The sequence below is a fragment of the Echeneis naucrates genome, chromosome 11 (assembly GCF_900963305.1).
Source record: "Echeneis naucrates chromosome 11, fEcheNa1.1, whole genome shotgun sequence".
Classification (NCBI taxonomy): Eukaryota; Metazoa; Chordata; class Actinopteri; order Carangiformes; family Echeneidae; genus Echeneis; species Echeneis naucrates.
The window spans coordinates 1-120363 of NC_042521.1; the positions used below are offsets into that span (position 1 = coordinate 1).

General features: G+C 43.8%; 13 protein-coding genes and 1 long non-coding RNA gene across 33 annotated transcripts; 7 read left to right on the plus strand and 7 right to left on the minus strand.

Annotated features, from left to right (window-relative positions):
• Positions 1-12076: 12076 nt before the first annotated feature.
• Positions 12077-18571, minus strand: rnmt (RNA (guanine-7-) methyltransferase). 3 transcript variants are annotated; one of them, XM_029514923.1, is made up of 11 exons: positions 18527-18571; positions 16720-16870; positions 16500-16629; positions 16107-16232; positions 14459-14571; positions 13756-13937; positions 13402-13566; positions 13122-13239; positions 12632-12733; positions 12518-12551; positions 12077-12261 (listed from the first exon to the last, which is right to left on the minus strand). In XM_029514923.1, exons 2-11 carry the CDS (start codon positions 16864-16866, stop codon positions 12224-12226), a joined length of 1155 nt encoding a protein of 384 aa, XP_029370783.1. In that variant the 5' UTR covers positions 16867-16870; positions 18527-18571; the 3' UTR covers positions 12077-12223. The 3 variants fall into 3 exon arrangements, with proteins under 3 accessions (XP_029370783.1, XP_029370782.1, XP_029370780.1); XM_029514922.1 differs by having other exon boundaries at positions 16720-18040; positions 18527-18544; XM_029514920.1 differs by having other exon boundaries at positions 16720-18567.
• A 9468-nt stretch (positions 18572-28039) lies between these two features.
• Positions 28040-33070, plus strand: stm (starmaker). 5 transcript variants are annotated; one of them, XM_029514049.1, is made up of 11 exons: positions 28040-28131; positions 28848-28906; positions 29038-29055; positions 29219-29282; positions 29391-29485; positions 29685-29711; positions 29847-29903; positions 30608-31411; positions 32021-32077; positions 32230-32265; positions 32408-33070. In XM_029514049.1, the coding sequence occupies exons 1-10, from the start codon at positions 28121-28123 to the stop codon at positions 32238-32240; spliced, it is 1203 nt and encodes a 400-aa protein (XP_029369909.1). In that variant the 5' UTR covers positions 28040-28120; the 3' UTR covers positions 32241-32265; positions 32408-33070. The 5 variants fall into 5 exon arrangements, with proteins under 5 accessions (XP_029369909.1, XP_029369907.1, XP_029369911.1 ...); XM_029514047.1 differs by having other exon boundaries at positions 32541-33070; XM_029514051.1 differs by having other exon boundaries at positions 28042-28131; positions 29219-29251; positions 29450-29485; positions 32541-33070.
• Positions 33071-36610: 3540 nt separating this feature from the next.
• On the plus strand, positions 36611-43701 carry LOC115050685 (uncharacterized). 8 transcript variants are annotated; one of them, XM_029513649.1, is made up of 23 exons: positions 36611-36683; positions 37233-37294; positions 37409-37468; positions 38616-38651; positions 38815-38865; positions 39204-39269; positions 39647-39676; positions 39795-39851; positions 39953-40009; positions 40765-40809; positions 40995-41036; positions 41318-41389; positions 41486-41617; positions 41705-41740; positions 41806-41841; positions 41926-41976; positions 42078-42116; positions 42359-42415; positions 42506-42568; positions 42653-42676; positions 42761-42796; positions 42982-43026; positions 43372-43701. In XM_029513649.1, exons 1-23 carry the CDS (start codon positions 36673-36675, stop codon positions 43404-43406), a joined length of 1143 nt encoding a protein of 380 aa, XP_029369509.1. In that variant the 5' UTR covers positions 36611-36672; the 3' UTR covers positions 43407-43701. The 8 variants fall into 8 exon arrangements, with proteins under 8 accessions (XP_029369509.1, XP_029369512.1, XP_029369510.1 ...); XM_029513652.1 differs by having other exon boundaries at positions 42530-42568; XM_029513650.1 differs by having other exon boundaries at positions 41929-41976.
• Positions 42804-50354, minus strand: hsf1 (heat shock transcription factor 1). 2 transcript variants are annotated; one of them, XM_029513646.1, is made up of 15 exons: positions 49946-50354; positions 49317-49425; positions 48940-49076; positions 48689-48813; positions 48249-48324; positions 47656-47717; positions 47365-47443; positions 47117-47235; positions 46853-47037; positions 46612-46750; positions 46158-46229; positions 45429-45534; positions 45085-45138; positions 44911-44968; positions 44042-44828 (listed from the first exon to the last, which is right to left on the minus strand). In XM_029513646.1, exons 1-15 carry the CDS (start codon positions 50063-50065, stop codon positions 44641-44643), a joined length of 1629 nt encoding a protein of 542 aa, XP_029369506.1. In that variant the 5' UTR covers positions 50066-50354; the 3' UTR covers positions 44042-44640. The 2 variants fall into 2 exon arrangements, with proteins under 2 accessions (XP_029369508.1, XP_029369506.1); XM_029513648.1 differs by lacking the exons at positions 44042-44828; positions 44911-44968; positions 45085-45138; ... (3 more) ...; positions 46853-47037; positions 47117-47235 and adding an exon at positions 42804-42952 and having other exon boundaries at positions 47416-47443; positions 48949-49076.
• Positions 50355-50372: 18 nt separating this feature from the next.
• Positions 50373-55540, plus strand: bop1 (BOP1 ribosomal biogenesis factor). Its single transcript, XM_029513645.1, has 17 exons — positions 50373-50444; positions 50585-50778; positions 51076-51237; positions 51350-51424; positions 51594-51748; positions 51831-51948; positions 52150-52251; positions 52363-52575; positions 52669-52830; positions 52903-52983; positions 53157-53226; positions 53553-53685; positions 53773-53953; positions 54033-54324; positions 54883-54967; positions 55081-55188; positions 55268-55540. Exons 2-17 carry the CDS (start codon positions 50662-50664, stop codon positions 55419-55421), a joined length of 2208 nt encoding a protein of 735 aa, XP_029369505.1. The 5' UTR covers positions 50373-50444; positions 50585-50661; the 3' UTR covers positions 55422-55540.
• A 480-nt stretch (positions 55541-56020) lies between these two features.
• ntaq1 (N-terminal glutamine amidase 1) lies at positions 56021-58904 on the plus strand. 2 transcript variants are annotated; one of them, XM_029514481.1, is made up of 6 exons: positions 56021-56096; positions 56211-56310; positions 56391-56465; positions 56580-56728; positions 57107-57231; positions 57329-58904. In XM_029514481.1, the coding sequence occupies exons 1-6, from the start codon at positions 56038-56040 to the stop codon at positions 57466-57468; spliced, it is 648 nt and encodes a 215-aa protein (XP_029370341.1). In that variant the 5' UTR covers positions 56021-56037; the 3' UTR covers positions 57469-58904. The 2 variants fall into 2 exon arrangements, with proteins under 2 accessions (XP_029370341.1, XP_029370342.1); XM_029514482.1 differs by having other exon boundaries at positions 56415-56465.
• A 533-nt stretch (positions 58905-59437) lies between these two features.
• Positions 59438-66102, plus strand: lrp12 (low density lipoprotein receptor-related protein 12). The gene is made up of 11 exons (XM_029514129.1): positions 59438-60218; positions 60544-60600; positions 60675-60810; positions 60969-61171; positions 61397-61644; positions 62019-62168; positions 62249-62470; positions 62555-62821; positions 63058-63260; positions 63345-63477; positions 63576-66102. The coding sequence occupies exons 1-11, from the start codon at positions 60152-60154 to the stop codon at positions 64506-64508; spliced, it is 2619 nt and encodes an 872-aa protein (XP_029369989.1). The 5' UTR covers positions 59438-60151; the 3' UTR covers positions 64509-66102.
• rims2b (regulating synaptic membrane exocytosis 2b) lies at positions 65513-85531 on the minus strand. Of its 2 annotated transcripts, XM_029514127.1 has the most exons (37): positions 85391-85531; positions 85079-85195; positions 84417-84449; positions 84190-84291; positions 83618-83828; positions 83302-83420; positions 82716-82869; positions 82335-82569; positions 81993-82268; positions 79768-79832; positions 79470-79589; positions 79295-79394; positions 79084-79207; positions 78921-78967; positions 78726-78814; positions 78606-78641; positions 77560-77690; positions 77214-77385; positions 76966-77125; positions 76265-76333; positions 76050-76185; positions 74390-74440; positions 74230-74286; positions 74076-74135; positions 72714-72823; positions 70962-71393; positions 70768-70809; positions 70619-70657; positions 70136-70158; positions 69952-70049; positions 69179-69316; positions 68820-69004; positions 68560-68695; positions 68339-68451; positions 68092-68193; positions 67749-67888; positions 65513-67524 (listed from the first exon to the last, which is right to left on the minus strand). In XM_029514127.1, exons 2-37 carry the CDS (start codon positions 85192-85194, stop codon positions 67336-67338), a joined length of 4410 nt encoding a protein of 1469 aa, XP_029369987.1. In that variant the 5' UTR covers position 85195; positions 85391-85531; the 3' UTR covers positions 65513-67335. The 2 variants fall into 2 exon arrangements, with proteins under 2 accessions (XP_029369987.1, XP_029369988.1); XM_029514128.1 differs by lacking the exon at positions 78606-78641.
• Positions 85532-86583: 1052 nt separating this feature from the next.
• On the minus strand, positions 86584-89192 carry LOC115050565 (gastrula zinc finger protein XlCGF57.1-like). The gene is made up of 3 exons (XM_029513432.1): positions 88985-89192; positions 87882-88575; positions 86584-87827 (listed from the first exon to the last, which is right to left on the minus strand). The coding sequence occupies exons 1-3, from the start codon at positions 89046-89048 to the stop codon at positions 86780-86782; spliced, it is 1806 nt and encodes a 601-aa protein (XP_029369292.1). The 5' UTR covers positions 89049-89192; the 3' UTR covers positions 86584-86779.
• Positions 89193-95175: 5983 nt separating this feature from the next.
• jtb (jumping translocation breakpoint) lies at positions 95176-96971 on the plus strand. Its single transcript, XM_029513441.1, has 6 exons — positions 95176-95333; positions 95758-96011; positions 96085-96125; positions 96256-96341; positions 96426-96505; positions 96659-96971. The coding sequence occupies exons 2-6, from the start codon at positions 95923-95925 to the stop codon at positions 96813-96815; spliced, it is 453 nt and encodes a 150-aa protein (XP_029369301.1). The 5' UTR covers positions 95176-95333; positions 95758-95922; the 3' UTR covers positions 96816-96971.
• A 546-nt stretch (positions 96972-97517) lies between these two features.
• On the minus strand, positions 97518-100578 carry glmp (glycosylated lysosomal membrane protein). The gene is made up of 7 exons (XM_029513439.1): positions 100472-100578; positions 99879-100043; positions 99212-99310; positions 98867-99022; positions 98458-98676; positions 98097-98365; positions 97518-98018 (listed from the first exon to the last, which is right to left on the minus strand). The coding sequence occupies exons 1-7, from the start codon at positions 100565-100567 to the stop codon at positions 97847-97849; spliced, it is 1176 nt and encodes a 391-aa protein (XP_029369299.1). The 5' UTR covers positions 100568-100578; the 3' UTR covers positions 97518-97846.
• Positions 100579-100922: 344 nt separating this feature from the next.
• On the minus strand, positions 100923-104752 carry cct3 (chaperonin containing TCP1, subunit 3 (gamma)). 2 transcript variants are annotated; one of them, XM_029513433.1, is made up of 14 exons: positions 104655-104752; positions 103820-103881; positions 103659-103709; positions 103482-103544; positions 103308-103404; positions 102909-103026; positions 102632-102818; positions 102399-102548; positions 102198-102330; positions 102037-102118; positions 101768-101948; positions 101444-101689; positions 101181-101312; positions 100923-101102 (listed from the first exon to the last, which is right to left on the minus strand). In XM_029513433.1, the coding sequence occupies exons 1-14, from the start codon at positions 104680-104682 to the stop codon at positions 101010-101012; spliced, it is 1623 nt and encodes a 540-aa protein (XP_029369293.1). In that variant the 5' UTR covers positions 104683-104752; the 3' UTR covers positions 100923-101009. The 2 variants fall into 2 exon arrangements, with proteins under 2 accessions (XP_029369293.1, XP_029369294.1); XM_029513434.1 differs by lacking the exons at positions 103482-103544; positions 103659-103709 and having other exon boundaries at positions 104655-104697.
• Positions 104753-106075: 1323 nt separating this feature from the next.
• LOC115050568 (protein disulfide-isomerase A3-like) lies at positions 106076-110443 on the minus strand. Of its 3 annotated transcripts, none has more exons than XM_029513437.1 (13): positions 110005-110443; positions 109479-109557; positions 109289-109406; positions 109031-109138; positions 108830-108959; positions 108615-108728; positions 108312-108437; positions 108037-108219; positions 107853-107961; positions 107650-107778; positions 107040-107119; positions 106825-106882; positions 106076-106745 (listed from the first exon to the last, which is right to left on the minus strand). In XM_029513437.1, the coding sequence occupies exons 1-13, from the start codon at positions 110166-110168 to the stop codon at positions 106656-106658; spliced, it is 1488 nt and encodes a 495-aa protein (XP_029369297.1). In that variant the 5' UTR covers positions 110169-110443; the 3' UTR covers positions 106076-106655. The 3 variants fall into 3 exon arrangements, with proteins under 3 accessions (XP_029369297.1, XP_029369298.1, XP_029369296.1); XM_029513438.1 differs by having other exon boundaries at positions 107650-107685; positions 109268-109406; XM_029513436.1 differs by having other exon boundaries at positions 109268-109406.
• On the plus strand, positions 109891-119317 carry LOC115050571 (uncharacterized). The gene is made up of 5 exons (XR_003841213.1): positions 109891-112801; positions 112910-115811; positions 116152-116298; positions 116381-116442; positions 116615-119317. It is a non-coding gene; the product is annotated as an uncharacterized LOC115050571 (long non-coding RNA).
• The last annotated feature ends 1046 nt before the right edge of the window (positions 119318-120363 follow it).

Sequence of the window (120363 nt, forward strand, 5' to 3'; positions counted from 1 at the left end):
CCTAACCCTAACCCTAACCCTAACCCTAACCCTAACCCTAACCCTAACCCGACCCTAACCCTAACCCTAACCCTAACCCTAACCCTAACCCTAACCCTAACCCTAACCCTAACCCTAACCCTAACCCTAACCCTAACCCTAACCCTAACCCTAACCCCTAAACCCCTAACCCTAACCCTAACCCTAACCCTAACCCTAACCCTACCAACCCTAACCCTAACCCTAACCCTAACCCTAAACCCTAACCCTAACCATAACCCTACCCTAACCCTAACCCTAACCCCTAACCTAACCCTAACCCCTAACCCTAACCAACCCTAACCCTAACCCTAACCCTAACCCTCTGGTTCCCAAACCAAGCATCGTTCCCAACACCAATTGAATATTCTAAATTATCCCCAACTAAAAAATTGATAAACCAATTATGGACTAAGACTAAAACCCAATTTGGACCCTAACCTTAACCTAAGTAAAACCTAATCTGGACCCTAACCTTAACCTAATTGACCTAAGACTAAAATTAAAACCCAATTTGGACTTAAAAACTAAACTAATTAGACACAACCCTAACCCTAACCCTAACCCTAGTGACTTCTGGCACTTACCTGAAGCCTAACCCTAACCCTAACCCTAACCCTAACCCTAGAGTTTGCAACCCTAACCCTAACCCTAATTTGGAGACCCGCTAGTTAGGAAACTCAAAATGATAATTATGCTCCGGGAAGAGAAAATACCCCGTCGAAGCCAATAGAAGCCGAAATAAAGACAAAGACAAATAGAAAGAAGAACTAACTAGTGCCGAGGCTAAGAAGAAGGAAGGATAGGAGTTAAAAGCAAAAGGCAAGGAGGTTGGAGTAGGAAAAGGAAAAGGAGGATGGAAGTAGCCAAGAGGAATTGGAGGGAAGGAAGGATAGGAGAAGGACAAAAGGAGGTAACTTGGTGAACAGATACTCACCCGGGGACTTACCTAAAAAAAGTTAAGACAAACAAACAGAAAAACAAATACTTACCTGTGGATTAAAAATAAAATCATAAATACTTACCTGAAGAAACAGAAATACTTACCTGAAAAAGCAGAAATACTTACCTGAAAAAGCAGAAATACTTACCTGAAAAATTAAAAATAAATACCTGTGGAGATAAAAAAATACAAATACTTACCTTAAAATATAAATAAATACAAGAGACATGAAAAGGGTTTAAAAATAATTTAATAACAACAAATATACAATGGAAATACATTCAACTTAATTAAAAATACATGAAAACCAAAGACGGTAAAGAAAAAACAAAAAGAACTAACTAAAAACTAAAGAACAACATTGACGAAAACTAAAAACTTTCTCAGAAAAGCCAAGTAGGCGGTCCTAAAGAAAACTATAAATACCAGAGAGGAGCAGCTTCTCCCTCATTTTATTTTCGTTTTTTGGGGGGTACACATGCACCTTAGCCTGAAGAAGATCCAATCTGATCGAAACGTCGCGAGCAGGTGCATGATGAAAAGGCCTAATATATTTTTATGGGGAATAAGTTAATTTAATATAATTTCATTTAAGTTACTATTTTATTTAATTTAAAAACAAATAAAAAAATAGTAAAACTAAAATAATTACATGCTTGGTGAGGTGACCAGGGGGCCCCCCGGTAATGGCGAGTGCACCCTTGGCCGCCTCCTCACGGGGGCGACCGTTTCAAACCCAAAAACCTAACCCTAACCCTAACCCTAACCCTAACCCCTAACCCTAACCCTAACCCTAACCCTAACCCTAACCCCTAACCCTAACCCTAACCCTAACCCTTTTTTTTTTTTTTTTTTTTTTTTTTTTTTTTTTTTTTTTTTTTTCTCTCAACTATTGCAGATTATGAAAAATTCTTTTTGGTAGGCCCGTGCAACTTAAATCATACTATGATTTACAAACCCAAACCCTAACCCAACCCTAACCCTAACTCCTAACCCTAACCCTAACCCTAACCCCTAACCCTAACCCTAACCCTAACCCTAACCCTAACCCGAGATATGACCTTGTCGTAACGGGAAGTGACGTATATCCCGAACGGAAGCTCCTACGGACTCGGGGGTGGTACCGTTGGAAAGGGCGTACCCGAATTAGTGGGGATAGAGCTTGGTTTCGTGTCTCTATCACCTTCCTATCAAAAGTTATTCAAGAATGTCTAATCCTCAAATGTCTAATCGTGGTAATCGTCCCTATTCCTAACCCTAACCCTAACCCTAACCCTAACCCTAACCCTAACCCCAACCCTAACCCTAACCCTAACCCTAACCCTAACCCCTAACCCTAACCCTAACCCTAACCCTTTCCATTTCCCTTACCCTAACCTTAACCCCTTTATCCTTACCTAATCCTAACCCTAACCCCATTTCCTAACCCTAACCCCTCCCATCTCCCTTCCCTAAACCTAACCCTTACCCTTATCTTTTACCTAACCCTAATCACTCCCACCCCCTAACCCTAACCTTAACCCCCTATCCTTATCCCTATCTATCCTAACCTTAACCCTCCCTAATTTCCTTACCCTAACCCTAACCCCTTTCTCCTTTCCTAATCCTAACCAACCCCATTTCCTAACCCTAACCCCTCCTATTTCCCTTACCCTAAACCTAACCCTCCCTTTACCTAACCCTAACACTATAAATATTTAATTTAATAACTTATTTATATACAAAAAATTATTTTGAATAACTTAATGTAAAGATTATAATTTAAAATAAATATAATATAAATATTAAAAAAATATATTATTTATACACATTATTAAACATATAAAGGGTTTCTAAATAATTAAATTAATGAAAAATAACAGAGGGAGGAGTCAAAACTAAAAAATCTTAAGTGAAAACTAAAAATCTTTAAAAACAAACTTAACCGATTGGGAAGAAAGCATATAAATACAAGCGCACTTGGAATTCATTCACCTTCACTTAGGCGATCGCAGGAGGAACATCTCCATAGCCCAAGCCACAATTCTTTTTTCTTTTCTTTTTTTGTGTGCCACAGGCCTGAGGAAGACCCATAAAGGGTCGAAACGTTGCCGGAGGCACACACTCACATACATAAACACATTCATACAAATAAATACATTCATATATATATACATAAACACACACATTATTCATTAAAAAAAATTAAAAAATAATAAATAAATATTTTTTTTCATTTTTCATTTTTTATTTACATTTGATCATTTTTTTATACATTTTTTCCTTTCCTAAATTTTTGGAAAGAGTTTTTAGTTGTTTAAAAAGTTAAAAAATTACAAAATCTAAAAAGATATAAAAAAAACACAAAAAAAACATAAAAAACATTAAAAAAGATAAAAAAGACAAAAAATTACTTTAAAATGGGCGACGCCCAATTAAAATGGACGGAGGTCCGCTATGGGAGGCATAAGCCCCGCCCCCCTGGCGGTCCATCTCTTCTGGGGCAAGGGATACAGAGAATGTGGGGGATGGACCGAGCAATTCCGGTTCCTCCGAGGAGGATACCGGTTCCAAACCCCATACCTAACCCTAAACCCTAACCCTAAACCCTAACCCTAACCCTAACCCCTAACCCTAACCCTAACCCTAACCCTAACCCTAACCCTAACCCTAACCCCTAACCCTAACCCTAACCCTAACCCTAACCCTAACCATGAAGACCAAAAAAACCATAGAAACTGTAGCCCAGATTCACCACCCTACCACTCAGTCCCCCAACTCATGGACATTACAACCCATCAACCCCATCACCCACTCGAACGTTTCAGTACAACTATCTGACAATATCTCTCCCATTCCCACACAGGTTGATGTTGCTGGTGCCGAGGAGGACCAGGCAAGGCAGTGGACCCCCCACGATTCAATGGCACTCATGATGAAAGGGTCAAATAAAGTCAACCATGACATAACCCTAACCCAATCTGAGCCATCGCCACGACCAGCCAGTCGCCACCAGGGGGCCTCACTGCCAAGCCCAAGCCCCCAAAGCACCGGCACATCCTTAGCTATAACTCACCAACAACTTCTTGCACCCGTTTCTCCCTTCCCCATATTCTCTACATATCCCCAACGAGACATCCAGGACTCATCTCTCCACTTATACTCATCTGACCCTACGTGCTCCACTGAGGGACATCCTGCTGCAACCTTAACCCTGGACTCGGATCAACCTACCCAGCTAGACTCCTCCCCTCCCCAAGAAACCCACAATCAATCATCATTCACCACCACCAGTCCTTCAGCCTCAGCCCCCACTACTTATCCTCCCACCTACAAACCAGTACATCACATCGCCCGTCCCAGTAGAAAAATCCAAGACTGGCAATTCAGATGTAGAAAACCAATAGCCATCTTGGGAGACTCCAACATAAACCGCATCCCTGGACACAACAACCCCATGCTACAAATGGACAGCTACCCCGGAGCCAACGCCTATCATTTTTGGAAAATCTGTGAGAAGACCATCCCTCAACCTACGGTAAAAACTCTCATTTTTTCCATTGGCATTAACAATAGGGATCAGGACCCCAGACAGACCACCCTTAAGCAGTTGAAGGCCCTTTTCCGACAAGCTAAGTCGACCTTCCCCAACGCTGACATTTACTTTCCATTACTCAACTACTCATCCCATCTCACCCCGACTCAACAAAACAACCTCAAGTTAATTAACAACACCATGGCTACTTACTTTCCATTTCTCACAGAAATTCCCCACGACACTTTTAGGACTGAAAAGGACAACATACATTGGACAACAGACACTGCTAAGGCTATCTTTTCCAACTGGTGCCAGCTATTAAATTTACAATAAACAACACAAACAACCTGGACGACTTACTAGCACAACCAACCTGTACCTTCTATGGACTTCCTAACTCCTATCCCCCCCTTTTTTTTCAAAAAAACAAAAAAACCCCCTCCCCTTTCCTCACCTTAACCTCACCCCTTCCTTCCAATTCTAACCTTAACCCCCTCCCTTCTCCCAATCCTAACCCTAACCCCTCCCTTCTCCCTAATCCTAACCTTAACCCCCCTCCCTTCTCCCAATCCTAACCCTAACCTTCCCCTTTTCCCTAATCCTAACCTTAACCCCCCTCCCTTCTCCCAATTCTAACCCTAACCTTTCCCTTTTCCCTAATTCTAACCTTAACCCCCCTCCCCCTTTCTTTATTCTTTCCTCTTCTTTCTCCAAAAGCAAAACCCAAAACCCTCTTTTTCTCAGGACTTTGGAGCAGAGCAGGAGAGTGAAGACATTGATTCCACAGGCCTGGGCCCACCGTGCCGGGAGACCCTTTAAGATAACTCTATCCCCTCCTCCCTACACGGTCTTCTCAAGCTTGTGCCTGTACTTTTCCCATCGCACGGATCCCCCACAAAACCTCGGACCCACTAATAGCTCACCAGCTAAAACCCATGCTCTGCCCTTGGCAGACCAGGGTTCGATTCCTCATGAGGACAAATAAATTCTTATCAACTCACAGGAGACTCATTTCATTTTTTACTAATCTTTTGCATGTTCGTTATTTTCTTTATATTATAGCACTTATTTGCATGTTTTTTATATATTTTATATCCTTTTATATCTTTTATGATTGTTGGGAACTCCCTGTTTTATAGCACTTAATTTTATGGTTTGTTTGTTTGTATTTTTAAGCACTTATATTTTAGCACTTTACTAACAATTTTAGCACTTACACCCAATAGTTTATTTTACATCTCCTGTCTTAAGTTAAAATAGAATATTATTTAAATATAATCCTAATCTCCTCACTAGGATCCGTGCGATGAAGACTGGGATGTTATCCACCTACCTTAACTTCACTCAGGACCCATCCCAGTAAACTTGCTAAACTTCTCCCGACAGGTTCCTCTTCTTGCTCTGCTGACTTGCTCTGTCTGGGGTTCGAACCCGGGTCTCTCGAGTGGAGGTCAGCTCCCCTTCCCGCTCCACCACCTTTCCGCAGGTCAGTAGGCCAGTGCACCTTAGTTTAATCAAAACACTTAACCCTAACCCAACCCCAACCCTAACCCCTAACCCTAACCCTAACCCTAACCCTAACCCTTTTTTTTTTTTTTTTTTTTTTTTTTTTTTTTTTTTTTTTTTTTTTTTCTCTCAACTATTGCAGATTATGAAAAATTCTTTTTGGTAGGCCCGTGCAACTTAAATCATACTATGATTTACAAACCCAAACCCTAACCCAACCCTAACCCTAACTCCTAACCCTAACCCTAACCCTAACCCTAACCCCTAACCCTAACCCTAACCCTAACCCTAACCCTAACCCCCCCCTAACCCTAACCCTAACCCGAGATATGACCTTGTCGTAACGGGAAGTGACGTATATCCCGAACGGAAGCTCCTACGGACTCGGGGGTGGTACCGTTGGAAAGGGCGTACCCGAATTAGTGGGGATAGAGCTTGGTTTCGTGTCTCTATCACCTTCCTATCAAAAGTTATTCAAGAATGTCTAATCCTCAAATGTCTAATCGTGGTAATCGTCCCTATTCCTAACCCTAACCCTAACCCTAACCCTACCCTAACCCTAACCCTAACCCTAAACCCTAACCCTAACCCTAACCCTAACCCCTAACCCTAACCCTAACCCTAACCCGAGATATGACCTTGTCGTAACGGGAAGTGACGTATATCCCGAACGGAAGCTCCTACGGACTCGGGGGTGGTACCGTTGGAAAGGGCGTACCCGAATTAGTGGGGATAGAGCTTGGTTTCGTGTCTCTATCACCTTCCTATCAAAAGTTATTCAAGAATGTCTAATCCTCAAATGTCTAATCGTGGTAATCATCCCTATTCCTAACCCTAACCCTAACCCTAACCCCTAACCCCTAACCCTAACCCTAACCCTAACCCTTTTTTTTTTTTTTTTTTTTTTTTTTTTTTTTTTTTTTTTTTTTTTCTCTCAACTATTGCAGATTATGAAAAATTCTTTTTGGTAGGCCCGTGCAACTTAAATCATACTATGATTTACAAACCCAAACCCTAACCCAACCCTAACCCTAACTCCTAACCCTAACCCTAACCCTAACCCTAACCCCTAACCCTAACCCTAACCCTAACCCTAACCCTAACCCGAGATATGACCTTGTCGTAACGGGAAGTGACGTATATCCCGAACGGAAGCTCCTACGGACTCGGGGGTGGTACCGTTGGAAAGGGCGTACCCGAATTAGTGGGGATAGAGCTTGGTTTCGTGTCTCTATCACCTTCCTATCAAAAGTTATTCAAGAATGTCTAATCCTCAAATGTCTAATCGTGGTAATCGTCCCTATTCCTAACCCTAACCCTACCCTAACCCTAACCCTAACCCTAACCCTAAACCCTAACCCTAACCCTAACCCTAACCCCTAACCCTAACCCTAACCCTAACCCTAACCCGAGATATGACCTTGTCGTAACGGGAAGTGACGTATATCCCGAACGGAAGCTCCTACGGACTCGGGGGTGGTACCGTTGGAAAGGGCGTACCCGAATTAGTGGGGATAGAGCTTGGTTTCGTGTCTCTATCACCTTCCTATCAAAAGTTATTCAAGAATGTCTAATCCTCAAATGTCTAATCGTGGTAATCATCCCTATTCCTAACCCTAACCCCTAACCCTAACCCTAACCCTAACCCTAACCCCTGCTCCCCAACCTAACCCTAAACCCTAACCCTAACCCTAACCCCTAACCCTAATCCTAACCAACCCCATTTCCTAACCCTAACCCCTCCTATTTCCCTTACCCTAAACCTAACCCTCCCTCTACCTAACCCTAACACTATAAATATTTAATTTAATAACTTATTTATATACTAAAAATTATTTTGAATAACTTAATATAAAGATTATAATTTAAAATAAATATAATATAAATATTAAAAAAAATATATTATTTATACACATTATTAAACATATAAAGGGTTTCTAAATAATTAAATTAATGAAAAATAACAGAGGGAGGAGTCAAAACTAAAAAATCTTAAGTGAAAACTAAAAATCTTTAAAAACAAACTTAACCGATTGGGAAGAAAGCATATAAATACAAGCGCACTTGGAATTCATTCACCTTCACTTAGGCGATCACAGGAGGAACATCTCCATAGCCCAAGCCACAATACTTTTTTTGTGTGCCACAGGCCTGAGGAAGACCCATAAAGGGTCGAAACGTTGCCAAGGCACACACATACATTTATTTACACATACATACAAATAAATACATTCATATATACACGCACACACACACTTATTAAAAAATAAAAAAATATAATAAATAAATAAATTTTTTTTCATTTTTTTATTTACATTAGATCATTTTTTATATACTTTTTCCTTTCCTAAATTTTTGGAAAGTGTTTTTAGTTGTTTAAAAAGTTTAAAAAGATTAAAAAACATAAAAAAAACATTAAAAAAGATAAAAAACACAAACAATTACTTTAAAATGGGCGACGCCCAATTAAAATGGACAGAGGTCCGCTATGGGAGGCACAAGCCCCGCCCCCTTGGCGGTCCATCTTTTCTGGGGCAAGGGAGACAGGGAATGTGGGGGATGGACCGTGCGCTTCCGGTTCCTCCTAGGAGGATACCGGTTCCAAATCCCCTACCTACCCTAACCCTAACCCTAACCCTAAACAACAAGGGGAGGAGTTAAAATTAAAAAATCTTAAGTAAAAACTAAAAATCTTTAAAAATAAACTTAACCGATAAAGACGAAAACGCATAAATACAAGCAGAAAAGGTAATGTTGATGTAGAAAGCGACAGCCTTAGTTCTGGGTTTCTTTCCCTACTAGACTCAATTGGCTTTTCCCAGCATGTGAATGAACCCACTCACTGCTACAATCATATCCTTGATCTTGTTCTAACTTATGGCATTGAAATTGACAAGCTAACAATTCTTCCCCAAAATTATCTCCTGTCTGACCATTACCTTATTACATTTGAGTTTACTTTAATGGGCTCCACAGCATTGAAGAATAAATTCAGCTATAGAAGATGTTTATCTGAAGCTGCTGTGGCTAAATTTAAAGAGAACATTTGGCCATAATTCCCAACAATGCCATATCTAAATTTAAATGAGGATTTCTCCCATACGCAGGTTGATGACCTTGTGACTAGCACTATGGCCACACTGCGTTCGAATCTTGATGATGCCGCCCCTCTCAAAAAGAAAGTATTCAATCTGAGGAGGATGGCTCCCTGGTATTGTTACCAAATCCGTACCTTGAAGCAGACATCAAGGAAATTAGAAAGAAACTGGCGTTCCAGTAAGTCAGAAGAGTCTCACAGAGCCTGGAAAGACAGCCTAAAAACGTATAAAAAAGCTCTCCGCAGTACTAGAAGTTCATATTACTCAGCACTCATAGAAGAAAACAAGAACAACCCCAGGTTTCTCTTCAGCACTGTAGCCAGGCTGACAGAGAGCCATAGCTAAGTTGAACCAGTGATCCCCTTAGCTCTAAGCAGTAATGATTTTATTAGTTTTTTTTTTTTCAGACAAAATTCTCACGATCAGAGAAAGAATTTATCAGCTCTTGCCTACGTTAGATAAAAATCCCCTTCTGAAGACGGCAACTGCTGAATCAGCTGCGGCGCCTCTTTTACATCTGGAATCATTCTCACCTCTAAATCTCTCAGAGCTAGCTTCTATAGTTTCATCATCCAGACCGTCAACCTGTCTATTAGACCCAGTACCAACTAGCCTCTTTAAAGAGATCTTTTATGTAATTGAGCCGTTCATTCTAGATTTGGTTAATCTGACTTTATTTCTGGGTTATGTACCTCAGGCACTTAAGACTGCGTTCATCAAACCCCAGCTTAAAAAGCCTAATCTTGATCCAGATGTTTTGGCAAACTATAGACCCATATCGAATCTTCCATTTATTTCTTAAATCATTGAGAAAGCTGTAGCAAAACAACTACACGAGCATCTGGATGGGAACAGTTTGTTTGAAGAGTTTCAGTCAGGATTTAGAGCCCATCATAGCACAGAAACAGCGCTGGTTAAAGTCTCCAATGACATTCTAATGGCCTCAGACAATGGATCAGCCTCCATACTTCTCCTTCTAGATCTTAGTGCTGCATTCGACACCATAGATCATAATATTTTACTACAGAGACTGGAACATGAAATTGGAATTAAAGGAACTGCACTAAAGTGGTTCAAATCCTACTTATCAGATAGAAATCAGTTTGTTCATGTAAACAACAGCTCCTCCTCATGTACTGTAGTCAGTCATGGAGTCCCGCAGGGTTCGGTACTTGGACCAATCCTCTTTACGCTTTATCTGCTTCCTCTAGGCAACATTATCAGGAAGCACAGCATCAATTTCCACTGCTACGCAGACGATACTCAGCTGTACCTATCAATGAAGCCAAATGAAGTCAGTCAGATAGTCAGACTGCAGGCATGTCTTGAAGACATAAAAGTCTGGATGACTGGAAATTTTTTACTTCTCAACTCTGACAAAACACAAGTTATTGTACTCGGTCCTAAGCACCTCAGAAAAATACTATCTAATCATCTCATCAGTCTGGACGGCATCACTTTGGCTTCCAGCTCAACTGTAAGAAACCTTGGAGTAACCTTTGACCAGGACATGTCCTTTGTCCCTCACATAAAACAAGTTAGTCGGGCAGCTTTCTTCCACCTGAGAAACATTAGGAAAATCAGAAACATCCTTTCTCAGGATGATGCAGAAAAACTAGTCCATGCATTTGTAACTTCTAGGCTGGACTACTGTAACTCATTACTATCTGGATGTCCAAACAAATCTCTAAAAGGCCTTCAGTTGATTCAGAACGCTGCTGCACGAATATTAACAGGAACTAGGAAAAGAGATCACATCTCTCCCGTGTTAGCTGCTCTTCATTGGCTGCCAGTAAAATATAGAGTAGAATTCAAAATCCTTCTTTTAACGTATAAAGCTCTTAATGGCCAAGCTCCATCGTATCTCAGAGAGCTCATAGTTCCTTACTGTCCTAGCAGGCCACTCCGCTCTCTAGATGGAGGTTTACTTGTGGTTCCTAGAGTCTCCAAGAGTAAATCTGGAGGCAGATGGTTCAGTTATCAGGCTCCTCTTCTATGGAACCAACTCCCAGCATCGGTCCGGGGGGCGGACTCTTTAGTAACTTTCAAGACCAGGCTTAAAACTTTCCTGTATGACAGAGCGTACAGTTAAAAAGTCCTCTACTCTTTAGGTATGCTGCTATAGGCCTAGGCTGCTGGGGGAAGGACTGAGGTTCTCTCTCTCTCTCTCTCTGTCTCTCCCTGTCACCCTCTCTCCCTCTTTCTCCCTCCTTGCATGCGCTGATAAAAACCATCCTTCTTTAAAAAAAAAAAAATAAAATAAAAAAACAGTTTCACCCAGTTCTAAGCATTTATACTGCATTTAATAACCATGTTCTGCCAAAGTCTCTGTCTCTCCCAGTTCCTCTCCTCATCCTGCAGGTGGTGACTCATCTCCATCCCATGTTCCTGCAACACCTGCTGGTCCCATATAGCATGAATTCTGTATTACAGCTCAACTCCATGAACTTCATGCAACAACATGTTCCTGCCTACACCCCCCCCCTCCAATGCCTGCCTGCCTGTCTCTCTCTCTCTCTCTCTCTCTCTCTCTCTCTCTCTCTCTCTCTCAACCCAACCGGTCGAGGCAGATGGCCACCCCCCCTGAGCCTGGTTCTGCTCGAGGTTTCTGCCTCTTAAAGGAAGTTTTTCCTGCTCATCGGGGGATCTGTTGGGTCTCTTTAAATAAATTTATAAAGAGTTTGGTCTAGACCTGCTCTATATGTAAAGTGCCTTGATGTAACTTTGTTATGATTTGGCGCTATACAAATAAATCTGATTTGATTTGATTTGATTTAAATGGGATGGAAGGGAAGGAGTAGGAAAGAAAGAAGGAAGGAATAAGAAACAATTCATAAATTCATCCTAGGTTAAACATTCTAATTTGATTAAGAAATACTCAAATACTTACCTTTGGAAGTTAAAAAAAAAAAAAAGTACTTACATTTGGATTAAAAAGGGTAGCAGGGAGTTGGTTAACTGCACTTACGAGAACAAAGACACCAACAAGAGCCAACTCTTCAAATTTTGTTTAATTCATGTCAGCATACTCAAGCAGTATATTTAAAAAAATGGATCTAAAAGGAAAACATGTAAACACTGTACAAACACGAGACAGACAAAAGGTGAGCTGATGAGTAGCTTGATCAAGAGACTGTTGGATCAGGACATCTTCTGAAAGACAAACACCAGGTAGATACCTGGACAGAGCAAAGAAGACAAGACATTTTCAGTTAAGTTATTCAGTATTTTTAATATCACCTCCTCACTGATCTACCCTACTGTGATTAAAAGGATTCTGCTTTGAACCCCTAAATTTCTCTGTCAGTCTCAAAACAAATTTTCTCATAATTGCTCATCTTTATCACAGGAGAGTGAGTACGACCATGCTGACATCACGCTGGAACTTTAAAACATTAAGCAAGATGCGTGTTATGTGTTTGACGTTAAACTTACTGGCTGCTTCCCACTCAGATCTGCTCAGAGTGCCCTACGCAAACAAAAAACAAACACTGTTAGAACAAAATCTACATTAAACCAATTAAAACTAAGATGTGATATTCAGCTCACCAGCGGTAGTTTGATTCCAGCTCTGCTGCAGTGCTCTTTAGCATGGCAGTACTCCCCTCTGCTGTCTGAGGCCTGCCGACCTCCATCCTCACAGGGAAACGGCTAAAATGAACAATTCAACACAACTTTTACAGTCCATGTTGAGTTTCAAAACCTGAACTTCAAATCTAAAAATGGACATCAGTGATGAAGGGTTATGTATTATTATTATTATTATTATTATTATTATTATCATTGTTATTTTAGGTGTCAGCTTGGCTTGAACTTGGCTACCCACAACACAAAACAATACCAATGATTTGGAGTGTTTTTCATTGTGAGGTTACCATAGCAAGTAACCATGGTAACCTAAGAGTTGGGTTAGGGATTCCCCACACATCAGCTACAGTTAAACCCACTTTCTGCAGTAAAGAGCAAAACACTTACTGAGGGAAAGATAAATTTTTACTCCACCGCAGCCAATTATTTTTAACTGATTGTTGATTAATACCTCCAGAGCCATCATCTTCATCATGAGACTGCGATGATGCTCCTGCTTCATTTTTTCCTCAGAGAACTCACAGAATCTCTGCTTCAACACCAGACGCATGTTATAGCGCTTCGCCATGCTGCCACAAATACAAAGTTATTAAACAAGTCGTAGTGTAATGAATGTTAGTTTTACTGTACAGTCTACAAAATCGTTCAACAGTACACGGTCTTACATTTATCATCATTTCTTCTTTTTTATAACTAGTCAAACTTCTTCTGCACTGCAAATATAATCTTACTGTTCAAAAAGAGGAAAGTAGACAAGGAACTCTGGAACATTGACCACATCCTCCAGGCTGAAGTGATACTGACATCCAAACAGAGAATATGAACCTTTCGACTGAAAGGAAACTTTAAAAACCTCATTACCAAACGACAGGGAGTCTGACGCCTCCAGACGTTTACTGTAAAGAAAAAAGGAGGGGTGTTGACATTATTTAGTAGGCGAAAGTACTTACTGTATATAAAGACTGTAAGTAAAGTCAGCTCATTATTCCACATACTGTTGACAACACTCACGCAGTAACACTGTAAGTGTACAAGTATGTGTGTATCATTCCTTCTATACAAAAAGCATTAGAATTCTTTCTTACACAAGTTCAAAGGCATCTGGCGTCGTCCCAATAAAGTAACCTCCAGGTTTCAGTCGATCACAAGCATTTCTGAGCATCATATCCGCCTTCTGTTCACTCTCAAATGAATAATGATAAACAAACTGACAACTGCAGATGTCAAACATCAGATCAGGGCGATCCAGCTTCTCAGACAGAACCTCCTGTATGAAGGAATTGAGCACATTTACAGTGACAGAGTAGTCACACCCAGTCATCAATAAGAAATGTTCCTCATCTTTGTTCCAATAATGAACAAACAATTCCCTTGAGGTCATAACACATCATTTTGTTGTTTGTCATATTATTTCTGTGAGTGTGCAAGTTAAAGTGTGTTAATCTGGTCTAATGATTGGTCCAGAAACTGCATGGTTCAACCAGTTATTGAGATTTATGTTCACTGACTCCACCCACTCTGTGACTGAAGATTGTGATAAATTAGTATATAGAATTAACATTATTAGTATCTGCCAGATATTAGCTTTAGCAGATCGTGACTGAGATGAAGACCAGAGCAGATTCTGAGTAGTTCATGAAGAAAACGCGTCATTCAGAAAGTTGACATGATTTTTCTGACCACAGTATATTTCCACAACAAAGACAATACAAAGTGAAACATAATGATGGAGAGAGGGAGTGTGTGGAGGTTTGCCGAGATGAAGTGATCTATATATTGCAGTTCTACCTTGGAGCAGTCTGCAGTGATAAACTGAGCGCTGAACATTTTCTCATTAGCGTGGCCTCGTTTCATCTCTTCATAGCGACTCTGACACTGTTCCACCGAGACCGCTGCCATATCTGCAAACAAATGTGGATCACTAATAGTTATGTATACCCATCTGTCTTAGATGATGCACGGAGGGGGCTTAGGATTAGGGTTTAATCAATCAATCAAAACCAGATAAAAATCCATCATATAGAATTACATACAACACAAACACAAGTTTAGCACAAAGAGACAAATGTAACAATGTCTTCACTGACAGGATATATAATATGTACTACCAAAATCTTATGTTTGATAAACCAAAGATGATTCTATCTTCAGAGTTATAAGCCAGCACATAAATGTATATATGAGATTTGTTGGAAAGAGTTTTAGAAGTTTCTAAAGTATTGACTTTAGCAGCAAAAAACATTTCACTAACACTACACTATTCAAGTCTCTTCAGTAAAATTCTCACTGCATCACTGTAAGCTAGTTGAAAGATTTGTAAACTTGCTTTGTTAAATTTGACCACAAATGTGCATTATAAAGTGATGTGTATTCTCTGAACAGACATCCTCGGTCCATCTGTATACACAATAAACTTGCTGCTTCCTTGTGCATACATCACGCAGCATGGCCAAGAAATATCATCTATCATTTGTTTTCTAATAAAAACGTACAATATATTTTACCTTTTTACAGCCATTAAGATTATTATCAGGCAATTTAAAGTCAGGAAATTTTAGACATTTGTATTTGATATCATCTTCTACAACATATCAAATCAGATTTATTTGTATAGCGCCAAATCATAACAAAGTTACATCAAGGCACTTTACATATAGAGCAGGTCTAGACCAAACTCTTTAAGAAATTATTTAAAGAGATCCAACAGATCCCCCGATGAGCAAGCACTTGGCGACAGTGGCAAGGAAAAACTTCCTTTAAGAGGCAAAAACCCCGAGCAGAACCAGGCTGGCGGGGGGTGGGGGGGGGGGGGGGGGGGGGGGCATCTACCTCGACCGGTATATGAAAGCACATAATGTTGGACGAGGACCACAAGCTTATCTGCAAACATGATATGATTCACTAGAGTATTGCCACTCATGCACCCAGTATTACAGACTTAACTGCTTGGACAGATAATCAGTGGGGTCAGAGACAACTTGGACAGATCCAAGCCCTGTGAGAAAACATGGTAGACTTTGTGCACAAGATACAGGCACATCACACTTTGCACAAGGTCCAAATCTGGCGTCTAATTGCGGACGCTTTGGGGTTTTATTTAAATTTTTTATTTTTTTGGAGGGGGGCAGTATTGCACATGAAGAATCTCCAGCAGCTGCTGCTTGACACTGTAAACATTTCACACCCCATCACACAATAATGTCATGGTTACTAGCACTACTGTGATAATTTATTTATTAACTTAAAGAAGTACAAGCTCAGTGTGGAAACATGCAGATATGTAATGTCAATATGACATCAGGAAGATCTTAGAGTCCTGAAGCAGCAGAACAAGAACAAACACTTGTAAAAGCATCTGACAACATCTGATCAGGGGAATGGTCATATTAATGAATAATAATAATAATAATAATAATAATAATAATAATTTAATTACCTGCACAGACAAGGTAACTGATCCCACCCTTCCTCCACTTCAGGAGGTCTCCTCCTTTCCCACAGCCGAGGTCCAACACAGATATCTGCTGAGAACCTGCCTCTCGTACCTGCTCCAGGATCTCACCTGTCAGTCAAATAGCCGATTGATGGAAAGGAGTTTAAAGTACATCAGGTGTTTTTCTTCTGTATAAAACAATTTACTAAGAGCTACAGTCAACGACTTTCTCCTGGTTAAGAAAAAAAAAAAAAATAACTGTCTAAGCCACTGCAGTTTCCAGAAGGCAGTTCCAGCAAGGTGGGGGTGTACTGATCGGAAATATCTGGTCATCATAACTTCTGAACATTGAGGACTGAAAAAAAATATGTTTAGTACTGAAGACTAATCTGTTACCAATCAAAACACTCTTCAACCAGTTGTTAAAGTTCCGCATGAAGAAGATTCTGCTTCGACTTCGAGCAGCCAGACCGACTTCCTGCAAACTGTTGTAGTGACTGGCCACCTTCACACTGTGATCGATAACCTAACGGACAATTAAAAATCACCATTTACCATCATTTCCAAATTAAAACTTAACCAGAAACAATTTATTAGTTATTGTCAGTAAGTGTACCTGCTTCTTTTTTGGGGAGGTCTCCTCTTTATCCTCCTCTTCATGTCTCCTCTTCATTCCCATCTTCTTTCCTCCCCCCCCCCCCAGTCTGTCCGCATCCTCTCCTCCTTCCTCCACTGTTTCTGTCCTGAGAGACTGATACTCCATTTTTCTTTTTGAAAACATACAATCACAGAAAAACAAAAGTTTCACACAACAAAAATCCTAAACAGAGGGTATGAACAGCATCTGCTCATCTATTGACAGTGTATCCTCCACTATTACTGTGAGTTCTTCTAAAGCACATGCATTTAAACCACCTCTATCAACTAAAGCTGCCTTTGTCCAGGAAAACCCTGAAGAAACGGTAGACATTAGTACAAAACACCAGTTATTGTCACAAGTTTTAATTCATCCATTTTGGAAGCTATACCTTTATTCAAGCTTTCTTAAAAATGGACGGCGAAGGAGGTCAAGTGGTAATTGACCATGTAATTGCAGCATCGTGGGTTCGGACTTGTCCAAGCAAGCAATGCTGCAGGTCATTCCACTCTCTCTACCCCCATTTCCTGTCAGCCTTACAGCCAATTACTAACTGACATAGGAAGCCAAAGGAAATAAATTTAAAAAGGTTTCTTAACAATATTTACTGACCAACTATTCCTATAGTCTTCTGAAGATTCAGATCATATTGTTCATTTATACAATAATATAACTGCGGGAGCTCATACCATAGATTCCTATATTATTTACCTTGAACCAACATCTGTTCCCAAAGAAGATGCAGTAATTGCTCTTTTCTGAAGTGATGTTTAACAACATAAGACGCTGTGACACTGAGCAGACAATTCAGCATACCAAGTTAAACAATTTGTGACGCTGCTGTTAAAATAAAATTTGACTTCTACTGTAGCTTATCTCTAAAAAGAGAAAAGCAATATCAACTTAAATTTACACTTTTAATCCCAAACAAGAGTCAGGAGGACATTCCCATAACAAATACCAATCCGCACCCCCCTTCAGACTCGACCAGCCCTGTCTGTCTACTTTCGCCCATCTAACGACCACTGACACCTCAACATCCTGCAGGACTGTTGTCTTATTCTGCTTCAGGGGGAAAGGGATGGGGTTAGGGGGTAAAAATTTCAAGGTCTGAGTCATCATGGCTTCATTCGCTCCAACTTCTGCATGGAAGATGAAATTCAACAGTCTTTATCCCAGAAGGGTTTTCTGTTTTAAATCAAATCAAATTTCTTTATATGGCGTCCCAACCCCCCCAAAATAAGAGTCCAATCAAGGCTCTTCACACACAGAGCAGGTCCAGACTAAAGTCTTTATGCAGCTGTGAAAGACACACAAGAAGGCGGGAGATTTAACTTTATGGTCACACAAACTTTTTCGCTAAATTTGTAACGTCAAGGGTTTAACAGACGATTCTTTTTAATCACAGCTTGTAATGCGACAGGAAAACACATGTCTAAATGAGTAAGCTGGTGATGAGGATCCGTCAGATTCCTGTCTTCGACACAAATAAACAGGATGTGTATGGCCATGTGTAGCTGCCTGGGACGGACACCAGTTTGACTGGACTGGTGTTTGTGGGTTTCTGAGTTTATTAAAGAAACGTCACAGCTTCACTGGCTGATAGCAGCAGTTTAACTCGCGTTAGCGGTTAGCATGCTAACAATACGACGGTCAAAGGAAACTCCGGTTTTTGTCAATGAAAATAAAAACGGATCGGACGGAAACACGGAGCGGATTAAAGGCGACACACAAACGACCGATTAAAGTTCACAACATTTCATAAATAAAAAAGGAATGAACTCACTTGGTGTCCAGGAGGGACGCATACGCTCCGATAACTTCCGGTCGTAACACGTCACACTTCTGCGTCGCACTCGAGAAGCGGCGCTATAAATAGAAAAAATAAAATAAACGGCATCAAATCAAAATAAAGGCATTTTTAGTTTTCCACCAATGTAAAAAGAAACGCGTGAAAGATGTTTCATGACGACTCAGAGAAGGAAACCCTTTCTTTGCTTGATGAAACAGGAATGTTTCTAAAAACTTAATATTTCAATTGTGACAGAAATAAACGTCCAGATACCCATAACCATGAACTCACTCTACGTTCACACTGATAATCCACATTGATGGATTGGAGCTCACGTTGTCAAAATCAACTTACATCTAATCATATTTATTTAAGAATCGCCAAATCACAACAAATTTACATCAAGGCACTTTACACAAATAGCAGGTCTGGACCAAAGTCTTTATGAAACGACCCCAGATGAGCAGGGTTAGGGTGAACCCCCCCATCAGATGACGAGTTCCAGTTTTGCTCTGTTTATTGTTTGTACATTTATACGCGTTTCTGAAATCAGACACATCTCCTTCTTTACACAAACACCTTTAACTGATCTGACAATGATCCCTGTTGTGTTGTTGTACGTTATCACAGTATTGATGTCGTAGTTGTAATACATTGTAGTGACAGGAAACATTCAGCAGGTGGAGCTGCGACGATCAGTGACAAAATAGACGAGCATCATCATCCTCTCATGCTGAAAGGAACTACAGAACTCACGAATGGACTTTCTGGGTTTTAGTTTTAATTGTTCTCTCTTTGTTGTCACGCATTTGATCAAACTGTAATTCTAAATCTTTGTTTTTCTCTGTAGATCAATATTAAACTGAATTATTCAAATAATTGGAAAACTAAACAGCAAAAACAAAATACAGACAAACAGTTTGATCAAAACTGAGTTAAGAGAAATTACTGTATATACTTTATAGATAAAGTTATATACAGTGACAGAATCACACATAATCTCGGCTGTTCAATTAATTCAAACGTATTTATACTGAACTGAACTAATTCCTCACATGAATGATAGAGTGATGTATTAGATAGCTTTCATTCATCTGTTTCAACCCAGAAGTAGAATACAGACTCAGGTTTATAGTGAGTAAGTGGTTTCTTTATTAAAAAGAAGGGGACATGCCAACGAGGTGAAGAGAAGGGACCCTAAGACAGAGGGACAGGTCTGGACTGAAGCTGTGGGGGAAATAGGCAGAAATGAAGAAAACACAGAGACATAAAGCACAGCGGAAAAATCAACATACAAATTCCCAGACACAAAGAATCAAAAGTCAGCCATGAGAAAAGGCTAGAAGAGGAGAGAGGCAGAGACAGGACACATAAGGGAGGGAGAACAAAAGGAAAATACCCACAGCTGAGGCCAACACATCACCATTTTCTCAAGTTAGTTCAAATCTGCAGTCACAACTGGCAAATAAATCAGAAACATTGCTATGATACTTTTATAGGATGTTCAGAAAGCCTATAAGATGTTTTGAGTTCAGGGAGTTTGACAGAATCCTGTGAAATCGTTTCACCAAGTTTTAACTCAACAGAAAATAAAAGCTAAAATCAGCACCTATCAGACAATTGTTTATCTTACAGTAAAGTGAACGTTACCTCACTTTAAACTGAAGATACACCGGCACCCAGAGGGCCTAAATGTACCCGTGGCACCTTCAGACTGACTGTGTATGAACTCAGGCCAAGTGAGCATTTGGGTCAATGTTGGTGTTTTGGACTTGGCTGTATTCAGACTGGATGGATTGATGCAGAAAGACAAGCTCCAGTTACATATTAGCTGATCCTTTCATACAATGATCCTATCTGGTATGTCTGTAATTCCCCCTGCTAATGGGCATCTGAGAGATGAGCCTCATTACTCTGCTGGTAGACGCTTTGGCTCACCACCATCCAGCTGGACCTTCACAGGCAAAACTTAAAGATCACTTCACCTCAGAGAGATTGAGACAACTGATAACAGATGTTATCGACTGACAAGGAAACTTCTTGGAGGCTTTGACCTTGTGAGGTCATTTGTCTGTTCATATGACACATCCAGCACAACCTTAATACAGTTTGACCTTAAATTTTTTTTTTTTTAAAAAGGACACCTGATAGATATCAGAGAAAGTGTTTATGGCTCTTCAGGTCTACTGCTTCCTGTATCCACCTCTCAGTTCAACTTCTTTAATCTGTTGAACCTACTTTCTGTCTCTACTGCATCTATTTCCTGTGTGTCTTTTATACACCCTGACTGACAAACCATGTCACAGTGTTTTTTGTTTTATAAAGCTAATTTCAGAGATGTTTTCTGGAACAATGTGGTCCTCTGTTTGAGGTTTGTCCCCCCTCAGACAGACGATGGATGGACTGATTCATGGATGGAAGCTTTATAAACATGTAAATCTGACCTTACCGTGTTTCACAGTGGCAGCAACGGCTCAATGAAGTAGCGCTGTTTTAAAAGCTTCTTCAGCCGTTCAGTCCACTCTCCATTTACACAACGACGTTTTCAGACAGAAGACGCTTTGATACTGAAATACCACACAACCCCCCAAATGTCCCCCCTCTCCCCCAACTGTCCCCCTCACCACGCCATGAGCACAGTGGCTGAGTGGTTTTATGTGGGCGGAGAAGTGGAAGTTTCCTCTGAGGACAGATGCCATTCTACCTGCTCTCAATATAACAGTGTCTTAGACCCAGCTGTACACACCTGGTACCTTTCAGACACTGATGTAATGACAAGTCTCCACAAACCGAAGTGCCAGTGGATTAAAACACACACTTCGTCCAGATTCTGCCTCAGTAACTGAAGTGTTTGATGATCAGCTGTTTGTTTGCTGAACTTCATGCATTAGCAGAGTGATGGACATAACATGAGCTCTAGCTCAGCCCAGGGCTGGATCTGATATGTACAATGGAGAAGTTCAGGTCTTTGGTGGTTGGGGTCTGTCCCCTTTAGGCCTACGGTGAAGTTGGTTCCAGGAAAAGCACCACTGTTCCGCTCTGATTGCTCTACAAGTTCTATCATGTGGATCTGGGTCTGTAAAACCTGAGCTGCTGCTAATGTTCAGAGTATTTATTGGAGGGGGATTCCCTGAAGTGTGAGAACATCATAAAAACAACACAGTTTGTGTTTTTTATGAGTGATTCTCAAAACAACAAATATTCAACTCACAAAGTTTAACTCTGATGTATTTCTATAAATTGTGGCACCATTTAGTTCAAGACAAACATCATCCTTTAGCACAGGATCCTCATATGTTCATCTTATATTTAAAGGACAGAGACATGTCTGTAACTTAAGGGCGTTTCTATAATGTTGAGGCTTCTCTATACATGTAAAGGCAAATATAGGACAAAGGCATATCTAAATAATAAAATGTAGATGATGTAAAGAAATTTAGCAATGTGAAGATTTTGTTTTATAAATTAAATAGTAGCACATACACAAAGTAACACACACACATAGTAGCACACACTGTAATACACAGTAACCCCCCCCACACACACAAACTGCCGTCCTCTGGGCTTCAGGTCGATATATAAACGGCTGTCAGAAACTCAGAGCCAGAAGATCCAGCAGCAACAGTGAAGACCTGAGCGATCACCTGCCCTGTTCACCTGTTTTGATTACTGATCTGCTGATTTCTTTGGCAGTTGCCTGACGTCACAGCATCATGTTCACCAGGTACGTCTCTGCTAAATTCTTTCATTCAATGACCATTAACCACGGCAGTTATCCCACAATGCAATGCGCCACAGACAACAGTGAGAACAATGTTAATGTGTTATGTTACTGTGTTAATGTATGTTTCTGTGTGTTCACAAGTTAACATGTAAAACACAATTTGTGCTAATTGGCCCCACGGTGCCGCCTTCAGGAGAAATTTCAAACTGAACATTCCCTCTTCTTTTTCTCCCGAGGGGGGTAACTTTACTGTAAGGGTATGGTGGCTTTCCGGGGACAGTGAGTTTCTCAGACTGAACATTGTTTTTGTGTTGCAGGAATGTTGTCTTTGTGTTCTTTTTCTTCATCCTACTGGTGGAAGGAGACCTCGACCCAAATGGTTAGATTTGAAATTTTCTGATCAATATCTGTTGTGACTCTCAATCCAGTGCCTAAAAATCCCCCCCCGAATAACCTGACAGAGCTGGATCAGTTTAACAAAAAATGGAGTCAAAGAGTCAAAGATCTGCAGCCTGATTGAGATTGAGTACTGTGACTGTGACCAAATCTATATCTGCTAAATACTGACTTGAAGGGGGTGAATATTTATTAATCACATATTTTACATGATGTACTTATTGGGGTTACTTTATAGAAATATCTTTCCAGTTTAACATTGAAGAGTCATTTGTAAATTATTTTGAAAAAAAGCCAAATTATATTGGCCATGATTGAATGTATAAAAGCCACAAAAGGGGAAATATCAAAAGAGGTGAAAGCTTGTAATAGAAACTGTTTCTGATCTGGACTTGATTTGAATCCTCATCGTAGATCAAACTTTTTTAATTATAATTCTGTGTTTTCAGATGCTGGAATTCAAGTAATATCATCAGGTAAATGACTTGTCTCACTGATTTACTGGACCTGTCTGTCCACCCTCCTGTCTCTCTCTCATCTGTCTTTCTCTCTCTCCCGTCTCTGTCAGATAACGATATAACCACTGATGAAACTCTTACAGGTCAGTCACAAACCATCACACTGTGGATGATGATAATTTACTCATGAACCATTTTTGCTTCCTGTCTTTTCTCTAAAAGAACAATAGCTGAATTTAAATTTACTAAATATCTTTTAATATCTGATCATTTTCACTTTCTGAAGTAAAAATCTGCTGATCAGTTATTACTAATATCTTACATTAATGTTAGAGTTGTTGTTCTGAATGAACGATGTGTTGTTGTTTCAGAGACTATGATTGGTGTTTCTCCTGATCAGCCCAGTAAGAATTCAGCTCGTAAACATTTGTAATGAGTATAAAACTAAGTCATGTTAAACTGAAGAAAATAACTGAACCCACAAGGCAGAAACTGAGGCAGAAAGCAGTTTGAAGGTTTTAATAAATGGAGTTAAAATAACTGGTAGAATTTGGAGCTGAGTGCACTATGGAGGCTTCAACCGGCAGGACACGAGGCAGGGCTGGATGGACAGCGCAGGAAGAAAGGCTGGCTAGAACAGACAAGAACAGGTGTGAGGCAGGCGATCCAAAAAGTTCCAAAAAGTCCTCCAAGCAGAGTTTTTAGGAGCCTAAGAGTGTCCACTTGAGGGTCAACAACAAACTGGGAAGGTTGAATAAATGAACCAACCTTTGAAACTTTGCATGACGGAGGAGTGGATGGATTGAATTAGGTGGGTGAAGTTGTAAGAGGAGCCGAAAGTAGGTTGGCCCCGCCCACTCTGAGGCTAATGGTAGGAGGGGTATAGAGACATAGACAACAAGCAGCAACCATCAACTGACCCATTCACCTGTCTACTCACTAGTTACTTTATCAATCCAGTCATTCATATATTCCTTTTCATCCATTCATTCAGCAATCAGTCATTTGATTTTACCATTATTATTTGCAGCCACAGCAGCCAATCAGGAGAGAGCACTTGGTACGTCCTGAGTTCTTCCTTCTGTCCCTAAAAATCACTTTTTCTTGACTGATTGATTGATTGGTTGATTGATTGATTTCAGAACCTGCTGCAGCAGCTGTGAACAGTGTGGAGGAAGAAGATGGTGAGACAAAAGCTTAATTTAACTGGAAATTATAAAATCACAGCCTGTTAGTCACGCAGAAACTCCATCAGTCAGAAAAAGGCTGCACTGTCTCTTTAAATCTATGATCAAATAAAGGTTAATTAGATTAGATTGATTGATTTAATTTACTTCTTCTCTGGTTAAATAAAATCTTACCTTCAAGTTTGCAACTTATTCTTTTCACTGCTTCCATAGAAGAAATAAATATTATATTCAATAACATCTGAGTGTCAAGTCTAAAGTTAGGCTCATCTCTTTAAACACATGAGCGCAATGAATCCTGGTGTCGTCATCTTCCTCCTTCCTAGTCAAAGCCACAAGTTCTACAGTTGATTTTTTAGAATTTGACCACCAACAGGTATTAAAAATTCATTGGACAGTTTCAGCAGTTGAACCCAGTTTTTGCAGTTGTTGTTAGTTGTTGGTTTTTTGTTTATTATTTGTTGATACAGGCCAATAATTTTATCCCTTTGAAATGTAAATCACTTTCTATGTGGATGTTTAGAAACCAAGGTCAAGGTGAAGGTCAAGGTATACTTTATTTTATTATGCTCTTATTGCTCTTATTGTGGTCATTGCAAACTCCCTTTTAAAACAGTAAAAACATAATACAAAACATAAGAAGACAATGCTAAGACAGAGTAGACAAAAAACTATTAAAAAACATTCAAAAACAATTAAAAAACATTCCAGAAGCTGCTCACTGCATCAGGTTGGGTTCAATAACTTGTTAGCAGCTGGAACATATTAATCAGGGCAGTTATTATTCTATCTGTTCAGCAAAATCCAGACGGTGACTGTTTCAGCCCAGCAGGGTTCAGAACTGTAGTTGATGGTTAGGGTGTAGTTTTCCACTCAGCTGATCAGGCTTTAGGATGTTACAGTTTGGTTCCGTTCAAACCTCTTCTCGTCTCATGTGAGTTTATTTCAAACATTTTTTCCAGCAGAAGACAAGAGTTCTGACTCAAAGGAAGAAGGGAAGAAGAAGTTGAGCTCTCGCTCAGCCAAACCTCAGATCTTTGTCCAGTTGCAACAATTTCACCACATTCGGCAGCGTACCACCCCTCCTCCAATTAGCTCTGCCCATGTCATCCAACGCCCCACCCTCCAGCTTCAACCAATCGTCCCTCAGCCAAAAGCTCAGGTTAGGAGTCGACCATCCAAAAGAAGATCCAGGAACAACCGCCGCCAGATATGAGAACACTGACAAGTGTACTCTCACACAAAGTAAAACAAATGTATGTAGACCGTGTAGTCTAAGTGACTCATGTGAAGAAGCAAACCATTTGCCCGCACATGATTACAATGATTGGTTGATCTGTCCAGATGCTTGACGAGAACAGAGCAGAAGAAATCTGTTTGAGATCAACATTGTTTCCTTTGTATCTGAAACAATTTTTTGGCTGGACTTAAAACTAAAAAACTAAAATTCTGTGAAACCTTTGATTATTTCCAGTTTCTCCTTAGTTTGTGAGTCACAGGCTTTTCACAAGGTGGTCCCTGGACTGCTGAGGACCTCAGAGTATTAAAGATGCTTGTGTTGTTCTTTATTTCTGTCATGTGTTCAAATGTCCTTCTTTCTGAATATCTTAATATGTTACCTTTCTTGTATTTTAATAAAAATTAAACTCAATATAAAACCGCACTGGTCACAACTTGGTGATCAATGACCTGATAACAGTCAATGAAAGACAACTGGAATGTGATCATAACAGACAATAATAAGTTATTATAGGTCATTGCATGGAAGAGATAACAGGTCATCATAGGAGATTTACAGGTAACAGATCAAAGGACATATCAAGCTGTAAAAGGCCATAACAAATAAAAACCAAAACACAGAAATCATTTACATTTCATAGGAAACAGCTGGAAGAGCTACTTCAGAGGCATCATGGTGGTTGCTCTTCAGGTTGAGGCTCAGGAGGATTTTCCACGATGATACTGATGCTGCATGATCGATGAATTTTAAATTGTATTGCACAGTCAAATGTGTGATGGTTGCTCCCAGATGAATGGATTTCCTTTAAGACTCTTCCTGACTGGCTGGTAAATCTGACACAGTTAATAATGTGTTTATTATTAGTAGTAGTAGTATTAAATATATTATGAAAGCCATCAATAAGCTGCTTAAAGCATGTAGGGTTTCCCACTTAGGTCTGCAGGGACCCAGCAGGGGTCACTCAAGTTACATTCACCAAGCACACAAAGTGATGGGAAATAAATCCATCCATAGTTTGCTGGAGTGCCAGTCCTATTGCTCCTGACCTTTATTTTCTCCACTACAAATGTGGAAGTTCATGTGCTGTGACTTTAAGGTTAAATCTCCTAAACTTTTGATGACCTCATCGTCTTTTTCTTCATTCAACTTTCAGAACACAGCAGTCTTCAGATCCCAGACTGGAATTTATAGCTGCTGTCTTCTGGATGTCCTGGACTCCCTCTGTTGTTGTCTGGACGTTTGTCCTCACAATGTCCTTTCACTGGAATGAATGTCTGCAGTTCTTTGTGAACACACAACTCCGGAGACAAAACGTTTTCTTTATTAAATAAAACCAGGTGGTTGTTATTTTTACAGGATGTCATTGACCATCCTGTTAGTAAAGCTTATTTAAATTTTTCTTGAACAGGCAGAGACAGTTTAGCATTAAACTAAGAAGTTCTCTTGTTGTTGAACTGATTCATCACACTATGAATACACAACCCTCATTAAAGGCTGTTAGCATGCTAATGCACACAGACACACACAGCAACACTGACAGATTTATCCAGTGTCTTTGTTTCCTGTTTGTTCTGTCCTCAGGCAACCTCCAACTCAGATTGATCTGAACCAGACCACCGAGTCCTGAACCACCTGTAACGTCTGTCAAAGAAAGACTACAATCCGTTCATCTGCGTTTCAGTCATAACATATTCTGGCAGAGCTGAGGGATGAACATCTGTCCTGTTGAGAATAAAGATTCAGTCATTCAATTTTTAAAATATAAAATTAGCAGTCAGAATGAAATGAAGTGATGCTGCAGGACTTTCCTCATGATGTCACACACGTTCTGAGATCACATGTTCAGGTGTTCCGACTGAAGAGCCAGTAGTACGAACACTTCAGAGGCTTGAGCCATCAGACTGGATTCACAGCAGACTCTTTCCCATCAGCTGTGACACACGCACAGACACACTCACACTAGATCTATATGAGTCATAGTGATCTGGCTTACCGGACTATTATCAGATCTGGTCACTTTAGGATCACTTCTAGTCCTCAGCAGCAGGAAAAACACCTTTCACATTTCCTGAACATATGTTAATTTTAAATGAATTGATATTCTTCACCTGCTGTCCAAAATTTCACCTATAACAACATGCATTTATGTCTCTGTGGGATTGATAGAGTTCTTTCGCTGTAGGATGAATGCATGGACTTGTTTATTCACTTTGAATCTAATAGTTTTTTTCTGTTGACTTTACGCCAGTGATAATCCAGATTGGATTTGATTTAAATCTGGTTTTAATTTAGTTCTTGATCTGGATTCAGAGTAAATTTTGTCTGCATTCAGTTTAAATTCACTAAAAATTGATTGGATCAGTTAAACTGATCAAACAGTGTTTGTGATTGAGCTTGGACAGATGGGTGATTAGAGGGGGAGGAGGAAAGGGTGGAGGAGGAGGAGGAGGAGGAGGAGGAGGAGGAGGAGGAGGAGGAAGAGTATAAAAGCTGCTGCTCCCTTTGGTCGACATCAGAAACTCAACTAAGTGAAGTTTTATCACATCAGGTGTGTTTTCTGCTTCTTTCCTACTGAACATCAACATGCTCCAACGGTGAGTTCAGTTTCAATCTGTTAAGTTTGGGGTTTGGGGTCATATTGTCTTAACACTATGATGGAATCCAGTAAAAAGCGTTTTGGCTGAAGAAGAGATTAGAGATTCTCTAGTGTGGTGACTGGGTTAAAGCTGTTGTTGTGTTCTTCTCAGCGCCGGTTTCTGGGTCTGGTCTGGATAAACGTTGCAGGACTCCAATGTTTGAACAGAACCTGATAGTGGACTCTTTATGAACTATGAAGGTTTTTTGTGTCTGAGGACAGGAGCCTTCCCTCTTTCAGTTTCCTGCTATGTATATGTTGGAAAAGAAGAGACGCTTTGTTTGTTTTTTTGTTTTTTTCTGTGGCGGAAACAAAGAGCCATTTAACCCTTCAGAGTGATACCTGGTTAAACACAGCTGACTGATTTTAATCTTTTCTTAATCTTTATGAATCATATCATTATATTATATTCTTTACATCACATTGTTTAAGTAATTTCCTTGATGTTGTATTTTTCAGATTAGCAGATTTTGTTTACATAATTCCTTGCATAATCGTTTGCATAACTCCAAAATTGTTTACATAATATATGGAATAGAATATATTGTATTAGCTCTTTGCTTCTGATGATCTATTTACATTTTAAGGTTGAGAAGTTCTGTCCTTGGTCGTAGCCATCCAGCAAACAAATTGCAGTCAAATAAATCCATTCACTTTGAATTTTGTGTGTTACAGGAGTGCTGTGCTGCTGCTTTTTGCTCTTGTTGCTGTTTCTCTGGCAGCTCCTGTTCCAGGTGAGCAGCATCACACATCAATAATGTGACTAATAATAATTAATAGAGCAGCATGTGAAGGTGAACACAGTTCATGTTTTTCTGTCTCCATCTACCTGTCTGTCTGTCTGATATGTTTTCTTGTGTTACAGCAGGACCAACAAATGAAGGTAAATATAAATGTTTACATTTCATCAATGATTGTTGGATGAGTGTTAGCCAATGAAAGACCAGCAGAGTAATGATGTCAGAGCGTCCTCTACAGACTGCAGTGTCATTACAGTTGATGTACAGAAATAATGTGACACTGATTTGTTTCCTGTTGTGATTCAGACAGAAGTGCACCATTGCTGGCTCACCTTAACGGTAACACACACTTGAATCAACATTACACAAAGTAAACAAACACGCACGTGCATGATAGTAACAGATCAGGGAACACAACCAGTCCCCCAGATGGTGGCACTGTAATTGTGATACTACATCCATCGTCATGGTGATACAGGTGTGTGGAAGCGGAGATGCCTAACCAAGACCCGATATTTGTTTTTGCTGTTGTTGTAGGAGGAGCTACAGGTCAACCTGTGACAGCTCAGCCAGGTAAGAAGACCACACACTGTACACAAACTGTACGCATGTTATACACACAACACAACATGTTCGTGTGTGTACATATATTCTGCTGACAGTCTCAGATTGAAGATAAACATTTGTCTGGTAATTTTTCTGTCTTTGTGCTTCCCCGTCTGTCTGTTACCTGTCTGCTGACCAACCTGTCTCTGTACTCCGGGTCCTTCAGACTCAAGTGAGACCACTGAATCACCAGGTCAGTGTCTGATCTGGTTTACATGTGAATGATAAAGGAATACACCATAAAATGGACAAATCCAGATTCTTGCTTCTGTCTCTCAGCTTAATATTTTTACACAATTGTTAATGCATTTGTGTGTTTTTGTGTCAGGCTCAGATGATAGTGATGGAGAAGATGCCACAATTGAGGAGGCACACAAGAGTGATGGTGAGAGTCACATGTCAATCTCTGGAGTCGAGTCCAGACCCAGACCAGGGCCCGACAAGTCCAAGAGACAGAAATACCTCCACAGAGAGATCACTGCTCTTATTTATATCAGCGTGTATACAGGACGAGGAAACTGGTTCCTGATCCTGCTGGATTGATGTGGACTTAAACAAAGGGAACAGAGTGAGGTCCTGATTCATTCAGGTCTCACTTACCGTGGGTCCCTTTCTGTAAAAAAACTGCAGTAAAACTCTGGTACAGTCTTAACACAGTAATAATACAATACTAATATTACACAGTGACAATATAAAAATGTAATAATATAATACAGTGATAATATTAAGACGCATAATAAGATAATAACACATTATAGTAATGATGCAATAAGACTGAGACAAACTGGAACAGAGAAATAACTCATGGAAAAAAGGTTTCGGCTTCTGTTTTAGTTCCTCTAAATTCAGCTGAACCAACCGACAGTGTGTGTCTGCCCTTTTAAAGTTGACACCAACCTCCTGAACTGAGCTCCAGATAAATAACGTCCCTCTCAATCTGAACCGCATTCAATTCAGTCTTTTTTTTTTTTTCATATTACTTCTTCATATAAAGTCAAATCAGTCTTTGTTCTCAAGAGATTCAACTGACGGTTTTCAGGTCTGAAATAGTTGAGGGTAAACTAACATACTAATATATCTAACACACAGATACTGAGGCCACTGCAGCTGAAGAAGAGGCTGATAACAGCACCGGAGACAACAATGACGTCTCCACTGAAAACCCTGACACTGATACTGAGGAGATCAAAGCTGATGATCACGACAGCCAGAGCACTGATGAAATCACAACTAAGGAGGAAGAGGAGGATGAGGAGGGGGATGAAACAGGAAACTCTGATGTCTCTGAGGAAGAAGAAGCAGTAGAGAGAGAACTGGCAGGAGATGACAACAAAGTGGTTGATGAGGGCAAGAGTGATGAGAACACTGATACTGTGAGCAAAGCTGAAGGTGATGATGGAAACAGCAATGAGAGCAGTGAGGTAGACAACACTGACACTGAGAGAACTGATGGAGACAGTGACACCCAGAGTGACGCTGACACTGATGACAACAGTGACAACAGCGACAATAATGACAGCAGTGATGTAGACAACAGTGACAATAGTGAAGACAGCGACAACAGTGACAATAGTGACAATAGTGACGACAGCGACAACAGTGACAATAGTGATGTAGACCACAGTGACAATAGTGACAGTAGTGATGTAGACAACAGTGACAATAGTGACGACAGCGACAACAGTGACAATAGTGACAGTAGTGATGTAGACAACAGTGACAGTAAAGATGAGTCCGACAGTCAGAGTAATGATGACATGTTGGACTCTGAAGTGACCGAGGAGGAAGAGGCGGAGGATGAGATGGAGGGAGAGGAGATTCAAGACAGTTCTGCAAAGTCAGATGCTGAAGACCTTGAAGAGCAGAGTCTAGAAACTGGGGACTCCACTGAAGGTAAAGTATGACTGAGGGACAGTTTTTATGAAGAATGTATTTATACTCCTAACTTCAATTTTGAGATTAATATATTAAGGACTTTTAGGTAAAGAATAACAGAATAAATATGTAGACAGCCAAGAGGTTTATAAACGTATGAAAATTTATATTATATAATTGTGGAATGCCAAGGTCCAGGTTTAAGAAATCAGTAGTCCAGATGAAGAACACCAGTGAGAAGGACAAAACTATGAACTGAGGTATCATGAGTACCATGACTAAAGAAAAAGAAGTCATGAACTAAAAAAATTAAAGGAAACAATTTGGTGGTCAAGAATAAAAATCAGAGGTCAAGATGAAGAAGTTAAAACAGAGATGCTCCGGTACCTCCCCTGGTCAGATGTTTAACATATAAGGCTTCTGTCTGTTTGTCCCTCATGTTCCTGTCCCGTTAAAGACAAAATAGGTCTTAAAATGTGAAACAGAAGTTGAAACATTCGAACGAGAGAGAATTCTAAAGGTGAAGAAAAATAAAAGTCAAAATGAAGGAAAGTTTATCTAAACCCATCAGGTCACAGACAGCAGCTTCTGTCTTTATGTTGATGGTGTTCCTGTTTCTTGTTGCAGCTACTCCTGCTGACCAAGTGGACCAGGCTGAGGACTCTAGCCCTGCCACCACAGAGGGTAAAGGTCGCAGCCGACCATGATGTCAGAAGACTTGACTTTAGTTCTTTGTCAGTAGGGAGTGCTGGTCAATGAGCTGGACCGGATTCAGTATTCCATCTGAATGTGTCCTCTTTCATGGACCTCAATAACAGTCTGTTTCCTCCTTTCAGCTTCAGGTTAGACGCTCCACGTCAGTACAACTCCAGGTATCATCACACGCTGTCACTGCTGACGGAAACACACCTTTTAATTTCAATATTCATTTCTATGTAGATGATACAATTTTGTACGCACTGGTACACACTCAAAGTCATCTTTACTTTTCCAACCATCCCCTCTTCATTTTAGACGGAACACACACCTCTGTCTATCTGATGAAACATTTTACTGGGATCCAGATCAGCCTTTTGCATTTGTCAAGTTTACAGCTTCAGCTCATCACAGATACTGAGCTCAGTCTTTCTGCCTTTTCTCTAACCAGAGCAAGCCCACTGTGCTGTCATCGCCATGACGACAACAACAACAATAACAACAAGCTAAACTGCAACTAAACTGCAGCCATTAAACTCCTTTTATCTTTTTCCTTAGCTCATTCCTGATTGGTTGTTTTTGTTTTCAGATTCTGGTCTTCTTAGTGATCAATGAATAGGAAATGGGGGTGTGCTATCCTTTAAACTGTCTCATTCTCTCCCTGTTTGTCTTCAGTCTATTGCATAAACATTAAAAAGGTGCTGATCTCAGCTGAGTGTGAACCGACAGTCACAAACATGAATTACTGTTTCAAAACAAAGATGATAATCTGTACGCTGAGGAACTGTTAATAAAGTTTGAACTTTCAGAAACTCAATCTTTATCATAAAGTTGAACATGCTACATGATACATGATACAGCAACGTGATATTGATATGTAATTATGAACCAGCTGTAAAATATATTGAATTCTTCAGAGAAGTTGCTGAAGCTGAACTAAGGTGGATGATAATAAACTGGTGTTTGTGGTTAAACTCTGTAGAGAGGGAAGATGTCTGGTTCTTCTGCAGAATACTGGAGAACATTTAGCTCAATAATCAGGACTCTGTCAATCACTGCCAGTATGTATACACTTACATATACACACAGTATGGGTTAGAGTGTACTACATCAACTGAATAGCACAAACAAACAGGAAACAATGCCACGCACCCAGCATGTGACATAAATGTGTTTATGTTATGTTATTCTGTGATGTTGGGATAAGTTTTGATATGGACGAGAGCAGCAAGAGACGAGATGGAAACAGGAACAGTCTTCTGGTATTTAATAGTCAATCAGTTCACAATAACAAAAACACCAGCCACTCAAGGATAAGAAAAACAAAAACCAGAGGGCAACAGTAGAAGGCAGGCTGGCCACAGGAACGTCGAGGAACGAAAAAAAATTCAGGCACGAGGCACACCACACTACATAAAAAAAACAAAATTAAAATTTCCAAAAAGGAACAAAAATCATGCAGGCACTGACTAAGTTCATTAGTGCAAGAGCTGAAAGTGCATGCAGCCACTATACGAACAAGCTGAACTCTCTGGCAGCACAGTGGGAGTTGAACCAGTCTTTTATGGAGCGCTTAATGAATGTGAAATGGGGAACAGGTGTGCCTCGTGGAAGCCCGGGAAGGTGGAAATTGGTCAGCCATGCCTCTGGCTACACGCCCTGCAAAACTAACACAAAGGGAGGGGGAGAACAGAGCACAGGAAAAAACAATACAAATACAAAAAAAACAGACCATGACATAGATACTCTTATTAAATTTTGTTAATGTTGTCAGCAGATATCAGTAGGTTGGGTTTGCTCACAAGAGGAAGCATCATAAAGGGTTAGGGTTAGGACGAACATAAGTCCAGTTACCCATAAGTATGTTGCTATGTAAAGGCATCAGGAAACACCACAGATTAATTTTAATTGTTATATCCATGAAAGCACCCATGAGCATTCAGGCACAGTGGGGTTCGGGGCTGCAGAGTGCAACTGTACCTGGAAGTTAGAGTTTTAATGGAGCCACTTCCTTTTACTGGAAACCACAGAGGACTGGTCAGACCAGATTCCGCAAAGTTCAGGCGTTCCAGCCAATCCACATTCCCCTGCTCCGACAAGTCACATTATGCTCACAACTGCTGTTTGTTCAAGGTTTTAGAATATGATTTACAAGAATGTTTACCACAATGTCTGTATCCTGGTTTGAAACTGTGTTTTTACCACATTCTTCATGATTTAGTCTAAATACTGTTTAGAAGAATGTTCACCCCAAAAGTTAACTACACAGTTTACCACAGTGTTCATATTGATAGTCACCACAATGTTAACAAACGCTCTGAAAAATGCTCTGCTCTTTTGGGTCTCTTCTTTATGGGCCATGTCTTTACCTGTTGGTAAAGGTCTGGTAGTTTATCCATCTGATGGACTGTCAGGCCTGTGGATCAGGACTCTCATGGTTTTGGGGCTCGCTCGCAGCTGATGACAGGTGAGCTGTTGGGAGGAGTCAAGTTACCTGCTGTTGCAGGTTGCTGGTGTGGAAGACTGAGTCCAAAGATGGGCCCAATGAAGTTTCTATGACATGATGAATGAAAACTGACCTGTAGGTCCTCAGAGGTTAACTGACTCACACTCACACACATACACCAACACAGAAGAAACAGATACAGGGGGAGGGGGGGGGTTTCTTCCTGACAGATAAAAAGTCTTTGTTTCAGAAAGACTCCTTATTGGTTAACAGGGTCTTGACTGGGGCCAATGGAGGGGGATCACTTGAGCCTGAGACACAACGGTGAGTGTGTGTGATGAAAACGAAAACTCCCCTCAGGTAAGTTTCTCATGGAGGCTACTATTAGGGCAATATCTGTGAGAAAAGGTTTCATTTTTCCTGAGACACACACCTTGACACGGTTCAGAGGCAGCAGGTGAAATAAATTTATCCTTAAAGGATATGGGCTCAATCGCGTCAACTCTTTCCTCTTGTTTTGTTTTGCCCTGACAGAAATCAGATTACTCTGAACTGAGTCCAACAAGTTAATACAGACATAAAACTGGTTCATGAATCTGTTGCATAGAAAGATATATAGAAAGAAAAATACAGCAAAAAATACAATCAACAAATCTGCAGTTAATAAAACTGCAATCAGAAAAATGTCTGTCCGTGGCCTTCAGTCCTGTTGGTGGCCCTCCGCTGTCTCTGACTCGGTTCACTTGTCCTGGACGTCCCACAGCTCTCAGTTACAGTCCACATCAGGATCAAAAGGTCTAGGTCGGCTCCACTCATTCAAAACCTGGTTGGACCAGACTAAATCTTTAAGTGCCCTTAATTCTTCTTCTGGACCTGATCCCAGAGACCAGTTTTGCTCCAGCTGGGTTCTGGTTTCAGGAAGTCCGGCTTCAGATGGATTCAACCTCATGTTCTGCCCTGGTTCCCACAGGAAGCAGGAACTAAGGCGAAGCCAAGACATGCAGTACTTGTACCGACCACTAGAGTCCAGCAGTCAGTCAATCCCACAGATTCTCATCTTCAGACTGCAGCTGGGCGTTTTGGAGAATCTTGAAAATTTAATTAAATATCATTTAACTGTGATTTGAATGTGAAGTTAAATCTGCAGCTCCTCTGTTCTTTGTCCACCAGGAGCAGAAGTTCACACTATTTATTCAGAAACAGATTTTCATCAGATACAGATTAAATTATTAATGAGGTCAAATATCAACATCCTGGAAGTACAGGAGGAGGAAGAGGAGGTCATGGATGTAGTTCAGAGGAATGTCAGCAGCTTTCTCCCTCTCTTCCTTGTCTCTGTCTTTCTGGATTAAATCTCTCTGACTCCATGGTCAAACAGTGAAACTGAAGAAACAAACTTTTCTTTGTCTTCATGAAACTAAATCAACTTGGTTTCAGGAGGGGGAGGAGACAGTTATTATCCATCCATCTATCCATTATCTATTTCACTTATCTATTGGGTTCCCGGGGGTGGAGCCAACTTCATCTGACATTGGGTGAGGGTAGAGGTCCCTTCCCTGGACAGGTCATCATACCTTCACAGGGAGAAAAACAACCTGTAGAACTCTCAGATCTTCAGGAGATCCAGTCAGCTCCTACTGATGATGTCAGCAGGTCAAGCATGGATTTAACATGTGATTTCTATGAGTAAGAAAAGATAAAAGTCTATTAATCCCAAAGTATACATGGTCTCCACATGTGGTTTTTCTATGCGCTATTTAAATGTTTAAATATTTGATGGTTCCATGTGTTGTTTATGTCTACATGCGCTGTCACAGCTCACCTGCCCAGGTAGTCACTACCTTTCCCCCAGTGACTGCTGGGTGCTCAGGATGAGTCCTGCAGAGCGATGGGTGGAAGTTACAATTACACAAACAAAGTCGTAGTTTCTTTGGCGTTGGATGTAGAAGCAGATAAGATGCTGTAATATGATAAATATTTGCAGTAATATGTGCAGTAATATTTGCAGTATGTTGAACAGTAGTATGAGCAGCCCCTCCCCCTCCTACTGTGTATAACTATGAGTGTTTGAAGGAGGAGCGGCCGTTTTTCACTGTTTCTCTTGAGTTCAACAGGAGGACTGAGACCCTAACCCACCATGATGCTGCGGTGAGTACTGCTACTACACTACTGCAACATTAGCAGTATAGCACTAGTCCTTAAAAATTAATATAGTAGTTCTGTAGTAATAAATTAGATAGTAGTAATATAGAAGTACTGTAGTAGTCCTGTGGTAATACCTTTTGTATTGAAGTAGTCGTGTAATAGTATTGTTTTAGTACTATAGTTGTTCTTTAGTAGTCCTGTCCTGATCCTGGTCCTGTCCTGGCTCTGTAAGGGTCCTGTCCTGGTCCTGTAGAGACACTGTTTCTCCTCTTGTGTCCCTCTTCTCAGTCTGACTGTAGATTCTCTCTTCAATTTGCTGATCGGAACTTTATGTTGATCATACTGATTGATTGGTACATTGATCTTTATTGATTGATCAGTACTGTGCACTGCTGACTATGGTATCAAAGTGTTCTCGTTATTATTGACAGATATTTGGTGGGAGTTGTTGTTATTGGGTTGAGTGGAAGGCCATTAATATTGACTGGTATAAATTATTGAGGATTATTGATGGATATTGATCAACAGCAGTGATCTGCTCTGTCAAAACAGAAACCTGTTGATTGTGTCGATGGTGGTTTTTCTGACAACTGTAACTACAGCTCCTGTGGAAGGTAAAAAATAGTTACATTATTTTATCTACCAGGCAATCACACATACACACACACACACACACACACATTGAGCAGGAAAGTGTTGATTTAGTGTGTTTCATTTTGTGTTTCCAGAGAAGGAGGAGGTGGAGCCTACCGAGGAGGGAGAGGGGGAGTTGTCAGAGGAGGAGGAGGGTAAGTATACATGTGGGTAAAAAAGTGGCCTTTTTTGAAAAGGCACAGTGAGATTCTCTCTTTATTCATAACAAGAAAACTGATTTTATGAAAAATGGTTTTGACATAAATTCTTCTGTCCAGGAAAAAGTGGTACCTTTGTCCTTTTGTCTTCCTGTCAAAGATGGACAAGGAAGCATCACAACGTTAAATGCTCCTTTAAAACTCCCTCAGTACTGTTTGACTCTTTGGGCTTACCATAGCTGAAGGTGCTTCCAGCTGAGGACTTAGGAATCATCTCAACTTTATGAGACACTCTTTACAGGACTGGACCAAACCTCACAGGACTTAAATGGGCTTACATCACCAATCAGCCAACTGTATTTAGGTTGCAGATTGTGTGTTTGTGATGATGTCGTTGATCTGGTCATGTGATGAAGGATTGTTGTTGTGAGTCATTTGACTCTGAAACTAAGTTTCTTAAGAAGAGCTGACCATGAATGAATGTCTGTGGTCTAAGTTGTTGAAACGTCATGTCAGTTCTGGTCTTTCAGATTAAGTGTGTTTGTTGGTCCAGCTTTAGTTTTTGCAAAAATGACTTTGACTGAATAATCTGACTGAGACGGACTCATCAGGAGCAACTTTAAACCTTTGAGGACTCTCGTGGACTTCAGTGGACTCCAGTGGACCTATTAGCACTACTCCTGATGTCTTGAAACTCATCCTGGTTCACGTGGGGTGGGATTCAAAAACTACTGAGTCCAGAGAAGAATCTGGTTCTCTTTTATTTTATTTTATTTTTTATGTGATTCAAAATTTGGATCCAGTTGAATTTTTAGTTGAGTGAACGCAGCCATTTTACATTAAATTATTTCCCTCATTAACTCAAAAATCAGACATTATAATGGTCGTTTATACTTCTAGAGGAAAGATTTTGGTGCAATGAGATGAAACATCAGTAGCCTAATGGAAAAAAGAGAACAGACAAGGTTTTGTCTTCATGTTCTTCCATAATGACTTTGACAACTGCTCAACTAAAAAGAATAAAAAGAATAAAAACAAAGATGATGAGAGAAGAAGGACAGAAATGAGGAAGAGAAGAAATTTAAATTGTTATTAAAAACATCTTAATTAGAAAAAATAAATGCTGGATGTTTTTTCTTTCCAGATGATGATGACTCCAAGAGTCAAGATAAGATTGAGGGTGAGAGGCTGAAACACACTGTGACCTTTAACCTTCCAACATAAACCTACATAAATACAGAGAGACTAACTGAGGGCTGATCAGAGTCAGATGTACTTCTGTTTCCAGCAACTGATGATGAAAACAAGAGTTTTATTCATTTACCCCCCCCCCCTCCACACAGGCATTCCTGGGGTGCAGCAGACCACCACAGTGGCAGCAGCCGGAGGTTCAGGTGAGCTGATCCTGATCAGGATTCTCTTTGGTCTCAGGTTTAATCCTGATTAACTGTGTGGTATCCGGACCTGGATTAACCTGATCTAGTCTGACCCACATGATGCTGCAAATCAAAGGTTACATCGCCACCTGCTGAGGCTGAACACTTTAAGTAGATCAAAAAAATCAATTTGAATCATTAGAAGTTATTAATATTTTTTTCCAGGAGGGGGGAGGGTTGATGGAAAGGCAAGAGGCTCTGCATTTAAAAAGAAGCTGATAAACATTCATGGTTATGTCTGTGCCAAGTGTCTGTTTATTAACTGATCACTGAATATTTTATCATATATTTTGAAGGTTCTAGAGTTTCTGAACCAGCAGTTCAATCCTCCAGCATCTCTACCAGTCCAACTCATGCTGCAGGTAAAAAGCTACTTTGATACAAGCCATAATGATGAAACATGGCGTGACTTGACTGGGGTCAGATGAAGGGATGTGATGTGACATGGCCTGATATTAGCATGGTATGAGATGGCATGACGTGTAATATATCGCATATATGGTGTGATGTCATGTAGTGCATTGTGTCCCCAGTGTGTTGTGATATGTAACTTCATGTCATGTGGTGTAACAGCATTTAACGTAACTTGCATTGAGACTGAATGTAGTGTGGCGTGGTGCAGGTAACAAACAGCGATGTGCTGATCAGGTGGAAATGAATGAATAATGATAGTTTGTCTTTATGTTTAAACTATCAATCGTCAAAAACATTCTTCAGATATGAGATGTTTTTGTTGCAGGTGCCAGCAGAACTGACACAGAGTATAACGGTAAATATCTGTCAATGACTGTCAATATCTGATGATAAATAATTGTCACTGTCACTGTCACACTGTCACTTACAGAACACACTACACAATGATCGATTATTGTGATGGTTGTGTTCAGGACAGAAGCTGCTGAATGGAGGAAGAGGAGGAGGGGGAGGAATGGACAGTCAGACAGGTGAGCTGTAGGGGGAGGAGCTACATGAAGACTGACAGGTGAGACAGGCTGTAAACTGTAAAGACAAATTCCGTCTGTTTACATGTCTCTCTGTCTCTCAGGTCTGTTGGGTTCACCTGAGGGGGCGTCTCACCTGGATCATACAGGTGAGTGTCAAGGTGAGGTCTAATTATTAAATGTTGTACATTGATTAAACAGACCCAGAATATGAGATCTGGATCCGAGATCTACTGGTGAATTCCCAAACTGACTCTACGGCAGTCCACCTGTTGACCTCACTGTAATTTGACCTTCACAGGGTTAGGGTCAGGCACTCCCTCCTAACCTGAGACCAACTGAGACTGACAGATGACTGAAACTGACTGGGTCCACCTGGGACAGACTAAATACTAAATGGGACTGACTACAATTAGCTGAAACAAACTGAGAAGGACCAGGACAACTGGGACCTCCAGGGAGTGCTTCAGTCTCTCTTGAGGTTTCAATCTGATGAGGTGAACAGAACAAAGCCACTATGGTTGTAACCTTAAACCTCACTGAGACCTTGACTGTACCTCAGGCTTTAGATGAAACCAGAAACATAATCTGTGACAAAAACAGTAACAGCTTCAGTCCTTGTACACTCCAACTCCTGCTGAAGTCAAAGACTCAGTTCCCACTCTGATGAAGGACTCATGGTAATGGTCCTGGTTGCCCAGACTCTCATTGCACGGCCTTCAGGATACCTCACGGACAAGTCTATAAAATACAAGTTGACTGGATCCCTTCAGGACGCCTGAAAGCAGCAACAGCTAGCTCATTGATCCAGGACAGAACCTACCATTCCCTAATCTGTGTCTGAAGAAAGCAGAATGTTGAAACTGGAATCAAGAAGAATCAGGATATTTTTTTAATCTGTTTACACCTTCTGCAGGAATTGTCCACCCGTCAGCTCACGATTTCCTGCTTGGCCTGATGGGTAAGTTCATCTCAGAACAGACAGACTGAAAATGGGTTAGGGTTAGGGAAATATTTCATTCACAAACAAGTTTCAATAAAAAACATTTATCCTTTATTAAAACCAACTTGAATCACAGCGATCTGTTACACCAGTGACATCATCAGTGACATAATCAATGACTTCAATGTTTGATGTGTTTGCAGGTGCAGGTCCATTCATTTCAGATGTTCACGTGACTGTCCCAGGTCATACAGCTGTTTTTACCGCTCTCTTTCAGTAATAATGCAGTTAAATGTTTTCATATTAGAAAGACACAGGATGAGGATTTAAAAATGATTTGGCAGCTCTGTTCTCCAATCAGACTATATCTCTTTTGTCAGGATTTAAAAAAGATCACCATGTGAAATGATTACAATACACAACAAAAGCTTTCATGTGTCATCAGTTCAGGTGTAGTTAATATAGATCTTCTTCCTCTTCACCAGTTGTATTACTAATAAATTGATGGTTTGTGTTTGTGTGTCAGTGATCAATTCAGATGTGACAGCACCTCCGCCTGTAGATCAGAAAGGCAGCTCCAGTCTGGACTCACCTGCAGGTATTGACCACACCCCCAAAGGTGGGAGGGATCAGGGTTATCTTTGTTTCTGTCTCTCTCAGTAAAGCTTCCTGTTCTGATGTCATCCTGATGAAGATAGTGTTCATCAGTCTGACATCAGCATTGACCAATCAGGACAAAGCCACATATCTTTGACCTCAGGCCCTGACCAATCACTGTCCAGCTCGCTCTCTGGCTCCTCCGACTCTCATTCTGCAGCTCAAGAAGGTTGGTTGACAACACTTTACACAAAACCACAAAGGCCTTCAACTCTGACTGCTGATGTTTATTCTATTTCTTCATCATCTCCATCAGCTTCATCACACAGTGAAGATCAGAGAGAACAGACAGGTAAACACATGCAGACGCACACAGACACACACACAGATGCGTCTCTGATGGACTGTGTTTTTCAGGGAATGGTCGTCAGAATCTTTTGATCAACAATGGAGGTACATTTTTTTCTCTGATGCTTCATGTGGATCAGATGTGCATCAGATCTCAATTCAAATGCGTAGCTTCTTCTCTTGTCTCAGCAGTAACCAATCAACAGCTTCCCCTTAGTGAGCGATGGACTGATGTCACAGGTACAGTTTGATTATTGATCGTTTCACAAAGAAATGTTGATTGATTAGACAAACTGTTGTGATGAAACAATCAGTGATCTGATAAGTAACGATGTCATCAGATGGAGCAGAGGCAGTGACCAATTACAACCGCCTGACAGGTGAGTGGAAGTCAGCACGTCAAATCAATACTCCAATCAACAGTATTGATTACCGACTCTTTATTCTGATTGCTCCCCATTTCTATTTTACTATTGCAACCAAAATGAATGTTATTACTTTACTGATAAAAGCTACATTCAGTCCAGTACTGAGTCCGATCCAGTCCAGACCACTGAGCCGGTTTAGTCTCCCCCAGATTAGTTTTTTGTTAGTCAGGCTTTCATCTAACTCTCTGTTACAGAGACCCCTCCCCTCGTTTTCCATACTGACTCTGTGGACACACCCACAATGACCTCAGGTACACCTGTCTTTCTGACACACTAAAAAAACACCTGTCTGTCTGTTTGCCTGTCAATCATGTTGTTCTGTCTCTGGTGCTTCTCTCTAGCACCAGATGTTTCCTCCCACACAGACCTAGTAGCCATGACAACTGGCTTCCCGGGTGAGACAGGTGAGCCCCCCCTCACACACAGAGTCATACTGAAGAAAGGTTAAAGGTCACACCTGTTCACCATACTGTGTGTTGCACTTTCAGTGACAGGAACTCCCCCTGACTCCAGTGAGTGCCTTTTATTAACATGTACAAAGTAGTCAGGTTAAGTGCATGTCTGTGTTTGTGTGATTACACTGTGTGTTATTTTAGGTCATCTGACTGCAATGGATCACACACAGACGGCTGGTAAGTTTCACAGACATTTAGCGTTCACCACACAGGCTAACAGACCAGGTTTGACGGTCCAGTCCAAATTGTTGGTGTTGAGAGTTCTAGCACTGTGAACCAGTCTTGAGGCTCAGACTAAGTGGTCTTGTCCAGGTGCTGAACATTCTTCTTTCTCTTTTTTTGGTTCTGCTTGTTCTCTGCAGGTCCAGTCACTGAACAGTACAACCCATCTGGTCAGGGTCCTGAAGGTTCGTTCTAATACCCACTGACCTCCACAAACCTGATTCTTGTTCACCCAGGGTAGTTCCGGGTCAAAGATGGTCCAGGTTCTAGACTCAGCAGTCCACCACGCAGACTGTGATGAGTGTTCTCTGGAGAACTTTCATGAAGGCTGAGCAGGTTGTCAGGCCTGAGCTCTGCCCTTTACATCATTTGACCAATGGAGAAGAGATTATTTATTGAGAACAGCAGAATTATCTCCTGTTGGGGTGTAAAACAGCAAATATGATAGACGAATACTTCACATATCAATACTATTGATGGTTTGTCCAGCTGTCAGTACCAGACTCAACTGTTCTATTTTTCTGTCTAAGGTGCAGAAAATGTGGAACTGGAGGATACCTGCTGACTTCCACATCAAACCACAAGTTCGATTCCTGCGCTACAGATTCCAATGTACTGACCAATCAGAGTGGCCCACTAAATATGACCCCTCCTACTAGCTGTAGGCTCAACCCACAAACAGGGCTCATTGGTGTTTTTGAAATATTTAAAATATACTGTTTATAGACATTTATTTTGTGTTAGAGTCAAAATAAATAAAGTTTCAGACAAATCTTGCCTGCTTGATGATTCTGGTTGACATCGTACAGGATGTGAAATTATCTTACTGGAAAGACTGCAAAGATACAATAAATGTTATTGTCTATGTTGAACATTAAACTGAGTCCCTTATCAGTTCTTTACGAATATTAATCTCAGGACATCATCAACATCAGCCACGTCATTTTGAGCATCTTTCACATTAAAGGGCTTTTTCAAGCATTTTGCAGTGAAGATGTCAAGGTGTTGCATCTGTTGTTCACACTATATGTGACCTTTGACTGTATGTACGACTGAACAGAAGTAGGGGTGCTCTGGTGGGGTTGTTTCCTTGGTCCTGAGGAATCAGACCACTGATTCCAGCTGCCTTAGACTTGAGTACATTGACCAAACTAGACCTGACGTTCACAAACTGAAGATCAGGATCCTCAGACGAACAGATAGACAAACTGTGTTTAATGTAGATCAATAACATCATTGGCTGATACTTGAATGATCACAGCCCAAACTGATCCTACACATCAGAGCAATGTATCTCCTTCTGGTCATTATCTCTATGGCAGCAGAGGTCACATGGGGGCATTTTTCATTCTTAATAAACTTTTCCAAAAATATTTCTTTTCATTTACACATGAAAACAAAGACACGCATCAGTTTGATGTTGTCGTGAGGAACAACTAACCTGCCCATACCCTCACACCTACACGCTGACATCATCTCACTAATCTCAGAGCTGGCTCTCATTGGACCAGCATGAAAAGGTGATTTTTTTTTTTCCCTCTCTTTTTTCCTTCCCCAGAAAGTGTCAAACATTTAAATGAAAGCAGCAACAACCAAAGCTAAAATAAAAGAGTAGAAGAAGAGGACAAAGGTATAGAAAGGTTAATATCATCAACAACATCTGCAGTCTAAAAACATGACCTACTGATTGATCTACTGCTGATCAATTGATTTCATCATTGTGTATTGCTGCCAATGAGTGAGCACTCAGACTGTCCTGCTGCTATGGTTGCTAACAAGTCAACACATTTCTAATGAGGTCAGAGGTCAGAGTCTAGCTGTGCCTGGCTCAGCAGGGCAGTGGCCGAGTCATCAGCAGATGGGTCTGGCGTGAAGTAAGGCTCCGTCTCCAGCTCCAACAGGGACGGCAAATCTGAACCCCCCTCCCCAAGACTGACTGGTTCAGGTAGCAGAGCAGGCGTGGTTGAGTACTGGACCAGCTGCTTCCCTGAACCAATAAGAGATCAGCAGAGAGTCACCATGACAATGGTTAACATCAAGTGAGTGTGAGTGTGCGCGCACATTGTTACCTGTGTTCCTAGTGTTGCTGCTTTCATCACTACCTTTAAGAGCTCCTTCAGACAGCAGCTAAAAGCAATCAGTCAGACAGCTGTGTCATTAACAACAAAGCAACACAAACCCACACAACTCAAACCTGAACACAATGGTATTTTTACAAACAGGAAGTATAGAAAAGAACTCACAGTGTCCAAACTGTCGAGGTCAAAGTCTCCAGAGGAACAAGGAGAACTGAAAAACTGAGACAGAAATGTTCAGTTCAAACATTTGCAGTAACACATTCATAGAGTTTGCATTTTGTTTGTCTGCTGCCGCAATAGTTATTAGTTATTTCTATAGTTATTTTTACTGTTGTTACTAATCACCACTAGTACCACTTCCTGTTATTTTGACAGGCTACTGATTTTCACTGATCCCCTTTCAGTAGCAGTCATTAATCCTCCATACTTGAACAGTTTGCTCATAAATATTTGTGTTCCTTTTCCTCCTGCTCTTGTTTCTCACATTAAATTTGTTCACACAGATTTACCTCAATGAGGGGGGATGTGTCAAAGGCAAAGGTTTGTGTGTTCAGGATGTTCTGCAGGTTTTCTAAACTGTTGTCCATACTGTCAACATGATCAGAGAGCTCAGACCTGAAAGAGAGAGACAGACAGGTAGGAGAGAGAGACATACATGTTGTGTTATTTCTGCATTTTCCTTCTTGTCATTAAACTATTAAATTGCTTCAGTTTTAACAAGGACAAAAGGTAAGGGAATGGGGTCAAAGGTCAGGGATTAGAGTATTCATGTTATCATTGCTGTGTGGCTGCGAAACAATCTGACAAATTGAATACTGTACATGACTGACAGGAAACAGCAGGACTCTAAACAGTTGACTTCCTGTTTATGGCTCTTAGCACATTAACCCTTCCAAACACCTGACATCTTCTTTTGGACAGGTGCACAGCCGCACTAACCCCAATCTGAGCCAATCAGGACTCTCATTATGGTTATTATGGACCATTCTGAATACAATCAGGTTGACCCTAATATTCTGAAAAAGGCTCTGTAATTTACCACCTGGCTGGACTGGGTTCTATTTTCAGCAGTGGATTAATCCACTCTTATTCCACAATCCACAACTCCACAGTCAGGCTCAGGAAACACACACAACTTTGGATTCACTCAGTGTTGGAGAGACAAGAAGGAAAATACAGAATATCAGCAGGTTTCATTTAAATGACTAATAGTTCAAATGTTGATAGAAATCAGTCACTTGTCAGCTGGTGTTGATACGAAGCGCCAAACATCAGGTGATGGTTCATGTTCACAGACAGATGGGGGGAGTCTGAGAGAAACATGGGGATTTGAATGACATGTGACCTTCAACACTAAACACCTACAATATAGGTACAATTACACTGTGCACAACAACGACCACAACACCCAAAACAACAGCCCCTATAACCACAACACACAACCCGCCTCAACACAAAAACAGCTACGCCCACAACAACACCCAGGAGAGATCGGTGGTAGACAAGGAGGGCTAGCTTGAGGACAAAGTCATTGCATATATTGGGCAAGTTCTTGGGGCAAAAAGGGGTACATTTGTTGGTGCAGATAGTGACACAGTTGTGAAGGCAGGTGTTGGGGCAGTTGTTGAGGGTGGGTAGTTGACAACAAGAAACCTGAAGGCCTGGACTGATGTGAAGGTGTGACAGACTTACCTGTCAATACAGGCAATGGTCTGACATTTCTGTGGAGATATGGTAGGGCTGGAAATTGTGGTGGCATTGGAGCCATGTGATTGGCTGCTTGGGCCGAGTGGAAGAGGCCCAGTAGAGGCAGGGCTCATCACAACAATTGCTATAATAGAGACAGAGACAGGGGAGCTGTTATCAGCACTGACTGGCAATCAAACACCAAACCTCCATATGATCCTACAACCATAGCTCTGTCCAGTGGTACCTGGTGCAGGACTGGCAGTGGAACTGTTGGGACCTGCCTGAGTCTCATTGTCCTGTAGGATGGAATTGATGAAGGTTGTGGGAGAGAGGGGCGTGTCTACATGTGTGGCCCCACCCTCCAGAACAGGGCACACCTCAACATCCGGACTGGACGGCTCCTCTTTGACGTTTACTGATTGGCTCTCTCTTGTTGTCAACACAGGAAATAGTCAAGTAAGGCAAATTGACCACACAAATAATGACTACCCTTGTAATTGGTCCTCACCCTGTATCGATCCAATCGCCGACTTCAACCCCTGTAGTGGGTGTGTTCACCTCTGTTATGTCAGATATGATTGGTCCAGAAGTTACTGAAGAGTCAGCTTGGAACAAATTGGCTGCAGCCTGAAGATGAACCATACAAGATCCTTTATGAGAACCAGTCATTAACCGGAACTCGACTGGATCCTTGCTCTGTGAGGATGAATTGGCTGAAACATGTGACCTGAGAGGGGTAAGTCAGTACCACTGTACCTGCATATGTTCCAGTGAGAACTGCCGGCTGTATTTAGGCATGGAGTGGGCAGAGCTGGAGTCATTCAGCATCAGAGGGCTGCAGAGACATTCAGATAAGATTACAACTTAAAAACCAAGCCAATCATTCTGTTGATCACAGTTCATTATTATTCCACTGACTCAGAATAAAATGGCCTGTTTCAAGTGAATTCAGCCCTTTTCACCATACATAATGATTGAATCAGTGGAACAACACTGCAGAAATCACAGTATTGTGTATTTGTTTTTGTAGCGGTGTAGTAAACTTGCATTTTCCTCTTGACACCCAAGATCCTGTTGGTTTGGACGAGAGACACCAGAAACTGAATCAACTGCAGAGAGAGACAGACTGCTTGTTAGCTCGGGTGGAAACTAAACTAACACGGCTTTGTTAAGATTAAGCAGACGGTGCACTGATGAGCCCTCTGCTGACATCACGACCCGGATGTCAGCACATCCTGCTTCCTGTCCTGTCTTTCTTAGTTTCAAGATGTTATTCAACAATCATTCAACAACTAGAACAAGAGTTCTAGTTCTAGTCTTGGACTCATACTGTTCACCTGGATCTGCTACTCTGAGTAAACATTTTCAGGAAGCAGTGGAGTAAGTCTGTGTGGGTTCATTTTGCCACCAAAATAGTCCTGACTTTTGAGTCCTCTGAAGTTGAGCTATGGGATCAGGACCAAGATGTTAGCAGCAGATCCTTCAAGCCCTGGGTTAGAGTTAGGGAGACCTGTTGCTTCAGCTCACCCCAATGCTGAAACTCTAACTCTCAAGAGAATGTACATTTACATCATTCTGCTTCCTGTCCTGGCCTCTCTCCTGTGTTGAGGATCCTCTAAAGACTGAATATGGCTTTGTACCTTGTTGACGACTTTCTGTTGTTGAGCATGTTTCTGTCTCAGACTGGCCACCTCCCTCCAGAGAGCCTCATTCTCACTGGAACACAGATGCACACAGATATGTAGTGTAAGCACACACACCCACTGGTGATTTTATTGGGAACATGAGGAATTTCCTAATAAAGTTTATCACAGTGTCTAGCCTCCCTTCAGCCTGAGACCATTGGGCTCCATCACATGGAGCATGATTCACAGGAGGCAGTTTTAGAAACACTCCAGACCAGAATCCATTAGAGACTCAGAGTCCCAGTTTGACTCAATGACTGAAGGTGAACCTAGATCTACTACTGGTATATGATTGGCTGGCTGGATCCCACCTGTGAGGAGTTGTACAGTTTTTCTGAGTAAAGTAGTGTAATCAATAATTTCTGGGCCTGGTCCGGACCTGGTTGTGGTCTTACTGTTTCATGGCAATGATCCTGGAGTCGATAGTTTCCTGTTTTCCCTTCATCAATTGGACGTCATTCAGGATTTTGTTCACTTCATCTGCAGAGAGCTTCACTTCTTCCTGACGGACAGCAGAAACCTGAACCAATCACATACAAGTCACCATGGTAACCAGGAAAGAATGGCCTAAGCTATTTATGTGTGTACAGGAGTATATACAGGAGTGTAGGTGGGCATGTGTGTGTGAGTGTATCCAGGTGCGTACGTTGGTAACTTTGCGCTTGATGTTCTCCAGCAGGTATTCTTGTCCTTTGATGAAGAACGGATGTTGAAACTCTGTGTCGTCTCTCTCTGGTTTCAACAGACCACCCTGTTCAATGTGCACCACCTTACGGAAGCCATCTGTACAGAATTGCAGTCACAAAACAACAAATTTACTTAGCCCATACAAACAGACAGCTAATGCTGTGTGGGCCTTGTGTGTTTAAGATTGTTTTGGATAATTACTCAGTCTCTGAATCATTTAAAATACATTAATGTATTTGTCTTAATTAAAAGTGTGGCTGAAACATCCTAAAATGATATAATATGAAAAGATTATACATGCGGTCTGATCAGATCTGCTTTCTAAGTTTTACTCACACATGTTGAGTTGTCTGATGAAGCTGGCCATGTTGTTGTGCTTGAAGAACTTTGGTAGAACTTCTTTAGAGAACCGGCCTTGATCAAACACATGGAAGCTGGTTCCACTCTGAAACAACAACATCCAACAAAAACATTTGTACTCTGGTCTGCCTGGAAAAGTTCCTGAGGCGAATACGCTCAATGCAAGTCAGGCATTAAGAATTAAGTGCTTAACAATGATGCATTTTTGCCATTTACAGCTTGAACCGGATCTATAAAGTTTGTCATCCCGCTAACAGGTCCAGTAACCAGAGACGGGGAAGTTGTTAGAACTCAGAGGTGAAGGGTAGGAAAGAAAGACATGTCAATTATAGGATCGAAATAACAGAGATCACGGAGATCATGGTGTGAAATAATCAGCTCCCGTTTGGTTGGAAAACTATCGCGTAACTTTATTACACAGGTTTTGACTAGCTATGGCAACGATCTAATTATCTCTGATCTGCTGTTAGCTCGGCTGATGGATGTCCCCTCAAAAGCTAACAGCTGTTAGCCTTAGCTGTCCCACTGCGGCCCCGAAGCTAACGGTGCTCCGAGCCCTCTGACCGCTAACGTTAGCCGTTAACTGCACTGAGATATGCCAGTACCGGACTCCAGCAGATGAGCGTATCGGTATCCGGATCCTCCACCAGAGTCCACAGTTTGGTGAGAAAAGCCGGGACGTTCCCGCCGCCGAGCCCCGCCCCTCCTCCACCGGGATGCTCCATCAGTGAAACTAAATCAACCGACAGCGGATTATTAAATTAAACACTGTAGCTAATCTGGGCTAACGATGCTAAGCATTAGCATGTTGTTAGCACCCCCACCGATCCAACCAATTCATAAACCACGACAGTGATCCGGATTGATCCGCCTCGACCCCGGGGCTGGACTCTGTCGGTCTGTGTCGGTTTACGCGCAGTTTATTCGCGCTTATCTGCACGAGAACTCCGCGCTGTTGAATTTTTCCAAACACCGTCAAACTAATAAGTGCGTAGCGAACATCTTGGCGCCGCTTGATGACGCAATAACGTAACGTAGACGTTTGGTTCGATTGTGACGTAATATTCAAGAAGGAAGACCCGGACGGCAGACTTGATCTTTCAGGTAAGATAGATAGATAGATAGATACTTTATTTATCCCAGACTGGGAAATTGCAGGTGAGAGCGGATTGGAAGACTCAACAAGCAACTATTGAAACAGTAAGACGAATAAATATAATAATAATGAGCAAGTCAACTTGCAGGAATGACCGAAGGGTGGCGCCAACAACACCCTTCCATGACGTGTCACCTTTGACCTTTCAAGCTCCCACGTGGTCGGATGGACGATCGCAGAGGAAACGTGCAGAGCAGCGAGCAAAAAGAAGAGATGAAGAAAGTTCAAGAGAAAACGACAAAAAGGCGAAATAAAGAGAAGGAGGAATTGGGTGACGAGCAGGTGAGATACAAACAGAGGCGGAGGGGTAAAAGTGTGAAGAAGCGGGCGGACGGGGGATAGCAGCTAGCATGCTAACGAGAAAGCTAACCAAAACATGACGCTGTTTAGAGACAAACCCGAATCAAGAGTCAAAGAGACGGAGTCAGTCTAGAACCCAATCAGACCGAGTTGTTCTGATACAGGCTTATTGTTGACCTGAACGTCTCTTGGTGTTCGGTGCTGATTGGCAACAGGTTTTGTGATTTTGAATTTGATCAGAATTTGCAGTGGCTGTTTGAATCCGACTTTGTTCTTCAGATTTTAAACTTAAACAACGAACCTCCTGAGGAAGATGAAGATCTGTCTGACAGTGAGGACAGTGTCTATTCAGGACTGGAGGATTCTGGGAGTGATAGTGAAGAAGATGAGGAGGATGGGTCAGATGGTGATGTGACGGTGGATTCAGAGCAAACTCATCAGGTAGAGTTGAACGTGTAAGGCTGACTGCTGATTGGATAGTTGTACCCCAACTGGGGGGGAAGCTGTCATCAGAGTTCATCTGTATAACGCCTGTGTTCTGTTGTACCTGCAGGCAGAGGAGAAGAAGAACATGACAGAAGTAAAAAGGAAAGATGATGAGTATGAACATGACTCTTCGGATGAGGAGGTGAGAATCTCTGTGTGGTTCAGTTTCCTCCAGCTTCTTCAATGTTCCAGGGGATGTTTTTCATGCTGTCTTGAATCATTATTCAGGGTTCTGTTGGGTTTTCCTCCCAACCAGGTTACCCAGGTTCTTTTCTAAAGACATGCTGATGTGTCCTTTTCTGGTGCTGCAGGACATCAGGAACACTGTGGGAAACATTCCCATGGAGTGGTACAGAGACTTTCCTCACATTGGCTACGACCTGGATGGGAAAAAGATCTACAAACCAATCAGGAACAAGGATGAACTTGACGACTTCCTGGACAAAATGGAGAACCCAGACTACTGGTGAGCTTGTTAGCATGGTGCTTGCCCCCTTATTGTTTTACAGTGGTAATTCTAACCATGGTGAATGACGGTCTGTCTGCAGGAGGACAGTGCATGACAATCAGACAGGAAGTGTTATCGTCCTCTCAGATGAGCAGGTAGAGCTGGTGAACCGTCTGCAGAGAGGACAATTTGGAGACATCAACTTCAACGAGTACCAGGTGTGTTGACCTTCCTCTGGGGAGGCTCCACTTCTGTCTCTCTTGCCCTGTACACACCTTTTTGTGTGTTCTTTTGTCACCTGGACAGGTGTCTGTTGACAAACCTGTGACATCATCAAAGTTAGATATGAGGGTTAAGTATTCAACCCAGAATGGGTGACAATGACGTCTGACTTTTGGCCTTTGACCTCCCACCTCCAGCCCTCAGTTGAGTACTTCAGTTCAGACGTGATGATTCATCCGGTTACAAACAGACCAGAAGACAAACGGAGCTTCATCCCGTCTTTGGTGGAGAAGGAGAAGGTACGCACACACAGAGAAACACACACACGCACATCAACACAAACAAACACACTCTATCGCTCACCTGCCTCTCACCCTCTCTCTCTCACACTAACCCTTCACCTGTTTCAGGTGTCAAAGTTGGTCCATGCCATAAAAATGGGCTGGATCAAGCCCCGGCGTGTGGAAGACAACTCCAGGGGGACCTTCTATGACCTGTGGGCAAGCGAGGACTCGTCAATTCTGTCCAAACACAGGATGCACCTGCCCGCCCCAAAAATCCCTCTACCTGGACACAACGAGTCCTACAATCCCCCCCCAGAGTACCTGTTCACAGATGAGGAGGTATCCTTCCTGCCCACCCCGTCCTCCTCTGTATTCACCTGTCCCCTCATGTTCAAGTTACCTGTTTCACCTGTCATGTTCTTCCACCCACAGCGAGCTCTGTGGGAGCAGCAGGATCCATCAGATAGGAAGTTGCCATACGTTCCCATGAAGTTTTCAAGCCTCCGTCAGGTTCCTGCGTTTCCTCGTTTCATCCATGAGAGGTTTGAGCGCTGCCTAGACCTTTACCTGTGTCCCCGTCAGAGGAAGATGAGGGTAAATACCATCGGTTAGTTCTGTGAACAGCAAGAGGCGCCACAACCTGAACACATGTCTGTTTGTTCGCAGGTGAATGTTAATCCAGAGGACTTGATCCCTAAACTCCCAAAACCCAAAGACCTGCAGCCGTTTCCCACAGTACAGTCTCTGGTATGTCTTCGCTCTGACCAATCTGTGAGGGTGTTGCTGAGATGTCACAATGTTTGAGGAAGTTAGAGTTGTATCCCAAATTTGACATCACAAAGTTGTCAGACATAGGTTAGATTTACCCTCCAAACAGGAATGGACCTCCAAAAAGTCATACTGTATTTACCTGTGTCCAGGTGTACCGGGGTCACAGTAGTCTCATTCGGTCCATCAGTGTGTCTCCATCAGGACAATGGCTCGCTTCAGGTAACTTGCCATATGAAAGCATGCTCTTGGGTCCAAAAACCTTTTTTCTGTCAGCGCCTCGTTGTCTGGGAGTCATCTAGTTGGTCGCAGACATCTTGGATACACTTCATCTGTCACAGTGATGACGAGTCTGAGCTCAACAGAGACCAGCAGTAAGAACTGGTTCCCCCCTAGACTCTGCTTGGGCTTGGTCTCAGAACCACCTCTATGTCACAGCTTCAGAATACTGTTTCTATTATATTAGTCACATGAGTGGACCCCTCAATATGAGGTCCAAGACCACAACCTGGATCACAGTATCTGAGCTGCGTGCTTTGTGTCCACAGGAAGTGATGATGGCACTGTGAGGATCTGGGAGGTGTGTTCATCTCGCTGTATGAAGACAATCCAGGTGGGTGGAGCTGTGAAAACAGTCACCTGGAATCCCAACCCAGCTGTGTGTCTACTGGCTGTCGCCCTGTAAGGTCCCAACTCCCCTGTCTGCCATCAACTGTCTCTTTGTTTCACAACTTGGTGGTGCTGATCCCATCTCTCTCTCTTTTGCAGGAACTCTGTGGTCCTGATCCTGTCTCCTGCTCTGGCAGACAGACAGGTTGTCTCGTCATCAGAGCGACTCCTTTTGGGTGATCAAGAGGCAGAGGCAGCAGAAGACACAGGTGCTGTCTGGAGTGAGGCTGAGGGGGAGGAGCTAAACCAGGGAATCCGCCTCAAAGTACACCACCCCAAAGTGAGAACACTGGTTGATTGACCGATTGATTATAGTTTTTTTTTTATTGAGGGTGTCACTGATCATTATTGATCCCCAGGCAGTTCATCAGGTGGTGTGGCATGCCAAAGGAGACTACCTGGCGTCAGTGATGCCAGATAACTCAAGCCACCTGCAGGTTCTTATCCATCAGCTGAGCCGCCGGCGGAGCCAGAACCCCTTCAGGAGAAACAAGGGTCTGGTCCAGTGTGTATCCTTCCATCCTGTCCGGCCCTATTTCTTTGTGGCCACACAGCGCTCAGTGCGGATCTACAACCTGGTCAAACAGGAAATGACCAAAAAACTGCAGGCCAACTCCAAGTGGATCTCCAGCATGGCTGTCCATCCTGGAGGTAATCCAGATCCTCCAGATAAACCAGATCCTTTAACCAGACATTTTTAACTGCTGAATGGTAAATGAGTATTGCTGCTTTCCAACTGCAAGAAGTTTCCCCAGGAACCAGGAAGCTTTCAAGGAATCATGTGTGTTCTGATGAGCGTAACCATGGTTTAAAAAAAAAAAACCAAAAAGTGTCTGGGCCATTGGTTTACCCCCCCCAAACAGACCCTCCTCAGGATGTGCTACTTTCCAATGGCCCAGGAATTTTGTGGGCGCAGTGATGAGTATTTCTGATTGGTTGAGTAACTACAGTGTTTTATTTCACTTGCTGTGTTTAGTCTGTATGAGTGTTAGGGCCATTCATGTTTTTGAGACTTCAAGGAAAAGTCATAATTTTACGAATGTCAAGTCATAATGTTAGGAAAATAAAGCTGGATTATTATGAGAAATAAAGTCATAATGTTGCAAAATTAAAATTGGACTAAAGGTTCCTGGTCCTCTGGTTGGAAGACAACATTTGGCGTTATCAGGCATGGGCCTTCTGTCTCACTTGCCTTTCCTCCCTCCTCAGGTGATCATGTGATCTGTGGGAGTTACGACTGCAGGTTGAGCTGGTTTGATCTTGACCTCTCAACCAAACCATACAAAATGCTGCGGTACGCACCTATTTATCTGTCTCCATCACTCACCCATCTCAGTTCTACCCTGTCTGTGGGTCTGTCTCTCTTACAGTATTGATTGTATTGATTACTTGCCATCTGATCTGTAGGCATCATAAGAAGGCAGTGAGGGGTGTGGCCTACCACAGAGTTTACCCGCTGTTTGCCTCAGCATCTGACGATGGATCAGTGATCGTTTGTCACGGGACAGTTTACAAGTATGATGCATACAATACATTCACACACAACCAATACACTTAAAAGTAACACACACTAACCCCCACCCCCACCCCACAGTGACCTCCTCCAGAACCCCCTCATCGTCCCAGTGAAAGTCCTCAGGGGTCACGTGATGACTCATGACCTTGGTGTTCTGGATGTGACCTTTCACCCCACGCAGCCCTGGGTCTTCTCCTCTGGAGCTGATAACACCATCCGCCTCTTCACATAGCAATGTGTCTGGCAACCACCCCAGCAACCAAGTAGCTTCTGACATTTTGATGTGGTTGCTAAGATACAGACTGTTTCATCTGTTTGTTCTTTGTTTTTATTAAACTCAAACTGACTGAACTGTTTGCTTATTTGTTTGTTTGTTGGTCTGTGTTGTTACTATAGTGATTTAAAAAAATATTTTGATCAGTTTGGTTATTGATCGTTTAATTATTGATGAGCTCATGTTTGCTTCAGGTAAACTCTGAACAATCTAAGCTGTGCGCTTTCTTATCATTGATCAGTCCATAATGGTTCACAGGTCTTCAGAGCTCTGCTGGAGTATTCAGCTCCAAATCCACTCTGTCTGACGATAGTCCCCACCTCACCTTCTACTCTAAACTGGTATGAAGTCCTGAACTGATTGAGATCATACTCAATATGAATCTGGATGACCTCAGACTGTCTGAATGACTGTCCACACCAAACCAGAGGGATGATTACATCATCAACCCGTTCAGGTGAGTTGTCGGAACAGAAACAAGTTTGAATTTATGCTTTTACTGTGATAGCTTGCTATGAGCCGGAAATTGCGTCAACACATGCTTCCGGCGGAGCGGTTTTGGCGAAACACCAAGATGAAGGGAGAAAGAATCATCCCGTCCCGCGAAAACTGTGTTTACACCAGCTGTTACTGGTAAACACTGAAATAATACTGAGATGTATTACGACGCATTATACTACAGGCACAACTCTGGACTGGTTCCTCTGGTTTCTGAATGTTCTGCGCTTTAACTTCTTGTTCTTACAGTGAAGAAAATGTTTGGAAACTCTGTGAATTTGTCAAAGATCAGAATTCCGCACATCTGGAACATCTGTCCGTGATTTTCATCTCAAATGAAAACAGAATGGTGAGAACGTGACGCTCCTGGAACAACTGAGGTTCTCTCGTGTTTTTTTTTTTAATGCCACGATGTTGAACATCTGTCAGGTTTTGTTAAATGTTTTCCATCAGGTTCCTCTGTGGAGACAGAAGTCTGGACATGGAGACCGACCAGTGATCTGGGTCAGTGATGTCAATGTGTATTTGATAAAATATGTTGATGTTATAAACAGATCATGAAATGTTAGAACAATAACATCATGATGACATCACTCATGATATCATCATCTGTTTTAGGACTACCATGTGATCCTGCTGCAGGCCGGTTTTCATTCTGACTCTCTAGTGTATGATCTGGACTCTGAGCTGTCGTTTCCCTGCAGCCTGAAACTGTATGCCACCGAGGCCCTTCGCTCAGACTGCAACATCAGATCTGAGTACCACAGGTAACACACTAAGTTAGACTGAGATTCAACTTGAAGAGTAGTGCAGCAGAAAATTGAAGAAAAAGATTGATTTTATGAGCTAAGGATGGTGTATAATAGTCATAGACAGATTTTACAAGTTCTAAAAAATTATTGATGTTCAACTAACGTTATGTAGCGAACTTCAATTTAACTGGGGCATTTACGCACCATGATGGGTTAATGTATCCTAACCTTAGTGTAAGGGTATTACTTATGATTGCATTTTCATTATTTTGCCAATAAATTGGTTCAATTGCAAATTTGAATTGGCAGGTAAGTGCCTTTTAATAAACCCCCCCGGCCCCCCAAAAGGCATAAGACACAGGTAACACACATGTAAATGTCTTGCTCTAACAGGAGGTTGCGTGTCATACCTGCTGAAAGCTTCATGTTGAACTTTGCGTCCGACCGATCCCACATGAAGACCTCTGATGGATCATGGCGGATGCCACCCCCACCCTACCCCCCAATACACACCACAGGTCTAATGACGCCTCCTGTACCTTCAGCATGTCTGATAATATATATAAACCATATGACCTCATCATGACATCATGCTGTGATTCGTTCCCTCCTCAGAGAGTCACATGAATCTGGACGACTTCATTAGTATGGACCCTGCGGTTGGCTGGGGGGTCGTCTTCAGTCTAGAACACTTCCTGCTGAGCTACACTGGAGACTCTTCATCAACAACATCATCTTCACCTCTATTGCCATAGCATCAGACAGCACACACCCTAACCCAAACCCCATAACTGTCAAGGAGACACTGCATACAACTCCCTTGGTTCATTTCTACAGTCCTCTTCTCTGTTTGAATTAGTCCACAATACCCACAAGTGGAGGCTCATGGGTAATGTAGATTCAGACTGCTGGTGAAACAATAAAACCTCTTGGTTCAGAGACCAGAACCAGAGAGATCTGGTCTACGGAGAAGAGAGAGAATAATGTGTTCTGTTCCATGTATTTGGTTCTGGTATGATTCATGTCTCTCAGGTACAAAATTATTTCCTGGTTCCAACTCTGGTAAATGATCCACTGTCAGGATCAAGGCCTGGGACAGGGTCAGGATTGGAATCAGGTTCAGGACCAGGATCAGGTTAGGATTGTTTTAGTAGTCTGGAGGAACCATGTTAATCTGTGGAAGATGCTTTCCTTGAATTCACTTTCTCAATTTTGAACTGATAAATAAAGAAACAACCACAGGCACCATCAGCTGCTCAGTTGACAATAAGATTACTGTCCTTGAAGGTCAAAGGTTAAAGCTTCCAGGCTGCAGGAGCAGAGGTCACTGAGCACCTTGACCACCAAGACAGGCAACAATGACACTCAAGGAAACGTGTCTCTAGCTCTGGAAGAGTCTGACATTCTCGCCAGGACATCTTTAAACGTTAAATCCTGACAGATATAAAGGGAATAAATCTTTATTTATAAACCTGGCTCAGACAATCAACATCAAGCAGCTGCACAAATGTTGCTAATGTCGCTTGAAATGCTGCTACAGCAGCAAAGCCCCATGTGTGGTCCAGTCAGAAGAACCAGGTGTTCCTCTCCTGCATGTGACAATATATTGAGTTGTTGGGGCTGGAAGGGGTGGTGGTGGTGGTCAACCCATTTGCTCACAAAGATGGTGTCATTGTGTTTGAGTGTATACAGTCTTTACAACACAGTCTCTTTCCATATAGTGTGACATTTGATCCCAGGGTGACTTTAATCTGGTCACATGATTTCTGTGTGATCACCTGTCCCCACTCTGCGGTCTAATCAACCTCTCACATCCCATCTTCCTTTTCATAGGTCAATTAAAAAACAAAAAAGACAACTCCAACAAAGAGAAGAACAGAGCTGCTGACCAAGTGTCCAAAGTCCTTTTGCTGACAATGTTTCTGCTTGCTGTGGTTCACCTGGCCAATCCCTGCAGTGGGAAGGAGGGTATTAAGGTCATGTGATGTCGCCTGTGGCGGTCTCTACCGAGGCTATAATTACCAACCTAGTCTCAGTCTTAGTCTCTCTCTGCTCCCGGTTCTGTTTGGGTTGTACACATACACACATTAGTCATCCATATATTTCCACAAATCCCCACACTTCATGTTTTTGTAAATAGTTCTGTTGGTTTATTTTAGTTAACCAATTTCAATAGTTCAATAAACACCTATCTGGAATTTAACCTACCTGGTTCTGTTCTTTGTCACACGTGTGGATCCTGTTTATGTCACAGGGTGATCATCTCATTGGTCAGAAGCAAAGTGGTTCCTTTTAGCAACTAGGCTAACAGCTGGCATCATGTCATGTGAACAGCCTTGAGCTGAGTGTCCATTCAGATAAAAGATTGAAAAAGTCAAAACCATTGCTTGATCTCAGTGGGTCCCAATCTCTTATTTTATCACAAATGTTTTATTGTAAGGGTATTGGTAAGGTGTATGTATTATTTTATACATCACTTTTATTGTAATGTAAATAAACATTCACGTTTGCTTTAATGTAGGCCACAAGCCAATTCAAATAATTTTTAAGTTATCAAAATAAATTTTCTTTTGGTCGCCAAATCAACAATCAACAGTGTCTCCATCGTGTTGATTTCTCCTTTTTAAACATTTATCTATCAAAACTAATTGACAAATGATGTTAGTGGCTTGTGACGTCACGCGGGGGCGGTGTCTCCCACACCTACACTCAGTCTGACGCCTGCAGACTGTTGTTGTTCAGATGGAGGCAAAGCTAGCAGCTAACGGCTAACGCTTATTGTGAAGATGTCAGACGGACACACTAAGAGATGCTCGCGCTGCTAGTCGTCCACTTGGTTGTGTAATTTGTCGGGTTAGCTGTCCCCGTCCAGTTTCACGTCCTTGTTGTTATGGAGGACAGTTAGCTCTTCGCTTAGCTCAGCTCTTTTAGCATGTTTCAGCTAATCGTCCAGTGTCACTAATGTTAGCTTCGTTAGCCGGTAGTTAGCTTGTCTTTATGTCATTTTGCTAGCTGCCGGTTGTTGTATTTAGCTGACTCGTTAGCCTGTGTGATGATATATCATTCCGGGTTTATGTCCGTTTCCGTATTCAGACCACAGAGGTTGTTTTTATGATGAAATATGTTTATTTATTGAATGCTTCAGTTCTCTTAGCTGAAATAGTTAACATTAGCTGCTAGCTTGCAAAAGTCAGATGTCTTTGTTTCCATCGGCAGCTGGTGGTCTATGATGTCAGAGCAGGTTATCTTAGTTAGCAGGTAGATTATAGTAGTTAGTCCAGATTGGTCAGTGTATTACGGTGGCACAGAGATAAATCAGACACACAGGCCTCAGATCAGCTATTTCAGGGTTGTATTTCATGCGTGGCTGACATGCATCAGTCAGTCCACTGACCATCAGCACTGAAGGCGACAGCAGGTGGAAACATCAGGGGCATTATGGCCTTCAGATCGGGCTGGAGGCAGAGCTGCTGCGCCTGTGTTGTGTACTGGCTCATACTTTCAGGTGAGTTCACTGACCCCAGATCAGCTAAAAAGGACTAATAACTGTTATGAGTTTATATTGCTGAAAATTAAGGTAAAGGTTTGGGGGGGGCAGCACTGCACATTTCCTGCACACCTCCACTTGTTTGAATGTTGAATGATAATCATGGCTCCTGTGGGTCTGTGGAAGGTGTTTGTGTGTGATGTTGAACAGATCAGTGACTGAGGCTTATGTGAACACAGCCAGTTATTGTGCTGATGTCAGGGAGTCTACTTGTGTTGGTTTAACAGTACAGCTGTACAGACTTATCTGTGACATCATTTGCTGCTGTTTCTTTTCTCTCCAGGATCCATCACCGCGTCTCAGAGGAACGACAATCTCTATGTATCAGGAATCTCGAACGGTAGGATCGCTACAACAAACAACACACAACACAAACTGAACATCTACATCCAGGCACTAAATCTGTCTCTGCAGCTTGTAGTGACGTGGCCGAGCTCCTGCGAGCATCCAGTGGTGTCATCACCAGCCCCGGATGGCCCTTCCAGTACCCAGCCAAACTGAATTGCAGCTGGAACATCAGAGCTCGACCCGGAGACACCATCACCATTAGGTAACACACTACCTTTTCATTCATTAATATTCAGAAGTTACAAGGTTCAGGATGACACGTAGGGTCCAGTAGTCAGAGCTCACAGAGTCTAGAACCAGATGTCAGAAGTCACAAACAGGTTTGTTGATGGTTCTCTCTCCTACCTGGTCCTTCCGCAGCTTCCAAGACTTTGAGCTCCAAGGCTCCCACCGCTGCTCATCAGATTGGATGTCCATCAGCAGCTACAGGAGCCTGGATGGACTGAGGGTCTGTGGCTCATCCCTGCCACCTCCCTACATCTCATCCCAGGATCATGTCTGGATCCACTTCCACTCTGATGACAGTCTGACAGGAAAAGGCTTCAGGTTGTCCTATATCAGCGGTGAGGATCCAAGACTTCCTTTACTGAGTTTGTCTTGGATAGGTGCTGACAGATGGCAGCAATGTGATGATACAAGCCTGATTTAAGGCTGATGTGACCACTCTGATCCCTCAAACCTGATCTGGGAAGGTGGGAAACGGATAAATGTTTTGCTGGACTGTTGCTCGGTTGCAGGTCTAACAGTAATTGATCAATAACTGATGCTGACCTACCTTGTTGTTGTAGGTAAACCGGAGGCATCCAGCTGTGACGTGGACCAGTTTCACTGCTCTAATGGAAAGTGCATCCCAGACTGGTGGCGCTGCAACACCATGGATGAGTGTGGTGACAATTCAGATGAGGAACTTTGTGTGGACTCGCCGTTCTCCTTTCAACCCTGCAGCCTGAACCAATTCCCTTGCCTGTCCCGCTACACTCGCATCTACACCTGCCTGCCCCACAGCCTGCGCTGTGATGGTAGCATTGACTGCCAGGTAACAGGTTCACCACAGCGTCACTGCTATGCACAGGGACAAGGAAACATGTAGTTTGTCAGATTCATGTCTGTGTCAGAAGTAGGCTAAGGGTGATAAATAGGATATCAACTGTATGTCGTGTGCAATAATGCAAGGCACTCACACCTGATGTCCCTTGATGTTTGTGCTTGTACTGTGATGTGAAATAGACGGGGTCATGTGACCGGTAGTATTTGTATTGTGTAGGAGCTGAGTGAGTGATCCTGTGGATCACAGCGTTAGTCCAGAGGTTGGAAAGTTGGAAAGTCTTCCCTCAGCAGGAAAATCCGGTCATGTGGGCAAGTTTTTGATATTGCTAGTCAAATGGTCACATGTTGGTATTTGTTTGGTAGGACCTTGGTGATGAGATTGACTGTGACGTTCCCACATGTGGGGAATGGTTGAGGAACTTCTATGGCTCCTTCAGCTCCCCCAACTACCCCGACTTCTATCCTCCAGGGAGTAACTGCACATGGCTTATTGACACTGGAGATCACAGGAAGGTGACCTCTGACCCTAGAGCATGTGATATTAGCATGTCTCTGCACATTCTCTGATGTCTAATCATTTCCTGTTCCTGCAGGTCATCCTGAGGTTCACGGACTTCAAACTAGATGGGACAGGTTATGGTGATTATGTGAAGGTGTATGATGGTTTGGAGGAGAATCCTCACCGCCTCCTCAGGGTGCTAACCGCTTTTGACTCCAGGGCGCCAGTTGCTGTAGTGTCATCATCTGGTCAGCTGAGGGTTCATTTCTATGCTGACAAGATCAACGCTGCTCGAGGGTTCAATGTCACCTACCAGGTGTGTTAATTTCGTCGACACCAATCCACCTTCATGTTCTTAAGGTCGGCAGGCTGTGGTTAACTTGTCTTCTGTGTTTTTAAGGTGGATGGGTTCTGCCTGCCGTGGGAGGTTCCCTGTGGAGGGAATTGGGGATGTTACACGGAGCAGCAGCGATGTGATGGGTATTGGCACTGCCCCAACGGTCGTGATGAGCTGAACTGCTCATCGTGTCAGGAAGATGAGTTCCCTTGCTCCAGGAACGGAGCTTGTTACCCCCGATCCGATCGCTGCAACTACCAGAATCGCTGCCCCAACGGGTCAGACGAGAAGAACTGCTTTTTCTGCCAGCCGGGGAACTTCCACTGCAAGGTACTAGACTGGGACCAGCTCCACAAGAGAAGACGTTATCAGAATCAGAAATCTAGCCAGGTCCATACTTACACCAAGACTAGATTTATTACCAGGACTGAACTGGGATGTTCTCAGAACCCTGACCTGATTTAGGACCAAGATCAGGGCCAGAACAGAATCAGAATGAGAATCATAACCAGACCAGAACACAGGACTATTCTGGTGTGTATGACTTTGATCTCTGATCTCTGCAGAATAACCGCTGCGTGTTTGAGTCGTGGGTTTGCGATGCTCAAGACGACTGTGGCGACGGCAGTGATGAGGAGAGCTGTCCTGTCATCATTCCCACCAGAGTCATCACGGCCGCCGTCATTGGAAGCCTGATATGTGGCCTCCTGTTGGTCATCGCCCTTGGCTGCACCTGTAAACTCTACTCACTGCGCATGTTTGAACGCAGGTGAGCACAGAGCCACCTTCCCTGTCACCTGACCTGACCTTACAGCTGCTGTGGGGACTCACACTCTCTGATTGGTTATTGCAGGTCATTTGAGACACAGCTGTCCAGAGTGGAGGCAGAGCTGCTAAGACGGGAAGCCCCACCCTCCTATGGGCAGCTCATTGCCCAGGGCCTTATCCCACCTGTAGAGGATTTCCCAGTATGCTCTGGGAGTCAGGTATGTCAGCCCCCTTGTTTCATGGTCATATGCCACCACCTGCTGCTGCGCTGTGTCTTGCATATTATTGATTTTGTCCTTTGTGTTTCTGTCCTCAGGCGTCTGTCCTGGAGAATCTCCGTCTGGCGGTCCGCTCTCAGCTTGGTTTTACCTCCCTCAGACTTCCCTCCTCTAGTCGTCATAGCAACCTCTGGCGCCGACTTTTTACCTTCTCCCGGTCTCGGCGGTCAGGTTCTTTGGCTCTGGTCTCAGCTGACCTGGAGGACAGTGCTGGCACTGGGAGCACTGGGAGTTCTGGTTCTGACCTGCTGTCTCCAGATTCGGACGACACGGACACAGAGGGGGAACGTGCGAGGGAGCGGGGTGTGGGTGCGATGGGGGGGTCAATTTCCCCACTCCCCCAAAAAACCCCGCCCTCTACTATTGTGGAGGCTGTGGCGTCCATGACGACGGCCACAACCTCCATTGCCTCAACACCTGGCCAAGATCGATGCCGTGACCAGCCCCGAGAGGCCCCTCCACCTTCAAGTCCCATCACCATGGCAACATCCAATCCAGAATGCCACGGAGATGTCTCAGAGCTCTTGGCTCCATCCACCTCTGCCCTGCATCGTCTGGCCCAGAACCTGCACCGCCTCGCAAGGAACTTAACTAGAACCGGTCCAAACCAACAGAACCAGGCTTGGATAAATCACAGCCCACTGCGCCAAATGGAGACAGGAAGAACGGGGCACGAAGCTGCAGAGCGACGAGGGAGCAGGGAAGAAGAAGAAGATGTGGAGCTCCTGATTCCCGTGTCAGACTCTGATTCCTCCTCATTGGTCAGTGATGTTCAACAGCCACTGCTGGAGCCACACTCCTCCACCGTCAACCATCCAACCCACCATCACCGAGGACACGGAGGTCGAGGAGGGCGGGATGGCCCATGTGAGCACTGCGGGATGGTCCACACGGCACAGATCCCAGACGCCTGCTTGGAGGCCACGGGCAAGATTGAGAGCAGTGACGATGAGCTACTGCTGCTCTGCTAACAGGCTAACTTGTAGGGCTAACAGGCTAACTGACACACTTGTATGATCAATTCTACCGAGGCACAGTCTGAAGTTAGCTGACAGGCTAATTGACATGGCTGATACTGTCGAGCCTGTTTTGTTCCTACAACTGTAGTCAGATAACATGCTAAATGTCTGGCTAACTATATTACCACCCAAACCTTACAATCCAAATTTTTGTCACTTTATACTTTATGCTGGACAGTGGCTAGCGAACGTGCTAACTCATCAGACCAACAACAGTTAGCCAACATGCTAACACTTCAGAATGGACAACAGCTAGCCATGGTCTAAAACTTGTTAGCATGTTGACCGGACGAAAGGTTAACACTGTTTGTTCCCATTGGTCCATCTGTTATACACACACACACACCACTCCAACTGGTTGGTACAAAGACATACTGGTACGACACTGAACTGAATCCTGACAGAGCAGAGTGAATACTCAGTGCTCATTGATTATTAATTACTGATCTAATTGATGAACCTCATCTACTCTCTAACATCCTGCTTTCTTTTCCTAATCTGATTGTTCATCAGTCACAGGTTTGAAAAAATCATGTTCAAGACGAGTGAACACGAACTTGTCCATCTTTAATGTTCTGTCTCGGGTCAGAATTTATTCTGCAGAGACATTTTGTTTTTTGGCACTGATGTTCCTTAAACTGTCTAATTCTTACTACAGCCACAACATTAATCCTGTTGACCCCTGAAAAAGCAGTTTGAGTATCTTTAGCTTTAGCTGGACGACCTCCTGGTCACGCTTGTGGTAGTGGTCCTGCGGAGTCTTTGGTCCAGGTTCCTGTTTGGCTCCCCCTGATGTTTCATGTTTCTGCTTGTTCATTTCTTTGACTGGTTCTAAAGGGAAAATAAGGCTGTTCTTAAACCTGTTGGTTCTGAAGGTCCGAAAGTTGTATTTGTCTGGCTGATAGGAATCAAGAACGTTTATTAAAAAGAAAAATGCTGAATCAACTGTCTGAAAGGTCAAAGGCCACAACTTGTGTTTACATTTATTGTTTAATAAGAAAGGGTCAACGTTTCAGACTTGTTGGAGAAGATAGGATGGAGCATCAGAAATAGGTCCAGTCTGGACCTGTCTGTATCTGATCTTTGTTCCATGTTCTGGTTCTCAGATCTGACCCCCCGTGTGACTGTGTATATTTATTATGATTAATATGACTGTGTTGTTCTTTTGCTATTGTGTAGTTGTTTTCTGAGCTGCATGGTTCCAGTTCTCTGTTAGTTTTTCTTTGAATCTGTAAAGTTAAAATCTGTTAAACTGCACTAAAGATTAAACGTTCACATGAAATATGTTGACTGATTGTTTTTGTTTGAACTTTGACTTCAGTCCTCAGTTAATAGTTTATGAAATATTTAAGTATTTTACATAATATGTGTAATATGGGTCATTTATTCAGCAGTAAATAAAGAAGCCAGATGTACAGGTGTAATGTTGAATATTATAATTACACAAAATTTGTTGTTGCCTGACATGCTTAGAAACTCCATGGTTATGTCGTTATACTCAGCTTGAGTACCCCTCCTATATAGGGAATGTCTCCCACCTTACCTCTCCCCTTTTGCTGTTGCACTCCATGGGAGAGCTTTCAAAAATAAACAGACTGCCTCCAAAGATATCCATGGTTTGGGCCTTTCCATCACAACACAACGCAGACAGCAGTCCAATGGTTACATATGCTTCTATCTGGTGGTACCAACCAGAATGGATCAAGTTACAGATAAAGTCCAGAGCCTCCAAGGGTCACATGACTATAATACATATAAAGTCGTTTGTTTAGCTCCTAAGGATTACAGCTCAGTTAAATCTGCTGTCAAGTCCCATCAATTTAAAATGACCACAGAAACATTTTGTCAAACTGAAATTAAGATAAAATTCAGCACATTTCTAAATTATTCTTGATGTTGAAAACACATGATTTAAAAAACCGAAGAGAGGAGATGTCTTTGCAGGAGGAGCAGAAGCAAGAGAACCTCATAGTACCCATTCATGTCGGTATAACCGGCCTCCCTAATAGAACTAGATCCATCAGCTAGTAGAACCCTAATGAACTCCAGTTATTTTGTAGCACTGGTAGAACCTTACAGAACTTGCTGTGTAAAAGATAAAAATGGAATGTGTTATATGAAAAATAGCCTGATAGAACACTATAGAAAGGTAGATGTTCCCAATAGATCCTTTTAGGAACAATGTTATATCTGTGATATTGGTAGAACCTGAAAGAATTGACATATCAGCCTAACCAATAAAATCCGATTTAGAGTCATAACAGTGACACAAGTAGAACCAGAGCTGAGCTCCAGGAGAATCAGTTCTTCAGAGTATTCTAAGATTTACAGTTTTTTATTTTCTCTTGTTCTTAAAATGTTCACAGTTGATTTTTGGCTCTAATCACTTTCCATGCAAAAACATAAAGAACCAGGCCTCTGTGTTCCTGTGTCTTCATGGAAACTCATGCTTTTGTCATATGATTTCAGAGGAGCTGCTGTGATTGGCCGCCTCCTGAAGGTCACATAGCCTCACCTGTCTTGTCTTTTCCCAGGATCCTCTCCTGTGGGGGGCCCCCCCTCACTGGGAGGGAACTAGTTCGTGTCACCATTATGGGGTGGCGTCTCCCGCCTCCTCTCAATGACATCATAACACTGTGGCATCAGTGCTATGATGTCATCATGCAGCATGCAACAGCACAGGAGGAACGTGGAACTGTTTTAAAATCTGCCTGGCAGCAACAAGTTCCGTCTCCTTTTCCTGTTACTGTGATGGTGAAGTCAGTCCCACCTCCTGATGCTACGACTTGTTGATCTCTGTTTCCTTATTTGTCAGAGGTGCCAAGGCAGGGTCCACCAATGAGGTGGCAGGAAACAGTTTAAACCAGCCAATCACCATATTGGATAGGTCTAGATCATCCAGTAAAATCTGTGCAGCACCCATGAAAGATTTATGGTCCATCCGGCCGTAGTCCCCCCACACAATTATCTGGAGACAGGTGGAGGGATAGAGGGACAGAAAGGTGGAGGGTTGGACAGACAGATAAAAAGGTTAGAACTCGTTCCACACTGGAACAACATGGCACAAGACAAGTAAATCCACATCTCCATTGGCTCCATTGGCTGATGAAGGTCATTTGTTAAACGGTACAGGATAGGCAGCCTCTGACACCTCCAACCTCCTGACCGCCCCCCAGACCCCGCTGCACTCACCTGCAGAACCTTCCCCTCTGGATTCTCCTCAAACTGCAGCTGCTGTTGATAAAGAGGGTCCAGGGTTTTTCTGGCCAAACGAGTTCGTCTCTTCAGGACACACTTCCCATTGTCCATCAGGTAGACCTTCACATAGGGAGCTACACACAAATGGAGACAATGGCACACAAAAACACACAATTAGACTCAGAGCCAAACAGGCAGAGATGTGACACAGAAGAACAGTGTCAACATGGTGGTCCTGAATCAGTGTGTGCACGATTTTGCTTCATCTTCTACCTCTTCCTTTTTCCCTTTTATGGTCACAGTCAGAAATTATGTCATGTTGTGACTGTCTGTTCACCTGGCGTATTCTTGTTGCCTTGTTTACCCACAAGTCCCCGGGCTCGGATAACCTCCACATCCAGACGCTCCTTCCTGTACACCATCCCAATCTGGATATCACCTGATCCACAAACAGCCAATGACAGGAGCTGCTGTCAGGTGATGTGACATTTCATACTTCACAGAAATAATAAAATTGCATCACTCATGACTCGTGAAAAATAATGTCGACAAAGATTTAAGGTAAAGTTTTGATTGGGCATTACCCATGGGAGGCGTGGCTAGAGTCTGTCGTCCAGCCAGCTGGGCGGGGCCTAAACCATCAAGGAAACCAGTAAACTGTTGGTCTGATGCCAATTTGACTCCTGGAAAAATCAGACTGAGGAGATGGAGAGAATAAATATATATGAGTGAGGAAATGCCATCAAATATGAATCTTCATAAAATAAAAAGAAATGACAGATTGAAGAGGAGTGGCCTCTCCTACGCTCCAGGCTTCGGCTCTTCTGCATCAGGATCTCGACTTGGTTGTCGAGTGAAACGAGATTTAAACTCAATAGCCAGACCCGTCTCCACGCTCCTCTGGACAGGAAGTCTCACCACCTTCTTCTTCTTCTCCTCCTCTGCACGGTGTGATGGATGAAGGAGTAACGGACGGACGGACAGACAGACAGACAGACAGAAGATGATGAACACTCAATCACTTCCTGTCTGTTTGTCGCCCCAACTGGTCACACTGAGACTGACCCTCGGGGTTGAGCTGGGAGGCGCTCTGACTCTTCTTCCCCAATCCGACCATTCCCATCATCCTCGCTCCAAAACTGGAGCGTCTCTTCTTATCATCGTCGTCATCGTCGTTCCTCCCCAGTGAACAGATTTCTCCACCAACACTTGAGGACTTTGTGAGAGGAGCTCCAGCCGCCGGCGTCAGCCTGCAGAAGGAAGAGGGAACAAACAAAGCTGCCAATAAGCCAATGGGGGCGGGGCAAAGACAGACCTGAGAGAAGAGACAACAACACCTGTCGATCAGTTAAGGGGGTGGGACATCGTAGGGGAGTAGATCAAGGTTAGGGTACTGTTGCCCGGACCACTGGTTGGTCTCTTACTTTGGAGGCTCGGGTTCTTCCACCTCCTCGCCTTCCTCCACCGACTCAGACTTCTGCAATGAGCCACCACCTTCTGCCACAACTTCCTGTGTTCCTGCCCCCAGCTCCAATGATTGGCCCCCGAGAGCCTCCCCCTGGCTGTCTCCACCAATGAGAGAACAGGCGCAAGCAGGCAGAAACACAGAGAGAGACTGATGAAGAGTGAGCCATGCTAATTTAAAGAAACGTGCTAATGTGACTAGCATGCTGAGCTAACATGCTAATTTAAAAATAAAGAAGACATCAAATCCAAAATGAACATAAACCATCCTCAATGTAAACAATGTGGATGAAGAGACCATAAATCTACCCCTCCAGGGATGGAATAATGGTGCTGTGTACCCTGGGCCCTTGAACCCCTTCAGGCTTTATGTGGATGGTTTAATATGAAGTGTATCTGTGCAGCAGAAATGATGATTGTCCAACTATGGGAAACATGAACCTGGGAGACACTCTGTCTCAGTTTAGGCGACTAAATGTCCTATAACACGCTCTCCTTGGTGTCTCCTTCTTGCCTCACTTCCTTCATCATGTTCACATCAAAGTTGGTGGCATGTCTTCTTTGTTACTCTTATTATTGCAGCAATTTTTACGAATCAGAGCTCACAGGAAGTGAGGTCACTTACATTGTCAATGGAGTTTTGTTTGTTTGGTAGCATTAGCAGCTCTGCTGAATGAAGTTGACCAATCATCCCATAATAGGAAGCTGCCCTGTTATTGGCTGCTGCTCTCACCTGATTCTGTGGACCGGCCGAGTGTCAGAGGTGCTCGACATGGCTGACACATCGCTGACATCACTGTCTGATGATTTGAAGGACAGACTGTCCCTCATCTGGACACACAGAGGACAGGTGAGCAGGTTTGTGACATCATCTGTGATTTCAGTATTGTGTCATATGATGATGATGTCTTGTTCACCTTTGACGGATCCTTCATCACAGCTGCAGACAGAAGAACAGAATCAGGTTCAGGTTTCAGGTCAGTCATGCCACTGTGTTTGACAAGGATGTCACAAAAGTGACAACACATTGGCTCACTGACATCATGACTTTATGTATGTGATATCACAGTGAGTTGTGACCATACAGGAAGTTCAGAAATTTAATCATCTTTACTTTTACTGAAACATCTGAGAACATAGACTTAAAGTCTACCTTCTCCATGGGGCAGCACCTCTCCTTCATATGAAGAGGATGAGGATGATGAGGATTATGATGAAAAATAAATAGGAAATTCCACCAATTAAGAAATGACTGACAAACAATTCTAATCACTCAGAACAGAAGAGATTGACCGGTCCGGGCCTTAAAGTCTCTGGGGTCTTTATGGGGTCTCTAAGGTGTTTAAGACTAATCCTGACCCTGTCTCTCAGGTGGGTGTGGCTAACAGGTGGTACATTACCATTGGCAGTTTTTTTCTGCTGGTCCTCCCACGTGACCTCTACATCAGGGCAGACAGACAGATGTGAGTGGTCAGACCACTCTGTTCATCTGACATCAAACCAGTTGTCAAAACCAGTATGAGGATCACCTGAGCCACCTGAGACTGACCTTTTCTGGTCCCTCCAGGTGTCGCTGACCGTCTATCTGGCTCTGACATGGACATGTGTGATGACATCAGCATAGTGTAACCAAGATGAACACATGAATGAGTGAAGAGTGAGACAGAGGTGAGTCTCAGCTACTTGTCTGAACTAGGCATGCTGTTTCAACACAACCTAGTCCACATGACAATCATGATGTACCTGGAGTTTGTGGGGGTGGGCCTGGCGAAGAGGCAGGTGATGGGGCAGGAGTAGGTGTGGATACGGGGGTAGGCGCAGGTGCAGGAGGTGGGGCTGGTTGAGAAGGGAGCTCTGATTTAACTACAGGATCTGGGGGTGGGACTTTGACCGGTACTGGAGGTGGAGGGGGGGGGGCTACAGTTTCAGCAGCAGATGCAGTGGCAGGAGCAGGGGCAGGGGGAGAAGTAGCAGTAGGCGCGGGAGCGGGAGCAGGAGCAGGGGCAGGGGCAGGGGCAGGGGCAGGGGCAGGGGCAGGGGCAGGGGAATGAGCAGATGGGGCTTGGATTCGTATAAGAGGAGGCATTTGATGATTGATAGGGGAATGGGCCTGCTTGTTGTTAGGGGGAAGGGCTACAGTTGCAGTCGGTGCTCCTGTGGTGGGCGTGGCCAAAACTGATGGACAGCAAAACATAGAAAATGAAAAAGAAAAGATGAAAGACGAATGAAATGGACATGTTGGTGCAGATAACTACCTGAAATATTTCAACTAACCAATCATATTGCTAGTTTTAGTTCTACCGGCATCAGGGATCAGGGGGTCAGATGTCTAAACACCAATCCTCCACCTGACACCCTTGAAGTTCACCTCACCTCGACAGCAAACCACTGTTGTTCTTTGTTGGTCTTCTGGAGGGCACTACGCATAAGTATCCTGGTCTCTCTGGTCTGCTGCCCAGATCATTCCAAAGTTTCTACTTTCTTATGGTTTTGGACTCTCAGCTAACAACTTGTCTTGAAAGTTTGCCCAACTAGCAATGACACCAAAATTTTGAGGGTCATGGAACTACTCAAACCTGTCTGCCATGCTAAGGTAGCGATTGATATTGGATCCACCAGAGAGCTGGAAGATCTTGTGAAGGAACAAGGTACATGTGCTTCCATAACCAGCTAACTGCCAGTTACCTGGCTAAGAATCTGGCTTTCTGGCTCCTTATGGTGGATCCCAGGGTATTTTCAGACCAGATGGCATTTGTAGTCCCTCCAGTGAGTTGGAACTAGGAGTGATTCTTAGACTTCAATGAATGAAGTGGCATGAAAGCTTTTCATCCAGGGTCATGTCATGGGGTCAGACCTGGGAGAGTTGCTGAGGGCCTGCACCTTGAAACATAGTGCCTAGATGGGCTCAGTACAAAAGACCCACGTGGACCCATCATCCTTTGGTCTCACCACCCACAGGGATAGACTTTGGGGTCAGGTGTGTTATAGACCAGGTGGTAGATGACCTAGGCCTGCTGAGTTCTGGCATCACAAACTAGTTCAAGTAAATTTTTCCATACAAAATGCCCAACCTTTTCTCTGGTAAAAACAAATCAACCATTCCTGCCACTTGAAAGTTCCAAGTCCAACATCTCCCATACAACAGCTGTGCTAGTGCAAAGATGAAGGACTGAACTGTTCACTAAACACAGATCACAGTTGTATCTGTTTACATGTCAGAGGGTTCTACTCTATCTGAAAGACACAACCAACCATTAAACCACTAAAACCATCTTTATTCAGGTGACTCAGTCTTAGTCTGAAACAAAAAGTCATCAGACAGACCACTTCATAACCCTGCAACCGTCTGAGGTCATCAAAATGTAAGAGGACCAACCCTGAAAAGCCTGCCTGACGAACCCAAACTGTGACCTCACTCAGTGTAAAGTTGTTAGCAGCTTATTGGTTGGATGGAGGCATCACCTTACAGGAAATTAACCTCTCTAACAATCATACATCTGTCTGGAGCGCCTTTCAGTGGGACAATGGGCAGCTGGCGACCTTTGCGGCTGCAGTCGGGTGTTCCTGAAGGACTGGTCTGGGTCGAACCACCTCGAGGGTCTGCCCTGTTGAGAAAGTCAGATATCAAACTACCAACCTTAAGGGAAGGAACTGAGGTCAAACATCAGACGTGTGCTGTTGTCATGTGTGTTAGATCATGGCTAACATTCTCCAAGAAGTGCCAAGAAGGCCCCAGTGATCTTCCTTTAATCAACACACTGATCACTGGTTACATGACTGATTGCAGCCATACACCACAATTACCAACACAACACAACAGTAAATGCATAACAAATGAACAACAGCAACATGCAGTCAAAAAGGTCGTTCAGAAAGACCAACCCTAACCCAAAAAAAGGTGGCAATGAGCAAAAAGAAATAAAAGATTAATTCAACAACAGAAATCATGTAACCATGAATCAAAGACAACAAGTGGTTTGATGTCACACTGATCTCGCTATAAGCCGATCAGCAAGCAGGGCGGGGTGTAAAGACATTATTGGTGCAGCCAATCCTCAGGCAGACCCCATGTCTCTCTGTGGATAAAACCTGCCTTCAAAGCAGCAACAATGGAGACGGAGACTGTTTTTCTTTGCTCAGTTGTCGGTCACCTGGAGAGGGCAGGTGAGGAGGGGGCGGAGCCTCTGGGATTCATGGGAACAGAGGTGGCCTGGTCCATGGAGAGTGATTGTGTGTAGATGGGTCGGTCCACCACCGCTCGCTGGTCAGCTGACCGGGAGCGACTATAGTAATCCTGGCGGTCCATTCCCCGACAGTACCTGTACATTAGCATGATATCCATCACCTACTGACACCTTATCAGCCAGCGTGCCTGCAGGACGCGTTTATGACAATGCTGGCAGGATCAGATGGCTATACTGTGTGGATGCAGCGAGGCAGGTCACCAGGAACTGTGATTCACTGAGTGCTTCAAATCAAAATCCAAAGAACATTTTCCATCATCTAGGGGCAGCATCCCAGGGTACATCATCGGCCTTGACTGGATGTTTTTATGACTAAATAGTTAATTACAGCATGCAATCACATTTCAGACCACGACTACCAACTGCTGCAGCTGTCAAATATACAGGGGACCACATTCCCGATGGACAAGGACTTGATTCCTTCTAAAAGATCCTGCAGGTCAACCTCTGAACTGAATTACAAAGTCCAGGAAAGCTGGAGGTAGAATTCAGGTCTCTGGGTTGGAAAAAGACTTGAACCAAAGAAACCAGAGGGGATCCTCAGGGGATCCTCAGGGGATCCACAATGGAACCACAGAAGAACCAGATCTAAGCCTGAGGACTGTCAGTTTACCTCAGCAGTTCTTCGTCGAAGACATCAGGTTCGTAGGGGAAGTCTGGAATGAAGTCCTGACTGAAGAACAGAAAGACGTCACAACCCTGGAACATAGTATTTTAAAGTCCACTTCATCTTCTACACCAAAATACCCATAAACCCCAGTGCTCACCTATAGTCCTCACAGTTCCCATTCATCATGTTGTTTGTCCAGGAAGAGTTACAATATCTTTCACACAGAAGAATATGATGAGAATAAGGCAACAACTACTGCAGCTAATTGTACTTAAGGTTCTACCATTAAAGCTAACTTCATCCAGTAGTTGCAGTACCTTTCATGGGAATCAAGAGAGTTGGCGACAGATATTCTCCTCAGTGATCTCCTGCACAGAGACAGACACATCTGTAACGTCTGTACTGCAACCAATTATAGAAACTGTACTAAAACTATGTGTACAGTTTGCATAATATATATTTGCTTTGAATAGACTCTTGATTTAAACCAGCACTATGACTAGAACTACAAGATCTGGTCCTGACCTGGGTACTGGTTCTAACCTGTTATTCCAGTCTTTCCTGGGTCAAGCATGAACCAGGTGGTGTAGTTTAACTTCAACTTTTAACTTTCAAATTTTAACTTTAACTGGAGTTTATCTTGCAAGACAAACTTATCAGACTGTGGTCGGCAGATGTCCAGGTGACCCAGGTCAGGTTGTTCTGTGTGTTGCCATGGTTACCTATTCAAGCTGCTGTAATGGCTAGCATCAGAGTATGCTTGGCTCAGTTTCGAGCCTCGCAACAACCGCACAGCATCTTCCCGGTACAACGGATACAGGGAGTTACTGCTGGTGACCACAGGCCAGTGTTCAGCAAAAGTAAAAAGAGATCAGAGGTCACAGAAGGTCACAGTGGTCAGTCTTGCTTGATTGTTGTCCAAATTGTGTCCAGTTGTTGTCTGATTTTAATCTATTTTTTCGCTGGTTTTATCTGATCTCATCAGTTTTCACCTCATCTTATTTTATATATTATCACGTATGACGCGGGTGGAACGGTGAAGTTGTGGTTAACTCCATTTTCTGGGTTCAATTCCTAGACCTTTCAGTGTGGTCCTCTCTAGGTACTCCAGCTTCCTCCCCAGTCCAGACCTGCACCGTTTCATTACCTTGTGACTGTAATTGGCCAGTAGGTTTGTCTGTGAATGGTTGATTTTCTGTAAATGTCCTCCTATGATGAATGGCGATCTGTTCAGCCCCTGCAACCCTGACTTACAATCAATGGATGATGTGCTCCTCCTCCTAATCTCATGCCTAATCACACTGATTTCATTATGCCAGTCCAATGTAATCTAAATTCCTTTTATATATCAGTTATGATTATATGTACACTACCAGTCAAAAGTTTGGACATGGGACATTAAATGTGAATAGGTGAGTGTGTCCAAACTTTTGACTGGTAGTGTATTTTATAGATAATCTCATCTCCTGTGACACTATTTCATTTTTTCTAATCTCCTTGAACCAGATATCTATTATTTTATCTGTTCAAAATTATTTCATTTGATTTGATCTCATTTACTTTCATCTTATCCAATTTGTTTAATTTGATTTAACCTCCTCTGAGCTTTTCATCCAATCCTGCATCTACTCATGTGTTATCTTTTTATTCCTCGTCCTTTTTGGCCTCTTTGTCTAAATGTTCTCAAGTTAAAATTTACAACTGTGGATTTGTCGGGTGTTGACTTAATCTAACAAATCAATTCATTTCTGGTAATGCAGGATATGCATATATGTCATCTGCTCTGGTGATTAGGAGTTGCATTTCTGTTTGTTTTATGTTCTGAGCTTCCTGGTGGAGGCGATTTTATCATATCCAGTCCTAGCATGAACTCCACAGACTAAATGATTTATCTCCTGTCATGAGAATTATCTTGAATTATCTCAGATATTTCATCACATCCACTCTCATCTCAGTTCATTGTCAGCAGATCATTACCTGTGAGGAGGCGGTTGGCTTGGTGACCGAGACCTCATCCTGACCACGTCAGATCCTGAGCAATGATTGGATGCCATCACCTGCTCTGGCACTGAGAGGGTGGAACTGTGGAAATCCCGCCCATTCTGCCTACAGTCTGGAAAGAAACAGGTAGAATTTAGCCATCAACCCGAATAAAAGTCTCTGGACAGTGCAGGATGGGAAATGTAATTCACCTGATATCACCCCGATGCCATCTTCACAGTCATAATCTGAAAACTCACTGTCACTGATCCTCTGAGACCCTGGGGGGACAATGGGGACAAGCAGGAAAGGGGTGATAGGAAGTGTTAGCTGATAACCCTCCGCTGGAAGATGTCACAGAGACAGGAAATGACATCACACATCAACACTAATGTAACCCCCTTCTAGAAGGTTGAATCTGTTCCATTACAGTTAGGGTTCATCCTCAGACCCTCACTCAAAGCCCTGAACCTCCGCTAGAACATTCAGGAATGACTGGAGCTACTTAAAGGTTGGTGAAAAGGCAACAAGTTCCTTCAGGACCTGACCAAGATTTGTGGATATTCAACCGCTGATACCCTTTAAATTCCTCTGTGACCTGATCTACCTCTCAGAGATCAGGAAGGTCTTCAAGAAACATGCATCCAAGCTGATGAATCTTAAAACCTTCTTGCAGATTATTTTAGACTATAATGGGGAAATATCATTAACATTAGCATCAGCAGCCTTAACAGAAATTAATACGCAAAACTTTTATTACCTGCATTAAAGTAAGGACTTTTGTCTTGCAAAGCATGATGGGAGGAAAGCAAAACAAAATCCACAAACAAATGAGGGGAAAAAATAAGGTGATGAAAAAATACACAAACAACTTTTTAGTCAGAGATGTAATGAAAATTTCATCAGGTCTCACTCTGAAGTCTCCTGCTGGGCTGACTGTGCTCTGGCTGCAGGCGCCGCCTCTGCAGGTAGGGGGAGGCGCTAGGCAGAGGCAGAGAGGAAACATCATGAAGCTGCAGTTTGTACCAGTGAGGCTGATCGTCCAGTAGTGCTGACTCAAGCTCGATCAGGACCTGGGGAACACAGACACTCTGAGGGTCTTCACTAGAGATCACTTCATCTGCTCTCAATGTGCTCTCAAGGTTCTGTCTGTGTTGTAACCTCTCCCAGGAACTGGCTCTCCTCTTCGCGGACCCGGGCCTGATCCCAGACAGTCAGCTCCAACATCCGCTCTTTGAAGTCCCGCCGGTGTACCGGAAAGTACATGAAAGTCTGGTTCCACCGAGGTTCCACTGACTTCTTCACTGTCTTTGTCCGCCGCCTGCTCTTATCACTGAAATGAGAGGATGGGGTGATAAACAGCCAATGAAGAACCAGACCGAAGGTTCTACATGTTATATGATCAGAACCAGAGAACACTGGGCCCCTGTTAAACATCTCTTAAACCTGAATCAGCTAATATGACCTGGTCTATAAATATCAAGGTTCTGATCAGTTAATTTTTTACCTTCTGTCTGGAAGAAAGTAAATCTTGACATAGGGGTTTCTGGGTCGGCCGTCATCTTGGACAGGAAGTTCTTTGGCTCCAAGAACCGTGACAATCAGCTGATGTCCGACTTTATCATACCAAAGCTTCACCTGTACAAACAGATTTTAAATAAAGGCACAATTAAACAGGGTTGTAGAGGAACCCTGGAGACTAACAGAGGAAGTGAACCTCATAGAACAGGAGGGAGCTCATTGCAGTTGAGGGAACCCACAAAACCCACAGGACCCTGTAGAAGTGAAAACGGAAGGAAACCAACAAAACAAAACAGGAGGTGAACTGCAGATTAAGAGACAGCGGAAGGACCCCCACTACTAAGAATATTGGGTTCCCCTGCAGAAAACCTGTTAAACCCCCAAAATAATTCTACTCCAAAATCTGTAGAGCCCGATAACAATGGAAATGATGCTGAACAACTGCAAATGATCCCGAATGAAAAGCTGACAGGAACTGGCAGAATCATTCAGGACCATAAAGAACCATGTAGAACACGAGTCCTAACATTTGAACAGATGCTGAATTTAATGACACAGCAGAGACTGAAGTAAAACCACAAAGAACAGAACTGAAAATACAGTATGAAACAAATAAACGGAACATTTAGATTAAAACAAAGCGCGAATTACCCTCATCGGAAACTACAAATCAAAAGAGGAACCACAAAGAACAAAGAACCGAAAGAGTAACAAACAGCTGGGAACAATAGTTATGTCTAATTAGACTGGCAGTTATGGGGGCAGGACAGAATAAAAACAATTTGAAAAAAGACAGAACCCCTTGAGACAGCAAAGGAACCCTATAGAAAAGAATTAAACTCCCAGCAGAACAGTAGATGGAACACAAACAGAACTGTCATTTACAGAACATTTTGTTCCTTTGCATTAATACTAAAGCAACCAGCTGGGAGGCGGGGCTATGACACAACTAACACTACTCAAAAATGAAGAAATCTAGAAAAACTGAGTCACTCAACTACAACAGAAAGAGCTCTGGGTTCTAAAGTGTACCTGGATGCGAGGAACCAGTGGACGCCTGTTCACAGTCTGAAACAAACACACGACACCATGGAGACAGACCTTCACTGACTTGAACTTTGTGACAATGCAGTGCATGATGGGTAAACTTACAGAGATTTGCCCAGACAAAACACTGGGGCTCATTGGAGACGTGACTGAGATGGATGGTCCAACTTTCTGAGAGTCGAAGGAACTCGAGCCTGAAGGGACAGAAGAACCTTCTGAGTTTGTAAAAGACCCGGTTCAGTTCTCACAGAGAAAGACCTGATTTTCAAGGTTCTGTAGCTTTGAGTTGAATGAACTCACTTGAGTCCAGCTGGGCTTGGGGGCTCTCTGTTGCCTTAGAAACATCTCTGGGGAACAAAAACCAACACGTTAAAGTAACGTTCTAAACTCTAACTGGACAACCAACCTAAAAGGCTTTCATCAGTGAAAGTTAATGTGGCCCCTTACACGACCTTTGACCCACCGTATGAGCCGTGACACGACCAGCTCCACCTGTGGCTCTGGTTTGGACTCTAGGATAATGTTATATACTTCATTAAAGGTGGCACCCTGAAGAACCCGACCATTCCACTCCAGAACCTGATCACCTGGACCACAGACACAGTCATCTGGTCACAGGACTGAAGCCGCTTTCTGTTGCCATGGTGAAAGTTACAGTACAGTCAGGTGTTTACCTGGTCTCAGGTGTCCCACAGTGTCAGCCAGACTTCCTCTCTTCACCTTAGTGATGAAGGCACAGAGACGACCGGACTCTGTCATCTTGCCCCCGACAACCTGAAAACACAACGGCAATCAGCAAGGAAGAGGAAGGGGAAGGGGGGGGGCTGAGGGGTGAGGGCTGCTGATCACCTTCAGTCCCAGTAGTGCTCCTGTATCTGTAGGAACTGTCCCATCCTTCATCCTCTTGTTAAGCAGAATTCGACCAATCAGACGCTCTCCGTCTTTAGATGGTTGCCATGTGACTGGTTGCTGTGGAATCACAGGTATACAACTGGTGGGTGTGTCTGTCAAAAATCTAATCAAATGCATTTTTATGTCATCAAATACGAACAGAGTTCCTTCTAGGTGTTCAGCTTGACTAGAAACTGTGTATAGAATTATTTAGAGTCTGTTTTGTGTCCCTATTTCTGAGGGGTGGGTGTCCTACCATAGACACGAGTGCAGGCTCTGGTTGCCGGGAACCATGATCCCACCACTGACTGTCCATGTCTCCTAGTAATAACACATCAGGGGAAAGGTCAGAGGTCAAACATGGTAGAAGAAAAAAAAAAAAAAAACATTTTTAAATGGTCCAAGATGAAGTGACATTACACATCTACATGTGGTGTTAGGGTTAGGGTTAGGGTTAGACATATCCCACAATCTCACACACAGGCATGAAGGAGATGGTTCTAGATGAGGCTCTTGGTTGGGGGTCTAAGGATCCACAATCCGTCTTTACTCAGATCAGTCAAAGCTGCTTTAGACTTTGAAGGAGGAGCAGGAGCTTCAGTAGAGGAAGAGGAGGAGGTGAAATTCCTTTCTCCTCATCCTCCATGTGTCTGTGGTTGTTGATGCCTTGAGCACTGCCTGCAGGTAGTACTGCACTTCATACCTGAGTAATGAGATTAACAGAGTTGCTCCATCTTTGATCTGTAGTTCTCAGTTAGCTTGCAGAGCTAATGTCCCTTCACAGCAGCCGATGTAACAGAGTTAGCCTGATGTTAGCCTGGTGGTGTTAGCTTGGTAAGAGCCAGAGCTGCAGCCTGGTGAGAAGTTAATTTGCATGTCTGACAGCAATCTGGTCAGTGAAGTCCACAGGTTGGGTCAACATTGCGCATTCCCCCACTGCTGAAATCCACTCAGTCACAAAGAAATCCAGATCACCAAGATATTTTAACCACAAAGAAATCCACATTGTAAAGAAATCCAGATCACCAAGATATTTTAACCACAAAGAAATCCACATTGTAAAGAAATCCAGACCACAAAGCAATTAGATCACAGAGAAATCCAACAGATTACAAGAGACCCAGCGGTTGTTGACACGTTGATCAGGGCACTGAAATGTTGTCTGGTTGGTGAACTCACATTGTGCAGTCTGTGCTATTTGTGTATCCAAAGTGAATCCTGGGGCCGGTAATCCACACTCTCTTCTTCTAATCCAATTGAACACAAGTGGAGACAGTGATTCTCTGCTAGACCCACGAGTTCCTCTCTAATCTGGATCAGTCATCAGACCAGTTCTCCAGGATCTCCTGATGCTCTGAGCCTAGACTATTCAGGTCTGAGAGTCCATCGAAGGCTCTCCTGATTCCTTTTTGGGACCTGGTGTGTTCAAATCAGCAACCACAGAAACTCTGAGCTGCTCTGTCCCCTCCAAACCTGTGAGGAGGAGCCAGAATGGTCTGAGCCAATCAGAGTTCATTATCTCTGACCAGGTGACTTCTGGTCCAATGAGAAAGAGGCAGCAGATTAACTCTGTTGCCTGATTTCCCGAGAGACAACCTGAGGCAACTGCAATAGCAAGCAGCTTTAACTGAAGCCATGACAATGACAGAACCCTGAAACAATTCCAGAGAACCTCCAGGCACCTTGGTGAGAACAGTTACAGAACGTACAGAACCTCCAAACGTAGAACCTTAGACTGCATCACACAAATGTCCATGATCATACATTTCTTTACTTTTGTTGTTTGATCAGGCTTTGAGACCAATAACTGAAGAAGACTTGAAAACACTGAGACAGGACAATTTCCTGCCTCAGGCCTCAAACCCTGTTCTGTGTTTCTGTGGTCTGTCTGGTCTAGCAGGAACCCCCTGGTGTCCAGTGAAGGAGGAGCAGGTGATTCTGCTCAAACTGTGGAGGTGAACACGGAGTTAGCTGTAAGAGGATTATCACACTGAGCTAATTACTGTCCGAAAGAGACCGCACACAAACGTGGTCTCTCTCTGTCACTCTCTTCTTCTTATTTCCATTTAACTACTCTGATAAACATGGCCCTGCGATGGACTGGTGACCTGTCCAGGGTGACCCTGCCCTCGCCCAATGTGAGCTGGGATTGGCTCCAGCACCCTGTGACCCGGAAATGGATAAAGCGGTTAAAGATGAATGAATTATAAACAACTTTCTTTCCACCTTAAAAACCTTTCACAGAAGACTCAACCCTCCTTAAAGCTGAGATGGTCATTCGGTCACAATTGGGTGGAGTAGCTGACTGACCTGGCCTGACCTAGCTTCATTTAGCTAGCGGTTCACCTTCAGCTATCTATCTTGAACGGAGGCATGAAGTCATGAGGCCTGTTCTACACTCTACTGGACAGTTAGCATGAAGCCATTTAGCTGCATTAATGTCGAAGTTAGCATGTTAGCGGTTAGCTTCAGGTCACTCACTGTCATCGTCACAGCTGGTGTATTCTGGTGTCGTCACCAGATCCTCCTCTGAACTGCTGAAGCTGCCAATCACATGCATCTTCCCCATCCTCTGCGCCCTCTGTGCTGGGCTCTCATTGGCTGGCTTGCTCTTGTGAGCAGAACTCGGGTCCAGGTGCTGAAATAATGGGCTGTGGTTGGGAGAGGTGGGGCTGATGTGATTGATGGCACGGTCCATAGAGAATGACCTTTGACCTGCAGATTCAACCAATCCCTGAGGTCGATTCTGTCGCAGAGCTGAAAGAAGAAACAGTTTGTGATTGATGAAGCAAGGCAGCAATAGGTTGATGGTTCTAGTCCTACCTCTGTGTCTCAGGGACACATGTTCAGACTCAGCTGTTGCGAGGGAGACATCGCTGTGGCGGCGTTGGTGGTGGACCTGGCCAACTTGAGTGAGCATCCTCATGGTCTCCTCACTTGGCAGCGGCTTAACTGGGTAACAAGCAAGGTTTGGGTCACTACAGTAACGGGCCTGAAACTCCTCCTGCCGCAACTGCAGCATCTCACGCTCATCTAGAATCTGATCCAGAGGTTGGTCCTAGTCCAAGAAAGGAGACAAAGTATCACCATTATTCCGATGACGATTGCTCATTGAGACTTCAGATTTAAACATTTAAATTAAATTACATTAACATTAAACATAATAAGATATTTAACAAAAACGAAGACAGTCACTTCAAACACCTGTGAGTGCCAGCGCCCTCGACCGTCTCTGATTGGTCGCCTACAACCCCATAAAGCCTCTTCTCCATTTCCATGGTAGCTGTGCAGTGAGTGCGCCCGGCGTTCCACACCAAAGTCAGGGTCATGATTATATGACTCTGAGGGGCTCCGCCTCCTGGCAATCACATGACCTAGTTTCAGAGCGTGAAATGTGTTCTTCCTGTTTTGACTGGGATATTATTAATGAGGAGGCAGGAAGAAGAAAACACGGTGATGCATAAACACATGAAGAAGACAGTTTCTTACAATTTGTCGTTCAGCTGTCGGCGGTCTGAAGCTTGGTACTGATGCAACATACGAAACATTCAAGCACTGTGTGCGCACACACTCAGGTTTTATAGCTGATATCTGGATCATAACTTAAGCCCTGCCCACTTTATGATAAACCGCTCCTTGTCCTTCCCTCCTGCTCTCTTTGTATAGCTCCACTCACACTGTGGGTGTGGTGTTAGCCTGCTGTGGTTAGCAACTGTAAACAGGATTATTAATCTGTTAATATGATTACATGTGTGTGTCTGTTGTGTGTTTGTTGTATTGTCACACAAACCTCTCAGCAGCCCCCAATGGCCCCCACATCAATGGGTGAGAAACCACGTGTGAGGTTTGTTCCACTGACTGAGTGAGAATTTCTTGTTTCCTCCTGCAGATGTTACAGACCCACATCACCTGGGACAGAGAGACAGAGAGAGAGAGAAAGAGACAGACAGACAGACAGACAGTGAGAGAGATAGAGAGAGAGAGAAAGAGACAGACAGACAGACAGACAGTGAGAGAGAGAGAGAGAGAGAGAGGTAAATGGCAAAGAAAAATTGAGCTCAGCATCTCAGTCAACCTGCCATTCAGACCCTCAGTGCCCACCTCACCTTATTGGCTCTCAGAGGGACACGCCCCCCACAGCGGGCACAGAAGCGACTCTGACAGTAGCAGCACGCATGGCCACAGCCATCAGCAAACTTCGTTTTGCGACAGATGCCGCACGTTGGAGACTCCGCCCTCACCATCTGAGCAGCATCAGGCTCCACCCCCAGCTTCTTCACCTGGTCCTTATACAGCTCAAACTGCTGATGTAACTTCCTGTGGGGGTGGTGAACAAGGCTGGTGGTCCATGCGCTGCCACACTCTGGACCAGGAATGGTCATATGACCAACAAAATTACCATGGACCAATGAGAGACTGACATGATTCAGCTGGTGACCTGTCTGTCTTACTGTCTCACTGTCTCTCTGTCGTTGTCCACCTGACTGTCAGTCTGTCCGTCAGTTTTTAATGGTCATGACTATCTCCAGGGAATCCAGGGACTATCTCGGTCCCTGGATTCAAGTCCTCCACAGACTTTTTTGGTTTGTGTGAATAGTCCCAGACCAGGACCAGGTTCAGTCCCTGTCTAAGCAGAACCAGGGTTTGGTCCAGACCTGCTCAGTCTGGTTTTACTCACGTTGTTGACCCGCCATCAGTTGGACTTTTGACCTGCAGCACCTCAGACACATTGGCAGCAACATCGCTGACCAACTGACTGAACCCCGACAACAGGCCCCACCTGTCCAGGTAACAAAGATAGTCAGCTGACTGGAGGCAGCGGGAAGTCAGTCAATGAGGTTTGGGGAAGAGGCGTGGCCGGGACAGGCACACTCTGGGAGATGAAGATCAGAATAAGGTACTTACGAGGATGATGGAGGTTTGACTTCCTCCTGATCCCTGTACGCACATGATGATGGTGATGGTGATGAAGATGAAGATTAAATCAAATAAAACTTGTCAAAACAAGAACAAATAGAAAACTGATACATTGAAAAGACATGAAGTGTGTGTGTGGGAGTGTGCATCAAACAGAAAAATCCATCTGAGCTTTTAAAATTCTCTTGTAGTTGTAAAATCTTCAGTGCCGTTGCCATGACGCTCCAATGGCATCAAACATTTTCAACTTTATTTCAGATGGTCAGACTCGGCCAAGATAGTGATGGCAGCAGCTTCAGAAAACTGTGATGATGTCACTGAGGTGGTGTCTCTCTGTGTACAGTCTGCACACTTGGCCACACCCCCAGCCAGTGATGTCGTTACAGGTGTTTTCATTGCAGAGTTGGTGGTTCATTTCCCAGGGTTGATTGGTAATGACAGACACTTCCTCTCAGCTCATTCACCAGCTGTTCAGATGTGCCTCCACTACCCACAATGCAACTCCATTCTGACCACTGGGGGTAGATCTGGGGCCATTTGGGCTGTTCGCCAGTTAAGGAGGGAACCTGATGACTACATGTTAACGTCAGCACTAGATGGTGATCACACCGTGGCTCCATGAAGAGTGATGATGAACTTCAGCCTCTTACTTGAGTTTGCTCTGCTCCTTCTGCTGCCGCTCCACCTCCATCAGGTGGCTCAGGTCCAGCAGCTGCGGGTCTAGTCTGACCGCGGTGGGCGGTGCAGGGCCGGTCGGGCCAGACATCCTAAAAGAGGAAGACGTGGTCAGTCATGTGACCAGAGCCCGCCAGTTTCGTGACAGTAATCATAAATGATGATGATGAAGCTGTCGAGGACTTTCAGTGTTATTTAGTCCACCTTCAGGTGGATTCAGCGGATCTCGGTCCGAATCCACCTGTTCCTCCATCATCTTCATCATCATAAACATCATCATCACCCACAGATCGTCCTCTTCACTCCGCGGTCATGTCGCCTTCTCCGGGGCTCCAGTCTCTCTTGCCGGTCTACGGTTCTCTTCCTCGGCTCATCCAGAGCCTGCTGCCCGGCGGTCCGAGGCTCTGCCGCAGCTCTTCCGGTCTCGATGATGATAATGGAGGAGGAGACCGAGAGGAAATAAATAAATCCACCATCGGCTGAGCAGGAAGGGGCGGAGCCACAGCGTGACGGCATTACGCCCAACAAAGATCAGCTAGCCACGAGGTGTGTGTGTGTGTGTGTGTGTCGGGGTGGGAGGGTCTGATGGAGGAGCCAAATTTAGACCTGCAGCCAAAAATAAATCCACGACCCGATTAACTAATCCATAATCCCTTCGATACTCTCATCGATGAGGTCCACCAGACTGGCATAGCTAGCCACGAGGTGTGTGTGTGTGTGTGTGTGTCGGGGTGACCTGAAATTCATCGATGAACGTTCAATGTGGTGACAGATGAACCCGCCCGGATCTGGCCCATCTGACACAGAAGAGAGGAACTGAGCATGCGTAGTGCGATGCCATCACTCAAGTTTCCGATTGGAATAATAAAAGTCGGAATAATAACTGTTCAATAAAAACCTCTAACATCAGGATCACACACACAATTTTCAAAAGAAAGCCATGTAAGTTATTTAAAATCTTTACGAGTCAAAAGTCAAAGTGACATTCTGGTTAAATCAATCAATCACAGACAGATCTCTGGAGCTTCATCCTTGAACCCCAGAAACCTCCAAACAGACTGTGTGTCAAACTAGAACGTCGTAAATTTTTAGGACTTTCATAGTTTCATATACTACACAATTAAGAATTAACCAAAAATAAAAAAATATTTGTTGATACTGTGATTATTTTTGACCTTTGACCTGTGAATGGACCTTGATGTAGTTCTGGGTCAGTCCCCCTCCATCCAGCAGGTGAGGGAGACTTCCACAGGAAATACCTAGCTTAGCACAGACAGTGGGAATAGGAAGAGGAGGGTTAGTTGTCACGGTGCAAAATAAACAAATTAAATAAACAAAAATAAACAAATAAAACCCTAAAATTTGTTGGGTCTACAACTCCATACAGACTTTGGCTTGGACCTGTTCTGTGTAAAGGACCTTGATGGTACACCTTAAAATAAATCTGATCGGATTTAGATTTGATTTGATGAAACTTTAATGACCAATAATTGTTAATGACAGACATGAACATTTCAACTGACATGTTTTCACTGGTACATCATAGATTGAACATGGCTCGACATTTAGGTGATGTAAGAGCTTGAATAAAATAGTCAGATTAAAAGTCTCCATTTAATTTGAAAGTTCATGAAACATGAAAAAGTCTCTCTGTTTGATGACAATTAATTTTGTTACTACTGCAATGAATTCTGGGACATGTTGGACGAGTGAGGATCCTCCTGTCTGATAGGTTGATGTGAGTATGTCTCTGTGTGCTGCACCATGTGTCGTTTCAAGTTTGATGTTTGTGTGAAGTTTTTCCGACAGTATGAGCAGTGATAGGGTTTCTCCTGGGAGTCCCACGTGTGCTGGACCATGTGTCGTTTCAGGTTCCCTCTCTGGGTGAATCTGACTCCACAAACCTGACAGCCAAATGGTTTCTCTCCTGAATGAGTCCTAAGGTGCTTCTTCAGCGCTCCGCTTGTGATAAACCCTTTCCCACAGACTGGGCAGCTGTAGGGTTTCTCTCCTGTGTGGATCCTCATGTGAGTTTTCAGGTTGTGTTTATGAGTAAACCTGTTCCCGCACTCTCTGCAGTGAAATGGTTTGGCACCCAGGTCCACCTGAAGGTTCTCCTCAGTGTCCTCCAGCTCCAACTGCTTGCTACCACACTTGTGTCGCCTGAAACCCGATAGCCAGGTGAACTTCCTGTCACAGATGCGGCAGCTGAAATGTTTTTCCCCAGTGTGGACAGCCAAGTGTTGAGTCATATGCACCTTTTGAGTAAAGCCCTTTTCACAGAAGGGACAACAGAATGGTCTCTCTCCTGTGTGGAGCCTCTCGTGTGTCTTCAGATTCACCATGCGGCCGAATCGTTTCCCACACTGAGAGCAGCTGAAGGGTTTCTCTCCGCTGTGGCTCGTCACGTGGCCCAGCAGAGACCTCTTGCAGCCGAATGCTTTCCCACAGAGTGAGCATCTGAAGGGTCTCTCTCCAGTGTGAATTCTCAAGTGAGTATGCAGATGCTCCTTGCGGCCAAATATTTTCCCACAGTATGAGCAGCTGAAGGGTTTCCTGATAGAGTTACATCCAGAGTCAACTTTAATCGACTTCAAAGTATGTGAAGATTGAGGCTTGTCTTCATTATGATCATTTTCAGTCTTCATGGGGGCAGGACCAAATTTTAACTTGGGGACATCATCCTCCTCACTGGTCCAGACCTCAAGAGACTGACGGGACTCTCCCCTACATCTGTGTCTTTTGAGCTGATAGAGCCACGTGAACCTCCGGTCACACCCTCTACAGCTGAACTGGTCCTCTTTGGAGTGGACAGACATGTGCTGGGTCAGGTGTCCTCCATGTTTGAAGCTTTTTCCACAGATGGAGCAGCTGAATGGTCTTTCTCCAGTGTGGATCCTCATGTGGATATTCAGGTTGTCCTTGCGACTGAAGACTCTTCCACACTCAGAGCAGCTGATCGACTTCTCTCCTAGTTCTGTGCCTTTAGTCTCAGCCTGGTTCCGGTGCAGCTGTGAGGCCTCACAGACACCCTGGTGGCTCTTGAGCTGTGTGTACCAGGTGAACCTCTGCTCACAGAAACGGCAGCTGAAGCGTTTCTCCCCGGTGTGGACAGACGTGTGGTAGGTCAGGTTGACCTTCTGAGTGAAGCCCTTCCCACAGAAGGAGCAGCTGAATGGTTTCTCTCCAGTGTGAGTCCTTAAGTGGATCTTCAGATGTGGACTTCTACCAAACGTTTTCCCACACACAGAGCAGCTGTGCGTTTTTCTACTGTTCTTACACCTCACATCATCTGCAGGCATTTCAATGATCTTCAGAGAGTTCAGAATGAGCTGAGGGTTCCTGGTCTCCGACTGATCCCCATCAGTCTTCCAGTCTGAGGACAGCTCCTCTTCTTCCTCTTTAATAGGTGGATTTCCTGGCTCCTCCTGGTCCCCAGAGCTCCAGGCCTGCGGCTCCAGTGGAATGTCTTCTGGAACAGCAAACAAAGACACAACAGGTCAGTTGTATTTGTACTTCCCACAGAAAAACAAGATCTACTTGAACTGCTGATAGAACATCTGACAGGACCGCCGACATAATCTTTACAACCTCCAACTTCAGGAACCTCATAACATGACCCTGTGACAAATGGTTGTGCTCAGGTTACCACCATCGTGATGTGAACTATCACCATGGTTACCACGGAGGCCTGGGGTGAAAGGTAAAACATCATCATGATCGAGAGCTCTAACATTTGTTCGGGTCCGGGTCGGTGTCAGGCTAAAACTAAGTCAATTCTCGTCTGCGTAACGAGACATCAATGACGTCACATAGAAGTTCAATGACTGTAGCTAACATTATCTTAGAAACAACTGCAGTTAGTAGAAAAAATAACTAACCTGCTATTCTCGGCTTCGGGTCCGGGTTTAAGACAGGATCTGGAACCTCCCCGGGCCGGTCCATGTCTGGTCCCGTCACCAAACGGGACTGTAACGGTTCACCTGCCGTTACCTGTGTCAAGTAACAGGCTAACCGACACAATGCTAACAGCGTCCTGTTAGCATTGTGTTGTTTTTTTTTTTTTTCTTTCTTTCTTTCTTTCTTTCTTTCTTTCTTTCTTTCTTTCTTCTTCTTCTTCTTCTTCTTCTTCTTCTTCTTCTTCTTCCTCTTGTTGGGTTTATTGGCGGTCGGCAAAAAACCTTATAATTCATTACCGCCACCGACTGGTATGGAGTGTGGTTCGAGATTATTATTTGGTTGTTCTAAGGAAACTTAAATAAAGCCAAATTATAGTCTTTTAATCAATCCAGTTCTTCTAAGATATTGTAGCAAAGTGTCATAGCATTTTCCCTCGATGCTCTCTGCAGCATGTCATTCAAATCTACCCTCAGTTTCTGTTTTGTAAAGTTTACAATCAGATCTTTTCTTTCTTCCTTATACTTTGTACAGTATATTATGGCATGTGCTACTGTTTCCTGATACATGTTTCTTTATTTTTTACAGTGTGCTGTTAAGTCCTGAATGACCAAATCGTAACCTTGATATTATTGTTTCCTCTCTGCGGGATTTTGCTGTCTCTCTTGTAATTCCAACTCTTCTTTGAATTCTATAAAACTGTCTGCCTGTTCTTTCTTCTTCCCATTACTTTTGCCACCTTTCTTTTAACCTGTGCTTAATTTTGGTTTTCATTTCAGTTTTACTTAATGGAACTTGAATGTCGGTGTGATTGTTTCTTGTTTCTTCTTTTGCCCACCTGTCTGCTGTTTCATTTTCTGTTACTCCTATATGAACCGATATCCACACGAGTGTTATATTCAGTCCCATCATTTGGATTCTGAATAATGTTTGCTGAATTTCCAGTAATATATCTTTTCGGTTGTCTGGTTGTGCGTATTTTATGCTGATCAGAGATGAGCTGGAGGAAGAGAACACTCCTGTACTCCCAGGTCTCACCTCTTCAACCTGTTGGACTGCCACTAACAATAAACAACCATCATCTCTCCTGTACATACTGATACCTCATCACTGATTCTCCTGCATCCTTTAATGTTAAATTCTGGAACTACAAATGAAATACCCACTCTGCTGTCCAAATTCTTTGATGCATCTGTATATATTTGAATGTGATTGTTGTATTTATTTCATATATACTCATTTATTAACTGTGGTTGTAGATTAAATCCCTTATCTTTATGTTTTTTGTTTAACAGAGTGAGGTCCATGCTAGGTTCAGGAAGTATCCAAGGTTGTGTCACTGAGAGTGTAACTGTTGGACTAATGTCTATTGCTGTTACATCCAGTTCTGTAGCTTTTCCTTCTATTACCCACCCAAAGCTTTTTGTTTCCATCCTCTCTTTTTCCCAACAGGGTTTCAGTACCTCTCATGTTGGGTGATCTTTATTGAGCCCTTTGAAATTCACCCCTTAGCTTAGAGCAAGCCGTATTCTCCTCAACTCTAAAGGCATTTCTCCCATTTTCACTTGTGGTGCTGAAGTCTGGGTTATTCTGTGTTCTAACTGCACCTGTACACAATCTTAACGCCTGACATTGTATGTTGTCCAGTTTTTTTAAAGTTGTATGTGCTGAAGATCCAAATGCGATGCTCCCATAATCTAATATAGGTCTTACTATTCCTGTGTAAATGGTCTTTAATGCTGTTCCGTCTGAAATCTCATAACATCCAAAACTTTCTTATTCTTGTCGACTATTTTCTGAATATGCACCGTCCATGTTATTTTTTCATCTAGACACAATCCTAGAAATTTTAATTGTTTCACTCTTTCCAGTTCTTGTTGGTATAAATTCGGTTTTATGTTACTGTCAACTCTTTTCCCTGTAAAGAAAATTGTCTTTGTTTTCTCTAGTAAGAATTTAAATACCCACCTAAACGACCATTCTTCTATTTTATCAATGGCTTCTTGTATTTTCGTCACAATAAATTTTATATTCACTCCTCTCTTCCAAATCGCCCCATCATCTGCAAAAAGAGAAAATCCCATTCCCTTCTCCAAACTCAAGAAAACATCATTTAACATGATAGAAAAACTGACTTACGATACTGCCTTGAGGTGTTCCATTTTCTATCGTAAAATTGTTTGAAAAACTCTTTCCTATCCTTACTTTGACTGTCCTGGAAAATAAAAAGTCCTTGATCCATCTATACATCAGGCCAGTAACTCCCAATTTGTTTAATTTAATTAACACTCCTTCTTTCCACATCATTTTATATGCTTTTTCTATATTGAAAAAGACGGCCATATTGTATAATTCCAATATGGTGTTTTTAGATGAACCACTGAGCTGTTTTATCATAATGTCACATATCAGATCTTTTCCAGGTGCTGACAACTTAGTTTTCCTGAGAGCAAGATTCAATTCTGCCCTTTTAAATTGTATATTTATTAAATCATTATTGTTTTCATTCATTCTCATCTGTCATGGCTGTACTTCTATTATCGACCAGTACTGGATTACCATACTCTCTTTTAATTCCATTCATTCTTTTGATCATTCCCCATACTTGAGTAATATCTGTTTCCCTTCCTATGGAATTGCAAAATTTCCTCCAACAGACCTTCTTGGCACTTTTAATAATTTTCCTTACATTAGCTTGCATCCTTTTATACTCAATACTTTAAATGCTTTATTTCAAGATTTTATTGCATTCTCACATTCCTTCGTCCACCATGGCACAATTTTCTTTTTACTCTTCCCTCCTTTCCTTTGAATTGCTTGCTTTGCTGCCTCTAGAATAGTTTCACAAACAGATAGGTTTAATTCTTCAACATCTTGATTAATATCAATGTATTGCACTTCTTTATCACATATCTGTCGAAAAAAACTCAAGCCTATTGTTGATCTGCTCTCAAGATACATCTTTCAAAGCCAAAACTTTTTCAGCTCCCCTCACAATTATTTTTATTTTGTCTCTCGTGTTAAACTTGATCTGTACAGTTAATTACATACGCAATGAACAAAATCAACTTATCCACATTTAGTGGATAAGCTGTATTAGTTTGCATTCTTTGAGCTCCTCTTGATCTTGAATTGTGGCTGTTGTTGCCTGTTTCCTCCATCCCCTTCTGTACTTGTACTGTCTTCACTGCTTCAGAGTAGTTTATGTTGTTGACCGTTTTCACATGTTGAATTTCCACTGCTGGTTTCCTGACTTCATAGCCTCCATACACCGTGCTGGTCACCACAATTACAACATTTAGCCTGTACATTTTCTCAGCATTCCTCAAATCTGTGCTCACCTCCGCACTTAGCACACCTTTGCTTCCCATTGCAAGCTTTTGCTATATGCCCGTACCTGTGAAGTGTAGGGGGAATGTAAGGTCTGACTGGGAAACTCTATGAGCACTGACATGCTGCCAGCTCTCTCACCGTGTATTGTTTTCATCAGTCTCTTTAATCTCCACTCATCACTGCCCTGAATACTCCGTTGGAGTTTCTCCAATCCTCACCAATGGGGGATACCTGTTACCCCGATTGACCTTGCTCTCACCCAGCACTCGTCTTTCACTTACTAATTTTTTACATATATTTTCCACGACTAAAGCTTTATTTTTCTGTTCTTGATTTTTACACTTTATCAATAAGGCTCCGTCTTGAGGAGTCTCAGCCATTTCTATGTCCCCTACTTTCTTTCGCAGCTCCCTTGAAAGTGCAATGGGACTTAGATTAACCTTCTCGTCTTCCTTCCTAAACTTAATTATCATCTTAAATTCGTCCCTTTCCACCTTCCTGCGAACAACCCAGTTTTCCTCATCTGATTTGTCTCCCTCTAACTTTCTTTTGCTTCCATGGTTAGCATACCGGTTGGCTCTTACCTTGTCCTGCTTTACCTGAACGTTTTCACTCACAACAGGAGCTCTGTCATCCCGATCCAGTCACAAACCAGTTTATGCCAGAACTTTCTTACGCACGAGTTGTAAGAATAGAAAGCGACACAAAGTCTGACTTCTCGTTTTTATTTTATTGATGTAAATTCATGGCCTTTTTTTGCAGCAAACAGATTTTACTTTGACCACCACCTTCTGACGTTCAGGGCCGCCTGGACCTGGACTCTGGTCTGAAGAGCCTGAAGCAGGAGGGGAAGTGACCTCACTGTTGTGTGTTCCTGAATTGTAGAAGCTGAGTGTGATGTCTCCATCTGGTCATGTGACTGCTGACCTAAACTAAGAGGATTATTGTTTCCCGTTCAGTCAGACTCATTCTGATTCTTTCTGTAACAGCTTCATTTTCACAGAAGAACCAAGCCTGTCTGTCTCTCTTACTGTGTCTCTCTCTGTCTGACTGATGAAGCTTAATGTGCTCCTGCTGCTGATGTATGTAATCTGTCTTCAGAGAGTTGACAGCAGTCTGCCCATCATCACGCCTGCCGCCCCACTGTTGCAGGTAGGCCTGCTGTATGCTGGGAAAAAACAAATCAACAACACAAACATACAATGCTGTAAACCAGCACAGACATTGGTTTCTTGGTTCTGGACTGTTTATTGGACTTGTTCTGTCTCAGGTGGATGAGTCGGTCAAAACCAGGAATGACTTAAGTCGACTTCCTGGACTCTGTCCACGGCTGAAGAGACGCAGAGTCACTGTCCTGGTAAAACCTCACAACATGCCTGAGACAAATGTGATAGTGAAGAGATGCATTGTGGGAAACCTCGTCTGTAAACATGTCTCATCTTCTCAGTGCAACCTGGAGAAGTTCTGCTGGAAGGGGCGGAGCCAGAAGAATTGGTCTGGACAGGTGTGTCGTTGTCCACGAGGGTCCAAGTGTTCCCGTTTTTTTGTCCACAGTCTGTGAAACCGACGGACCGCTCTGATATCTTGCTACATACCCTTTGCTTTATATGAAATATGTTAATCTTTCATTTATCATCCTCTCCATTTTCTTGCAAATATTAGATGTTAGGGCAATAGACCTATCATTTCCTGGTTTAGGTATCAGCACAACCACTGCTTCCTTCCATATCTGTGGCAATTTTCCCTTCTCCCACACTTTGTTGTATAATTCCAATATGGTGTTAGATGAACCACTGAGCTGTTTTATCATAATGTCACATATCGGATCTTTTCCAGGTGCTGACAACTTAGTTTTCCTGAGAGCAAGATTCAATTCTGCCCTTTTAAATTGTATATTTATTAAATCATTATTGTTTTCATTCATTCTCATCTGTCATGGCTGTACTTCCATTATCGACCAATACTGGATTACCATACTCTCTTTTAATTCCATTCATTCTTTTGATCATTCCCCAAACTTGAGTAATATCTGTTTGTTCTATGACCGTGATCTGTTTTTATGACAAAAATCTGTTTACACCTGTCCGTGACTGTAACACGTCTGTTCTTAGTAAACATGTCTCTGTATATAAATACAACCTAACCCTAACCCTTTTATTTTATTTAGACAAATAATCTAGTCAAATAATTTAGACTGCGCCTGCGCACTTTCAATGGCTGTGTATATTTACAACGAAAACTAACCGACGTGTCAACAAACAACAGGAAGTGGTGTATTTAGACCTTCAAATTAAAGTTACATTCCATTAAAGTGACGCCTTTCCACACAGGCCTGTTCCTCAGGTGACTGTGTTATTATGTTTGAGGCTGAGTAGTTATTGGAGGTGGAACACAGGTTAGCAACATACTGCACACTTTTTGGATGTCACTTTTTTTTATGTCGCTGTGCCTCCAACAAAGTGCAAATGTAACAGGAACTAGAAAATCAGATAGCATTTCTCCTGTTAGCTTCTCTTCATCATCTTCCAGTAAATGCTTCTCCTGAATGACCGAACTCATCAGATCTCAGAGAGCTCAGAGTTCCTGATGGTCCCATTCCCATTATTTATTCTTTTTATTTTAGATGTGTTGCTATACACATACTGAACTTCTCTCTCTAGCTCTCTGTCACACACAGACACACATTTCACAGACTAATTACGTTTAAACCAAAAAAAAAAAAAAACCTCTTTTCGAAGATGATTTGTTTTTGATGTCTGTCTGAATGTTAAAATTGATATCCTCGATCAAACTTTTTCAGACAGGAGTTTAAGCTTTTATTCAGAAGATACCGTAGATGACGTATTCCGGTGCGTTGTGACGTCATAGCCTGTGTAAGACCAAGGTGGGATCCGGTGGCGGAGAACTTGTTGTCCGGTGTTCGGTGGACTTAACGGGAATGTTATCGTGTCGGCGGGTCTTCTCGCGCTGATTTCAAAATGGCGGCAGCTCCAGATTCCGGTGAGTGTTCACAGCTGAAGCTAAGCAAACGTTAGCATGTTTCAAGTTAGCTGCTAGCATTAGCACCGGGACTCAGTCTGTTTCCTCAGCACGGATTCGGTTCATTATCCGGTATCTCTGTAGCAGTCTCTCCGGTCGGGACCTGCTGTGTCCAGACCGGTTCTGTTTGGAAACAGCTTTGAAGTAAATCCTGTTCTCGTGCTGTGAGCTAACCTGCTAACGGTTTTGTTAACAGTCTGAACGGAAGGAGGACTGATCGGAAATCAATAACGTCACCTGATTGGTTGATTCGGAATGTGGTTGTTACTGGGGGGAGGGATTTTTCAGGTTCAGGAATCACCTGTGAGCCGGAACCCAGTGTGACCTGCTGCTGTCTGGGTCCAAGTCTGAAAACAGGTTCTGATGGATGTGTGTTGTCTTCTAGCTCTCAGTAGCCTGGACTTTCAAAAGCTTGGCTGAACTAACATGTAAACAGACGGACTGAAACAACTGTGAGCCCATCAGGAAAGTCCAGAACTAGACAAAGACCAGGACCAGGACCAGGACTAGAGTCAGGGTGGCGTCACCGTTCTGGTGGAGGAGCAGGCTGATGGAGAGCGACTGTCGAATCCCTGTGGCTTGTTGTCGGCCCCGGGTCCTGGTTTTCCAGGCTCTGTTCTGGGGCCTCGTCTCCCTCCGGTGAGTCCTACCTCTGAGGTCAGGTGTCAGTCAGAAGGACCATAACTATTTGGTGATGTGTTTTGTGTTCCAGAGTGTTTGGAGCGGCTCTGCTGAGTGAAGAGAAAGCTACAGGTACAAACATCTCAACACTCCATCAAAGCATAGTAGCAGCAAAGCCTGCTGGGAAAATGACTGAGACTCCCAGGACTTAGACGAATCATGCTGCTGTTGATGAGTTGATTTCTGACCTTTGACCCTGCAGCAATGAAGCCAGTGACCACCCCCTGCTGGTTGGTGGAGGACTTTGTGGTGACCACAGTGTGTTCGCAGTGCAATGCCTTCCAAACGGTGAGTGTTCAGTTTACCAGTCCCTGAAGGCACCATTGGTGTCTGCAGTGTCTGAGCTCAAAGGTGTCTGTGTGTGTGTTTCAGAAGTCATGGTTGGCTTGTGGACTGACAGGATATGTGGAGAGAGTCAACTGCACCAGAACTAACAAGGACGAATACAAGAGGTCAGATGCTGATCCAGTCTTTTATTTTGAAATCAACTGTGGGATCTAAATCAGTCATTTCCCACTGATGCTAACACTAAGGACAGTTTTTCAGTGTTGAGAATAAATGAACTTGTTTAAGTGATCTGAAAAAGTATAATATCACCCCCCCAGCTGTCGCTCTGTAGTGATGGAGGAGCATCTCTTTTGGAAGTTTGAGGCAGTCATGTTGGCTCTTACGGTGGTCTTCGCCATCCTAGTGGTTGTCCGTCAGCGCTGGCTTGACCGCCTTGCCTCAGAGAAGGTCCGCAGACAGATTGAATCCATCTAGGACTCTACAGGAACAGGGATCAGGGGTTGGAACTGATCTTGACTCTATCTTTTAGCATATCAAAATGGTCCACTCAGGTGGATCAGGACTGGACAAGGCTACAGCCCTGGACTCTATGTTGGGAGCACTATAAAAACCAGGTTTTAGGTCTGACCTGGTTTTTTTTTTTTTTTTTTTCCTCCATTAAAAGGTTATTAAAGGTGAAAGTGAATCTGAGTGGTGAGTTCAATTTTGTTGTCATTTCAAGATTCAAACCAGACCGGAAGTCATTTAAGACTTCACTCACTGTTGTGGTGCTGCACCTTTAGCTGGGCTTGGATTGGTTAGTCAAACTAATTGTTTGACCAACTGTTTGTTTTCAGTTTAATGAATTGAAAAAAAGTTGCAACACGGCAGCATAGAGGTTAGCGTTTCTTCCCACCGTCCAAAGACATCATGTCTAGGTTAATTGGTGACTCTAAATTGACCATTGGTGTGAATGCGAGTGTGAGTGGTTGTTGGTCTGTTTATCCTTGTGTGTTGGCCCTGTGATGGACTGGCGACCTGTCCAGGGTGTATCCTGCCCCTTGCCCGATGTGAGCTGGGTTTGGCTCCAGCAGAAAAGCAGTAGAAAATGGATGGATGGATGGTTAAAAAAAAAAAAAAAAAAGTTAGACTTCAGTTGAATAAAAAAAGAATGATTTTATTCTACAGAAACATAAAAAAAAAAAAAAAAAAAAACCAAAACACTGTGACATGACTATGACATCATGGCACCATCACGTCACAAACCTCTAAAGAAATCAAAGACTTGTCGATTGCGTAAATAAGTCATTGATCAGTTCAAGAAATCTCATGATTGGCTGGCAGGAAGGTCATCCGCCCATTTGAGATGAATGATGTTGTGTTTCCCGTGTCTGTCTTGTCATGTGTGTTTTGTGTTGAGCTGATTAAACCTTAAAAACATTTAGTTAAAAACAGGAAGTAAAAACCTAACAGGTACCACGGTCCTCATTGGCTGACTGACCCAGAGCGGGCAGATCTTTAGTTCTTTAGTTGATTGGCTCGTAGGCAGGTGAGTCTGTTGCCTTCTTCCTGACGCAGACCCAGACTCCACCCAGTAACAGGAGTGCCACCGGAGTCCCCAGACCCACCGCCATGATGGCCACAACCAGCGGAGAGAAGGAGTCGACGGGGGGAGAGCCAACGCCCACCACAGCCGTCCTAAGGACAGGAAGTAAAGTTAGCCTACAATCAGGTGTTGATCTGAACTCATCAAATGAGAGGATCGATCAGACCAACCAGCTGAGGAACCGGGTGGCGCTGTAGAACGGTTCTGTGGCAATGCCGAAGCTCACATTGAGTCCAAAAGCTTCAGGGCCCAAATAAAATGCTTGGATTAGACCCGACGCTGCTGCAATCATCTGGCCACTCTGAGGCCGGGGGTCAGAGTGACGGCACGGCGTGGCATTCTCCAGAGATGGGTTAGGCTGACGGTATGCTACTGGCTTCCACTGAACAAAGCCCAGAATGCCCGAGCTGTCATTCACTGATGACACCCACTGAGACACCTAAGGGGTCAGAGGTCAACAACAGGAAGGGCAGATAGGACATCTCAGGGATCAGAGGTCAACATGTAAACAAATATCTGTTGATTGATGACCTTGAATATTGATGGAGTGAACTCATCATCGATCGACTGATGGACTTCCACCCTGCTCAGGGGATTTGCCCCGCCCACTGCCTGCAGCTCCAATAAGAACCTGGATCGATTTGCCCGTGGCAACAAACCATCAAGCCACACCAGCATCTGGGAGGAGTCCACTGTGTGTTTGAGGCGGGGCCAGGCCTGACCACGCCCCTCTGAGTCAAACACTGACAACTGAGGGGAAAAAAAAATAAAAATATCAGTTGAGACTCCTGATGTCACAATGTGTTGATTAAAATCAAATCATAACAAAGTTACACTTTATGATAAATTCTTTGTGATGGCATCATCTCCTGTTTCCACTACATTTGTCCATTAATGAAAATAAGACTATGATGTGACCCTGTGGTGACAGACAGCTGACCTGCAGGCAGAGTGAACCGGTGCTGTTGTTGGACCCGCAGAGGACAGCAACTGGGCCCGACAGGTTCAGATGAGACCAGGTGAAGCTCTGCAGCTCATATGGAGGGAAAAAGTCAGACGGATTGGCTGTGTCGTTCACGTCATCATACTCCAATAGCTGAGAAATAATGACATCATTAGTCAGGGCGTCAATGATGTTGAATTAATTAGCTGAAGGCTCAACAGCAAAACAACAGGCAGGGCGTGGCCTGGGGGAGGTGTCTGTTTTATTAGACAAGAGTTTGAGTCTCAAATGCTTTATTAAGTTTTAAGGAGAACTTGTAGATTTAAGGCAGATGTTTCTGACCCTGCTGAAGACAACGGCGGTGCTGTACAGGATGCTGCTCTCTGGCTCCACCCTCAGGCTGCCGCTGGTGTTACGTGCCAAAAAAAGAGGCCAGTCCACCTGCCAGGAAGGACACAGCCAACATCATGGTCACAATATTATGAACGCCAGCACACATGGAGCTCAATGCTAAAGCTTTCATATTGATGTAGGAATAGCTAGATCAAGCCAAATTTATTTATATAGCACCAAATCATAACAGAGACCGATCAAGGCACTAACCCTAACACACACTTCCTTTAAAAGGGTTAGGATTAGTTAGAAACCTTAGACCGAACCAGACTCACGGTGGACAGGGCAGATTGAAAGAGAAGGGGGGAGACATGGGGGTGGGGGTTTGCTTGCAATAAAAAAAAAAAAAAAAAAGGGGTTACGGTTGGGACCGTTAAATGTACACTGGCAAATATTACATTTGGCAGATGAAGTGAGATAAAATTCATACATTAAATTTAATTTGTTTGATTTGATCTCCCCTTTCTGCCTCTTAAATGAAGTGTTTCCCTCCTCTGTCTCCTGTCTGCTCTTAGAGGGATCTGTTGGTCTGGACCTGCTCTCTGTGTGAAGAGCCTTGATGGAACTTTATAATTTGGAGCCTTAGACATAAGTTTTATTAGATTTGAAATATGACCTTGACAGTGGAGGAAGCTGAGTTGGTATGGACCAGCAGCAATGTGGGCGCCCCCTGGCTGCAGAATAGGTAGTGCAACGTGTCGTTGTCGCCCACAGCTCTGACGTGCAGCAGATCGCCATCAGGAGGAGGCGCTGTGGAGCCCGGGTTTAGCTGCACGGTCAGCTGAGGAGAGAAGAACCCGGTCAGTGATCAGACACACTGATGATGAAACTGACCGGTTTCTTTATTTTTTGGAAGTCAGTATAAAAAAAAACACCATATTTGATGTTTTGTAAACAGTAAAGAATTATTTTTTCAAGATCTTAAGATTGATAAAACTCAGTATTTCCATTTCCCCATAGCTTTCCCTGTTTGTTTCAAAACTAACAATTTTTTTCCTATATTGTTAAAATGAAAATAATCTGCATGAAACACGAAAACCAAAAAGTGAAGATGTGTTTACACAATATAAGGTGGAAAATACAATTTAACTGCATTAAAACCATCTAGACCTTTAATTTGGAGGGCGTCTGAACAACAGTTCAACACTTTCACATCCTCCATCTATTTTTTTTTCCCCACTGTGCTTTCACTCACTTCCGGGTTCTTACCTGCCGTTTGGACATTTCTGCTGCGAACGAACCGGAACACGACCGAAGAAGCGCGAGGAGAAACACCACCGGTCGGCCGACTAGCACCGCCGCCATCTTTGTTTTGACTTAGCTGGCCGTCACATGACTTCCTACTTAATATGCCAGCTGACCCGTAAGCCCCGCCCTGTCAACTGCGAAAACCTTTATTGACCAAACACACATTGAACAAGACTATTCAGAAACTGTCTTTGAATGTGTCCAGATAAAAAAAGGATGTAACGTCACAATCCACTTCCTGCTCATGAAAACCATAAGAATCCTGTTCCTGAAATTAAACTGGTTCTGTTTTTGACTTATATCACTTCTTTTAAAATGAGGTAGATAATTTTTTTGAGTTGATATTTCTCATCTGGTTTGACCCTGAGGTCAGAGGTTTTGGTCTCAGGAGACAAAGGGAAAAAAATCAAACTTTTACGTTTCTAACTTCGACTTTATTATGTTTTAATGACACATCTGGTCCACACACACACACACACAACGTTGGAGTGATCCAGATCTACTCAGCTCCTTGTCCTCCCATTGCCTCGTCTTTGTCCTTCTTCTTGTGTCCAGAGACAATGTCGTCAATACGCAGCAACAAGATGGCCGTCTGAAAAACAGAAAAACCAGATCTGTCAGGACGGATCTGGACCGATCAGGACCAATCCGGACCAGGATTATGTCCCACCTCCACAGCAGTCTTGTAGGTCTGAGCTTTAACGGCTAGCGGCTCCCAGATGCCCAGAGACGTCATGTCCGACAGACAACCGGTTTCTCCGTCCACACCCCAACACACACTGTTGTCTTGAGTGTGTTTGGCCTGGAGACAAAGACAGAGTAAGACGGAGACAGACAAACAGAGAAAGAGAGAGAGAGAGAGAGAGAGAGACTTAAATCAAGTTTAACAGACAAAGTTTTATTGAAACTCTCACGCGATGAATAAATCTTTACCCTGAGTGATGTCAGCACTCGGATTGTGGAGGCTCCACAGTTCTGGATTAGAGTACGTGGGATGACCTCCAGAGCCTGGGCTACAGCACGGTAGGGCCACTGTTCGATACCTGTCAGGGCGCGGGAGCGTTCTGTCAAACGCTTTGACACCGCCATCTCCACAGCACCACCACCCGGCAACAGGAAGGGGTCCAGCAGAACATTACGACACACTTGCATAGCGTCTTGCAGGTTCCTCTCCACCTCCTAAGGATGAAAGACAGGGTCAGACCAGGGTCTGGACCCCTAGGACACCTCTGATTAAAAAAAGTGACGGCAGCTCACAGCGAGGATCTCCTTGCTGGCCCCCCTCAGCAGAATGGTGCAGGCCTTTGGGTCTTTACACTCAGTAACAAAGGTGAAATACTCATCACCGATCTTCTTCACCTCAAACAGCCCCGCCCCTGTACCAACGTCTTCCTCCCGTAGCTCATCGGTCCGACTGACAATACGAGCTCCGCATGCCCTGGGGGGAGGGGGAGGTGTCACTATCTGGAACAGCTCAACAGGACCAATTGGTCCTCAGGATAACACCATTTTCTGACTGGGGTTACCTGGCGATGCGGTTGTTGTCGGTCTTCCGGACGCGCCGGATGGCAGTGATGTTGGCCTTCATCAGGAAGTGCTGAGCCAGATCTGGACACAAAATTAGAGTCACTTCAATGAATACACACCTGATTAGACCATGTAGTTACACGGACCAGGTGTGGAGTACCTGAGATGCCTTTCTCAGTGAAGACCAGATCTGGTTTGAGGCGGATGATGTCATCACAGATCTGCTGGATGTATTCCTCCTCCATCTGAAGGATCCGGGCAAAGTCCTCCTCCTTACTGATCTCTATGTCAGTCTGAGGGTGAGAAGCACAGTGAGGTCATGGGTTCAGGGTTCAGGGTTTAGGAGTCAAGCCTGACTCACCTGGCTCTCCCCCTTCTTGTACTCCAGGGAACAATCCAGCAGGACGATGCGAGGGTCCCGGATCAGGCGCCTCATCCTGGGGTGGGTCACGTCCTTGTTGACCATGACTCCCCTCAGAACGCACGAGTCCTCAATAATGCCACCAGGAACCTGGACCATGGGGACAGGATAGAGACTGAGCTGGTTGTGGATGGACCTGGACAAGAATCTGTGGACGTGGTCCTGGGTCCTACCTTCTCAACCTTCGCGTACTTCTTGATGTCGATCTCCTTGCGACCGTTGTCATCCAACTCCACGGTGCGGACAGCGTCTAGGGCGATGCTGCAGGCCAGCTCTGACCAGCGGCTCAGGGCCTTGGTGTTAATGGCTGAGTGGACAATCTTCAGCATCATTGAGCGGTCTGAAGTGTCCACAGGGGTGCTGGGGATTAGGAGTCAGGTAGTCAGTCAGGTAACAGGGTCTGAGCCAGCTGATTCTCCTGAGGGGAGGGCTGTTCTGAGGTGTACTCACCTGATCTCCTTCAGGGTGTCCAGCACGTCCTCCAGGGCTTGTCTGTATGCCCCGATGATGATAGTCGGATGCATCTGCTGCTCCAGGAACTGCTCCGCTACAGACAGCATCTCCCCAGCTGAATGGGCCCAGATCAAACAGAGACCAGGATCAAGATGAGCTTTCTCTCAGCAACAACAAAAGAAAATTTAACCCCTTCAGAGCCACATTCAGTCTTTTCTGTTTCTCCATTCTCAAAAAAGTCTCCTTATTCAGAATCAGTTGATTCTCTCAGTGTGTCAATGAAGACTGTTGTCTTTAAATAAGAGAACAGCTCAGAAAACAAGAATAACTAAAAACACACTTTGTTTATGTATTTATCTGGGGCAGTTGGGTCCAGACCAAAGACTCAGTCCTCACCCAGTATGATGACAGACGTGGTTCCATCTCCCACCTCCTCATCCTGGGTACGGCTGATCTCAATCATTGACTTGGCTGCAGGATGCTGTACCTGGATCTGTTACGATGTAAATACACTTCATGTCAGAAGTACTCCTGTAAACCATCAGACAACAGAGAGAACAACGTTCTCACCTCTCTGAGAATTGCGTTCCCATCATTGGTCATCACGATGCCCCCTGTGGGGTCAAGTAACATCTACAGAGGGGCAGAGAGAAACAGAGAGCAAAACCTGGTGTTAATCCTTGTCATCAGATAAACATGTCTTCCTCAACTCTGTGTCTGGGCTGTGATTGGCCACGGACATCTCACCTTCATCATAGCCCTCGGGCCGAGACAAGTCCGGATCACATCAGCTATGGTCTGAAACCCAAAAGGACCGGGTCAGTACAAAACACATACAGACATTCAGAGACCCTCAGACATGTCTTGTGGACCGGTCAGACCCGGAGATCAGGTTTAGACGCTGGTACCTTGGCTGCATTGATGTTCCCAGTCTGGACTTTACGTCCAGATTCTCTCTTCACGTTCTGGTCTACAAAGAGACAGGAAGTTAATGTTAGGATGTAATCCTTTTCTATTGAAAGGATAATTGACAATTGAGCTGTCTTAACAGACAGCTCAGACCATGTTATATAACTGATAGATTCATGATGGATTGATAGGTTACTGATATAATTCTCGATCTGTTCTGAACAGATACAGGAAGTGATCTGTGCTACCAGAGATACCAGATCAGACAGATCATCGTCTGGCAGTGAGGATGAGGATGCTCTGGAGAAAAGATGAAGAAATGAGTGACAGCTGCTCTGACTTCCGCTCAACGAAACACACAACCATCAAACCAGATCGAGGATTTTAGATTCAGGTCTGCAGACGGCCACATCTGGGGGTTTAGATGGATCCGGATCGAAGAGGGTGTGGCTGTTTCACAAACATTCCGTATGTAACACACTAACACCGTTAGACGATAGCGGCTGCTAAGATAACACCCCGACAAAGCTTTCAACAAGCCCCGTGGGGTTAACCCGACAGACAGACTGTGAAACCGGCTAACTGCTAACCGGCTAACTGTGCGTTCTGCTGAGTAACGGAACACGGTTGTTAGCTTAGCTTAGCTAAATAACAATTAGCTCTGAGTTATCGATGCTAACAGTTAGCTTGGTTGGCGGAGCGGAGGAAGCACGTGCAGAGCCGGGCCGTTGCGGCGGTGACCAGCGGCAGGTCGGAGCCGGAGCTGGGCCTGAACCGCCTCCGTGTCCCGGTAAAAGACTCACCGGTCCGCAGACTTAGACCTAGAACACTTACTGAGAACTAAGACCTGCTGTCCGATCATCTTGTCCGGAGCTCCGCTGCTGTCGCCGAGAAGCTTCTGGCAGGCACGAGGAGAGGGAGGGGCCAAGCCACTGGGCGGAAAAAGCAGCACACACGGACCAATCACGTTGAATCACTGTGACTGACACGTGTTTCCACCAATAGTGTCAATGAGCTGAAGCGTTGAGGCGGGCCGTCGGAGACAAAGCACCAGACTACGTTCAGACTTCTGAGCAGTGATGGCAAACTCGATTCTTATTACTGAATTCAGTGTGAATGAGTCACTCACCAGAGTGAGCCGAGTTTTTGAGTCACCGAGTCAGTTACCCAGTAGCTGCCGTGATTCAGCTCGTAAGGAGGGAAGTACGTTCATCTTTATGGCTCGAGTGTATCGCGAGCTGCAGCCATCTGTGGCTGAGCCGGAGGGAGAAGTGACGAACGACTGCCTGTTCTGACTGGAGCTTGGTGGAAGTCAGCTTCGTTCACAGCTCATAGCAGGGAAGGAAATAGTGACGGGGAGTTCAGTTAAAAAACATGAGCTGTTGCTTTCGCCACAATTACAATGATTAGCTTGGTATGTTTCTACAAGTGTTGTTGGAATATTCTATATATTATTTAGAATATAATAATAAGGGACTGGTCCCTGCCAGAGGCCATGGATTTAGGACAGACCGTGAAATCGGCTACAACCCCCTCTCCGACCAGGTTATGTTCGCAGCATCAGTTGCCCCGGTGATATAGCCAGTTTAAAAGAGACCCACCTTCGTGACACAGAAAAGTCTGGCTTTAGGTTCAACATAGCACGCTAATGCACTGCTCTCGTTTCGTAGTATACCCCTCTGAATATATCTTTGATATGTTTTGATAATATAAACACAGCAGGCCTCTCAGATCCATGGACTCATGTCAGCTGGTCCACACCAGAGTCCAGACTGAACATGGAGAGCAGCATTTATCTTTTATGCTGCAAACAAGTGGAACAAAAAGCCAGTGGAGATTGAGTCAAATCCAGGTTAAAGTATTCATTTTCTCGTGTTCTTATTAATGAAACCTGCACTGTACTCAACTTAACCAAACTACTGCTCATTCTTTTAATCATTTTTATGATTTTATGAATTTCATGATTTAATAATTGTAAGCATGTCACTGCTCTTACCTTTCTCTGTATGTATGTAAAGTATGCTGAAATGCGCTCTATAAATAAACTGGCCTTGCCTTTCCTAAATAAATAAGTCATCAGTAAGTTAAGTTTTTGTCAGTAACCCCCCCCCCAAAAAAAAAAACAAAAAAAAAAACATCTTTCATCCTTGAGGTAATGACCTGATTTTTACGATCTTGTGTTTTTCTCATCATCATCATGTCCGACTGATTTGACACAGACAAAGAACAGACTTTGAATCAGTCCAAATCTTTATTAAATATTCTCTCCCCACTTTGGCCTGAACAGGAAATCAATTCACATAAGTAAACACACGCCCACATCCAAATAAATATATAATAAATAATTATAAAACCAAACAAAAAATTTCAGGTTTTGCATATAAAATAAACATGTGCTCTGTTGCGCAGACGTGCAGGTGGCAGAAAACCATCAGTTAAGTATATTTTGAAAAGACATTTTACAGTAAGACTCAGCAGGTCATGAATTTGTGACCAATCAGAGAGCAGCTTTCATGACAGCCACCTCCTCTGTCTGAGTCTGAAGATCAAACAACTGGATCGATGTGAGGACAAGTTACTGGCATGGTGGCCCTGTTTTATTGTGAAAAGACCCTTTTTGGTACGTACTTCCAAAAACGTACTTCGTTTTTTGGTTTATTTCTGCTGTGATGTCAATAGGAGTCATTTGTTTAGTCTCATGGTTTTAGTTTTTTCCCCCCACACAGTCATTAAGTCAGATCTGATCATTTTTTGTTGAGGTCCGGGTCTGTCCTGCCTCATCCTCAGCCTAACAGTTGGTCATTGTGGAAACCAGATTGGTGGGTGATGGATGTGTTAGAGTTCATCCTTTGACCTGCTGATGATGAAATTGTGGCTTGCCTCACGCTTCAGGAACTTCACGAAATCCTTGAGCTCTCGACTTCCCTGTAGACACAAAAGGGACATCACCTGATTAGCTGACTACTGACTTTTACCAAAGAGGTCAGAGGTCAAAGTTTGTTACCTGGTATCGAATGGGCTCATTCTTCCTACCCACTGGAGCAAAGTAGATGGTTGGAAACCTGAGGACAGCAAACATGGACATCAACAAACCGGGCCTGACATCAACCAATGTCGGTGTCCAGCCTCTGTTCTGCTTCTGTTGAAGTCAGCATGCTAAACAGCTCTATCCTTGACACTCAGTCACAGTGTTTGGTACTAGAGGCTCAGTCCACTCACCCTTGGACATCGTAGCCCAGCGGGACATCGTTGTCAACAGCGTTCATCTTGGCAATAGTGATGCCAGGATCAGGAAAAAGCTGATGGAGGGAGGGGGAGGGAGGGTTAGCGAGAGGAAGAGAGGAAGGTTAGCCTGATGTTAACAGTGCAAGCACAAGCTGATTTATAATTCAATCCATCCAATAAAAGGAACAAGACAACAATATTAGAAGACACAAACGTAAAAATAGGGGAAAAATAATAGCAATAAAATAGTAAATAGGGGAAGGGAGGTTATTTACATTTGGGCGTATGTATGTGTATCTGTGCTGGTTGGACTAGTAGAGTGAGTCCTGCATGAGGTGGGAGTCAACCTTCATCTGACATCCCAGAAGCTGGCTCTACTGACCAGTTAGTTCTGTCTCTTCCTGTCAGCTGCTGAGATGCTCCTCCCCAGCAGACCACGCCACACACACCACCACAAGTCAAAGAAGGTCTTCAGTAGAGTGAGTCCAACATACCTGAGTCTCTGCAGCACATACAGCTGATCTGACCTTTCATGCGTTACTGCGACAACAGCCAAGAGCAGCAGATGACAGTGATAATGATGATGATGATGGTGAAGACATACCATGTCAGCCAGCTCCCTGTAGACAGGCTCCAGTTTCTTGCAATGAGGACAGGACGGAGAAAAGAATTGGATCAGGACGTCTTTATCTGGATCATTGACGATGTCATCAAAAGTCTCGGCAACAACCAGCTGTACACAACCAGGGGTCAGAGGTCACAGTTTGGTCAGAGTTCATACAGAACAGTTTCTTGCTCCTGACTCACCTTCACGGAGCCATGGTTCCTCTCAGGTGCAGGCTCAGACTTAACATAGCGTTTGAGTCGATCTGAGAAGAAGTTTTCTAGGAACCTCTGCAGGGATTGGCCGTCCCTCCTGAAACACACACATCACTTCACTCATCTGATTGGTCAGCCTGTATGAGGTCACAGGTGAGACCCAATTACTTACGTGAACTCCTCCCTCATGGCGTACTTGTGGCCCAGTTTTGTCCGGATAGTGACGAAGGGCATCTCTCCTCCATCAGACGTCCCCAGACCAAAGTCTTCCACCAGCTCAGATAGGAAGTCCTTCTTATTAGCTACTGAGAATATCAAGCCCCGCCCACTGTATTTTGTCACCACTTTCATCACCCTGGAATTATGGCACAAGGGGAAGAGATTAAACGTATGTGCGTGTTTGTGTGTGTGTGTGTGTGTGTGTGTGTGTGAGAGTGTGTGTGAGACCTGTTCCTCCAGTAGTTGGACCCTCTGATGTTGTGCTGATAGTCCAGGTCATAATAAACTGTCAGAAGGTCACGAACTTTCAGACGATCCTGGTTCTCCAAGGTCATGTGAGGACACAGACCATAACTAAGGGCAGGTAAATAAACAGGTGAACAGGTTAACAAATAAACAAGTTACATCAAACTCTTTATAAAATGATTTGAAGAGACCAACATATACCTCCACGAAACCTTGGGCAGAACTATTGGGGGGGGGGGCACAAGGTTTGGGAGAGTAGGGAGAGAAAGAGACAAGTGAACTAACATGTGGTCTCTGATGAAGCGTCTCAGAGAGCCAATGGTCATGTGGTCCTTGAAGACAACCACGCTGTCCTCAAACTGACTGCTCAGTCTGGGAGGTCTGAACAACAGGATGCTCCTGGAACAGGTAAGACACACAGGAAGATTCAGGAGAACAGGTCATGTGACACAGCAGCGTCGTAGAGACTGAGACCATGTGCAACGTGCTGTCAGACTCACTCTGAATGGGTGCCATACCCCTGCCCCAGCTGAAGGTTGGTGGTATGAGCGAACCTGAACTGGTCCCTGAGTAGAGCAGCAGCTTTCAGGAACTCAGAGAGACCAGAGCTTTCAAAAGCCGAGAAGACACCTGACATACAGCAACACATTACCATGGCACCAGCAACATCAATTAACACACAGCAATATCACCTGACCTACCTACAATACTGGCATCAAAGTGGTTGATGAAGGTCTGGAGGTCGTCCTCAGTCTTCAAATGGACTGAGTCCGGACCTGTCTGTTTCATCATGTAGTGATGGATCCCATCTTAACACACACATACATACACACACCTGTTTAATCCCGTCATATAGTAATATTTCCAGGTTCATGTATGTGGTGACATAATACAGTGGGCGGGGCTTGACATTGACAGTAGAGGATAAAAATACTTACATTTCTTGGTTTCTTTCTCACCTGCAGTGCGAGGTCCATCGTAGGGTGAGGAGTCTCTTCCATACCTGAAAATCTTCAGACTGGGGTAACCAGACACTCCAAAACGACCACAGGTCTCTGAGTTAGAGGTACAGTCCACCTGAGACAGGTGGGACAGTAACTGGACTGTTGCACTCTTCCTGTTCTAAAACAACAGAGCTCAATGGATTACCTTTGCTAATTGAACGCTTCCCTTCAGTCTGGTTGCAGCTCTCTCAAATTCTGGTGCCAGTTTCTTACAATGACCACACCTGAGAGGAGGAGAGGAGGAGGAGAGGAGAGAGGAGGGGAGGTGAGAAGGAAAGGAGGAGAGGAGAGAAGAAGAGAAAAGGAGGAGGAGAGGATGGGAGGTGAGAAGGAAAGGAGGAGAGGAAGGGAGGTGAGAAGGAAAGGAGGAGAGGAGAGAAGGAGAGAAAAGGAGGAGGAGAGAGGAGGGGAGGTGAGAAGGAAAGGAGGAGAGGAAGGGAGGTGAGAAGGAAAGGAGGAGAGGAGAGAAGGAGAGAAAAGGAGGAGGAGAGGAGGGGTGGAGTGAGGAGGATAGAAGGAGGGGAGGAGACATGGGAAATCATGTGGTAGGAGTCAAGGAAGGTAAGGAAGAAGTGTGTTAGGACAGGGTTAGGGTTAGGGTTAGGGGGCTGTCCGCCATGATCCTTTCAGAGACACATTTAACCCATTTTAAGGCCCCTCCCCCCGGTTACCATGGAGCGTAGAATTTCACCAGCATGGTCTCGTGCTCCGTTGCCAGGTAGTCGAAGTCCGCGTCCCCGAGCTCTAGCACGTCTCTGCGCGAGGACGACGTGTCAGGAAAACAAGACATGAGCATGAACGTGACGACAGGAAGGAGGCGGACAGCTGCCGCCATGATGGAAGAACAGCGGAAAATAACGGAAAGATGACGGTGGAGACCGACCGACCAGGAGCCTCTTCACCCCCCGACAGCACCACAGCGGTGGGAGCACGTTTCCGGTCAACGCTTTCACATGTAAATCCCTTTGGAAAGACATAGAGCAGCCGGGTGTTGGTGAATGAAGGATGAATTCACATTCATAGAATCAAACATTAACGGCACGAGACTGTGAGGCGGCTCTCTTTGGTCCATGCCTCTCCCTCACTTGCGCGTTTATTCTGAAGGCTAGATTATCGTGTTTCCGGTATTAGCCCGCCTCGCTGAAGCCACCTTGACCAATCCCTGAGCTCCGTCCACCTGTCTGGAGAAAAGGAAAGCTGCGCTTTGATTGGGCCACAGCGGACGTCATTGACCGTCTCATTGGACAGATGTCCTGCCAATCACAGTGCGATTATTTTGAGACCTCCCAAACCTACAATATGCGATATGTGTCATGATTGGTCTGAAACGGTTCAAACAGAAATGTTAATAGCCAATAATCAGAAGAAAAAACAAAACAAAACAACCAATCAGTTTAAAAAACGCTTTTAATTAATTAATCAATTTCAGCTGTTAACACTGATGCATCATGGGAAGTCCAAGCTCCTCAAAAACAGATTTGATGTTTGTGAAGCTGCAGAAACAAAAACAAGGACTGAGGTGAAGTCACATGGTCTGTTTACATGATGTCACTGACATAATCATCTTATTGATCCTTCACTGCCCAAAGAAGCTGATTAGAGACCTGAGCCTCGTGGCACCTGTGTCATGTGATCACTTTACTGTCTGACCACGCCCCCAATGCACCCACAGCAGAGAAGTATGATTTGTTGTTGATCTCAGACTCAGATTCTTCTTCATAACTATGGAATCAGCTCTGTATCAGTCAGGGTTTGGTACAGTGCTCTAAACCAGGTCTGAGAATGTCCTGGTTCTGGACTCAGTTTTAAAACATGTCTCGGATCTGGTCTGCTATGCTCCAGGAGTTCTCAACGGGTCCCATTCACCCTCCTTTGTTCAGTCTTAAAGCAGAGGATCTGGAACAGACTCTGAAGTGGACTTAAACTGACAAAGATTCAGTGGTTAGTCAGGTGCCGCCTCTTGTCTGCTGATTGGCTGGCCTTCTGAGGAAACAGAAGTGGACTTCTCGGATGCAGACTGGAAAAGGGTCATCAGGTAATGAAAGCGGAGACTCACCTGGAGGAAAGAAACAGTGAGGACTGATCCTCCACAGAACCAGTACCTGGACCACACAGCCGCCCACCCCTCTCACCTGGTGTGCAGTCCTGTTTCCAAGGTGAGCAGAGACGTGTCTGAAGGTTTTCCTATTGGCTCCTCCCCGCTGACACGCTGTCAGGATTACCCGGTCCGCCTCCCTGAGATAGAGACACAGATAGAGAGAGATATTACGCTGACCCTTTACCTGGACCACCTTTACGTCTATTATCCTGATCTCCATCTGTGTGTGTGCCTCACCGGGTCCAGGTGATGACCTTATCCCTGTTGGACTCTTCTTCTGCATCACTTCCTGTCTGTGTCAGTCTGACTTCCTTCCTGTCTGAGTTTCTGGTCTGCGGCCCTGAGTCCACCTCAGGGCTGTGGGTGTAGACCTGCAGGAAACAGTCCTGCAGGTCTGGATGATGTTTCAGCAGAGACCAGATCTGAGAAGAAACCAGAACCAAACCTCATTTTACATTAAAGCTAACAACATCAGCTAACATTAGCATCAGCAGCTTCTATTACCACTATTGTGCATGTTGGTTTAACGCAAAATCAAAATAAATGAATAGCTGCTGATGTTAATGAGATGTTACCTTGTCCATGTCCTCACTTGGAGGGGTGGGGCTTCCCTGCAGCATCAATACCACCTGCTGGTAGAGGGATGAGCTATCGCCCAGGCTCCGCTCCAGCTGCCGCAGAAACTGCCGGCTGTGTTCAAACATCTGTTGCTCCAACAACTTGGAGAAAAAACACACACAGAAAGGGAGTTGAGAGAGTGTCGTCCTGTACCTGGATGATGTCAGAGTGAGGTCACTAACCAGTCCACAGCGGTGGGCCTGTCCTCGGTTCAGGAAGCCAGCAAAGTCTCTGATCAGCTGAGGCCATGGCTGCAGCACACTGCTCAGTCCGTCATACAGAACATCAAGGCCCTCCCAGGTCCCCGGGGACCCCACTGATGAGAACTGATCCAACATCTGCAGCACCTGTTCAGAGAGGCCCGGACACACCTGCACGGCTTCACACACCTGCCGAGGAAACAGGAAATACCAACAAAATCATGATGATTAATCGCCGTGTCATCAGCTCGGAAAAGTCAAATTTACCACAGTGGTGAAGTGATGCCACAGTTCTTACTCTGTGCAGATAATCCTGAGCAAACATCATGTCGTCTACCTCCGTCTGATCATCTTCATCTTCCTCCTCCTCACTTCCTCCTAACGACAGTTTCTCCTGCACATCACATCATTATCATCAATTTGTCCATTGATTGCTTCCTAGATTTTTATTCGATTATTCTTCAATCAATTTTACCGGTTGCGACTAAATTGTCAAGAAAATGGCAATCAATGGAATCAAACAAACAAGTGCAACACTGTGACAGACCTGAGGTGGGACATTTTCATTGTAAGATGTCTCTCCATCATCACCATCACTGTATGCTGCTCTGGATGAAGTCACTGCTCCTTCCTGTTCATTCTCTGACTCTACCCTTTCAGGATTGCCTAGGTCGTCGTCATGAGAAAGACTCCCTGCAGTGCTTGACGACGATTCGGACAAGGCAAGGAGGATTTCGCTTTCCTCTTCCTCCTCCTTTATCCATTCATCATTCATCCTGATGACATCATCATCTACCTGATAAGAGGCGTGGTCTTCAGGAGGAGGAGTGAATGCTTTTCCACTTTTTGAGGGGCATTTGTCTGTATCAAGAGTTGCAGATGATGGCCTCCTCCACCTCAGGCCTGCGAGGGTCAGACAGTGGCGTCTGATTTGCTCTGTTATTGTCATGGAGACAGTGGAGGAGGTGGTTATGTCAGAGGATGTGACTGGGAGTCGGCGGAGGAGTTGGGGCGGGTCAAGAGTTTGGTCCACTTGTCTATCGGGTATGGGGGAGGAGTCAGTGGGAGGAGGGGGGAGGGTCTGTTTAAGCAGGACAAAGCCGATGCGCCTGAAGTCAAGGTTTTGTGGGACACGGGGGGGGTACTTTGTCCCAGGGGGGAAGCTCCACGTCTTGGAAGCTGAGCTGAGGAAAGCCAGCTGACGCTGCCGTGGTCCAACATCCCTGTTGGGGGAGGGGAACGTGGGCATGATTTGCTGTTTGATGGCCCGGTAGATGACAGGAAGACTCCTCTGTGTGTGGGTGAGGGGCTTAGGGTTAGCTGACTTCTTACTATAGTATCATCACAGCCTACTTCCTGCAGTGTGTCCATCACCTACCACGAGCCACAGAGGCAGGACACTCTCCTCCCGTTCCACTGGGGAGCGTCGGTCTTTTGGGTCCACAGGTCGGCAGGCCACCGGCATCGACCACACGACTCGCTGGTATCTGAATGCCTGCAGAGGACACCACATGTGGGCGGTGTTCTTTGGGTTGGGGTGTGACTGTGTCATTGTTACCTTGACAATGTTGTCGGGGAAACCAGGTCTGCAGCACTGCAGGATTCTTCGTCGGATCTGGACCAGAGTCTTCCTCAGCAGGAACTGAGACACCAGCTTAGTGGGGTCACATGACCCCTCCATGTTTCTGAGACCTAGAACCAGGAGGCTGACAAGAGCCATGCATGCACACACACAGAGTTACACAAAATCACACCAAAGTTAAGCTTAACTTTAAGTATTTATTGTGTGACTGAGTAGTTGCACAATAAATAGTTAGAACTCTGAATGAATGAAGAGTAGCAGTATGTCTAATTGTGTTGTAGTTATGTGTCTGGAGTGAAGGTGGAGTTGTGGGACAGGTGCTGTGAATCAGTTGCATAGTAGCAAAGGCAGCTGTCCAAGCTGTATGTTGTGCATTTGCTGTGTCCATTGTGTACCAGTCCTCTGCAGCAGTGAAGACAGATGTCCTCCGGGGACAGAACAGATCAGGGTCCAGACTGACTCTGGGCAGCAGCTCCGGGTGGACAAACACTGGACGAGTAGAGAAGATCCAGGCCAGTTCAGCTGGGAGGACAGGGTGACACCGCACTAGACACACAACAGACATCAGTGATGTGTTCATGGCGCTAATTTTAGCCGCCTAGCATGACCTCAGGCAGCGCTCATGGTTTTTGCATCCCATGATTCCCAGCAACAACTTACTGTGTCCTCTGGCGTCAGGTCGATGGGGGCGGGGCATGTACTTGATGGGGGCGTGTCTCAGCTCATCCAGCAGCTGCAGCGCTGCCTGGAGATTGGATGACCTGAAGATACTGCGGAAACCAGGAAGAGCTGGGGACACAAGCAGCTCAGACCTGGAGGCCAGGATGTCCAGCTCCACCTGAGGGGGGCTCGTGTCATACTTCGATACTACCTCATTAAAAGGAAGTGTGCATGTGTGTGTTTGTGTGTTACCAGGAACTGTCTGGTGGTCTCTGCCTCACTCTGAAGTCGGATCACAGGTGATGTCAACAGGTGGATCTGAGTCAACAGCTGGACATGCTGAGACAGAAAGGCACAGATTATCAGTGTTCAGGGCTGTGTGTGTATGCGTGTGTGTGTGTGTGTGTGTGTACCTGCTGTATCTGCTGCTGCAGTCTGATCTTCTGTTGTCTGTCTAGCTTCAATGTGTCAGGTTCAGCGGATGTTGTGTGTGTATCACATATTGTGTATGTGTGTTGTCTTTTCCTGATGAAAGCCAGCTGCTGCTTCACTGTACGCAGCTCTGTGATTGGTCGGTTCTCATCATCATCATCACCACCACCACCCAGATCTCTGTGAGACAAAGACACAGTCACTGTCATTGTGCCGGTGTGCCTGAGTGTGTGCATGTGTTGTTGTGTTACACACATGTTGTGTTCCTCTGTAGCTTGTGTCTGAACAGGGTTTATTTCCTCCTGTGGCTCCTCCTCTTCCTCATGGCCTTCATCATCCACTTCCTGTGCTGCAAGATCATCTTTCAGCTGACACACACACACACACACACACACATTATATTGTTGCTGTACTGTATTATATTACATTGTATATGTCTGTGAGTCTTTAATATGTCTGTGTGTGTCTCACCGTCTCAAAAAGCTCCTCCATCAGCTCATTCACCTCCTTCTCTGGAAAACAAACATCAAATGCTTGTCAGGTCACATGATTAGATTTATTACGTTTTATGATTGTAAACAGATCTTCATTTCCAGGGGGGTATTCCAGGTAGGTGGTTCAACAAACTGAGTATCCGGTTCCAGAACAGCTGATCTGACCTGGTTCACTTTGAGTTGCGTGCGTGCACAACCTCTATAAAAAGCCATCATCAATGGAGCCCTGATACCACGAGTCACTACGACAACCGAGGAAAAAAAAGATCCCGTCATTTCACCCCAATGGAGATGGAGGTCTGAATTCAGGCCTGTGGAGAGGATGAGCAATGTAACACCGCTGCAGCAGCGAAAGAGAAATGGCATGAGAAAAAAATGCTACCTGAGACAACTGGTAAGTTTGAATGTACTGTAACATGAATAAATTCTGATTTTCATTTAGGTACAGTCCATCAGGGGAGAAGCGTACTTGGAAGCAGTTGAAAGGAAACATAAAAACATAATAAAAAAAAAAAAAGGCATATTTTGCTGGGCTATGATTGTACCTCACTTTGATTTTAATTGTATTATTTATTTTTAATTGACTTAAGATATTAAACAAAGTAAATATTAATTCAAGTAGCAATTTTAACTCCTAACAAAATGTCATTTTAACATCATCTCATTTAATACCCCACTAAAATCTACAAATTAAAAAAAAAGAGATTAACATTTGAATTCTGCTGAGCCAACAGAAAGAAGGCAGAGCCCGAAAAACAGGTGGAGCCACCACCACCACCTCTGACAGGCTGAGGAGCTGGAACGACCGGTGGCCGAGGGCATCCCGGGGGTAAACTCGTTTGAGCCTGTCACCCCCCAGGACACAAGTGCCTACGTCAGATGTAAGTGTGCACTTGTGTCTCTTAAAAAATAAAACTTATATGTAACACTTTATACATACTGTATATATAACCCCGCCTACAGTTGAAAATGGTGTCATCTGCCTCATCCAGCCTCCAAATGAAACAGTTCAACACCCAGCAGCTGTAAGTATTCCAGACTGAGAATCTTTTCCTGCATCACAGGAGGAGGATGATGATGATGGTGATAAAGAAGCGCTGTCTGCTGCCACAGGGAGAGCAGCAGAATGTATATTATTTAAAATAATAGAATATAATTTCTAAATCCTGTTGAATTCCTCTTTGATGTTTCTTACAGGGTTGTGTCCCAGAACAAGAGACAAGAGTTACTTTTCTCACAACTCTACACACTGTTGTTGCCTTTCCAAAGTGCTCTGCATCACTGATGTAAAGAAAACTACCGTTTGCAAAAAAAAAAAAAACGTAGCGCTACATGTGAAATTAGCTGAGATCCACGGTGTGTGAGGTGGGTGATGTATGACCGGAGAATGTTATTGAGATAAATGATACCGTAGCGTTCAAACAGTTACACCTCTGAAAACGCTAGGACATCTAATCTCAGTCGGAAGATTCCTTCGCCAGGTAAAGCATTTTGAATAAACTGAACTTCGATATCGATCGGATTGGCAATGAATGGGCAATCCATGTCTAACATCTTTTGTGTGGGAGGAGACAGGTAGAAACTCAGGGTTTCTAAAAGAAAACCTGCCAGTGAGTCTGTTACCATGGTGATTGACTGAGTTTCAGATATCCCTCTTTCTGGAACAGATAACTCAGAGTTTCCCTCATCTCAGGGTTAACATACTCACATAAGTTTTCACATAACCCGCTTTCTGGAATACCCCTCGTGTTACGCTGTCTGTGTGTACATACTGGTGATGCGGACAGCCTTGTCATCACGGTAATCCTCAAGGTCAGGTTCATCGATGTCAGCAAGGAAGTTGTACTCTGGATCATCTTCATCATCACACTCCTCTGACAGACAGACAGACAAACAGACTTTATTTTTGCCACACATCCACCGACAAAGTCCAACATTACGGAACGGAGCTAATGTTCATGTCCTCACCTTCGTTGTCCACGTCTGAGCTCATTAGACCTCTCAGCCAATCAGTCCATTCCCTGTCCTCGTGGGTGGAGCTGGAGTCATACATGTCGGGTGTGATGTCAGGAGCTCGTAGCTCTGCCTCCAGTCGGCCAAGTGGGACATCCCGTAGTGGACGCTTCGACCGGGTCCGGTACGCCATCAGACCAACCTCATCTTCTGACTGTGACAGCGGCTGAGAGGAAACACACTGTTGTTTATTTACTCGTTTATTGGATCAGCGTCTCACTTTTATCTCAGAACCTGCACAAACCCCAACCAGAGAGATCTGATGTGGTCCAGGTCTTACCTGGTACGGCTCCATGCAGACTGCCAGCTCCTCCTCCACTGCATGAAGCTTTTCCAAGAAGGAGCTGTCAGTCACTGCGGTGGGGAGCGGGGCTTTGGGAGGAGGGGGAGGGCCCATAGAGACAAACTCTGTCTTTGAAATCCTTGATCTGCTCCGATAAGACTGTGGGGAATGGGGACACATGTTACATCGACTCGCAGTGGTCCAACTGCAGTCCAGTATCTGGTCCTGGCTCTACCTGCCAGGGGCTGCAGCTGTCGTCCTCTGGCCGGACCAGACGACTTCCTCTGGGGGATGACGCCGTGCTCTCCAGGTCGCTCTCCTGGAACGTCTGCACAACATCAACAGTCATCAATCGGCCAATCAGAGCGCAGCCAATCAGAGCGCATCCAATCAGAGCGCAGACTCACATCTTCAGCCGTCTCATCCTCCTCCTCCTCATCAGGTCGATACTCTTCATCAGAGGAGTCTTCCTCAGCCAGCGGGATGTCAACGAACTGAGGAGCCTGATAGACAGGACAAAGATAACAGACAGGAAAGGACAGGAGACGTTCTAAGCTTCCATGGAACTTTCAGTGACATCTGTGACAGGAACTGAGTTGGACCTCTGAACTTTACCTTCATGGCATCACAGTTTTTTTTGATGGGTGAAATGTTCCAGGCTGGAATCACCTAACAGGAAACAGAAGCATCTGGAACATCAGTAATACCTGTAACATCTGCACTGACCTTTAACTTCATCTACAAACAAGCACTGAACATCTGTCCCACAGATCAACAAATGTTAATGGACAGATGTTTCCTCACCACTCCTTTTTCCACAACTTCTTTGAACCTGGATCGGGTCATCTTGGGCTCCTACACGAACAGACACAGCAGAATCAGATCAGGAAGGAGTAGCTAATATGTTAATGAATTCCAATCTCGAGCTCTGATTGGATGATGAAGACGGACTCACAAATGGAGGTATGGCCTCGGTCTCATTAATGGCTGCTTTCATCATGGCCACCACATGTTCATTTGTGATCACTTCCTGTAGGCCAGAGGTCAGACTGATTACAACATTACTGACAACAAATGAGACAGCAAATTCAGAATCAGGTGTGTGTGATCACGTCATCGTGTGTGACTAGGTGTGTGATCATATGAGCTCACATGGATGATGTTCCTGACATTCACTGTTGTCAGATTGTGTTGTTTGGACTTGCTCTCCAGTGATTGGTCCAGCTGTCTGTCAATCTCCACCCCTACTGATGCTTCCTCCTCATCACTTTCTGAGGCCCCATCCCTTGGCTCCTCTTCCTCCTCAGTTTGTTTGCCCCGCCTCTTCCTCAGTGCTCTCCTCCTGGCTGCCTTCACCTCCATCTGACTGTCTTCTACGGAGAAGAATCAACATTCAGATCCAGATCCTGTATCAGCTGGACTGGATCTGGTCTGAAACGTCATGTATAACTTTATTTGCTGACAGAGATAAAACGGGACCTAATGAGAGATTCTGTCATCATGGAAATGTTTTACTTAAAAGGGTCATCAATAAATAATGAGAGCAAAACAGCTAATAAAAATTAAGTGAGTGAAACCAGATAAAATGTAACTGACAAGATTAAAAACTGGACGAGGAGTCGGAGAGAAAGCCAATCAGAGTGTGTTTTTCTTTTTTTTCCTGGTGGTGGGAGGGACTTCAAACATTTTACATTTGGGAAATCCAGCACTGCTGTTCCATTTAGTAAAGCCAGAAAAAAAATCATGTTTCTGCACTGCATGTTTTAACCTTCATTGAATACCATCTCAACAGGATAGACAGATGTATAGAATTTAAATCACACATTGAACTTCAACTGAACCTTTTAGATTTTAGACTTCATCTGTCACAGATTTTGTCAGACATTTGGATATTTGACAACTAAAACTAGACAATTTAAGCATTTCAGATAAATAAAATATGACTAAAAGTAAAATCTATTTTCGTCAAAAGACTACAGGCAAATGAAAATTGCCTGTCAAAATGAACTCTGGACCAAAAAAAAGGAAATACTTTCAGGTTAAAATTATTTGGTTGATCAGATATCGATTCTGTTCTGTGTGCACATCTCACCCATTGTGATGACAAGGCTGGAGTCGGTGGTATCTTCCTCCACCAGCAGGTAACCTTCCTCCTCATCTGCTTTGCCTCTTGCATGAGCTAGAGCAGGGGGTGGCAGCAAAGCATCATGGCAAAGGAGCTGAGGACTCGATAGGGGTGACCGAAGGCTGTGGGTGGAGGGGGGGGCAGACTGTGGCGTGGGCAGGCTGAGCCGGAGGCGTTTGCAGACAGGGTTCATTGCGCAGAAGCATGACCTCTGACCTCTGCAGACACACATTAATCAATGACCTGACTTTAGATCTATGACCCAACAAGTCAAAGCCAGTTCTGATCTTAGGTCTGGTTCTGGGCCCACAAAGCTTTGAATACGTATGAATGTGTCAAACAGGAACTCAAAACCAGGACCACAGAACCAAGTCAAACCGGACCACGGGAGTAATCAATGAGCAGTGACGTCACTGCACAGTCGTAATCTTCCTCCGCTGTGATTGGTCAGATTTTAACAGTTCCAGTTTGGTGAAACCAGGTCAGTCTACAATCCTGGACATGCTGAACCCGCTTCAGAGGGCC

Bases quoted from the DNA above. Each gene is read 5' to 3' on its own strand.
- rnmt (XM_029514920.1), bottom strand. From the start codon at position 16,884: ATGTTTTCAAAAAGAAAAATGGAGTATCAGTCTCTCAGGACAGAAACA. The intron at 16,233-16,499 runs GTAACAGATTAG...TTTGACTGACAG, and splicing joins GTTGAAGAGTGTTTTGATTG to GTGAGATCCTGGAGCAGGTA. The intron at 12,552-12,631 runs GTGAGCTGAATA...TTGTTTGCGTAG, and splicing joins CTGGAATCAAACTACCGCTG to GGCACTCTGAGCAGATCTGA.
- stm (XM_029514049.1), top strand. The intron at 29,283-29,390 runs GTAAACAAACAC...ATGGTGATACAG, and splicing joins TTGAATCAACATTACACAAA to GTGTGTGGAAGCGGAGATGC. The intron at 29,486-29,684 runs GTAAGAAGACCA...CGGGTCCTTCAG, and splicing joins ACCTGTGACAGCTCAGCCAG to ACTCAAGTGAGACCACTGAA.
- LOC115050685 (XM_029513649.1), top strand. The intron at 37,295-37,408 runs GTAAAAAATAGT...TTGTGTTTCCAG, and splicing joins AACTACAGCTCCTGTGGAAG to AGAAGGAGGAGGTGGAGCCT. The intron at 39,852-39,952 runs GTGAGCTGTAGG...TCTGTCTCTCAG, and splicing joins AGGAATGGACAGTCAGACAG to GTCTGTTGGGTTCACCTGAG.
- hsf1 (XM_029513646.1), bottom strand. From the start codon at position 50,065: ATGGAGCATCCCGGTGGAGGAGGGGCGGGGCTCGGCGGCGGGAACGTC. The intron at 45,535-46,157 runs GTGACTGATTTC...TCTCTCTTTCAG, and splicing joins GTATCAACACCAGCTGACAA to GTCTGAGCTCTCTGATCATG. The intron at 45,139-45,428 runs GTAAATCTGTGT...TTTCTGTCTCAG, and splicing joins ACACATCCCCCCTCATTGAG to TTTTTCAGTTCTCCTTGTTC.
- bop1 (XM_029513645.1), top strand. From the start codon at position 50,662: ATGGACGATCGCAGAGGAAACGTGCAGAGCAGCGAGCAAAAAGAAGAG. The intron at 51,425-51,593 runs GTGAGAATCTCT...CTGGTGCTGCAG, and splicing joins ATGACTCTTCGGATGAGGAG to GACATCAGGAACACTGTGGG. The intron at 51,949-52,149 runs GTGTGTTGACCT...TCCCACCTCCAG, and splicing joins TCAACTTCAACGAGTACCAG to CCCTCAGTTGAGTACTTCAG.
- ntaq1 (XM_029514481.1), top strand. From the start codon at position 56,038: ATGAAGGGAGAAAGAATCATCCCGTCCCGCGAAAACTGTGTTTACACC. The intron at 56,311-56,390 runs GTGAGAACGTGA...AACATCTGTCAG, and splicing joins TCTCAAATGAAAACAGAATG to GTTTTGTTAAATGTTTTCCA. The intron at 56,466-56,579 runs GTCAGTGATGTC...CATCTGTTTTAG, and splicing joins GAGACCGACCAGTGATCTGG to GACTACCATGTGATCCTGCT.
- lrp12 (XM_029514129.1), top strand. From the start codon at position 60,152: ATGGCCTTCAGATCGGGCTGGAGGCAGAGCTGCTGCGCCTGTGTTGTG. The intron at 60,219-60,543 runs GTGAGTTCACTG...TTTTCTCTCCAG, and splicing joins GTACTGGCTCATACTTTCAG to GATCCATCACCGCGTCTCAG. The intron at 61,172-61,396 runs GTGAGGATCCAA...TTGTTGTTGTAG, and splicing joins CAGGTTGTCCTATATCAGCG to GTAAACCGGAGGCATCCAGC.
- rims2b (XM_029514127.1), bottom strand. From the start codon at position 85,194: ATGTCTGGCCCGACCGGCCCTGCACCGCCCACCGCGGTCAGACTAGAC. The intron at 79,208-79,294 runs GTAAACACCTGA...TCTGTGGTCCAG, and splicing joins TGTGGGACACCTGAGACCAG to GTGATCAGGTTCTGGAGTGG. The intron at 78,968-79,083 runs GTGGGTCAAAGG...TTTGTTCCCCAG, and splicing joins GTCGTGTCACGGCTCATACG to AGATGTTTCTAAGGCAACAG.
- LOC115050565 (XM_029513432.1), bottom strand. From the start codon at position 89,048: ATGGACCGGCCCGGGGAGGTTCCAGATCCTGTCTTAAACCCGGACCCG. The intron at 88,576-88,984 runs GTTAGTTATTTT...TTGCTGTTCCAG, and splicing joins CCCGAAGCCGAGAATAGCAG to AAGACATTCCACTGGAGCCG. The intron at 87,828-87,881 runs GTGTGACCGGAG...CAGATGTAGGGG, and splicing joins GACCAGTTCAGCTGTAGAGG to AGAGTCCCGTCAGTCTCTTG.
- jtb (XM_029513441.1), top strand. From the start codon at position 95,923: ATGGAGAGCGACTGTCGAATCCCTGTGGCTTGTTGTCGGCCCCGGGTC. The intron at 96,342-96,425 runs GTGAGTGTTCAG...TGTGTGTTTCAG, and splicing joins AGTGCAATGCCTTCCAAACG to AAGTCATGGTTGGCTTGTGG. The intron at 96,506-96,658 runs GTCAGATGCTGA...TCACCCCCCCAG, and splicing joins AACAAGGACGAATACAAGAG to CTGTCGCTCTGTAGTGATGG.
- glmp (XM_029513439.1), bottom strand. From the start codon at position 100,567: ATGGCGGCGGTGCTAGTCGGCCGACCGGTGGTGTTTCTCCTCGCGCTT. The intron at 99,311-99,878 runs GTCATATTTCAA...CCTTCCTGGCAG, and splicing joins CAGCTTCCTCCACTGTCAAG to GTGGACTGGCCTCTTTTTTT. The intron at 98,019-98,096 runs GTTGGTCTGATC...TCCTGTCCTTAG, and splicing joins GCCACCCGGTTCCTCAGCTG to GACGGCTGTGGTGGGCGTTG.
- cct3 (XM_029513433.1), bottom strand. From the start codon at position 104,682: ATGATCGGACAGCAGGTCTTAGTTCTCA. The intron at 103,405-103,481 runs GTGAGAACGTTG...ACATCGTAACAG, and splicing joins GGAACGCAATTCTCAGAGAG to ATCCAGGTACAGCATCCTGC. The intron at 102,549-102,631 runs GTAGGACCCAGG...CCCATGGTCCAG, and splicing joins AGTACGCGAAGGTTGAGAAG to GTTCCTGGTGGCATTATTGA.
- LOC115050568 (XM_029513436.1), bottom strand. From the start codon at position 110,168: ATGGCGGCAGCTGTCCGCCTCCTTCCTGTCGTCACGTTCATGCTCATG. The intron at 107,779-107,852 runs GTGAGTCAGGAG...GGTTGTGTACAG, and splicing joins GGAACCATGGCTCCGTGAAG to CTGGTTGTTGCCGAGACTTT. The intron at 106,746-106,824 runs GTAACAAACTTT...TTGTGTCTACAG, and splicing joins ATGAGCCCATTCGATACCAG to GGAAGTCGAGAGCTCAAGGA.